General features: G+C 35.9%; 2 protein-coding genes and 1 pseudogene across 4 annotated transcripts; 1 reads left to right on the top strand and 2 right to left on the bottom strand.

Annotated features, from left to right (window-relative positions):
- Positions 1–27,204: 27,204 nt before the first annotated feature.
- On the bottom strand, positions 27,205–127,165 carry CCDC18 (coiled-coil domain containing 18). The gene is made up of 28 exons (XM_079698481.1): positions 126,721–127,165; positions 126,085–126,221; positions 124,797–124,971; positions 122,189–122,350; positions 117,955–118,061; positions 116,354–116,482; positions 105,919–106,015; positions 104,385–104,506; positions 103,163–103,454; positions 100,152–100,276; positions 99,134–99,294; positions 92,310–92,530; positions 90,749–90,859; positions 90,143–90,274; positions 71,320–71,454; positions 71,072–71,149; positions 63,126–63,242; positions 56,966–57,133; positions 53,922–54,064; positions 50,852–51,015; positions 50,419–50,632; positions 44,526–44,625; positions 40,378–40,494; positions 39,021–39,164; positions 37,215–37,418; positions 34,178–34,315; positions 30,221–30,421; positions 27,205–27,251 (listed from the first exon to the last, which is right to left on the bottom strand). The coding sequence occupies exons 2-28, from the start codon at positions 126,216–126,218 to the stop codon at positions 27,210–27,212; spliced, it is 3,933 nt and encodes a 1,310-aa protein (XP_079554607.1). The 5' UTR covers positions 126,219–126,221; positions 126,721–127,165; the 3' UTR covers positions 27,205–27,209.
- On the bottom strand, positions 31,710–32,667 carry LOC307049105 (archaemetzincin-2-like; annotated as a pseudogene). Its single transcript has one exon. The product of its transcript is annotated as an archaemetzincin-2-like (transcript).
- Positions 127,166–129,449: 2,284 nt separating the features above from the next.
- TMED5 (transmembrane p24 trafficking protein 5) lies at positions 129,450–143,682 on the top strand (the record flags this gene model as incomplete). 2 transcript variants are annotated; one of them, XM_079696638.1, is made up of 5 exons in its annotated part: positions 129,450–129,629; positions 134,969–135,066; positions 140,498–140,681; positions 142,587–142,641; positions 143,023–143,219. In XM_079696638.1, the coding sequence occupies 5 exons, from the start codon at positions 129,450–129,452 to the stop codon at positions 143,082–143,084; spliced, it is 579 nt and encodes a 192-aa protein (XP_079552764.1). In that variant the 3' UTR covers positions 143,085–143,219. The 2 variants fall into 2 exon arrangements, with proteins under 2 accessions (XP_079552764.1, XP_079552763.1); XM_079696637.1 differs by lacking the exon at positions 142,587–142,641 and having other exon boundaries at positions 143,023–143,682.
- Between the last annotated feature and the right edge of the window lie 497 nt (positions 143,683–144,179).

The following is a 144,179-nucleotide window of genomic DNA, read 5'->3' as shown; positions in this document are numbered from 1 at the left end:
GATCCTCTACTAGCAAGGGGTCTGCCAAATCATATGATCTGAGCAGCAGGGCAATTTGCATTGTAGCCTGGACCTACAGCATAATCATCCTCACTTAAATCTGACAACCTTCTAAATTCCCCAGTAAATGATTTTGAGCAGTATATACTGTTTCCAAAATCCAAATAGACCCATCAAGTGTTGTGTCTCTTTCTCAGTCGTATGGAGTAAGGAATAATAACTTGTCCTTTACTTAGCAGGGTTGTTTCATTAATCCCCAGACCACTGGAATCTTGAAGATGTCAATGATGTGGCAGTGTCTGAATCTTTACAGGACTTTTCTTCCATTCTCTGGCAAGTATGTATCTTACTAGAGCATCAAGAGTATTTGTCATTTCCTGCTTGCCAAGTCTGACTAGTATGGCATCAATATATTATATATATGGTATCATGACATGCATAATGGTTTTATGGACTGTCAAGACAATTGAGGTCCCTGAAGATTATTTTGACAAAATTCAGGAGCATTAACATAGACTCCAGATGGCTTGTATGTACTGCTGGCCCTAGTAATTTATTTTAAATTGAAATATAGTTGATTTACAATGTTCTATTCGTTTCTGGTGTGCAGCAAAGTGATTCAGTGATTATATATATATATATATATATATATATATATATATATATATATATATATATATATTCTTTTCCATTATGGTTTATTACAGGATACTGAATATAGTTCCCTGTGCTATACAGTAGGACCTTGTTGTTTATCTACTTTATATATAGCAGTTTGTATCTGCTAATCCCAAACTCCTAATTTATCCTCCCCCCGCCCCACTATGGTAACTATAAATTTGTTTTCTAAGTCTTTGAGTCTATTCCTGTTTCCTAAATAAGTTCACTTACGTAGTATTTTAGATTACACATATAAGTGATAACATATGGTATTTGTCTTTCTCTTTCTGACTTACTTCACTTAGTATGATAATCTCTAGGTCCATCCATGTTGCTGCAAATGGCATTATTTCATTCTTTGTTTTGTTTTTTTATGGCTGAATAGTAGTCCATTCTGTATATACCTCATCTTCTTTATTCATTCATCTGTGGATGGACATTTAGGTTGCCAGGTTTTTCTCCTAATTTTTGAAATATTTTTTCCTAAAATTGAAGGCATTTCTTTTTTCTTTTTTTTTTTTTTGTGGCTGTGCTGCATGGCTTGTGGGATCTTAGTTCCCCAACCAGGGATCAAACCTGGGCCCATGGCAGTGAAAGCCCACAACCTAACCACTGGACCACCAGGTAATTCCCTGAAGGTACATTTCTGACTATGCCCAGCAGGCCCAGATTTTACTAATTCCAAGCTGACATGCTTACTTCTGTCATTTTTCAAAGCCATTAATTGTCAATCAGAATAAAATCCAAAGTAGCAGCTCTCTACATTACTTACATCATTATCCTGGTATTCAGCCCCCTTTTTAATCAACTGCACTATTTTTAACAGAATAGAATGTATAGTAGCTGACTGGAGAGTTGAAATCATCCATCACTACTGTACCATGCCTTTGTACCAATTTCCTGACCAGTATTAAGAAAGACTTGTCCACAAATAGTTGGTATGGCCCATAGTATCTCCTACAGTTAAATCACTTGTTTATCTGTTCTTTAATCCTCACTCAGTTGAGTGTCATCATGATTCTTCTCCCAGGTTTCATTTAGTATAACTTCTTAAGCTACATTTATTTTTGTACATCTATTCCTGAACGAGGGATTCAATAATCACCCATTGGTGTATTTCACAGATGAGTCTTATTCCACCAAGCCTCAGTGAAACTTCTTAGTACAGACTGTTCTCTTAAAAAAAAGCTCAAAAATTTCCTTAGAATTTTAATCACGAGTAACAAAAATAGGTCTCCAGAATCTTAGGCTGTCAAAATGCCTTATACCCAACTTCTCTCATCTTCCTAGTTCTCCACATCCCTACAACATCTCAGTAGGTACAGAGAACAAAACCAGATATTTATTGAATTACACAATTCTTTCAGTAAGCTCATCACCATTTTGTTTAAGAAACTTTTACTAATCTGCTAAGTAAACGTCAAGCTTTGATAGAGGGAATGGTGTATTTTATATGACACAGAGTAATAAAATGAAAATTTAATATTTTCATTACTGTATCTGTACTTTTTCATTTTGATTAAATATCTTCCTTATAGCTGAAATGTGTTTTCTTTCAAGATGGACTTAGTTTCTTTTAGACTTGAGCTTATGAGGCCACGTTGGTTTTCATTACTTGGTTAAATAACCAGAGCCACTGACAGTAGCATTTGAAATAGTGATCCTAGCTCTAACAAAAGTTTGACCTAATTTACAATGTATTAATTCTAAAATTTTCTAGTACTCCTTCACCTTTAAATTATAACTTGCTTTTATTCTATAGTTGTTTTGTCAATCCATTAAGTACAAAACGAGTTTGGCGCCTCCTAGGTCTTAAAAAATCTTCCCTTGAGAGGGGCACAGATTTAAGAACAATACCCCTCTTCTCTGCCAACAAAAAGTTGTTTTATTTGTCCTGAGTAAGAATGCACTGTGTTCACTCTGCCTATTAGTGTATACTTTTTTTTTTTTTAACTATATGTGTATAGCAAGCTGTAAGGTTTTATCTTCAGACAGCAAACTGACTCCTCAAAAGAGAGCCATGTCATGGTATTCCCTCATGAAGCTACTGTGGCATATGGCTTGATCCTCAGCTTTATAGATAACAGAATCTAGTCATTCAGAAAATCTGATTCATGGCAATCATTCATGAATGACTGATATTTAAAACAAATACTAATTTATAAGTGCAATTTACTAGACAGTCATACTGGCACATTATTATATCCTCATTTTACTAATAAAAAGTTGTGTGGGAAGCAAAGGTATAATTACAAGGTTACATGGTAACCATGAAATTAGAACAAAGTGGAATTAATTGGACATCTACTGAAAACAAAATATGGTCTCATCTATTATGCATGCATCTCTTAAATAGTTTTAAAGTAAATCAAAGGTTTAGAATGGCCAGTTAGGGTATCTATACTGTTAGTTTTGCCTCTCTGGCTAAGGTGACAACTGACAACCAGGGTGAATTTAAAGGACATAAATAGACATTTCTCCAAAAAAGACATACAGATGGCCAACAAACACATGAAAAGATGTTCAACATCACTAATCATCAGAGAAATGCAAATCAAAACCACAATGAGGTATCACCTCACACCAGTCAGAATGGCCATCATCAAAAAATCTAGAAATAGTAAATTCTAGAAACACCTGGAGAGGGTGTGGAGAAATTCTAGAAACACCTGGAGAGGGTGTGGAGAAAAGGGAACCCTCCTGCACTGTTGGTGGGAATGTAAATTGATAGAGCCACTATGGAGATTCCCTAAAACACTAAAAATAGAACTACCATATGACCCAACAATCCCACTACTGGGCATACAGCCTGAGAAAACCATAATTCAAAAAGATATATGTACCACAATGTTCATTGCAGCACTATTTACAATAGCCAGGGCATGGAAACAACCTAAATATCCATCGACAGATGAATGGATAAAGAAGATGTGGCACATATATACAATGGAATATTACTCAGCCATAAAAAGGAACGAAATTGAGTTATTTGTAGTGAGGTGGATGGACCTAGAGTCTGTCATACAGAGTGAAGTAAGTCAGAAAGAGAAAAACAAATACCATATGCTAATGCATATATATGGAATCTAGAAAAATGGTACCGATGAACCTAGTGGTAGGGCAGGAATAAAGATGCAGATGATGAGAATGGACTTGAGGACATGGTGGGGAAGGGGAGGCCGGGATGTAGTGACAGAGTAGCATTGACATACATACAGTACCAAATGTAAAATAGCTAGCTAGTGGGAAGCTGCTGCATAGCACAGGGAGATCGGCTCAGTGCTTTGTGACGACCTAGAGGGGTGGGATAGGGAGGGTGGGAGGGAGGCTCAAGAGGGAGGGGATATGGGGATATATGTATGAATATAGCTGATTCATTTTATTGTACAGCAGAAACGAACACAACATTGTAAAGCAATTATACTCCAATAAAGATGTATTTTTAAAAAAGGACATAAAGCATTCATGGGGGGCTTCTGGGATATGCCTGGGAAATGCCCCAAAAAGCTAGATTTCTTGCAGGCACATGAGAAGGGAGGGGAAATGAAACGGAAGCAGCTAGTTTAATGAACTCTTTCAAGAATCTGGGCCATGTAAGTGCATGACAAGATGGGTAGCTAGACTGAGGATGTGGGATTGAGGAAAAGATTTTTCTTTTTTAGGTTAGGCGAGACTTGGATATGTTTAATGTTGATGAGAAAAAGCTAGTGCACAGGAAAAGACAGTAGAGATGAGACGAGATAACTGATCAAGGAAAGTCCCTGAGGATACAGAAAGCCGTCCAAAATACAGGGAAACGGATTGCCTAAAGGGAAACCTAGACTTCACTCAGATAACAAAGAGTGCAGATTAAGTTTGTAAATGTAGGAGCAGGAAATTGTAGGAATTCTCTTCTGATGGCTGCCATTCATTTTTGAAGCAGGAGGTAAAGTCACCTGCTAAATATGTATCTGTGTGTGGGTGTCATGACAGACTTAAGAGAAGTAGTTAAGATTTGATCCAAGTGGAGATAAAGATTAATACAAAGACTTTTTAGGCAATGGTGTAAAATTAGGGTAAGGTTAAGCTACTTTACAAAGAGATCCTCAAAATTCAGTTGCTTAAAAAGACAGAATTTCATTTCTCTCTCATGTAATAGTCCAAGGAAAGTGCTCCAGGTCACATAGGCATGCAGGTTCTTTCTATATTGTTTTTCTGCCATCTACTATGGTGTTTTCCTCATCTATATGATTGAAGTTGGGTTGCAGGCAATTCCAGCTCTAGAGAAAGGAAAAGACCTTGGAGGAGCACATATGTAATATTTTAATGCCCACACCTGAAGTTTTACACATTTCTGCTTGTAGTCTTCTGATGAGAACTTAGTCACTGGAGAGGCTGGGAAATACAGTGTCTGGCCACTGGCCCAGCTAAAACTCTGTAATTATAGAAAAAGGAAAAGAACTGATTTTGGTGAAAAATTAGTAGTCTTCACCACAGCATGGCTGTATGCTTTTCTCAATATATAACAACTTAAATATAGGGGAAAAAAGGACAGATAATGAATTCAGTAAAGCTTTTCCATGTAACCAAAGAGCTAACAATTTCAGGATAATGGCAAGGGAGTGATTTGAAGAGACAGACCATCATAATATCTAGGTTGAATAAGAAAATGAATAATAACAGCAGGTAACAGTTAGCATTCACTGTTCACTTACTATGTGCCAGGTAGTATTCTAAGTGCTCTAAGTGTATTTGACTTGTTTAATACTCATAACAACCATTTAAGGTATGTGCCGTTATTCTACTTTATAATTAAGGAAACAAAGGCACAGAGAGATTAAATAACTTGCCCAAAGTGACACAGTAAATTGGTGGCAAAGCCAGGCTCTGAACTGGTTCAGAAATAATCTGGTCTAAAGCCCACATTCTTGACCTCATCATTATACTGCCTCAATGATAGCAGTTATTGTCTATTGAGTATTTACTCTATTCAGGTAGTATACTAGTATTTCATGTGCATTATCTAATTTTATCTTCACCATAAGCTGCTGAGGTATCTACTGCTTCTATTTTACATTTAAGGAGACTAAAGTTCAGTTATTCAATAACTAGCTCCACGTCATGTGCTTATAAAAGTAAAGAAACAAGGATCAAATCCAGATCCATATTATCTCAAAGCCCATATCTTCTTTCTAAATATCTAAATTTTTATTATTAATATAGAATTTATGAACAGTGAAATTCAGCTCTTGTAAGCACATAAGTCAATGAGTTTTGTCAAATGTATATACCTATGAAGCAAACAACCTAATCAAGATAGAACATTTCTATTATCTCAGAAAGTTTCCTCCTGTCCCTCTTCTTTTTTTTTAAAGCACCTTTTTTTTTTTTAAAGATTGGCATTTAAATTTTATTTATTTATTTATTTTGTTTGTTTGTTTGGCTGCTTTGGGTCTTCATTGCTGCACGTGGGCTTTCTCTAGTTGCAGCGAGCGGGGGCTACTCTTTGTTGCGATGCACGGGCTTCTCATTGCAGTGGTTTCCTTTGCTGCGGAGCACGGGCTCTAGGTGTGTGGGCTTCAGTAGTTGTGGCATACGGCCTCAGTAGTTGTGTCTCATGGGCTCTAGAGCGCAGGCTCGGTAGTTGTGGCGCACAGGCTTAGTTGCTCCGCGGCATGTGGGATCTTCCCAGACCAGGGATCGAACCAGGGTCCCCTATATTGGCAGGCAGATTCTTAACCACTGTGCCACCAGGGAGGTCTCTCCTGTCCCTTTTCTATTCAATTCCCCACCCTTGAGAGACAAGCACTGTTTTGATTTCTATTATATATCAGTTTTGTTTGTTCTTAAAATTCATATAAATGGAGTCATATAGTATTTAGTTTTATGTAAAGCTTTTTTCATTCAGTATATTTTTGATATGTATCCATTTATTCTGTATAACAGTTTATTCTTTTTTATAGTACTTAACTGTATGAATGTATCAAGTTGCCTATTCATTCTTATACTCATGGACATTTGAGTTTTTCTAGTTTTTGGCTATAAATGAGAAATGGTACTATGAACATTAATGTACAAGTCTTTTGGTGGATGTATATTTTCATTTCTTTTGGCTAAATACCTAGGAGTGGTATTGCTGGATCATATAATAGCTGTATGTAGAAATTAAAAGGAACTACCAAAGAATTTTCCAAAGTGATTCTAGATGTTCCACATCATTTGGTGTTACCAGTTATTTTAATATTAGCTATTCTTTTTGTTTGTTTATTTGTTAATATTAGCTATTCTCATGGGTAGCCTATTGTGGTTTTATTTTTATTTTCTTAATGACTAAAGATGTTGAACACTTTTAAATGTGCACATGACCACTCACATATATTATTCTGTGAAGTATCTGTTTAAGTCTTTTGCCCTTTTTTTTTTGTTTTTTGGCCATGCTGTGCAGCATGTGGAATCTTAGTTCCCCAACCAGGGATTGAACCCAGGCCCCCTGTATTGGGAGCATGGAGTCTTAACCACTGGACAGCCAGGGAAGTCCCCTTACCAATTTTTAAATTGGGATTACAAATTTTAATTTATAGTGAGTTTTTTTTACAAATTTTGAATGCAAGTTTTCTGTCTCATATATTTATAGCTCTCTCTCTGTAGTATGCGTTTTCATTTTCTTAATGTTGAGAGATTTAAGAGAAGCTTTTCATTTTGATCAAGTCACTTATTTACTTTTATAACTAGTGCTTTTGGGGTCCTAAGAAATCTCTACATACTCCAAAGTCATGAAGTTATTCTCCTGTGTTTCTTCTAGAATCTTTAAAGTTTTAGCTTTTACATTTAGGTTTATAATACACCCTGACTTAATTTTAAAATATAATATGAGGTAGAAATGACATTATTTTTTTCCCCCTTAAGTTTCTCCAACAGTTCCATCATTATTTGTTGAGGGCTTTCCTTTCAACATTGAATTACTTTGGTGCCTTGCTGAAAATCAGTTAAATATATACCTTTACATATTATATATATATAAATATACATTAAATCATATAAATATATAAATACATAATCTGTTATGTTCCACTGATATATTTATGAACTTTTTAGTTCTATTGAATTGTAACTTTATAATAATTCTTGAAATCAGGTAGTATAGTGTAAGTCCTCCAACTTTGCTCTTTTTCAAGATTATTTGTCTACTCTAGGTCCTTGACGTTTCCAATTAACTGTTAGAATCAGCCTGTCGAAGTCTTTAAAAAAATCTGTTGGAATTTTGTTTGGGTCTGCATTGAATCTATACATCAGTTTGAGACAGAACTGACATCTTAGCAATATTGAACATCATGAATGTGGTATATATTCTCTATCTATTTTTTTTAATTATTTTTTTTGCAATACGCGGGCCTCTCACTGCTGTGACCTCTCCTGCTGTGGAGCACAGGCTCCAGACGCGCAGGCCCAGCGGCCATGGCTCATGGGCCCAGCTGCCCCGTGGTACGCGGGATCCTCCCGGACTGGGGCACGAACCCGCATCCCCTGCATCAGCAGGAGGACTCCCAACCACTGCACCACCAGGGAAGCCCTATCTCTTTAAATCTTTGTCTTGGCAGTGTTTTGAACTTTTTAATATACAGGTCTTCATGTCTTACATTAAATTTTTTCCTAGGTACTTTATGTTGCTTATTGTTGATGTGAAAAAGGTTTTAGTGATTTGAATAGAAGATCAAAACAGTCACAACATTCCCTTAAGCCAAAGCATAATCAAGGCCCTAATTCTCTTCAATTTGATGGAGGCTGAGAGGTGAGGAAGCTGCAGAAGAAAAGTATGAAGCTAGCAGAGGCTGGTTCATGAGGTTTAAGGAAAGACACCATCTCCCAACATCAAAGTACAAGGTGAAGCAGTGAGCGCTGATGTAGAAGCTGCAAGTTATCCAGAAGATCTAGCTAAGATAATTAATGAAGGTGGCTACACTAAACAATAGACTTTCAGTGTAGACTAAACAGCCTTCTATTGGAAGAAGATGCCATCAGGACTTTCATAGCTAGAGAGGAGAAGTCAATACCTGGTTTCAAAGCTTCAAAGACAGGCTGACTTTCTTGTCAGGGGCTAACATAGCTGGTGATTTGAAGTTGAAGCCAATGCTCATTTACCATTCTGAAAATCCTACGGCACTTAAGAATTATGCTAAATCTACTCTGCCTGCACTCTGTAAATGCAACAATAAATCCTGGATGACAGTACATCTGTCTACAACATGGTTTACTGAATATTTGAATCCCACTGTTGAGACCTACTGCTCAGAAAAAAAGATTCCTTTCAAAATATTACTGCTCATTTACAACATACCTGGTCACCAAGAGCTTGGATGGAGATGTACAATGAGATTTTGTTGTCTTCATGCCTGCTTAACACAATGTCCATTCTGCAGCCCACGGATCAAGGAGCAATTTCCACTTTCAAGTGTTATTATTTGAGAAATAAATTTTGTAAGGCTATAGCTGCCACAGTGAGTGATTCCTCTGATTGATCTGTGCAAAGTAAACTGAAAACCTACTGGAAAGGATTCACCATGCTAAATACCATTAAGAACATCTGTGATTCATGGGAGGTCAAAATATTAACACTCATAGGAATTTGGAAGAAGTTAATCCCAAACCTCCTGGATGACTTGGAGGGGTTTAAGACTTTAGTGGAGGAAGCAGCAAGAGAACTAGAATCAGAAGTGGATCCTGAAGTTTTGACTGAATTGTCACAATCTCATGATAATACTTGAATGAATGAGGGGTTACTTTTTATGGATGAGCAAAGAGAGTAGTTCCTTGGGATGGAATCTACTCCTCGTGAAGATGCTGTAAAGACTGTTGAAGTGACAACAAAGGATTTAGAATATTATATCAACTTAGGTGATAAAGCAGGATTTGAGAGGATTGACTCCAATTCTGAAAGAAGTCCTACTGTGGGTAAAATGCTGTCAAACAGCACTGCATGCTACAGGGAATTGTTTGTTAAAGGAAGGGTCCATTTGTGTGGCAATCTTCACTGTTGTCTTATGTTAAGAAATTGCCACAGACACCCCAGCCTCAGCCACCACCAAGACAAAGGAAAGATCCTCCACCAGAAAAAAGATTATGAATGCTGAAGGCTCAGATAATGCTTAGTATTTGTTAGCAATAAAGCATTTTAAAATTAAGGCATGTACATTGATTTTTTTTAGACATAATGCTATACAGACTAACATACATAGTTATATAAACATAACTTTGATTATGCTTGATTTGTTTACTGTGTATTCGCTTTATTGCAGTGGTCTGGAGCTGCACTAGCAATAAAGCATTTTAAAATTAAGGCATGTACGGGCTTCCCTGGTGGCGCAGTGGTTGAGAGTCTGCCTGCCAATGCAGGGGATACGGGTTCGTGCCCCAGTCCAGGAGGATCCCACGTGCCGTGGAGCGGCTGGGCCCGTGAGCCATGGCCACTGAGCCTGCGTGTCCGGGGCCTGTGCTCTGCAACAGGAGAGGCCACAACAGTGAGAGGCCTGCGTACTGCAAAAAATTAAGGCATGTACAATACTGTCATGTGGATTAAATGAGTTAACAAATATAAAATGCCTAAAATAGTGCTTGATAAATGGTAAACATTCAACAAAAGCTAGCCATTATTAGTACAATTATGAACCTGTGGCAGAATGAGCTCTAAATTCATATTACTTGTTTTAAAAATAAAGTATCACTAGAAAAATAAGCAAATAATATGGTAGTCTGGATGTACTTATTATGCATTTTAACAATGATTTCTACATAAAAAATAAAGAAAAGGAAAGTAGCAAGTTTAAACCAAAACAATAAATAAAGTGAATTAATTTTCACAAAAAGTATAAGTAAGCTTTAGAAGCAAGAACTTTCTTTAAAAATCTTAAAATTTATTCAAAATATAAAATTTATTCAAAAGCAATAAAATAACAGTTTCTATGAAGTATGAACTGTATATAATAAGTAAACACAGCACAGTACCAAAAATTCCATTTTTCATCACATCAACGTCTTCTTTTAATTACAAATTTTCTCCCTGGAATAATGCAAATTAATAGATTATTATTTGAAATATTGATTTAGCATTAAAAGTCCACTATAATAATGAGGGGCATAATTTAAAGCAAGAGTGGAAAATATTTGGTCAGTTGAAAAACATGAATCAGAATGTCAGTAATGGACCACATCGATAGAAAAAGAAATAGGGCCTCCCTGGTGGCGCAGTGGTTGAGAGTCCGCCTGCTGATGCAGGGGATGCGGGTTCGTGCCCCGGTCTGGGAGGATCCCATATGCCGCGGAGCGGCTGGGCCCGTGAGCCATGGCCGCTAGGCCTGCGCGTCCGGAGCCTGTGCTCCGCAACGGGAGAGGCCACAACAGTGAGAGGCCCGCATACCGCAAAAAAAAAAAAAAAGAAAAAGAAATAAATCTGATTGGGGGATTAGGAGGAAGAGCAAAATTAAATTAAATTGATTTTAAAAACAAAAACAGGTGACAATAAAAATAAGATATTTAGACATTGGTGTCACTTTATGGTTCAACTGAAGGCACAGTAAGAAAGATAGATGAAGGGCTACATGAAAAAAGTCAACGAAAAAGAGAGGAGAAAAAAACAGCAGGAAAGGAAAAAGACAAGAGAGAAATGTTGCACAAAGAAGGAGCACAACATACAGAAGTAGAAAATTAGAGGGAAAAGTCTCAGGAGATTCTAATACTATAGGTCAAATATTCTGGTCATATCTTGGTCTTTGCTTGGGCCAGGAATTTGAAAATATTATCATGTCTCTAGGTATTTACCTGTACTCCTACTTCATCTTGTTTTTTTTTTCCACTTTTAATTGTTACCCAATCACTGATTTTATTAATTCTCATTTTTCATCTTGTTGCACAGTATACAGGACCATATTTTGTAAACTACTTTCTTTTTGAAAATAAGAGGGATAAATAATACTCCTTTCAACTTCCTAATAAACTGTGAATTAGCTAATTAATTCACAACACTTCTACTGCTCTAATCTAAAACAGGAGTTCTTAACTTGAAGTCTGTGAACTCCTTGAAATTGTGTTCAAAATTGTATGCATGTGTAACTTTTTGTGAGTTTTGAAGCTTTTGTCGGAGTCTGAAAGCAAAATACTACTGTGGTAGAGGCTTTATTGTGAATGGAATTGCCAATATAGTTAACCATTAAGAAAATCAGTACTGGGGCTGATCTTCTTGTTCCAAGAAAGGAAGCTAACGCTTATTTAACATTTCTCACATACCAATTTCTATGTTCTTTCTGCTGCACCAGTGGACTTTAAGATTGCACTCTTTGGAGCAGGGCTAATGTATGTCCTAAGCACAGTCCAATAGTGATGCCCCCAGCCCTTCTATTGCTTAAAATAAAGAGCTTTAGTTTACACCTTTACACATATTAACTGATGAGTTAAATGCTATCAGGACTCAGCCGGCTGGTTTTTACTCTCTACAGAAGTGAAACTCACACCATGAATTGGAAACAAATGTAAATATCTGACAACACCTTCAAACCAAACTTTAAAACTTTAGTCATTCACCATGCCAAAGAAAGATTTTTTTAACAGTGTAGATTAAATTGGAATATGGTGGATAAAGACAATAACAAAAAAGTCTACTATAGTCAAGTGTGGCAGTGAAAGGGTTAAGGGCATGATAGCTAGGGCAAAAAACTCTGTGGTGCTCCCCTTCCCTTGATGCTCTAAGCTTGTACTTATTTTCCTTAAAAGTTAATCCAAGGCTGCTCTGTAGTTTTTGCATAAGCAGCCATGAAAGAGGTGAGCAAGTAATTGGGTAAAGCTCAGACACAACTCACCCTCAATCAGATAAACTATCTTTGCATCTGATTGACATATTTGTGTTTCTTTATAACGTTTCATTTAAACAACACTCCTTGGCTTTTTAAAAGAGCTTAAAAAGTCTGCTTTTAAATCGGAGACCAATCCAATGTCTACTTTAGTGATGGGTGAAACAAGCTGAGAACCAGAACTAGCCTGTACATCAAGGTTCTACACCCCAATTTAAAATACTTCATGTTAAATTTTACAAAGTGGTACACAGTTATTAATGCAATGCACATGTGAATGACCATGAAGGTAGTTAAAGAGTAAAACCATAGCAAGTCAAAGTTTCTTTCAATAGTAGCTGTCCTAGCTCTGAATCTTCTTACTTTCCATTAGAAAAAAACAGTGAAATTAGAAAAGAAAAAAAACGGAGGCCCTACAGAAAAAAGCATTGAGAAGACATCTTCAGACACCTTTTCCTCAAGATTAGGTATAATCAGTAAGTAATGACCATTAGAGAATTGAAAAAAACCCCACAGATGAGCATTTATCAAGCATCAGTCCTAGCACAGGTTTCAAAGGACACCGAATATAGTTCTCAGCAACCAAAAGAGCCAGTCCTTTCTGTCCAAGACAAAATTAAGCCAACACAGAGGCTCATGAGTTATAAGAGTCCCAAGTGAGCTTCAAGTCATGATGAGTATTGACAGTGAAACCGAGCAGGACCCTGTGGGGCTCCTGGGCACAGAAGCCTTTCTGTGTTCCCCGTTTACTGTTTGTAGAAAATAGGCTTCAGCCTCCATGACCTTCCCTGAATTCCAAAGGGCAGGTTCAAACTGTTGCTACTCAGGGAAGGGAGGGGACAGAGACAGACAAGGGAGGAGCAGTCCAAAAACAATAGCGCAGCCTTGGGGCAGGGTCCTGGTTCTGCCTCAAGGGATACACGTAACAATATCTTTGAGCTCTTCTGCAGAACTAAAACTCCCAACAAATGGAAGATGTTAACTACTTGAAGCATTCTTCATTCCAGAGAGAAAGTCAGTTTGATAACCTCGAGAACCACAGAAGCTCATCAGGAAACCACCTGAGAATAGATTAAAGGAATACAGGCCCTGCACATACCCTGATCCTTATCAGCAACCCTGCCCTTGAACTATTGCTATAAAATTCCTCACCAAACTCCCTGGTTTTTTTTCTTTCTGCGGTACGCGGGCCTCTCACTGCTGTGGCCTCTCCCGTTGCGGAGCACAGGCTCTGGACACGCAGGCCCAGCAGCCACAGCTCACGGGCCCAGCCGCTCCATGGCATGCGGGATCCTCCCGGACTGGGGCACGAACCCGTGTCCCCTGCATCGGCAGGCGGACTCCCAACCACTGCGCCACCAGGGAAGCCCCTCCCTGGGTTTTGAGGCTACGAGCCTGCTGTATCTCCCTTTGCCTGGCAAAGCAATAAAGCTATCCTTTTCTACTTCATCCAAAACTCTGTCTCTGAAATTCAGTTCGGCATCAGTGCACAGAGGCCAAGTTTTTGGCATTAACAGTGGTTAATGCATTTAAAACTCAGCAGAGTATCACTAGTGTTAAAAAACAAAATACAACCAAGTATACTTGAAGATCGAATTGGCTTTATGAATAATGCATGAATCAGATAGCATTTCATTTAGTAAACAGAGAGGTGCTCAGAGTGTTAGGGGAAACACTGACTGAAACCGCTGCCCTAGCCAGGCACCATAGTAACCACTTGCATGAATTACCTTAAACAGGAGGTCCTGGGAAGGAATGCAGAATTAACAAGTTACCACCAACCAGAGTAATTCAGGGAAGGTCAAAAGGAGAGAGACACCAGTCCATATGTCCTACCACCCTCCCAGAATTCTCCTCGCAGGAATCCATCTTGGCTGAGTGATGTGTGCGCCATCAGGAAGGACCCTGAGTCAAAATGATTGGCCAGAGACAACCTGGAAACTAATCCCATCACCTTAAAATCTGAGACTGAAAGCCAGTGGCAGAGCAGTCCTCCTGGGTTCCCTTACCCTCCTGCTCTCCACCCAGGTGCCCCTTCCCAATAGTCTCTTGTTTTGTCAGCACAGGTGTCTCCTCGGACAATTCATTTCTGAGTGTTAGACAAGAGTCCACTCTCAGGCCCTGGAAGCGGTTCCCTTTCCTGCAACAAAAGGAGCTGTACAATATGGAAGGCTTTAATAGGCAGAATCTGGGCAGGATAAGATAGTTATTAGCAAAAGAAAAGAAAGGATTGTTTCAGTCAAGGTCACCTTTCTTTGGGGGAAGGGTGGCAGGGGTCTTATCAGGCAGATTACCCCGCTAATGCTGATCAGAAAATTCCAATGATTGACTTAAAATTCCACTCCTAGGAGAGGCTGCAATTAGGTCTTGGTTTGCTGTCCTAGGGGCAAGTGACTCCACTTTGTGCTCCACCTTTTTTTTTTTTTTAAACACTAGCAATACATGAAACTATAGGTGTACAGAATTTAACTTCGGCTAGATTTTCTTAAGAACTGACTAAAGTATTATGCACTGAGTTTCCATGATAATAGAATAGGTAAATTGATTTGAAATATTCAAACCCATCTATCTTCCCCAATGACCTGAGAGTGAGAAATATTCTATCAGTTGTGTAGTAATTTTAAGTCCCACAACCTTAATCTCTAATTGACTAAGTAGTTGCAAGACCAAACTATATAATTAGACAGTACTGAAGAAAATATAAGTACAATTATGTAAATAGTATTATCAAGAGTGGTTAAGAACAGAGACTCAGCTTCCTCATCTATATAGTGAGAATAATAATAGTAGCCACTAAAATAGAAGATTTGGTATTATTAGGATAATAATAGTACCTATCACAAGGTTGTTAATAAAGATTAAATGAGGGGCAGAAGACTTAAATAGGCATTTCTCCAAAGAAGATATACAGACTGCCAACAAACACATGAAAGAATGCTCAACATCGTTAATCATTAGAGAAATGCAAATCAAAACTACAATGAGATATCACCTCACACCAGTCAGAATGGCCATCATCAAGAAATCTAGAAACAATAAATGCTGGAGAGGGTGTGGAGAAAAGGGAACACTCTTGCACTGCTGGTGGGAATGTGAATTGGTACAGCCACTATGGAGAACAGTATGGAGGTTCCTTAAAAAACTAAAAATAGAACTACCATATGATCCAGCAATCCCACTACTAGGCATATACCCTGAGAAAACCATAATTCAAAAAGAGACATGTACCAAAATGTTCATTGCAGCTCTATTCACAATAGCCCGGAGCTGGAAACAACCTAAGTGTCCATCATCGGATGAATGGATAAAGAAGATGTGGCACATATATACAATGGAATATTACTCAGCCATAAAAAGAAACGAAACTGAGCTATTTGTAATGAGGTGGATAGACCTAGAGTCTGTCATACAGAGTGAAGTAAGTCAGAAAGAGAAAGACAAATACTGTATGCTAACACATATATATGGAATTAAAAAAAAAAATGTCATGAAGAACCTAGGGGTAAAACGGGAATAAAGACACAGACCTACTTGAGAATGGACTTGAGGATATGGGGAGGGGGAAGGGTAAGCTGTGACAAAGCGAAAGAGAGGCATGGACATATATACACTACCAAACGTAAGGTAGATAGGTAGTGGGAAGCAGCCACAGAGCACAGGGAGATCAGCTCAGTGCTTTGTGACCACCTGGAGGGGTGGGATGGGGAGGGTGGGAGGGAGGGAGATGCATGAGGGAAGGGATGTGGGAACAGATGTATATGTGTGACTGATTCACTTTGTTATAAAGCAGAAACTAATTAAAAAAATGAAATAAAAAAAAGATTAAATGAGTTAATCTATGTAAAGCATTTAAAATAGTAAATCTATCACAAATTTATCCTATATAAATTCTATTTTACCAAAAATAAGACTCTTGTATATCCATGACTGTAAGGGCCATTGGAATATAGCAGAGGTTCTTAAAGGGAGCAGTACTCTCCCCTAGGGAACATTCTGGAAATCTGTAAGAGTACTTGTTGGTTGTCACTATGATGGGGAAAAAGGGACATCCTGTTGCTGGCACAGAATAGACAGGGACAAAAGACACCAAATGTCTTATGGTTTGCATGGCAGTTCTACACAACAAAACTATCTCCTTGGCAATCCTACTAGACTTCCCTAGTCCATTTATATTTTCCCACTCTACAAGATAACTGTTTCATACACCTCCCCTCTTCTTAAATCTCTAATACCTTACCCTGCCTTAGCTGATAACCCTGCTTCTTATTTCACTAAGAAAACAAAGGCAATTAATAATGGAATTCCTCCCCTCCCACCATGTGTTTCTTCCACTCCATGTATTTCTGTACCCTTATATTCTGCCTTCCTTCCCAGTACAGTGGATAAACTGCCCCTTCTTTTATTCAAGGCCAATTCTACTTCTCTTCTGGATCCTGTCTCCTTCAGCCTACCTTAAGGATTTTACTCCTTCCACTGTCTTGCATTATCAGTTTCCTTGTCTACTGGATCATTCCTACCAACATACAAAATGCTGTTTTATCTCTTATCCTAAAAAACAAAATAAAAAACTCTCCCTTGACATCATATTCCCCTCATTTCTCTGCTCTACTGTATATCAAGAGTTGTTTATTCTTGGTGTTTGCATTTCTTCTCCTCCCATTCTTTGCTGATTCCACTCTAATCAGGCTTTTGTCCTCACTATTACTCTGAAGCCATCCTTAAAAATGTCATTAACAGCTTCCACATTACCAAAGATGATATCAATTATCAATCCTCACTTTATTTAGCAACATTTGACACAGTTGATCTCGCCCTCCTTCTTGAAGCACATTTTTACTTGGCTTATGGAATATTATTATACTCTCCTATTTTTCTCCTATCTCACTGTTTACTTCTCAGTTAGCTTTAATTTAAATTATCAATACTCACATGCTAAAAGTAATTTAGCCTTACTAAATTAGGCTTAGTTTTTGGACTTTTTTCTTTTTTTAACCTCCACTAATTTCCTTGATTTAATCCATCATTATGGCTATAACTACCATCTATATGCAGATGATATCTAAATTTATAGTTTGTCTCATAAATGCAACAATTTGTCATCTTCACCTGGACATCTAATAGAACTCTCAAATTTATTACGTCTAAAATCAAACCCTTGATTCTCTCCATGCCTCCAAATCTGCTCATCTCCTAGTATTCCTCATCTCAGTAAATGCTCAGTTACTCTGGCTAAACTCTTTGGAGTCTTTCATGACTTCTATGTCACTCAAAACCTATATCAAACACTGTTGGCTCTACCTTCAAAATATATCCAGAAATTGAACCATTCTCAACACCTTCACATCTATCCTCCTGCCTATCCACAATCATATCCTGCCTGGACTTTTACAAGTAGCCTCCTATATGGTCTCTGTTCTTGTCCCTTTATCATCCATTCTTCGTCAAGCAATCAGAGTGATCCTTTAAAAACATAAATCAGATCATGTCACTTTCTTAAGCATAACCCTCCAATGTCCTCCCATCACACTTCAAAAGGAGCTATGAGATCACTATGGCACCCCCACCTCCACTACCCCACCCTTGGCATTATCTCTTATCTCATCTCCTCCCTCTTATTTACACCAAATCATCCATACACCTCCTAGCAGTTTTTTGAACATACCAGGCATGCTACCACCTCAGGACATAGCACCTGTTCCCGTTCCTCCAGTGCTCTTCCTTCAGATACTAAAGTAGTTTAATTCCTTACTTCCTATAGGACTCTGATCAAACGTCATCTTCTCATGAGACCTTCCCTGATCACCAGATCTAAAACAGTATACCTGAGTCACATCATATCCTCTTACCAGCTTTTCTTCATGACACTTATTTCCACCTGGCATTAGAGCATATGTTTATTTACTTGTTTATTGATGATCTCCCCAATAAAATGTAAGCTCTGTTTGGACAGGGTCTTGATCATTTTTGTTTTGTTTATTTCTATAATCCCAGTGCCTGGTATATAGTAGATGCTCAATAAATCCTAAATGAATTAAATGGCTAAATAAATGATATACAGTAAACACAACTGTGGTTTTAAAGGCTAGATGAAAACTAATTTTATCAGGCTTTATAGAAGTTTGCCTTGTTTATTTTACCATCTTACTTGTTTGCTATACACTTGAAATTTCACAATGTGTAAATGTTGTTTTTACCAATACCATTATATTTCTAGCCTTCTGCTTATAAATAATAAATTAAGCTTTTTCTTTTTTTTTGGCTGTGCCACGTGACTTGTGGAATCTCAGTTCCCCGACCAGGGACTGAACCTGAGCCATGGCAGTGAAAGCCCGGAATCCTAACCACTAGGCTACCGGGGAACTCCCCAGATTAAGCTATTTTTAATGTAAGGAAGGATGTGGAAAAATGAATAGAAGCTCCAACAGTCTTTGTCTTGGATCCATTCTAAAAACACTTTTTGAACTTTTAGGCCACCAAACCTATTTTGATATGTTTGAAATGAGGCAAATGGGCATTTGAAAAAAGCTGAAATTACCTGGAAGAGATTCTTTATTTCTCTGTGCAAACTATAGATTAACTGCTTATAAACAATATCGAGTGTCTGTAAGGTATGTGTAGCAGGGACAAAGTTGCCTCTTCAGTATGATATGCTCAGGAATAACGGGAGCAGAAAAATCATGTGAATGAGATATTCTGAGCCACTATGGAAATCTACGACCAAAACAAAGGCTACCTTAATAATCTTTACTAGAATGGTTTCCAGGAAGTCTAGGAACACAACTAATTTCGGAACTCCAAAAAACATTCTCTAATACTCTGGAGTTCAAAATACTTTCCCAATATGAGGTAGAATTAGTCTTCAGTCAAATATAGACATTATATTTAATCAAATATATAGGCTACTTTAACAAAAGTTAATTTTCAAAGATAAATTTTCAACTCTACTTATCTGGGGTAAAAGCATTCTAAACTCACAATGAAGTTTTTCATACTTTCAATATTTGTGTACATCACCTAATGGCATGAGTGCTTCATTTAAACGTATGGGTTTCCTACAGAAAATAAAATGATACTAATTGGAGACAAATTATTATAACTTCTAATGTATGAAATACATACCTGAGTTGAACCAGCACCTGTTTGCATAGAAGACTTTTTTAATAGTCTCACTTCTTTGTTTATATATCTTAGCATTCCACTAAGAGTACTGAAGTCATTATTCTCAGAACTATCATCTTCTAGGTCATGTGGGAGAGGTTTAAATGAGTCTGACGGGGTATAAGTCAGATCCTTCTGGCTTTCTTCTAATGTTGAAGGTTGTTCCAATTGCATTTTTTTAAAGTCCTGCAGTAATTCTTCAGAAAGATCTTCATCACTACGAGTTCTGAAACTAAGGTCACTGGCACTAATAGAGTGACGTAGTTTTCTACACTTGAAGAAAGCTGTGTGAGAATGCTTAGCAAATTTTGAATCTTGAATATCAGGTGCAATTTCTACTGGAGATGTAAACGGGGCTGGTAGAAACTTGATGTGTTCTGCCCTTTCATGTCCAGAAATTTTGGCTTGCAATCTGGTTAATTCTGATTCCTGTAGAAAAATTGGTACATAGTAGGTGCTGATTACATATTTCTTAAATGAATGAATTACTTAGAAAATCAGACTCTTAGAAGTCATCTAAGTTAAACTTCATCTTAGTACAGAAATTCTTTTTATAACAACCCTTGACTTTTCCAAGCTCTGTTAAAACCCTTCATTTTGGGAAAATTATCTATATTCACTAGAAATATGTTTAAACTATACTAAGGAATTCCATTGAAAATTACATCTTCCTTATAGAACTTTTTCTTTCTTAGTATTGAGGACAATATAAATTTCTATTCAAGACTGAAATCTTACATCTAAAAAATTTTCTGCAAAAGTATAAAAAGGTATACAATCATTTGTTAATCTTACATACATACAAAAAACAATGTCCTGCAGATTTTTCTAATAGGAAATAAATGTCTATTAGCTACTCTGCTTTATATGTCACCATCACAAGAAATCTTTACTAGAAAATTTTCAAAGAAAAACCTTTAAATGATTAATAATATTTAATAAACTAATCCTTATTAAATAAACTTTTCATTTCTGTTTTTCCATGTCCTTCATTTGGGTCCTCTGACCCAACTTTGGGATCCTAAGAATAAGATTGCATACACTGAAAAGCGATAAAGCCAAAAAAAAAAAAAAAGGGAAGACATTTTAATTTCAAAAGTTAAACATACGTAGTAGTAGTTTCCTGTTCAAATACATTCTCCTTTTATTACAGGTATCCATAAGATGCATATTTCTAAACCAGTCACTTTTAAACTGATAGTTTCTATTCTTTCTAAAAATACTGTGCTTATAACTAAAACTGTCATAACCACAGTGTGCATTGCAAAATGAAAGTTTAACATGCATATTTCAGTACTTTGATGTCTTTACAGTACTTTATCTAGATAAACTTGATTTATGAGTGGCAGAAGTGCCAATTTTTTTTTAGTAAGTCACATTTTTTTTTTTTTTTTTTTTTTTGTGCAGTACGCGGGCTTCTCACTACCGTGGCCTCTCCCGTTGTGGAGCACAGGCCCCGGACGCGCAGGCCCAATGGCCATGGCCCACGGGCCCAGCCGCTCCACGGCACGTGGGATCCTCCCGGACCGGGGCACGAACCCATGCCCCCCGCATCGGCAGGCGGACTCCCAACCACTGCGCCACCAGGGAAGCCCAAGTCACATTTTTATAATCACATTTTTATAATCATAATTAATGAAGTAATTATAAAGTTGACACATATAAGGTCATGTGCAGTTTAAGTTTTTTAAAAACTTCTGTGTGTTATCTAGCCAAACTGAGAAATGTGGTATCTCAGATAAGCAGGATTCCATTTAACTTACAGTTCAACACCTAACTTACAAAGAAATGTAGTATATTGAATATATTAAACATAATTCAACTTTTTCTTAAGACTCAGAGAAGTTCACTGTTGTGATCATTATTGTAGTGTGCAATAATACAGTGATGTCTTCAGGGCTTTCAGAAAATGAACTTAGCTTTGCTCTTACTTCCTCAAATACAAGGGTACTTGTTAGGGTACTAAAAGAAGTGAACTGGAAAGATCTGTTGCCTCAAACAGTGTTCTTCTCTTCTCCCTCACTTCTGTTTCTGTTCTCTGTCATTTACTGCTGCTGTCAATGAATTGCTTTCCATTATTTATAGTTACTTCTAATTGTTACATTTATGCCAGCTTCTGCTCTTCTATTAGCTTCTTTCTTTCTCTCTTATCCTCCTTAACTTCTCTCCAATCTAGACTTTGGAGCCAGCTGTGGTTGACTTACTTTCTACTGTCAGAAAACAAAGAAATTCTACCTCTGTCTGGTACACTGGCTAATCATAGTACATGTTCTAAGATCTCTGTATGTATGGTTCATTTAAGAATTGCTGCTATTTTGACAATATTTTCACAACTTCCTAAGTATTTGAAATTAAAAGCTTCTGAATAATTGATAAGTGCAATACAATTGTATTTATCTCATTGGTAATATCTAACAAGTGAGCAGACATAATTACTGTGACAAGGGATATACAATGTAGAATTTAAAAAATTTTTAGAGTCAATTTTTTGCAATGAAGTTTTATTATTTTGGGTAAATGTTGTAAATCCCCAGAACACTAACTATATTACTATTTCAGTAAAAGCATAGAGTGTTCAACTAAAACATAATTTTAGATTCTGTCTATTCAGCTTTCCTCTAGTACTGTGAATATAAAGTATTTTATAGGAGGAATTTAAGTGCTCAGGTTAATAATTACAAATATTTCTAAGGTATTAATTGACTGAGTTTTTTTGGTTTTCAATAACTTCCATTCTGCTATAAAATCATTTATTCCTTCGAAACTATCAGTGAGGTTGGTCTTTTTTTAAGGTCTTAGCTGACAGTGTTAATCATACTTATTGGCAGTTTGAACTAATATTAAATTTTTTATCTCTATGCATCAATACTGAGATTAATTCAAATTCCAGAGTAAACTGTCATGATCAATAGGGGTGAATAAGTAGCAAAAGGTTATTTGAAAAATGACATATGTACTCAAAAACCAGTAAAAAAACTTTTTTAACATAATCTTGCACTTTCTACTTTATGATTTTTAGAGGAACTTGCCTGATTTTGAAAAATGCTCCTACTTTTTCTTTTTTATATATATCTTTATTGGAGTATAATTGCTTTACAATGTTGTGTTCGTTTCTGCTGTACAACAAAGTGAATCAGCTATATGCATACATATATCCCCTCCTTCTTGAACCTGCCTCCCACCCTCCCTATCCCACCACTCTAGGTCGTCACAAAGCATCGAGCTGATCTCCCTGTGCTATGCAGCAGCTTCCCACTAATGCTCCTCCTCCTAAAGTATACCAAGTATAAAACTCTCTAAAGTAAACATTATGATTAAGTTGGTGTTTGCACAAGTTCCAGGCCAAGATGGCGATACAGGCTCCTCTCATATCTCCTCCCACACACAAAACATCAAATCTACAGCTACATAAGGAACAATTCCCTTCAAAAGAAACAAGCTGAGAAACATCTACACATTGGGTGGATAAGAAAATGCCCACGCCAAAACTAGTAGGAAAGCTGAGACTCACTTTTGCCATAAACCCCACGTCAAGCACAGGGCCATACAATGGGAGGGAACACCTGACTTCCAGTTTCTTCCTTAGAAGCAAAGGGTTTGGATTCCACATCTAGTGCTTCAACTTTTTTTTTTTTTTTTTTGCGGTACGCGGGCCTCTCACTGTTGTGGCCTCTCCCGTTGTGGAGCACAGGCTCCGGACGCGCAGGCTCAGCGGCCATGGCTCACGGACCCAGCCGCTGCGCGGCATGTGGGATCTTCCCAGACCGGCGCACGAACCCGTGTCCCCTGCATCGGCAGGCGGACTCTCAACCACTGCACCACCAGGGAATCCCCCTCAACTTTTAAGACTTCCACCTGAGTGATGGGCCCTCAAAACACTTAGCTGTGAAAACCAACAGGGCTTGAGTCTGACACACAAGATTACAGCAAACAAAGAAGCAGTTCTTAACAGGCTTCCAAGGATATACCATGACTATCCCCTTAGAACTCAGTACAGAAGGAACAGTACAAGGGAACCCTGTAAGACTATCAGCAGAAACTGCATGCCAGAAGGTAGTGGCAATGATATATTCAAAGTGCTGAAAGAAAAAAACTGCCAACCAAGAACACTCTTCCTGGGACTTCCCTGGTGGTGCAGTGGTTAAGAATCCGCCCTGCCAATGCAGGGGACACAGGTTTGATCCCTGGTCCGGGAAGATCCCATATGCCATGGAGCAACTAAGCCTGTGCACCACAACCACTGAGCCAGTGCTCTAGAGCCCACGTGCCACAACTACTGAGCCTGTGTGCTGCAACTACTGAAGTCCGTGCACCTAGAACCCATCCACAACAAGAGAAGCCACTGCAATGAGAAGCCCCTGCTCACTGCAGATAGAGAAAGCCCACATGCAGCAACAAAGCCAAAATAAATAAATAAATAAATAAATAAAATAAAATACTCTTTGAGTTAAAAAAAAAAAAAAAGAATACTCTTCCTGGCAGTTGTCCTTCAGAAATGAAAGAGAGATAAAGCATTTTCCAGAGAAGCAAAAGCTGAAAGAGCTCATCTCCACTGACTAACCTTACAAGAAATGTTACAGGGACTTCTTCAAGCTGAAATAAAAGGACACTAATTATTAACAGGAAAACATGAAAATTTAAATCTCACTGATAAAGGTAAATATACAGTTAAATTCATAATACTCTAATGTTGTAATAGTGGTAAGTAAATTACTTATAACTATAGTATGAAATTTAAAAGACAAAAGTATTAAAAGTAACTAAAACTACAATGATTTGTTAATAGGTACACTGATAAAAAGAAGTAAATTTTGACATCAAAAACAAAATAAAGGGGGGACAGAGTAAAAATGTAAAGCTTTAGTATACATTCAAAGTTAAGTTCTTACCAACTTAAAATAGACTGTTATACATGTACGATGTTTTATGTAAGCCTCAAGAAAACTACAAAGCAAAACTTATCATAGATACACAAAAGATAAAGGAAACTAAACATTCCACTACAGAAAATCATCAAATTATAAAGGCAGAGAGCAACAGAAGAAGAAAGGAATGAAGGAATTAAAAACAGCCAGAGAACAATGAACAAAATGGTAATAGTAGGTCCATATCTATCAATAATTAAATATAGATGGACTAAATTCTCTAATCAAATGACAGAGTGGTTTAATTAAAAAATAAGACCTAACTGTATACTGCCTAGAAAGACTCACTTCAGTTTTAAGGACACACATAGACTGAAAGTGAAGGGATGTAAAAATATATTCCATGTAAATGGAAACCAAAAGAAAGTTGAGATAACTACACTTATTTAAAAAAAAAAAACAGACTTTAGGCCAAAAGTGTAACAAGAGACAAAGAGGGTCATTATATAATGATAAAGGGGTCAATCCAACAAAAGAATATAACATTTGTAAATATTTTGCACCTAAAAAACACAGGAGCACCTAAATATATAAAGCAAGTGTTAACAGACAGCAACATATTAATGTAGGGGACTTCAATATCCCAGTTTCATCAATGGATAGATCATCCAGACGAAAAACCAATAAGAAAACATTGGACCTGAACTACAAGTTAGATCAAATGGACTTAACATTTACAGAACATTCCAGCCAACACATGACAGGAGTATACATATTCTTCTCATGTGCATATGGAACATTCTCCAGGACAGATCATATGTTAGGTCACAAAACAAGTCTTAATAAATTTAAGAAGATTAAAATCATATCAAGCATCTTCCAACTACAATGGTATAAAGTAGAAATCGATTATAAGAAGAAAACTGGAAAATTCACAATTACTTGGAGATTAAACAACATGCTACATAACAACCAATGTGTCAAAGAATAAATCAACAGAGAAATCAAAATTATCTTAAGACAAATTAAAATGGAAATATAATACATCAAAACTTATGGGATGCAGCAAAAGCAGATATAAGAGGGAAGTTTATAGCAGTAAACGCCTACATTAAGAAACAAGAAAGATATCAAATAAAACAACCTAAATTTCTACCTTAGGAAATAAAAAAGGAAGAACAAACTAAGCCCAAAGTTAGGAGAAGGAAGGAAACAAATATCAGAGTGGAAATAAACAGAGACTAAAAAGACATAGAAAATATCAATGAAACTAAGAGCTGAGTTTTTAAAAAGATAAACACAATAGACAAACCTTTAGCAAGGCTTAACAAGAAAAAAAGAGAACTTAAATAAATAAAATCAGAAATGAAAGAGGAAACGTTACAACTTGACACCAAAAAATACTAAGGATCAAAAGGGACTACTATGAACAATTATACACTAAATAATTGGTCAGCAAAGAAAAAAATAGGTAAAATCCTAGAAACATACAACTCAAGACTGAATCATGAAGAAAATATAAAATGAGATCTCAATAGACCAATTACTAGTAAGGAGATTGAATCAGTAATAATAATAATTAAAAAAATCTCCCAACAACAAAAGTCTAGAACCAAATGGCTTTATTGGTGAATTCTAACAAACATTTAAGAATTAATACCAATCCTCCTCAAACTAGTCTAAAGAAAAGAGGAGGGAACATTTCCAAACTCATTTTACCAGGCCAGCATTACCCTGATACCAAAACCAAACAAGGATGCCACAAGAAAAGAAAATTACAGGCCAATATCACTGATGAACATAGACATGAAAATCTTCAAAAAATATTAGCAAAATGAATGGCCATCATCAAAAAATCTACAAACAATAAATGCTGGAGACAGTGTGGAGAAAAGGGAACCCTCCTACACTGTTGGTGGGAATATAAATTGGTACAGCCATGATGGAGGTTCCTTAAAAAACTAAAAATAGAGCTACCATACAATTCAGCAATCCCACTCCTGGGCATATATCTGGAGGAAACCATAATTTGAAAGGATGCATCCACCCTGATGTTCATTGCAGCACTACTTACATCAGCCAGGACATGGAAGCAACCTAAATGTCCATCAACAGAGGAATGCATAAAGAAGATGTGGTACATATATACAATGGAATATTACTCAGCTACAAAAAGGAACGAAATAATGCCATCTGCAGAGACATGGATGGACCTAGAGACTGTCATACGGAGTGAAGTAAGTCAGAAAGAGAAAGACAAATATCATATAATATCACTTACATGTGGAATCTAGAAAAATGGTACAGATGAACTTATTTGAAAAGCAGAAATAGAGTCACAGATATAGAAAACAAACTTATGGTTACCAAGGGGGGAAGGTAGGCAGATGGGATGAACTGGAAGATTGGGACTGACATATATACAGCACTATAAATAAAATAGATAACAAATGAGAACCTACTGTCTAGCACAGGGACCTCTACTCAGTGCTCTGTGGTGACCTAGATGGGAAGGGAATCTAAAAAAGAGTGGATGTATGTATATGTATAACTGATTCACTTTGCTGTACAGCAGAAACTAACACAACATTGTAAAGCAACTATACTCCAATATCACTTAATTTAAAAAAGTACTTTAAAATAAATAAATATTAAAAAAAATATTAGCAAACTGAATTCAACAATGCATTAAAAGAATCATATACCATGATCAAGTGGGATTAGGTCCAGGGACATAAGGATGGTTCAACATCTGCAAATCAATGAGATACCACATTAACAAAATGAAGGATAAAAGTCATATGATCATCTCAAAAGATGCAGAAAAAGCACCTGACAAAGTTCAATATCCATTCATGATGAAAATGCACAACACGTGGTTATAGGGGGAATGTACCCCAACATAATAAAGGTCATATACGACAAACCCACAGTTAACATATTACTCAACAGTGAAAAACTGAAAGCAGGGCTTCCCTGGTGGTGCAGTGGTTGAGAGTCCGCCTGCCGATGCAGGGGACACAGGTTCGTGCCCCGGTCCAGGAAGATCCCACATGCCGCGGAGCGGCTGGGCCCGTGAGCCATGGCTGCTGGGCCTGCGCGTCCGGAGTCTGTGCTCCACAACGGGAGAGGCCACGACAATGAGAAGCCCACGTACCACCAAAAAAAAAAAAAAAAAAAAAAAAAACTGAAAGCATTTCCTTTAAGATCAGGAACAAGACAAGGATGCCCACTCTCACCACTTCTATTCAATACAGAATTGGGAGTCCTAGCCAGAGAAATTAGGGGGGGGGAAAAAGGAATAAAAGGAATCCAAATTGGAAAGGAAGAAGTAAAACTGTAACTGTTTGTAAATGACATGATATTATATATATTGAAAACCCTAAAGATGCCATCAAAAAACTGTTAGAACTAGTAAATGAATTCAGTAAACAGCAGGATACAAAATAAGTATATAAAAATCTGTTGTACTTCTATATATTAATAATGAATTATCAGAAAGAGAAATTAGTAAAATAATCCCATTTATAATTTCATTAAAAAGAATAAAATGCCTAGAAAAACATTTATCCAAGGAGGTGAAAGACCTGTACACTGAAAACTGTAAGACACTGATGAAAGAAACTGAAGAAGATACAAATAAATGGAAAGATATTCTGTGCTCATGAACTGGAATAATTAATATTGTGAATATGTCCTTACTATCCTAAGTGATCTACAGATTCAATTCAACCCCCATCAAAATTCCAATGGCATTTTTCACAGAAATAGAACAAGGTATCCTAAAATTTGTATGGAACCACAAAAGACCCCAAATAACCAAAGCAATCTTGAAGAAGAACAAAGCTGGAAGCATCACAATTCCTGATTGCAAACCATGTTACAAAGCTATAGTGTAGTACATATTAGCATAGAAATGGACACAGAGATCAATGGAACAGAACAGATGACCTAGAAATAAACCCATGCATGTATAGCCAATTAATTTATGACAAAGGAGCTAAGAATATACAATACAATGGAAAGAATAGTATCTTCAATGAATGGTGCTGGCAAAACTGGAGAGCCAGATGCAAAAGAATGAAACTGGACCCCGATCCTACACTATACATAAAAATCAACTCAAACTGTATTAAAAACTTAAATTTATGACCTGAAACCATAAAACTCTTATAAGAAAAAACATGGGGTAAGCACCTTGATATCAGGCGTGGTGATTATTTTTTGGATTTGACACTAAAAGCAAAGGCAACAAAAGCAAAAATAAAAAAGAGGGACTATATAAACTAAAAAGCTTCTGCACAGCAATGGAAACCAATAAAATGAAAAGGCAACCCACAGAATGGGAAAAATATTTGCAAATCATTTACTGATAAGGAGTTAATATCCAAAATACATAAAGAACTCATACAACTCAAAAGCAAAGAAACAATCTAATTAAAAACTGGGCAGAGGAACTGAATATACATTTTTTTCAAAAAAGATATACAAAGAGCCAATAGGTACATGAAAAGGTACTCAATATCACTAATCATCTGGGAAATGCAAATCAAAATCAAATGAGATATCACCTTATACTGTCAGAATGGCTATCATCAAAAAGACAAGAGATGAGTGTTGGCAAGGGTGTGGAAAAAAGGGAGCCCTTGTGCACTGTTGGTGGGCATGTAAACTGGTACAGCCATTAAGGAAAACAGCATGGAGGTTCCTCCAAAAATTAAAAATAGAACTATCATTTGATCCAGCAATACCACTTCTGGGTATATATTCAAAGGGAATGAAAACAGGTTATCAGAGATATCTGTACTCCTATGTTCATTGCAGCATTATTCACAATAGCTCAGATAAGGAAAAACCTAAGTGCCCATCAACGGATGAATGGATAAAGAAGATGTACTACCAAACGTAAAATAGATAGCTAGTGGGAAGCAGCCACAAAGCACAGGGAGATCAGCTCGGTGCCTTGTGACCACCTAGAGAGGTGGGATAGGGAGGGTGGGAGGGAGGGAGAAACAAGAGGAAAGAGATATGGGGACATATGTATATGTATAACTGATTCACTTTGTTATAAAGCAGAAACTAACACACCATTGTAAAGCAATTATACTCTAACAAAGATGTTAAAAAAAAGATGTGGTAAATATACATACAATGGAATATACAATGTGCCCTTTGGAACAACATGAATGGACCTTGAGGGCATTATGCTAAGTGAAATAAAACAGAGAAAGACAAATACTGCATGATATCACTTATGTGTGTAATCTTAAAAAAGTCAAACTCATAGAAACAGTGAGCAGGAAAGTGGTTGCCAGAGGCTGGGTGGTGGGGGAAATAGGAGAGGTTGCTAAAAGGGTACAACCTTTCAGGTATAAGATGACTAAAGTCTGAGGGATCTAATGTATAACATGATGACTATAGTTGGTAACACTAGTTGTATAATTGAAATTTGCTGAAAGAGTAGAACTTGAATGTTCTCACACACACACACAAAAAATTTTTTTAAAGTTCATGGTTGAACATAAACTATTTCTCCTGTGGTAATATGATACATATCAAATTAATAATGTCCAAATTCAGTGTCTTCTAAATAAAGTGCATTTTATTCAAACAGGTCAATTTTTGGTTATTTAGTCCTCTACAAACTACAAGGATGGGAAAATAAGTCATAAATTTACTTCATTATAGTTCTGCTTTATGTACTTTTATATGTTTACTTACTTTAATAAGTAATGCTTCATTTGTAGCTTCAATTACTTCATTCCTGTCTTGGACTTGCTGATGCAAATTGCTCACAGTGTCCTGAGCTTCTTCTAATTCTAGTTTTGCTTTCTCTAACTGTTCATTTAGTTGCTGAACAGAAGTCTTTTGAGAATCAGCAGTGATCTTCCACTTTGCATGCTTCTCCTGATGTGAAATCATCTACATAGCCCCAAAATTGAAAAGGAAAGGAAGAAAGAAAACAGGGTGAAGTTGGTTTCAACAACATTCTAATACTTTCCATTTCCACTTAAATGAAAGTAAGTTCTGTTTGTAGTTACAAACATGATTTCTCAACAAATAACATACTAGAGGGAAAAAGGGGAGAAGGAACCCATAGTTTTAAATTTACTTAAGAACAGTTAACTAAATAGCATGGACTTCTTTTGGATCCTGATTTGAACAAACAGCTATAAAGACATTTTTGCGATAACTGAGGAAATCTGAACAATGATTGGATGTTTGATGATATTAAGGAATTAAAGTCAATTTTTAGGTGTGATAATAGCATTGTGGTTATGTTTTTTTAAAATAGCCCTCATCCGACTTCCCTAATGGCGCAGTGGTTAAGAATCCACCTGCCAATGCAGGGACACGGGTTCGAGCCCTGGTCCAGGAAGATCCCACAGGCCTCAGAGCAACTAAGCCCGTGCGCCACAACTACTGAGCCTGCGCTCTAGAGCCCGCGAGCCACAACTACTGAAACCCCCGTGCCTAGAGCCTGTGCTCTGCAACAAGAGAAGCCACCGCAATGAGAAGCCCGCGCACCGCAATGAAGACCCAACGCAGCCAAAAATAAAAATAAATAAATAAATTTATTAAAATAGCCCTTATCTTTTAGAAATGTTTACTGATGAAACAATCATGTTTGGGATTTGCTTCAAAACAATATGTGATACATGGGGGAGTGTGGGGGAGGGAAGAAAGGGAAGTGAGTGAGGTTAAAGATATGGTGGCCATACTTCCCAGTTTGCCTACAGTTATGCCTGGTATCCTGGTGTAGTTACTAATAGCACCCTTTTTCATTCTCAAAAGTATTTCCTTTTAGATAAAAGAGATGGTCAACATACTTATAGATTAAATCAAATTGGCCGTGAGTTGATAATTACTGAAGTTGAACAATATATAGGAAGATTTATATCATTCTACTTTTGAGTATGTTTAAAATTTTCCATAATAAAGTTCAAAAAAATCTCATTTTCACTGAAAAAAAATCAGGAGTTTTGCAATTAAATGACTTGTCTGACAACTCTGAAACCTGTATTTTAAAAATTACAGTTAAAAATTATTGATCCCCTTTCCTATTACTTTAATGACATATTCTCTCATTTTTATATTCAACCAACATACACACTTTAAAAATATCTTTGTTAAGAAAAACAACAAAAAACCTATATATGTATTTTTTAACCTGTAAGTATTTATTTTAATTACTCCTATTTGAAGGTCCTTATTTTTGGAAAATAGCAAGGCATTTTATTATCCACTCTTTCCATTCCTTAAAGGCTTCTACAGGTTTTGGCAAGTTCACATTATTCTCATGACTATGTTTTGGAGGGAGGTGTGTCAGCAGATTCATCTTCAATCCACCTCACCAGCGCTTTGTACCCTTCCACAGTGCTACAACCAATAGCATGCTGTAACTTGTGTAAACAGATAGGGTAAAGGTTTAGGGGGCACTGGTCAGCTTTTTCCAAATCTTTGGAACTTTGTATTAGATGTTCAAGCCACTGGCAGCGTTAAAGTCCAAATATATGTCCAATCTCATGGGTTAAAGTCTTATAGGATCAAAGTGACAAAACACTAGTCATTTCAGGAATGTAATAGTTATCAAAAATTGAATAGTCGTTTGAAGGTGTTCTCTGCAGCTTCTTTACCTTGCCTTCATAAGATAAACAATAAAAAAACCCGCCATACCTGACAAGGCTGAATATCCCCATACCATCTGTTAAAGAGGCCTGTCCAAAGGCAAAATTCCAGGGAATCTCTTGGGTAAAGCTCAATCAATGTTATTCCCACAACACAGAAGGCATCTTTAGGTTTCTAATTTTTTAGAACTTAGGGTGTGCCCTGCATGATTTGTAGGTTTTGTATATTATCACTGACTCTAAAAGAACACCTTGCAGAGACAGGAACTGGTTCTAGGAGCTTTACTGTCAAGCTACAGAAAAATGCTTCACAGTAGCCCTTGAGTCATTTAATATATTCTTCACTGATAACTCTGGTGTTTCCTAGAGATCCAATGCACTGTATATAAATACTGCATTTCTTTGGAGAGGGTGTCTTTCTGTAAGGATCACTGAAAAACTTTTCAGAAGTCTTGGGGAGCCTCAGGATGGGAGGTATCCAATCTGATCACGAATGCAAGATGGGTCCAAAGGTATCACCGTCTGGCTGGAAGCCTTCATTTATCAAAAGCTGTTCCACCAGCATCTAACTTTTACTGTGACACAAGTGCTGGGTTCTTAAGATGAGAGCTGTTTTTAGTGTCTGTTTAGAGTGCCATACTGTTTGCATAATGAAAGGTCTCTTCCATTCACATCGTGTTCCTATGTAGAGCTTTCATTTTTCTGTTTGAATGGGTTAAACAGCTGTTTCACCACGAGGCTTAAAAGGACCAGCATGTCTGGGGCCTGACTGGAAAAGCATTGTGCTGGTTGCCTTCGTCCCCGACAGGCCTCCAAGACACCAGTTGCAGCCCCTGTGCGAGTGTCCACATTAGGTGTTTTTATATGATGCATATAAAATATTAATACCAGATATTAAATAGCAATACTAGAACCAATTTTTACAATTCATTTTATGTACTATCTGCTTATAAATAATTTCAGGATGCTTATAAAACTAAAAGTAAAAAGTTGGATGATTAAAATAAAAGCAGAAATTCAGACCACGTAATAACAGCATACTGAGTAGTTCCTGGCAAATACTTGAGATGGACCAATTATTACTGATGGTCACTAAGTTGACCAGCTAATATCAAATAATTATGCTGAACTCATCAGCATTCACATTTGTCTCTAAAGACCAAAGGTTGTAATCTCTTGGCCTGAGGACTGGATTCAGCAAATGTGTTTTGTTTGGCAGACAATGTTTTCAAAGAGATTTGACTCTAAATGCATTTAAACAAGACATGGTGACCACAAACCCAACTTATCCCTCACAAAGATGTTACCAAACTCCCTAGAAATGAGTTTAATATAAATGTATTTGCAACCATTGCCATATGGAAAAAGGCTTTATTAGAACTTCATAAGTAATTTATTCAGATCTTAAACATAAATTCTGGATATCTTCAAATATAGTTTTTAAAAAGACATGAAATGTTATTCTAATGGGTGACACTGCCCATTTCTAAAAAGGCTCAGGACACATGGATAGATAAAAAGTATTGTACTGCCTCTCTAACTTACTATCAGAGCAAATGTTGAAAATTACAACACATTAACAGATCTACATCACATGAAACGGCTTATATTGGTTATTAAATACCTCCAGTTAGTTTTGGCAAGCACTATTTTATAACCAATGATACAATGATAATGATGTGCCAGGCTCTGGTGTAAGAACTTTAACTAACACTAATTCATTTAATCCTCAACACAGTTTTATGAAATAGATAGCATTATTATATCCATTTTAGTTAAAGATGTTAAGTTAGTTGCCCAAGGTTACATAAGTGTCAAGTAATGAGCTGAGATTTAGAACCAGGATGCCTGGCTAAAGAATTCAAGCTCTTAACCCCACAGAATATTAGTTCACTGGATATGAAGCGAAAGTTATATGTTTAGGATACCAGAAATGGAAGACTACATGTATTACTCTATAATGAACATTTAAGAGCTAGACTTATACTTTGTTCAGATAGATCAACACACTTTAGCAGGGGGTAATAGAACAAATTAAATTTTTATTTACCTCTAGATGATAAGCTTCTTTGACAGATTCTACTTCTGCTGACAATTTCTTGATTTCTGCTTGCATTCTTGCTTCTAACTGAGCTTCACGTACTTGAGAAGTCCTCAGTTCTTCAGCTAAATGTTTTCCATGAGCTTCCTTAAAATGACATATTAAGTAAAGGTTACATTACTTGTTTATTTGGTTATTATAGCTAAACAACTCAGCACATTTATAGAAGTATCTTAATCTTTTATAATACTATATACTCATACACAGTTACCATATTAAATGTACACTTTAAAAATGTATTAATCTAGATTTTAATCTAGATGTTTAAGAGAGTACTAATGGGAAAGTATCAGTATATTGTTTGTTATCATAATATAATAGAAGTTCACTAACCAATGTGTTTTGTAAAATAAACTAATAACCACAGAACACTGAACTTTGGCAGATAATAGTCTGCTCTTAGGTATGGGTATGCATTTTTGCTCACCAGATGTGCTGTTTGCTTATCTACAGTCAGTTGTGTATTTATCCAGACCTATTTATGCTAGTTGTGTTTGTGACTACAATTATGTAATTTTATTATACATTATGAACATTGATGAAATATGCATGTAAAAGGGATGTTTTTATAAACTAAGTTATATGCGTTGAGAAAATTCAATGAGTGAGTCACAAACATTTGCTACCCAATTAGAACCAGTCAGGATAGTTGTAAAATATTGTGTGAAATCCCATAAAAAATATAAGAGATGCTATCCTCTGATTGATTCACAAATGTCTTTCAATTCTTTTTCCATTTTAAGAAACCAAAATTGGAAACTATAGATGATGGAATATGAGCATGGTTTATGCAAGAAAGACTAGGTGGAATTTTAATCAAGTGATCCTACCATACACCAAAAACCAAGATTTGGTCCCACATTAAAAGATTAACGCATGAATGTAAACTTAGATTTTTGGGTTAAAATATAATACTTAAAGTGTCATTTTTTAAAAATAAATGTATTTTGTTTATTTATTATTTTTGGCTGGATTGGGTCTTTGTTGCTGCGCAGGCTTTCTCTAGTTGCAGCGAGCAGGGGCTACTCTTCGTTGTGGTGCGTGGGCTTCTCACTGTGGTGGCTTCTCTTGTTGTGGAGCACGGGCTCTAGTCACGCAGGCTTCAGGAGTTGAGGCACGGGGGCTCAGTAGTTGTGGCGCACGGGCCTAGTTGCTCTGCAGCATGTGGGATCTTCCTGGACCAGGGCTCGAACCCGTGTTCCCTGCGTTGGCAGGCGGATTCCTAACCACTGTGCCACCAGGGAAGCCCTAAAGTGTCATTTAAAAATTATTTATTTATTTATTTATTTATTTATCTTTGGTTGCGTTGGGGCTGCATTGGGTCTTCGTTTTTGCACACGGGCTGTCTTTAGCTGCATCAAGTGCGGGCTACTCTTGGTTGCAGTGCACATGTTTCTCATTGTGGTGGCTTTTCTTGTTGCGGAGCACTGGCTCTAGGTGCATGGGCTTCAGTAGTTGTGGCACATGGGCTTCAGTAGTTGTGGCTTGCAGGCTCTAGAGAGCAGGCTCAGTAGTTGTGACGCACGTGCTTAGTTGCTCCGCACCATGTGGGATCTTCCAGGACCAGGGCTCGAACCCATGTCCCCTGCATTGGCAGGCAGATTCTTAACCACTGCGCCACCAGGGAAGGCCTAAAATGTCATTTTTAATAATTCCGCACTTTCACTTACTTATTTGATTAAATGAGCTTAATTTATCAGATAAAATCAATTATACTACATTTAGATACTATTGATAAGGACAGAAATGAGATAAAAGTCGACAGCCTCCCTTTTCCTAGTAGACTCCCATGTGCCCGACATTCTAGTAAAACTTCCCTGTATATTTTTTATTAGTCTAACCACCCAGAAATGTGAATAAAAATGTCATTAGGTTAACCAAGGCTAAATGTAAAAACATTTTTACTCAATTCCCATACTGAATTAGTAACCATAATAGAAAGCAGAAAAATCACAAGAACTTTTCTAGAATACCAATAAATACATTTTTCTCGAAGTCTAAGTAATTAACTCACATATATCAATCTAAATATTTTTAAGCCAAGTTGTTAACTTTCTATCTAATACTAGGGAAATACAATCTATATTAGTGCTCTTGCTATTTAAAAGCCCTTTTCCTCCCCAAGGGTTCTGGACTGCAGGTTTCTAACAGTTATAAATTTAGATAGTCAGTTTTCATATATGAATGGCTACAAATGTAAAAAGTTTTTACTAAAAAAGACTTATTAAAGACTTCCCTGGTGGTCCAGTGGTAAAGAATCTGCCTTACAGTGCAGGGGACGCGGGTTCGATTCCTGGTCAGGGAACTAAGAGCCCACATGCCACGGGGCAACTAAGCCAGTGTGCCACAATTACTGAGCTCGCGTGCCTCAACTAGAGCCCGCGTGCTGCAAGCTACAGAACCCAGGCGCCCTGGAGCCCAAGCGCCACAACTACAGAGCCCACGCGCCCTGGAGCCTGCACACAACTAGAGAGAAGCCCATGCGCCGCAACGAAGAGCCTGTGTGCTGCAATGAAAGATCCCACATGCCTCAATGAAGTTCCCGCGTGCTGCAACTAAGACACAATGCAACCAAAAATAAATTAAATAAAATAAATAAATAATAAATAAATCTTAAAAAAAAGATTTATTAGATTTATTTTTTTGTTTGAGTGATAGCTCAAATTCACTTGAAAGTCTGAAAGTGCTTTATAACTCATTTTATTGAAAACTAATTAGTTTGACTAATACTCAGTTCTGAGAGACGTCCAAGTTACACCACAATGCTGTGCTAAATATAACAGTTTTTTAAAAAATTTGGGTAAAATACACATAACATAAAATTTACCACCTTAACCATTTTTAAGTGTAAAATTTGGTGGCATTAAATACATTCATATTGTTGTGGAACACAATTAACTTTTGTAAGAACTATATTCTATAGTCGAAAAAGTAAATGTTAGAACTTTTAGTATTTTCAGTAAGGTAAAATTAGAATAGGGATTACTTTCTCTTTAGAGAGTTGCTTTATTTCCTCCAGTTCACTTGACAGCTTTTCTACTTCTCTCTGTGCTTGGACTTGTTGACGACGAGCCTCCACCAATTCTGTATGAGAGTTCTGCATCTGCTCCCGAGTTAGCCTCAATTCTTGCTCCAAATCTATGGCCTCCTTGTACTGAGTTGCAATGTACTGTTCCTGCTCTTTCATAACCTGAAATGCACAAGATATTTGTAGGTTTCAAAATAAAATGATACAGATAACCTATTCTTACTCTGATTTCTCTTTTAATAAATGACTTACCCCCTCCCAACTAAACCTCTATATAATTTAACATATGAATATTATCCACTGTGAAACTGACATTCAGAAAATGTTTTCTTCTTTTTTAATGATAAAAAAATGACAGAAGTACTGTAATAAATCTGGGACTCACTGGTATATTTTACATGACTTTAATATGCAAGCTGCATAATCCTTTAACATTATGATGCAACATCACAGAATATATAATAATATAAAGAGAAGAAAGACATTAATATTTGACTATCCATGTCAAAGATGGAGAATATACTGGCATGAATAATCAAAACCTACCATTAATCTACACAGCTTGGTTAAGGATGATCTTATTCTCTGCAAAAGGGAAATTTGTTATTGGGACTACTACTCCCTCTGAAAAACTTTTACATTCCTCAGTTAAATCCCCAGTAAAGTATTATTTCTTAGAGAAAAAAAAATCAGTAAGAAGTAAATTAGTTCTAAATTGGCTCAGTGAGGTAGATTAGATGGTAGATAATGACGCTTGACTTTAGGGCTGATAAGAAGGAAAGAAAGCAGTACAAATCACTAGGACCCTAATGTCTAGAATGGGGGCCTAAGGTCCAACTGTGTTGTATATCAGTATAAATCTCAAGTAAATATTTTTAGCCAGCCCTTGTTAGGGAACATGAAATGATTGAGCCAGTAACCTTTTTTTTTTCTCACTGGGGCCCAAACTTGGTCTCAGAGACCCTGCTTAATTTATGTATTGATATATAATCCAACAAATATTTATTCATGCTTACTATGTGATACGTACTATTCTAGGTGTTGAGGATAAAGGAGTGAACAGAGGAGACAAAGTGGCTACCCTTGTGGAGTTTATATTCAACTGGAAGAGACAGATAATCAATTAATCAAACACAATAAAGAGCTATATATTGATATTAAGTTTTCAAGTTGAGTATAGTATTTAAAAACAAATAAAAGTTACATCCATGAGAGCTCTTAGAAGCAAATTCACTTTTTAAAAAAGGCAAGTGGGTGGAATGAGTTCAGTAGTCAACACACATGCAAACTGATGATATGAAGTCATCAAACTTTATCTGGCAACTCAATGTACTTGGCCTCAATAAAATACAACTATCTGTTAATTTATTCTCTGGATAGAGTCCCTCAAGAACAAAGGAGTGCATCCTATTAATAGCTGATCTTCAGTTCTATCACATAGTAGGTTCTCAATTAAAACATACATATATTTATTGACCAAGTGAGCATATATCATGGATTTACTATGTGCGAGATATCATGCGAATGCCTATAAGGAATATAAAGACAAATAAGATGATAACCTCACCTATAATTAGAACATCAGAATAAAGTAATTAATAAGGTAAGGAAAATAATAGGTATCTGGCACAAATAATTAGCCTAAAAATACTTATGGCACAGTTTCTGTGCATACTAAATACCAATCACATATTAAAACCAATCAGTTTAAAACATAAAGATTTATATCAATCTTGTTTCTTAGGAGAAAAATAATTTGCTTACACTTTCCATTTCTTTCATCTTTTCTTGTGTTCGTACAGTTTCTTTTTTCAGTTGACTTATCTCCTGTTCATTTTGTAGTGTTATAAACTCTTTTTCTCGAAGCTGTTCTTTGGCATTTTGCAATTTTTCATTCAAACCTTCTATCTGAATTTTAAACAGAGCAATGTTAATGTAACTAAAGAAAAATAATTCTTCAGTCATAACTGCAATCCAAGTAAGTCAGGTTTTACACATGTATATCTAAAATAGCAAAAATTTAAAAATGTTTTTCTTTTTTCTTAATTTTAGAAGAGAGTGAGTTTATTAGAACAAAGAGCCAAAAATGTGTTTTTCTTAAGACAACCATAACTTTGACATAAGCATCAGAATTCTTGTGCCTAATAAAATGCTTATATGTATACCTAAAATAAAACTAAAAGAGATGAAAGTCTCAATCACATTTGTATAAGAAAGGAAAATAAAGGTACGTTAAAACAACACACATTACATGGCCTTCAAAATAATTTTACAGGTAATTATCTGCATGAGGTAAAAAATACAATTAGTGAAAACAAACTCCCCTTCTTTACTATGTTCCTTCCTTAGAGGCAACCACAGTTAACAGAATTACTTGCAAATCCTTCCAGAGATATTTTATACATATTTAGATATGCACACATTATAATAAATATGTGAACCCATTGACATACAAAAAAAATACATTCAAAATAACATTAAAAGGGTAAGTACCAGAAGCTGGGGAGTCAGAGAAAAGGAGAAATGTTGGTAGAAGGGTACAAAGTTTCCGTTAGGCAGGATGAATAAATTCTGGAGATACAATGTATGGCACAGTGAATGACTGTAATTAGTAATACTATGTTGTATACTTGATGTGTTCTCATAAAAAAAAAAGTAACTATATGAGGTTGTAGATATGTTAATTAGTTTGATTACTGTAATTATTTCATAATGTGTATGTACATTAAAACATCATGTTGTACATCTTAAATATATGCCATTTTTTGTCAATTATACCTCAATAAAGCTGGGGAAAAAAATTGAGAAGAAAGTGAATATAATGTAGGATGTACAAGATAATTAAAATTATGCAGTATTGGGAATTCCCTGGCAGTCCTGTGGTTAGGACTCCATGCTCTCACTGCCAAGGGTCTAGGTTCAATCCCTGGTTGGGGAACTAAGATCCCACAAGCTACACAGCGCAGTGAAAAACAATAAATAAATAAATAAATAAGTAAAATAATGCAGTATTTTTATTGTTTGTATTCTATTAAAAGCTGTATTATGTGAATAACAGATGCTTACAGTTAAGGAGTTATTTTTTTAAACAATTTAAAACACGTAATTTTTAATAATTTACCTGTTTGTTGCTTTCTTTAAGTTCCAATTCTGATTTCTCCAGAGTACCCTCTAATTTAATTATTTTCTGTTCCATTTCTCCCCTGTACTGATGAACAGTCATATCCAAATGTGTAACCTAAGTACAAAATCAACATTAAGCTGTCACTCAATTTTATTCTAACATGGAAAACTGTGTGCTTGGAATATGATTTAGAATTGTTTATAGTGGGTATAACTAAAGAATAAATGCATCTCAATTAAATTATTAAAAAGAATGAGACAGGGGCTTCCCTGGTGGCGCAGTGGTTGAGAGTCCGCCTGCTGATGCAGGGGCCATGGGTTTGTGCCCCGGTCTGGGAGGATCCCACATGCCACGGAGCAGCTGGGCCCGTGGGCCATGGCTGCTGAGCCTGCGCGTCCGGAGCCTGTGCTCCGCAACAGGAGAGGCCACGACAGTGAGAGGCCCGTGTAGCGCAAAAAAAAAAAAAAAAAAGAATGAGACAAATAATCATTGCTTAATAATACTGGATCTAGAGCCCGATATATGATTATGTTCACATAAGTGACAAATAAAATGATTCAAACTTCATTTTATGCTTGATAAAAGCTTCTAGGGCTTCCCTGGTGGTGCAGTGGTTAAGAATTTGCTTGCCAATACAGGGGACATGGGTTCTATCCCTGGTCCGGGAAGATCCCACATGCCGCGGAGCAACTAAGCCTGTGCACCACAACTACTGAGCCTGCACTCTAGAGCCCGCATGCCAAAACTACTGAATCCACGTGCTGTAACTACTGAAGCCCGCGCACCTAGAGCCCATGCTCCACAACAAAGAGAAGCAACCGCAATGTGAAGCCCGCACACTGCAACCAAGAGTAGCTCCTGCTCGCCACAACTAGAGAAAGCCCGCACACAGCAATAAAGACCCAATGCAGCCCAAAAAAATCAATAAAATTTAAGAAAAAAAAAAGCTGCTAAATAACAATGCAACATGAAAATTGTGGGATGCAGCAAAAGCACTGCTTGGAGGAACATCTAAAGCATTGAATGCATATATTAGAAAAGAAGAAAGGCCTAAAATGAATCATCTAAGCTTCTACCTTGGGTAACTAGAAAAGGAAGAGCAAATTAAATCCAAACTAAGCAGAAGAAAAAAATAATAAAAGAGCAGAAATCAGTGAAATTAAAATTGGGAAATCAACAGAGAAAATCAACAAAGCCAAAAGCTGGTTCCTTGAAAAGATCAATAATATAAATAAGTCTCCAGCCAGACTAACTTAAAAAAAGAAAAAAAAAAGATAGAGGATATAAATTGCTAATATGAGAAACGAAAGAGGAGATATTACTACAAATCTCAAGGATATTAAAAGGATAATAGAGAAATATTACAAATAACTCTCTGTCCATGAATTTAATAAAACTAGATGAAATAGACGAGTTACTCGAAAGGCACAATCTGCCAAAACTCACACAAAAAGAAAGAGACAATCTGAACAAGCCTATATCTATTAAAGAAATTCAATCAATGATTAATAATTTTCCAAAACAGAAAGCACCAGACTCAGATGGATTCATTGCTGAATTCTACCAAACATTTAAGGAAGAAATTATACTAATTCTCTATACTCTCACTTAGTAGATAGAAGCAGAAGAAATACTCATTCTCTGAGGCCAGCATTACCCTGATACCAAAACCAGACAGAGACATTATAAAGAAAGAAAACTACAGACCAGTATCTTTCATGGACATAGATATAAAAATTCTCAATAAAATATTATTGAATCATACCCAACGATGTATAAAAAGAACTATACACCACAACAAGCAGGATTTTTTCTAGGTATGAAAGGCTTTTTCAACATTTGAAAATTAATTAATGTAACTGATCACATCAATAGGCTAAAGAAGAAAATCACATGATCATATTAATAGATGCAGAAAAAACATTTGACAAAATCCAACATCTATTCATGATAAAAACTCTTGGTAAACTAGGAATAGAGAGTAACTGCCTCAACTTGATAAAGAATATCTACAAAAAACCAACAGCTAACATCACACTTAACAGTGAGCAACTCAAAGTTTTCCCATTAAGATCAGATACAAGGCAAAGATATTCCATCGTACCACTTCTTTTCAACATTGTACAGGATGTCCTAGCTAATGCAGTAAGACAAGAAAAGGAAATAAAAGGTATACAGGTTGGGAAGGAAGACATAAAACTGTCTTTGTTTGCAGATGACATGATGACTTAGGTAGAAAATCCAAAGGATTTGACAAAAAAATTCCTGGAACTAATAAGTGATTATAGCAGGGTTGCAGGATACAAGATTAATACACAAAAATCAATTGCTTTCCCATGTACCAGCAATGAACAAGAGAAATTTGAAGTTAAAAACAAAATTATCATTTATATTAGCATTCTCCAAAATGAAATAGTTATAAATCTAACAAAACGTATTCAAGATCTATATATGGAAAACTATAAAACTCCAATGAAAGAAATCAAAGAATTATATAAATGGAGAGAGAGTTCATGTTCATGGATAGGAAGACTTAATATTGTCAAGATGTCAGTTCTTCCCAACTTGATGTATAGATTCAAGGCAATGCCAATCAAAATCCCAGCAAGTTATTTTGTGGATATCAACAAACTGGTTCTAAAGTTTATAGGGAGAGGCAAAAAACCCAGAAGGGCCAACACAATTTTGAAAGAGAACAAAGTTGGAAAACTGACATTACCCAACTTCAAGACTTACTAAAAAGGTACAGTAATCAAGACAGTGTGGTACTGATGAAAGAATAGGTGAATAAATCAATAGAACAGAAGAGACCAGAAACAAACCCATGTAAATATAGTCGACTGATCTTTGACAAAGGAGCAAAGGCAATACAAGATGTCCTTCAATAGGTGAATGGATAAATAAACCATAATATATCCAGGCAATGGAATACTATTCCATGCTAAAAAGAAATAAGCTTTGAAAAGACACGGAGGAAACTTAAATGCATATTACTAAGTGAAAGAAGTCAATCTGAAAAGGTTACATACAATACAATATGATTCCAACTGTATGACATTCTGGAAAAGGCAAAACTAGAGAGATAGAAAAAAGATCGGTGGTTGCCAGGGTTGGGATAAGAGGGAGAGGGATGAATAGGTGGGGCACAGAGGATTTTTAGGGCAGTGAAAATATTCTGAATGATACCATAATGATGGATAGCTGTCCAAACTCCTAGAACGTATAACACAAAAGTAAACTGTAATGTAAACTATGGACTTTGGGTGATTATGAAGTGTCAATGTATCAATAGGTTCGTCAGCTTTAACAAATGTACCATTCTGGCAGGGAATGTTGATAATGGGGAAGGCTGTGCATCTGTGGGGGTGGGGGGTTTACAGGAAATCTCTCTACCTGCTGCTCAATTTGGCTGTGAACCTAAAACTCCTCTAAATAATAAAGTCTTTTAAAAAAGATGCTGCTAAATAATGCCTTCTGAATATTTTTGTTCCTCCAATAAATACTAGCTGAGCAAGTAACTCCTTTAATCCCATTTTCTTCTGATATACAGTATTATAAGAGATCAAAAGGTTCAGATACTAAGCTAAACTTCATTCCCCAAAATCCACCTGCTATAAAAATAGCAAGATAAAGAGAGACGACATATTTCTAATTTAAAAAATATTTATGTGCACAGAAAAAAGAAATAGCTATAAAGGGACTTCCCTGGTGGCACAGTGGTTAAGAATCTGCCTGCCAATGCAGGGGACACGGGTTCGAGCCCTGGTCTGGGAAGATCCCACATGCTGCGCAGCGACTAAGCCCACGAGCCACAACTACTGAGCCTGCACTCTAGAGCCCGCAAGCCACAACTACTGAGCCCATGCACCACGACTGAAGCCCGCACGCCTAGAGCCCGTGTTCCGCAACAAGAGAAGCCACCTCAATAAGAAGCGCACACACAGCAATGAAGAGTAGAGAAAGCCCACTCATAGCAACAAAGACCTAACACACCAAAATAAATAAATGAATTTTTTAAAAAGCTATAAAAATGTTTATTTTACCAAAAAGAGGGGACCTCTGAAACCTTGTGTGATTGTATTTTAACAGAAAATTTCATTAAAATATAGTTTAAAAAATATATATATATAGTTAAGAAAACCAACTTGAGCTGCTCTTTGCTTTAGCTCCCAATTTCTCTCCTCAAGTGCCTGATCCATTTCAAGGAGTTCTTGCTTTTTGTCTTCAATCTCCATCTTGCATTCCCTGCAATTTATCAAAGTGAAAAAGATATAAGCAAATAAATAGGAATATTATAGTTTCAAAAAAATTAAACCAAGTGGGTTACCTTTCCTGTAAGTTAAAAGTGATAGGATATATTCAACTATTTCAGATTGAGAGCTCACATTAAAGGAATAATGTATAAAGAAAATGACTGATATCAATGCAACTACTTTAACAGAGTATTCTAAAAAGGCAAAAGTTAACTCAGATTCTACCATTGGAGACAATTTAAGCTAAATGTTAAAAGCACGACCAGGGAATAAGATTGAATCAGTATAAGAATTTAAAAAATAAATCTATATTTTTTCATCTATAGATCAAAGGAGTGTTTGAAAGTCTTTTATATATAATAGCTGTGAGTTCACTATAACTGAACGAGGCATTTATCTCATGATTGCTGTCCCTGATATCTAAAGCTCAGTAAACGACCACTGTATTTCTTATGGGAATTTTTTTTAACATCTTTATTGGAGTATAATTGTTTTACAATGGTGTGTTAGTTTCTGCTTTATAACAAAGTGAATCAGTTATACATATACATACGTTCCCATATCTCTTCCCTCTTGCGTCTCCCTCCCTCCCACCCTCCCTATCCCATCCCTCTAGGTGGTCACAAACCACCGAGCTGATCTCTCTGTGCTATGCGGCTGCTTCCCACTAGCTATCTATTTTACGTTTGGTAGTGTATATATGTCCATGCCACTCTCTCACTTTGTCACAGCTTACCCTTCCCCCTCCCCATATCCTCAAGTCCATTTTCCAGTAGGTCTGTCTTTATTCCCGTCTTGCCCCTATGTTCTTCATGACCTTTTTTTCCCCCCTTAGATTCCATATATATGTGTTAGCATATGGCATTTGTTTTTCTCTTTCTCACTTACTTCACTCTGTATGACAGACTCTAGGTCCGTCCACCTCACTACAAATAACTCAATTTTGTTTCTTTTTATGGCTGAGTAATATTCCATTGTATATATGTGCCACATCTTCTTTACCCATTCATGTGTTGATGGACACTTAGGTTGCTTCCATGTCCTGGTTATTGTAAATAGAGCTGCAATGAACATTTTGGTACATGACTCTTTTTGAATGATGGTTTTCTCAGGGTATATGCCCAGTAGTGGGATTGCTGGGTCGCATGGTAGTTCTATTTTTAGTTTTTTAAGGAACCTCCATACTGTTCTCCATAGTGGCTGTATCAATCTACATTCCCACCAACAGTGCAAGAGGGTTCCCTTTTCTCCACACCTACTCCAGCATTTATTGTTTACAGATTTTTTTATAGTGTTTATTCATTTTTACTTGTTGACAGTTTGCTTTATTTATTTATTTATTTATTTATTTATGGCTGTGTTGGGTCTTCGTTTCGTGCAAGGGCTCTCTCCAGTTGCGGCAAGCGGGGGCCACTCCTCATCGCGGTGCGCGGGCCTCTCACTATCACGGCCTCTCCTGTTGTGGAGCACAGGCTCCAGACGCGCAGGCTCAGCAGCCACGGCTCACGGGCCCAGCTGCTACGCGGCATGTGGGATCCTCCCAGACCAGTGCTCGAACCCGTGTCCCTTGCATTGGCAGGCAGACTCCCAACCACTGCGCCACCAGGGAAGCCCTGTTTACAGATTTTTTGATGATGGCCATTCTGACCCGTGTGAGATGATATCTCACTGTAATTTTGATTTGCATTTCTCTAATGATTAATGATGTTGAGCATTCTTTCATGTGTTTGCTGGCAATCTGTATATCTTCTTTGGAGAAATGTCTATTTAGGTCTTCTGCCCATTTTTGGATTGGGTTTTTTTTTTTTTTTTTTTGATATTGAGCTGCATGAGCTGCTTGTAAATTTTGGAGATTAATCCTTTGTCAGTTGCTTCATTTGCAAATATTTTCTCCCATTCTGAACATTGTCTTTTTGTCTTGTTTATGGTTTCCTTTGCTGTGCAAAAGCTTTTAAGTTTCATTAGGTCCCATCTGCTTATTTTTGTTTTTATCTCCATTTCTTTAGGAGGTGTGTCAAAAAGGATCTTGCTGTGATTTATGTCATAGAGTGTTCTGCCTATGTTTTCTTCTAAGAGTTTGATAGCGTCTGGCCTTACCATTTAGGTCTTTAATCCATTTTGAGTTTATTTTTGTGTATGGTGTTAGAGAGTGTTCTAATTTCATACTTTTACATGTATCTGTCCAGTTTTCCCAGCACCACTTACTGAAGAGGCTGTCTTTTCTCCACTGTATATTCTTCCCTCCTTTATCAAAGATAAGGTGACCATATGTGCGTGGGTTTATCTCTGGCTTTCTCAGATTCTACTATTGGAGACAATTTAAGCTAAATGTTAAAAGCACTACCAGGGAATAAGACTGAATCAGTATAAGAATTTAAAAAATATATCTATATTTTTTCATCTATAGATCAAAGGAGTGTTTGAAAGTCTTTTATATATAATAGCTGTGCGTTCACTATAATTGAATGAGGCATTTATCTCATGATTGATGTCCCTGATATCCAAAGCTCAGTAAACGACCACTGTATTTCTTATGGGAATTTTACTCAAAATGACACCTTACATTTAGTGAAGTATTGAAGTCTAATATAGAAATATTTTATATGTATTTTTTATAAATTCTAGCCCTCTTAAAACACTAACTTATGAATAATTTTATATTATAAAAATGCTTAAAATGACACAATTTTAATATTTATATCACTCTGAAGCCTCTGATCAGAGAATTTTAATTTCGAACTCTAAGTTCTGATATCACAAAGGATGAAAATGTTGTTGATCTTGAATCTTCATACGATTTTCCAACCTTAAATATGAAACAATATAATAAAGGTACTGACTTTAAAAAGCAGATTCTGAACTTCTTTAATGAGCTGTTTACTGTTCTCCTAAAAGCCTGAAGAGTTCATACAAGGCTAAACTTATATTCTAAAAGTAATATGAAATGAATTCTAAAGATAACTCTAATTGCTGTCTATATGAATAGCCGCACTTCCAAAATTCAGCTACTAGCTAGAATTTTAAGTTTTGTTTTACTTCTTTTATCCATTCATTCCCTTAATCATTTAGCAAATATTTATTGGATGTTTCTTATATATCAAGGTTCTATGTACTGTGGAATTAATAGTCAACAGGATAGATGTTGTTCATCACATAAAGCTTACATTCTACTAGGTCAAGAGATGGACTATAAATAATAAACAACTCAACACGAAAAATATAATATAAAGTGCTATGTTAGAACATTAAATACAGTGATGAGATCGTGACTGGGAAGCTATGTTAGAGTAAGTGGTAAGGGAAGGGCCCTTTGAGGTAATGTGAACAGTATGAAGAAGCTGGCCATACAACCATTATTTCAGGCCAAAGAAACAGCTATGGCAAAAGTCCTAAGGTGGGAAAAAACTTGGTAAACTTTAAGTACAATAAAAAAGCCAGGAGCAAGCAGAACAATATGAAATGAGGCCAGAGAAGTAGGCAGGAACCTTGGGCTTTGTATTACAGGAAAAGGAGCTTGTATTTTTTTTTCAGTTGTGGTAAAATACATATAAGATTTACCATTTTAACCACTTTAAAGTGTACAGTGCAGTTACACTAAGTACATTCACAATGTTGTGTAACCATTACCACTATTTCCAGTACTTTTTCATCATTCTGAATGGAAACCCCATATCCATTAGCAGTTTTTTTCCATTCTCCCTTCTCCCAGTCCCTGGCAACAATTAATCTGCTTTCTATCTCTATGGATTTGCTAATTCTGGATATTTCATATAAATGGAATTATGCAACATATATGTGGCTTCTTTCATTTAGCAAATTATTTTCAAGGTTCATCCATGTTGTAGCATGTTTCAGTACTCTATTCCTTTTCATGGCTTATTATTATTCCTTGAATGGATACACCACACTGTGTTTATCCATTCACAACTATCAGTGTCCAGCTGGGTCGTTTCCACTTATTGGCTATTGGGAATAGCCATACTATGAACATTTGTGCAAAAGTTTTGTTTGAACACCTGTTTTCAATTCTTTTGGGTACTTACCTAGGAGTGGAATTACTGAGTTATATGGTTAATGTATGTTTAAGTTATTGAGGAACTGCCACACTGTTTTCCACAGAGGCTGTAACCATTTTAATTTACCATTGTTATTTTCTGCTTGGATTTTTTTTTTTTTTTTTTTTGCAGTACGCGGGCCTCTCACTGTTATGGCCTCTCTCGTTGGGGAGTACAGGCTCCGGATGTGCAGGCTCAGTGGCCATGGCTCACAGGCCCAGCCGCTCCGCAGCATGTGGGATCCTCCCAGACCGGGGCACGAACCCATGTCCCCTGCATCGGCAGGCAGACTCTCAACCACTGCACCACCAGGGAAGCCTGTGTTTGTTTTTATTATGGCCATCTTAGTGGGATTGAAGTGGTATCTCATTGTGGTTTTGATTTACATTTCCCAAGGAGCTTGGTTATTATTCTGAATCTTTTGGGAAGCCATTAGAAGATTAAGTAGGGAAGCAATATGATCTGATTTATGTTTTGAATCATAAACTTAAGTCAATTCTGTGGAGAATGAATTGTGGGGAAGGTCAAGGATTTAAGCTGGTAGACCAGGTGGGAAGCCACAGCAACAGACCGGGTGAGAGATGATGATGGCTTGTGCTAAGGTGGTAGTAGAAAAAATAAGAAATCAATAGATTTCAGAATATGTTTTAGAAATAAATTTGACATGACTTGCTAATAGACTGGATGAAAAAAGGGAGGGAAAGAGATAAAAATAATCTTATAGATTTTTGGTTTAAGCAACTGCATAATGATGAGATGGAGGAAGGGCAAGGTTATGAGTAAAAAAAACGAATTGTTTTAGCCACGTTTAAGATGCCTCTTTAAAATACGTCAGTGGAGATAACAAGTAGGTCATTAGATATAAGTCTGGAGTTTGGAGAAGAGGTCTTTCTAGAGATATGGGTTTGGAAGTCTCTGACACATAGTATTTAAAGCTATGTGAAATTTACCAAGAATGAGTTTGTGGGTAGAAAAGAGAAGGGGTCCTGCTCTGAACCACAGGTTACAATATCTAAGATTCTGGGTCACCTTGCTACTCTCTATCCTGGTCTTTCATTACACGTTTCACATCCTGGTCTGTTTTCCTTTTCAGAATCCATTTCCCACCCTTTGGCTCCAGTCTGGCTCTCCACCCCTACTCATCACAGATGTGTACTGGAACAGCATTTTATGCTATTGCTGCTAATCTAAGAACCCAGATTTTACAGTTGGACAGACTTGTGTTTCACTCCCATCTCTGGACCCTACTATCTGACTTTGGGCATTTTACTTAATTTTCTCAAGCCTCAGTTTTCTCAAGTGTAAAAACGTGATAATAAGCAACTTATAGGTTTGTTGAAAAGAAATGACTGAGATCATATATGAAGTCCCTGCCATAGTCCTGGCACAAAATTAGGGCTTAACACAAAGAACATTGTTATTGTTAATATTATTTTTCTATTAATCACTGCTGTATGCTGGTCCAATCATTTTTTACCACTATGGGATACAGGAGGGCCAATGTAAAATGGTCCAAAGAACAGGATGGAAGTATTAGCCAACTGCAACAGCTATATTAGTGAGATGGAGCATGGGATGAACTGCCTAGGATGAGACAGAGTGAACTAAAGGCAGTTGAGAAGTTTGGACATCTAGAATTCAACAACAAACTCTATAGTATGACCCAAGGACTAAGGGTAATAAAGTGAAATACCTGTAACTGTGATATCATTTTTTAGTATTTAACTCACCTAAGTTCAGCTGTGAGATCCTTTATAGTAGTGTATTTTTCCTCTAATGATAACTGAGCCTTCTGTAGAACATCTCTCAATTCCTGGAGTTGTCTTAAAGTACTCTTTAATTCTCCATGAGAATTTTGTAGTTCAGTCTCTAGTACTTCCCGTTTCTGCAAGGCTTCTGTTAGTTCAGTTGCAGTGTGGTGCTGTAACTTTTCTAACTCCTTCACTGTTAAAAGCAGAGAATAATTTTAGAATTATATATATATAAACTATTTGTTATTCAGAAATTTGTAAGCAATTATAATTAAGAATATCCAATTTTATTCATCTATAATAGGCAAAATACCACTGACTGTCCCTTCCCTGTCATCTCAAATTCTCACTTTATTCCATTTCTTCAAATATACAAATGCAGGCAGCTAAGCTGAGCTAACCTGTTGCTTACCAGCGTTTGTTTTCTTATCTAGTTCTGTCTTTGTCTGTTCTAGTATCATGTCTAACTGAGAGAGATGCATTGCTTTATTTTCTCCATCTTGTTTTAGGTGCTTTATTTCTTTTTCCATTTTATACAGTTCTTCTTTGTAGTGATCCATCTCAAGTTTTACTTGCCTAGTTAAAAACAAAAAAATAAAATAAATAATAATTTGGAAACTTAAAAATCAACTAACTTATCTCTGACTGAACAAAGTCTGCAAGTTATATAAAGACAAATATCAGCACAATGTCTAGTCCTCGTGGGATGAATTGGGAGATTGGGATTGACATATATACACTAATATGTATAAAATGGATAACTAATAAAAACCTGCTGTATAAAAAAAAAGTCTAGTCAGAATCTTAAATCACCTATTATATTGTTAAAAATGCTCCAACTAATAGATTGTAATTCTGTACCAATTTCATGCCACTAAACACAACTATATGATGTGTTTACCTAGTACACTACCTGGCACACAAAAGGTGCTCAATGAATTTGTTTTCTTTCTATTTGGAGATATTTTAATTTTTTTTTAAGATTTTTTTTGATGTGGACCATTTTTAAAGTCTTTATTGAATTTGTTACAATATTGCTTCTGTTTTATGTTTTGGCTTTTTGGCCACGAGGCATGTGGGATCTTAGCTCCGTGACAAGGGATGAACCCGCACTCCCTGCACTGGAAGGTGAGGTCTTAACCACTGGACCACCAGGGAAGTCCCTGAGATATTTTAATTTTAAAACAGATCCAAGGAGATATATAACAGATATATTTCAACTCTAAACCCTTTTGTGAGAGAAAAACAGCTTTATAAATTATAGTTTCACAAGTGAAAGAAGCAATAGTTGGAACAGAGAAAAACCCTGCTTCATGAAGAGAAGATCTTGGAACTAGGATATCTTTCTTATGAAGTTTATTCATCTAGTTAATAAGCTTCCTACTAGTAATTAGAACTTATTTTACCCACTGAATGTGCCTATTAGCTATAATTAAGAAGAGTTTTTGTCTAGAAGTCAAAGGGTGGGAGTAAGAAAAGAAAGAAGCAGTTATTTCAATTTTCTTAGTGAAACAAAAGCAAGATCAACAGTGAGAGCAAGGATTGGGGATGGGTTGTTAGAGTTTTGAAAGAAAAGGCAAAAGTGTAAAAGAGTCCTCTACAAGAGTAAGTAACATTGTGATTGCCAGACAGACAGCATTAAGAAAATGCCTAAGGTTTTGAAGTTATGGGTATAAAGCAAGACTGGTCAGTGTGGTTATATTTTTCTCCAGCCTCTGTAAAGATGCAAGCATGAATTAGTCTGAGTTGGATTTTTAGTTCTGTGTACCACAAAGTAAGAGAGAGGTAAAGGAGTTGTGGGTTTATGTAAATCAGTGATTTTAATGATTAATTAGAATTTAAGCTAGGTAAAGAGAGGAGAAAGGGCATTAGGGAATGAGACAGTGGTAGAACTGATAGATCAGAGGTCCTAGTTACATCAAAGAATTGTTGAATTGGGGGTATTAAAGGGAATGAGGTAATAATATAGAGGTAGATGCATAGTATTCAGATTATGTTGAAAAAATGGAGATATCAGAAATGATAAGATCTAGGATAAATCATGTGAGTGAGTGGCTGAGGATCAGCTAGATAGATGTATATTGAAATCCCCAAGAATAAAGACAGGAGTAGTGTTGGAGAGAGCTATGTAAGTCAGGTGGCCTGTAGGTGTCAGCAACAACGAGGGATGATATGATCTGATGACATGAGGTTCATGGTGTATGTCATACTGTTCCACATCTCAACCCTGTGGTATAAGAACTATGGGGAAAAGTTTTTACTTTAGAGAGCTGCAGGGGAAGAAGCAATGTCCTCAGGGGACAGTCACATTTCTGTTACAGCAAGAGAAAAGAAGAGATAGAGAATATAGGGAATGTCTCTCAGGATGGACTGTGAATTCCAGAGGATAAAGTGAAAATCTTTCACAAGTTCAGATGCGGTGGGAAAAGGGAAGAAAATACATGAGGAGGTTTTTGGGACTTAGTAAGAGAGATGAGGGTAAATCTAACGCCTGGAAATCTGATGCTTCTGTGGCATCTGGCACAAGCAAAGATAAAGTTACAATGTTGATTAGTCTCTGTGGAATTAAGGTACACACTGGTGGTGAGGCTGTGTTACTGGATAGACAACTACCAATGGCAGAAAGAAGGTCTGAAGAACTGTGGTCTTAGTCTTAAACATAGGATATCTTCTTGACCCCACTGAGAGAGTTGAGGATATCTGGGGAATCAAGTTGCTACTCAAAGCACAAAGGACCTACATTTATTCCTGTCAGAGGGGGAGAGGGAGTCTGAGGATGTTGTGGTTTAAGTTCAAATGCATAAGTTAACTCTAATTCCTGTTGGTAGAATGGTGGGCTAATTAAGAGTTTATTATTAATTATGTCAACTCTTGTCGACAAAGTATAAGAGGTCTGGGGAAGCTAGGTATAACTTTCAGCTAATAGTTCCCTTTCTTGACCAATTAACTATTGATTTCTTAGCACAGCCCAGCCACATTAAATCAGGATCTTTAGAGGTAGGACCTAGGCATCAGTACTTTTTAAAGCTCCTTGAGTGATTTTAATGTTCAGTCAATGTTGAGACCACTGTTTTCTTCTATTAATTTACTCCCTCCCATAAACAATTAGAATCCATGAAAAGTTCCTCTATATGAGTACATCTTTGCCTGCCACTTTCACAATTCAATTTAATAAAACAGCTGCTGAGTGCCTAAGAGGTACAAGGAACTATGCTGATTGTTGTGGGAGGACCCTTAGATTAAACCATATATTATCTTGGCCTTAAGGAACTACAATATAGTAGGAGAGCAAAGGATATTAACTTATGATACTAAAAGGCATGAGGGATATGAAGGAGGTGCAAACAATGCTATAGGAACACACACCGTAAAGAAATTAATTCCTCAAGCAAACACTTCACTGAACATTATCTGATAGTGAAACTCAAATATGACTGATGTTAAAGCAGGAAGACAAATATAAACTAACATATTCATTTTACCTGGCAGTACCAGTAAGTTCAATAACATTTTGCCTTTTTAAATCTGCTTCATATGTGGCTGCTTCACATTTTTCCTCCATTTTTCTCAACTTTTCAGCTGAAATTTCCCTTTGTTTCTGAAGCTCTTGTTCAAGTTTTGATACCTTGTAAAGCAATTTTCAGTTAAGTATTTAAAATTCAAACACAGTTCAACATTTTTCAGAAGAAAAATATTTATATAAATTTGTAGCCTAGCCTATCAGTTTCAAGATGTTATTACAAAAATCAAAGTATAGACCAAGAAACGTTTTGAAAATATGAAAGCAAAACAATTTTTAATAAGAAAGATATTTCATTCACATACATATTTATAGAAGTGACCACATCATAACACTAAAATAGGACTTAAAAGAATTGTACAGAATAATGGTAAATGTTCCTCTTTTCATCATCCTCATCTGAAATGTTCTTTCTTCTCTTGTCAAACTATGTTTCTTTCCTTCTTCACAAATTGGCTCATACTAATTCCTAGAATTCCCATCTGCCCTCAAACTTTACAACTTGCATTTGCTTTTATTCATTCCTCTTTCTGTTTTACTACATTGCAGGAGGTATTCTTCCTCCTATATAAGTCAAACTGCTTCATAAGCATTCTGGATTCAACTCCTATCCACTTTTTAAGGAACCTCATACTACTACCTCTACTCTCTGCTGTATCTTCAATCTCTTTCTTCTGGTTTCTTTATATTAGCATTTAAACATGTTCAAGACCTCCCTATCATAAAAAACTTTCCTCCACACCTCTACCTCCTTCAAACTACCACCATTTCTTTCCTCCTCTTTATAGCCCAACTTCTCAGATTTTTTTCTATGCTTGTTGCATCATTTTTCTCATTTTCTCATTCATTCCTCAACCCATAGCAATCTAGGCACTGTATAGAAACTACACTGTGTCACCAATGGCTTCCATGCAGCTAATTCCAATGGACATTTCTCAACCCTCAATTTACTTGACACTGACTGCAGCAGCCCATGACACCAATTATAATCCCTTAAGTCATGAAATACTTACTTTGGCTTCCAGGTACTGTATCCTTCAGAGCTCTGTCAAAGTCAGTCATATCACCCCTCATTCTATGTTCTCTCCCTAGTTAACCTCAGCCACTTCATTTTTTTTTTTCAATTTTTTTTTTGGCTGTGTTGGGTCTTCATTGCTGCACGCAGCCTTTCTCTAATGGCAGCGAGCGGGGGTTACTCTTCGTTGCAGTGCTCGGGCTTCTCATTGCAGTGGCTTCTCTTGTTGTGGAGCACGGGCTTTAGGTGTGTGGGTTTCAGTAGTTGCAGCACGTGGGCTCAGTAGTTGCAGCAGTGGGCCCTAGAGAACACGGGCTTCAGTAGTTGCGGCACGTGGCATCCATAGTTGCGGTGCGCAGGCTCTAGGGCACATAGGCATCAGCAGTTGTGGCTTGCGGGCTCTAGAGCACAGGATCGGTAGTTGTGGCGCACGGACTTAGTTGCTCTGTGGAATGTGGGATCTTCCCATAACAGGGATCGAAGCCATGTCCCCTGCATTGGCAGGTGGATTCTTAACCACTGTGACACCAGCGAAGTCCCACTTCATATTTTCAATGAACATTTACATGACTGTGATCTCAAAGTTAATATCTGGCTAATGACTTTGATATCCTCCCTACTGTTCTAAAACCTCTCATTGAAGAACTAAGTACAGATTATAAGTCATTAATATCCACACCCCCAACTTAAGTTCCAAATATAAAATTAAAATAGTACCCAGGTAAAAAGGGAAGGGAACCATGGAAAATCTACCCATTCTGTGTTTGATTAAATGGCACACTCATAAGCAGAAAGAATCTAAAGATAACAATCTGAATAAATCCAACATGGAACCTGTGCATAGTGGAACATGAATAAAAAGTAGAAAAAATATATGCTGGAAAATTTATTCCAAATACTGAAGGAATTTTTAGATAAAAACTTCTTTAGATCCTCAAAGAAGTTAGAGAAGACATAAAATCTCTTAAAACAAAGATCATGAAGAAATAAAATAACCAAATGAAAAATACAAAGGAATTGATAGACTTAAGGAAAAAAAAAACTCAGAAGAAAACTGTAAGACCATTATAGAAATGAAAACAATTTCAGAAAGAACAAGAATTATAATCAATCTTACAAAAACTGGAGTCAGTGACAAGGGATTTAGAAAGTGGGAATCAAATAACAGATGAAATGAAGAAATGTCTCAGGATGAAGCTGTACAACAGGCATAGCAAACAGTAGGTCTAGACTTGAACAAAAGGGATGGAGAGCCACAGGACAGATGTCTCTAAAAAAGAAAATACAGAATACCTGCCTGATATATTTGAATGTGCAGAGAAGAGATTCTTTATTTCCACTGGAGAGGCTGAGGATGAAGTTAGAATACACAGATTAAAAAGTCATACAAATGACAAAAAGTGAGGTGTGGTGAGGTTACTGGGAACTATCATTTTCTAATTTATACTTTTCTGTAAAGTGTGATGAGAGGAAAACAAAACAAAAAATGTGAAATATCTGTCAGAATAATTCAGATGAATTTGGTAATGAATGAAAGAAAAAAGATTCGATTCTAGAATAAAATTTCCTAGGATTCTTTTTTGGAGTAATAACTTATTTTTTAAAATGAGTAGTTTCCTTTGGAATTTTTCTTTTAGTGCATTGCTTGCCATTTCTTTAGGGATTATCACACATCTCCTGATCCAAAATGAAGAAAATGAAAGCTATAATGATTCAGATAGGTGTTATATTCAGGTCCAAAAAGGAAAAAGTGAATAAAGCAGACTAAATTATAACTAAGTTGGATGGAGTGACAAAAATGTGCCCACGGTATTACACGATCACATTACATTGGAATAAAACTTCATACATTTTACAATGTTAATTTAGAATATTTCTTATAATATGGTATCTTTGAGGTTAAACAGCAATTTATATAACTAGCAAAAAAATCTATTATCAATTTTAAAAACTTTCTATTTCATAAAACCACTTTGACCAATAATATATACCTGTTTTTCAAGTTTAGTTTGAATGTCTTCTAGCTCTCCATTTCTAATTGTCTCTTGTTGTAACATTTGCTGCTGTTGTTGAAGAGTATGCTGCAGAATAACATTTTGCTCAGTAGTCTCTTGAAGACTGTGATTTTTAATCTTCAGCTCTTTCTGTAAACAATATACCTAACAAATATACACAATTCTCATTATAATGACATATTTCAAATAAAAAGGAATAAAATATCAATGTTGTCTACCTTATTAGATAATTACCCTCAGTTGTCATATGGGTCAATTGTATTCACAGCTATAATTTATTATGTGGAAGGGCAGGGCTCATTTTTCTGATGGGGAGGTATGTTAGAAGGGCCTGTTAATAGGGTTGGTTCTTGGCTGATGTCTGGGAATGTGGCTTTTGAAACATTCCTTAAGTAATGAGACTGTTTTCCCTGGCTAGGGCACCAAATCATGCTTTCCTTCTAGGAGTCTGGAATTCTGATACTTATGGCTGTTCTTATGTGACCAGCCCCCAATAAAAAACCTTGAACTTTGAGTCATAAGCAGGCTTCCCTGGACAGAAGTACTGCATAAATGTTGCCACATTTCACTGCTACAGAAAGGAGCTTATTCTGTGTGACTTCTCCCAGGACAAGGGAGAAAACATAGGAAGCCATGGATTTCTTCACACTCCATTTGATGTATCTTTTTCTCTTATTGATAATAAACCATAACCATGAAAACACTGTATAAATGTTAGGTGCTATTTAGTACATTATTGTTGCTATCATTGCCATTGTTTGTCAAATAATATCCCAGCAAGCACTCTTGAATATTCACGCTCCAAAACACATAAAGGAAAACAATACCAACTAAGAAATTGCACTTATTCACTCCAAATATTTAGGACTTGAATATGCTGATCCCCCAAATTGCTTTAAATGAAACCTTTAGAGTTATCTGGGAGAATCTATTAAGAAGGGGAAAAAAATGCCCTTTGTCCAAGAAATCCAAATCCTAAAGAGTGCCAAAAGAAATCATTTTAAAATTCTATAAATAATACGGCATAATTTAATATATATTTCATAATATTCGTTACCTGTTCTTAAAGTAAGGGGAAGGTTTACTAAATGATGATATATAAATCTGCATTTTAAAAGATGCAACCATTTAGGGCTTCCCTGGTGGCACAGTGATTGAGGGTCCGCCTGCCAATGCGGGGGACGCGGGTTCGTGCCCTGGTTCGGGAGGATCCCACATGCCACGGAGCGGCTGGGCCCGTGAGCCATGGCCGCTGAGCCTGCGCGTCCGGAGCCTGTGCTCCGCAATGGGAGAGGCCACAACAGTCAGAGGCCCACGTACCGCAAAAAAAAAAAAAAAAAAAAAAAAAAAAAGATGCAACCATTTAAAATCACAGTTTAGGGAGTTCATTGGTGGCCTAGTGGCCCAGGTTCAATCCCTGGTTGGGGAACTGAGATCCCACAAGCCACATGGCATGGCCAAAAAATAATAATAATAATAATAATAATAATTTAAAGGACAGTGGCAAATAAATTTTACAAAATAAAGTGAAAAAAAAAATCCCACATTTCATTAATATGAAAAACACTCAGGCAAATAGAAAAGTGAAAAGTATTAGAGAATATTAGTATTAGAGAGTGGATTATAGGTGAATCTTCTTCGAAAGATTTCTTATTGTTGCTTATGTAATAACTTTTTAAAATGAAGGAAAATAAACCCATCCCTTTAAAGCAAACAATCTTTCTAATAAATATCAATTGAGAAGAATGTAATTTTAAACCCCTAAGAAACAGTGAAGAAGAATCCTGACTTGGTTTTTCCTAATTACACAGCAGTGGAATATTCAGCAGCATCATGAAAGGCTTAGGGGCCAAATAGCCTTTCCTTATGATAAGAAGCTCTTAAATTTCAAACTTCTTCATTATATGATGATACTGTAAACTTAGAGAACCTTACATATAACAGGCAACTATCCAATTTCTAATATTATTATAATTCTTTTTAATGCTAATCTATTTTACTTAATGTTGTCTGTATGAAAATAATTTATTTAGTGTAAATAGGTATCAGTGACACCTGTTTTGTTTTTCCTGCTAGCTCCTGAGAAAACTACAGATCACACCTCTGCTGTAGTTTATTTTATATAGAACTGACTTGCCTATAAGTTTATATACTATTCTTTGTTTACTGGAACATGCTGTTTTATACTTACTTTCTTAATCAAATTAAAAAAATGGACAAAGTATTAAAATAAGACAAAATATTAGAAAAAAGATAAGGTCTAACCAAAACACTAAGAAAGTCATACCACATAAGAACAATTAAAAAATTTATTTTAGTAATCTAGCCACTAGCAAAATAATTTCCATTAAAAATACTGAAGTATCTAACATATTAGTTGTATCACAAATATTAATTCACAAAAATTAACCTACATCTATCAAATTTACACTGGCATTTCACTCTACTACCCTTTAACTTCCACTTAACTTTAAAAGTAAATATAAGACAAACAGTTTTGACATTATATTCTCTACTAAGTTATTATCATATTCAGAGAATAAACTTTTCCTAAAGAATTCAAAAACACTCTCATGATTATTACTAAAAAATAAAATATAACCCAGAAAAGTTACTGACACAATGCCAACTTTGCAAAATTTAAGTCCATCAATTTGAATAAAGGCATTTATCAATAAAATGACGGATCTTACTGAATAAATGCTTTACACAGAAAATGTTTTGGCTTATTCACATCTATTTTGTGTTTATTTTCTTCTATCATGTTGACAATGTAATTCTGCATGAACACATACATTATCACTTTTTAAAGCATTTTAATACAAATTAAAATATTTTCAAAATAATTCAGGACCCCAAAGTCACTATTATTATCATAAATGTATTTATTTCAACATATGGAAAAGAATATTTACCTGAGGCAAAAACTCAGAGGCATATTTATTAGCTTTGTGTGGTGGATTATCAACATGTAGTTTTTTGAGCTGGCTTTCTATCTGTATGCTCTGGGGCCATTTAATTATTCAGCTAGTATGTGATTCGGGACTACCTACTGATTTGGTAAAATATCTTTTTTTTTTTTTTTTTTTTTTTGCGTTACTTGGGCCTTCCACTGCTGTGGCCTCTCCCGTTGAGGAGCACAGGCTCCGGACGCACAGGCTCACCGGCCATGGCTCACGGGCCCAGCCGCTCCGCGGCATGTGGGATCTTCCCAGACCGGGGCACGAACCCGCGTCCCCTGCATCGGCAGGCGGACTCCCAACCACTGCGCCACCAGGGAAGTCCGGTAAAGTATCTTTATAACATCACCTATTACTAACAGAATGGATGCACTATGAATCAAATCATAGCTTATGATGAAAATCTCATAACTCTGCTGTTATATTAATTCTATTAACCAGCGTTAGAAAGAGTTTTCTCTGTAAGATATTATAATTTGCTCTAAAGACAAATAAGCCAAAACTAAATAAATGTATGGATTGGTACCTAAAAAAAAAAGGTAAAGAGTAATTGGATTTTTCTCCACATTTCTTATCAACACACAAGAAGTGAAAGATGATCTTTTAACTAAGTAAGCCAATGCACATGCAGTTGAGCTAATAATTCATCAGCAATAAAAGGGCTGCAAATCTTTCTAATTTACTTACTTACTTTTTCTCTAGTATGGTTGTACAAACCTGACTACCATTTCTGATTTCTAATTCAGTTCCAGCCTAGGTTTATACTTCCTGCTATTCTGAAAAAAGTTCTAAGTTCATTTTGGGTAAATGCCTCTTATCCACCCAACCCTCTGATGCTATTTCTAAGAATACAAATTCTAAAACTCAACAAACTCTCTGATTACAAACACTGCCTGTCTCCACATTCCATCTCTGCCAAGTCCATTTATGCTGGAGTGCAGTGAGGGCTATAGAATTTAAATGCCTAAATAGGGACTTTCCTGGCAGTCCAGTGGTTAAGACTCTGAGCTCTCACTGCAGGCGGCATCGGTTTGATCCCTGGTCAGGGAATTAAGATCCCGCATGCTGCAGGGTGCGGCCAAAAAATAAGTAAATAAAAATAAATAAATGCCTAAATAATGGTTTAAAGAAGATCCCGCTGGAAAAAAATAATCACACTCCTATTCTCATAAGTATCTATAGTTTAGGTGGTTTAATTTCCATATATTGGAATACAGAAATATATGCCCACCTGTGAAAGATGCTATAAAAACCTTCATGAAGGGAAGTAGAAGGAAGAAGATAGGACCATATAAAATACAAAGTTTTTATTTTAACCTCTGAAGTTATATAATTATGTGATGCATCTTTTTTTTTTTTTTTTTTGCGGTACGCAGCCTCTCACTGTTCTGGCCTCTCCCGTTGCGGAGCACAGGCTCCAGACGTGCAGGCTCAGTGGCCATGGCTCACGAGCCTAGCTGCTCCGCGGCATGTGGGATCTTCCCAGACTGGGGCATGAACCCATGTCCCCTGCATCGGCAGGCGGACTCTCAACCACTGCGCCACCAGGGAAGCCCTGTGATGCATCTTTGATGAAGATTTGTTGACTTTTTTTTTTTTAAGAAAGGTGTTTTTTTTTCTTTTCTTTATTTATTTTATTTTTGGCTGTGTTGGGTCTTTGTTGCTGCGTGCAGGCTTTCTCTAGTTCCGGTGAGCGAGGGCTACTCTTTGTTGTGGTACACAAGCTTCTCATTGCAGTGGCTTCTCTTGTTGCAGAGCACAGGCTCTAGGTGTGTGGGCTTCAGTAGTTGTGGAACACGGGCTCAGCAGTTGTGGTTCACGGTCTGTAGAGCGCAGGCTCAGTAGTTGTGGTGCACAGGCTTAGTTGCTCTGTGGCATGTGGGATCTTCCTGGACCAGGGCTCAAACCCGTGTCCCCTGCATTGGCAGGCAGATTCTTAACCACACTGCCACCAGGGAAGTCCGATTTGTTGAATATTTCTAAACATGAAGTTAAGGTTTAAGTATATATATATATTATAAATTCTAACAAAGAAATAAAGGAATTCTTCATTAAGATTATTCCTTTGAGCAAATATTTAGTGACTACCTATTATGTTGAAAGCAAAGTGGTTGACAATTAGTATACAGAGATGAATAAGATAATGCAAGAAAAGTCTTCTATCTAGTATCTGAGAAATTCTTCTCAATAAAGAGGTGAATTTATAAACCTAATTCTCAATCCTTCAGACAAATAGAGGAAGAAAAAACAAAATGGAAAAAATTTGAAGAATTTTGTACCTCTAAATCTAAAACAATATTCTAAGTGTTAATCATTTTATATTAGAATTACTCTGTGATCAACAATAATCTCCTGATTCCCTAAAACTAGGTAATAGAATCAGAATTTTAAGGTGTCATATTTTGTGTTTTATATGCCATATAATGTTTGTTTCTAAAAGAATATAAAATTGGGGACTTCCCTGGTGGCACAGTGGTTGGGAATCCGCCTGTGACTGCAGGGGACACGGGTTCGATCCCTGGTCTGGGAAGATCCCACATGCCGCGGAGCAGCTAAGCCCGTGGGCCACAACTACTGAGCCTGCACACTGGAGCCCGCGCACCACAACTACTGAGCCCACATGCCACAACTGCTGAAGCCTGTGTGCCTAGAGCCCATGCTCTGCAACAAGAGAAGCCACTGCAATGAGAAGCCCATGCACTGCAATGAAGAGTAGCCCCCGCTCTCCTCAACTAGAGAAAGTCCATAAGCAGCAACGAAGACCCAACACAGCCATAAGTAAATAAATAAATAAATTTACTTTTTTTTTTTGCTGTACGTGGGCCTCTCACTGTTGTGGCCTCTCCCGTTGCGGAGCACAGGCTCCGGACGCGCAGGCCCAGCGGCCATGGCTTACGGACCCAGCCACTCCGCGGCATGTGGGATCCTCCCGGTCCGGGGCACGAACCCGCGTCCCCTGCACCGGCAGGCGGACCCTCAACCACTGTGCCACCAGGGAAGCCCAATAAATTTACTTTTTAAAAAAAGAATATAAAATTGGAGTTTACGCTTTACTGGAAAAATTTTTTTATATCAGCTATATAAAAATGTACTTTTAAAGTATCTTGAAAATAAACAATATCTCAAAAAGAAATCACTTGAAAAATATGCTATATTTAAAGGAAATGTTAATTTACTTCTTCAGATTTCTTCTTTAGCTGTTTTTCAAACTTTTCTTTATTTCCTTCCAATTGGTTCAAATGCAAAGCAAGTTCTTCCTTACAAATTTCCAATGCTGAATCTAGTTGTCTGACCTAAGCAGAAAAAAAGCAAAAAAGGAAAATCAACGAATACCAATGAGTGCTTATTATATGCTCAATATTTTACAGCGTTATCTCCTAATGTTACCTCACTGTTTCAACCAGTAAATATACAGTCCAACTTAGGATATAAAATGCTATTAAAGAAGAGATTTATTTAGAAAACTAATTATTACTGCAAACTAGGAAACCAAAGAGGAAACCAGCACCTGGAGTCCTGAAGAATAAATGGACATGAACAAGTGAAGAAGGGCATTCTGGGAAGAGGGGAGTACATTCAGAGACAAGGCACTGTGAAAAGGAATGGTAAGAAGTTGGGAGGAGCTTAGGGTACCAAAACCATGAATTTGTAAGAGATGGGTACTGGAAGGATGGGATTAGCAAGATAGACTGGGGCCAACTGTCAAGGACCTGCAGGCCAGACACCCTGAAACATTTACCTAAAAAGGTAAGCAGTATTTAAACCTATTCCTTAAGTTCCCCTGATCAAGAAAAATAATAAAGTGAGTACAAACTGGTGTATTGTGCTAAAAATGCTATAGTGTGAATATTCTGAATATGCTGAAGTCACTAAAAAAATGAAATGTTTTTGTCGGCTAATAAAAAACAAACTTAGGTAAGACGGAGAAGGCTGCTTTTGCTCTGAATCAGTGAAAACATTTTCAGAAAGGCAGCAATGTAACTTGGTTCAAGTGCTCATAAAGCTGCAAGTGTTTCACGCTACCTCAACATAAAAGAGCAAATGAGCGAAGTTCCCTCTATGCCTACTTTCTGCAGGGTTTTTATCATAAATGGGTGTTGAATTTTGTCGAAAGCTTTCTCTGCATCTATTGAGATGATCATATGGTTTTCCTCCTTCAATTTGTTAATATGGTGTATCATGTTGATTGATTTGCATATATTGAAGAATCCTTGCATTCCTGGAATAAACCCCACTTGATCATGGTGTATGATCCTTTTAATGTGCTGTTGGATTCTGTTCGCTAGTATTTTGTTGAGGATTTTTGCATCTACGTTCATCAGTGATACTGGCCTGTAGTTTTCTTTGTGACATCTTTGTCTGGTTTTGGTATCAGGGTGATGGCGGCCTCGTAGAATGAGTTTGGGAGTGTTCCTCCCTCTGCTATATTTTGGAAGAGTTTGAGAAGGATAGGTGTTAGCTCTTCTCTAAATGTTTGATAGAATTCACCTGTTAAGCCATCTGGTCCTGGGCTTTTGTTTGTTGGAAGATTTTTAATCACAGTTTCAATTTCAATGCTTGTGATTGGTCTGTTCACATTTTCTATTTCTTCCTGATTCAGTCTTGGCAGGTTGTGCATTTCTAAGAATTTGTCCATTTCTTCCAGGTTGTCCATTTTATTGGCTTAGAGTTGCTTATAGTAATCTCTCATGATCTTTTTGTATTTCTGCAGTGTCAGAAGGCCATATATGACAAACCCACAGCCAACGTCGTCCTCAATGGTGAAAAACTGAAAGCATTTCCACTAAGATCAGGAAAAAGACAAGGTTGCCCACTCTCACCACTCTTTTTTTTTTTTTTGTGGTGCGCGGGCCTCTCACTGTTGTGGCCTCTCCCGTTGCGGAGCACGGGCTCCGGACGCGCAGGCTCAGTGGCCATGGCTCACAGGCCCAGCCGCTCTGCTGCATGTGGGGTCCTCCCAGACCGGGGCACGAACCCGTGTCCCCTGCATCAGCAGGCGGACTCTCAACCACCGCGCCACCAGGGAAGCCCTTTTTTTTTTTTTTCACCACTCTTATTCAACATAGTTTTGGAAGTTTTAGCCACAGCAATCAGAGAAGAAAAGGAAATAAAAGGAATGCAAATCGGAAAAGAAGAAGTAAATCTGTCACTGTTTGCAGATGACATGATACTATACATAGAGAATCCTAAAGATGCTACCAGAAAACTACTAGAGCTAATCAATGAATTTGGTTAAGTAGCAGGATACAAAATTAAGGCACAGAAATCTCTGGCATTCCTATACACTAATGATGAAAAATCTGAAAGTGAAATCAAGAAGACACTCCCATTTACCACTGCAATAAAAAGAATAAAATATCTAGGAATAAACCTACCTAAGGAGACAAAAGACCTGTATGCAGAAAATTATAAGACACCGATGAAAGAAATTAAAGATGATACAAATAGATGGAGAGATATACCATGTTCTTGGATTGGAAGAATCAACATTGTGAAAATGGCTCTACTACCCAAAGCAATCTAGATTCAATGCAATCCCTATCAAACTACCACTGGCATTTTTCACAGAACTAGAACAAAAAATTTCACAATTTGTATGGAAACACAAAAGACCCCAAATAGCCAAAGTAATCTTGAGAATGAAAAATGGAGCTGGAGGAATCAGGCTCCCAGACTTCAGACTACACTACAAAGTTACAGTAATCAAGACACTATGGTACTGGCACAAAAGAAGAAATATAGATCAATGGAACAGGATAGAAAGCCCAGAGATAAACCCATGCACATATGGTCACCTTATCTTTGATAAAGGAGGCAGGAATGTACAGTGGAGAAAGGACAGTCTCTTCAATAAGTGCTGCTGGGAAAACTGGACAGGTACATGTAAAAGTATGAGATTAGATCACTCCCTAACACTATACACAAAAATAAGCTCAAAATGGATTAAAGACCTAAATGTAAGGCCAGAAACTATCAAACTCTTAGAGGAAAACATAGGCAGAACACTCTATGACATCAATCACAGCAAGATCCTTTTTGACCCAGCTCCTAGAGAAATGGAAATAAAAACAAAAATAAACAAATGGGACCTAATGAAACTTCAAATCTTTTGCACAGCAAAGGAAACCATAAACAAGACAAAAAGACAACCCTCAGAATGGGAGAAAATATTTGCAAATGAAGCAACTGACAAAGGATTAATCTCCAAAATTTATAAGCAGCTCATGCAGCTCAATAACAAAAAAAACAAACAACCCAATCCAAAAATGGGCAGAAGACCTAAATAGACATTTCTCCAGAGAAGATATACAGACTGCCAACAAACACATGGAAGAATGCTCAACATCATTAATCATTAGAAAAATGCAAATCAAAACTACAATGAGATATCATCTCACACCAGTCAGAATGGCCATGATCAAAATATCTAGAAACAATAAATGCTGGAGAGGATGTGGAGAAAAGGGAACACTTGCACTGCTGGTGGGAATGTGAATTGGTACAGCTGCTATGGAGAATAGTATGGAGGTTCCTTAAAAAACTACAAATAGAACTACCATATGACCCAGCAATCCCACTACTGGGCATATACCCTGAGAAAACCATAATTCAAAAAGAGTCATGTACCAAAATGTTCATTGCAGCTCTATTTACAATAGCCCGGAGATGGAAACAACCTAAGTGTCCATCATCAGATGAATGGATAAAGAAGATGTGGCACATATATACAATGGAATATTACTCAGCCATAAAAAGAAACGAAATTGAGCTATTTGTAATGAGGTGGTTGGACCTAGAGTCTGTCATACAGAGTGAAGTAAGTCAGAAAGAGAAAGACAAATACTGTATGCTAACACATATATATGGAATTTAAGAAAAATAAATGTCATGAAGAACCTAGGGGTAAGACAGGAATAAAGACACAGACCTACTAGAGAATGGACTTCAGGATATGGGGAGGGGTAAGGGTAAGCTGTGACAAAGTGAGAGAGTGGCATGTACATATATACACTATCAAATGTAAAATAGATAGCTAGTGGGAAGAAGCTGCATAGCACAGGGAGATCAGTTCGGTGGTTTGTGACCACCTAGAGGGGTGGGATAGGGAGGGTGGGAGACACAAGAGGGAAGAAATATGGGAACATGTGTATATGTATAACTGATTCACTTTGTTATAAAGCAGAAACTAACACACCACTGTAAAGCAATTATACTCCAATAAAGATGTAAAAAAAAAAAAAAAATCTAGCTCCCCTCCACCCAAAGAAAAGAGTGAATGAGCAAAGAGCAACTCAAATTCAGTAAAATTTTTCAGAATTTGCACACATGCTCCATATCCCATCTGTTAATAAGATTCATTCTTGTCTTGTTCCTTTCTTTTCCTTATTGTATTTCTGAGCTTCTCGGGAGTATTTTTTTTCTTTCCTCAATGCTAATAGCATTCTAGTAAGTAGTCATGAAAGTGTGAAAGAAATTTCAACAAGATAAGGAGAAAAAGAAAAATGTTCCCTCTTGCAGATACTATTCTACTTCCTGAAATTATCTTTGCAACTCTTATTTCTAAAAAGAGACATAACTGAAAGACACAGTTTTCAAAGCCTGTCCCTATAGCCTGTGAATATAACCATTAACAGTTAAAAAGCTTATAATTTTGATTAATTATCTTTGTTAATAAACTGTTGCCCTAATAATAATTTTTAAAGTTTTTTATGAGAGGTATAAATATTTACAAGTTTTCTCTATTAAGCATGAGAATAAGCATTGGTACTTGTATTATCTTCCACACACAGAAAAAAAAATCTATGACCTTCAGAACATCACATGTGATAAAAATTAACAGCGTAAAAATTCAATCAGGCAAGATTCACCACTAGATGTTAAAACCATGGGTCATTAGTTTGTTGAGGGACAAGACGTTGAACATGGCCTCAAAGAATCACCCTATGTATTGCTTATTAATTATAAAGGAAAAATTATGCCCTTAAAATAGTGAGATCTGGCAGTAACCACCTTAAATAATAGGTGTCAAGATTGGCAAAGCCAATAATGGGGTGGTGTGACATTATGTGCCTCCTGATGTGAAGCAGTGGGAAGGACACAGTATAACCCACAGTATAATCCACAATTGTGGTGTGTGTACTATTACGGTTGACCTAGACTTTTCCAAAGATTCAGTGTTGTGAAGAATAGGAGACAGTGAGTTTAGGGGAATCTAAAAAGCCAAAAGCAAAACATGAATTATGATTGCATTCTAAATTGGGGAAAGAAAAGGAACAAGCTAAAGTAGTGTTTCTCACAATTTAATGTTCACATAAATCACCTGGACACCCTAATTCAGTACCAGAGCCAGGTCTAGGGTGAGACAAAGGAGGTTCTAGGGCTCAAAGTTTAAGGAGGTACTCACTCTCAGGATCATGCAAATGCCTACCCTTCACTTGTACAACCCGGAGAATAAATGTCTCCTTAAATTGTATGCCAGAGGCACCTCCCTTGCTTCACTTTAGTCCCAGCTCTGTTCAGTAGGTCAGATATTCTGCAAGTCAAAAAAGTTCCCAGGTGATAGTGATGCTGCTAGACCATGCTTTGAGTAGCAAGATTATTAAGAACATTTTTAAATAACTGGGAAATTTTCAGTATGGACAGTGTGTTGAATGGTGTTACTGAATTAATGTGGACTTTCTATGGTGTATAGAGATGGTGTAATCAGGTAGGAGAAAGTTTCTATACATAGGAGACCCAAGTTTAAGTATTAAGGGTGTAAAGTATCATAACATCTACAACCTTCTCACAGGTGGACTAGCAAAAAGGAAATGTGTGAGTGGGGGTGGGACTGTGTGGGTGCATGCGCAAGAAGGCATGTGCATGTGTGTGCAGTGAGAGATGAAGCGAGTATGGTTAGAGTTTAAAAGACAGTAAATCTAAGTGAAAGGTACACAGATGTCCTCTGTACTAGTCTTTCATTTTGTAGGTTTGAAACTTTTCAAAATAAAATTTAATTAAAAATAAATTAATTAAAACTAATAAATAATAAAAACCAAAACATCTATTACTCTGTTGGATTTCTCATTTGAACAAAGAGCTTGAGACTCTAAATCTCATACAAATAAACATCATTCACTGTATACAAACCACTCATAAATATACATGTATATATATGTACGTGAATGAACAGAATCAAAACAAAGACACTGCTCTGCTAAACCAAAGAACCTCCTCGGGGGCATATTCTGGAGGCAACCACATAGGGGCTCTATGCTACCTACTTTCAACAGAAGCACCTAAGCTAGTCTTTTTTGTTTATTTTTTTTCTACTTAAAACTTTAACTTTCTTTGGGGAAATAAAACACACACAAAAATCTAGAGTGGAAAATAAAAGCAAAGCAAAACAAATAAAATAAACAAATGAAGTTGCTAATAAGTACCTTCTCAATTTTCTATTTAATAGCAGATAACATAATTGCTTTAATTTATTGGTTTTTTTGTTACCAGTTCATAAACTTCCCATCAGTCATCCAGCTATCATTATCATACTTCTATAAGTGATATAACTTTAAACTGATCCTTATAACTCTCCTGCAGATAGAAAATTTCATATTTTTTTATGCAAGGAACAAACTGAGGCATGCAGAGGGACATGGCCAAAAGTCAAGAAAGAAGGTGGTAATGACATAATCAAGAAAAGAGGAATACATTTCAAACTTCTATTTGATATGTTAGAATCATTTAGGGAATTCCCTGGCAGTCCAGTGGTTAGGACTTGGTGCTTTCGCTGCTGAGGGCCCAGGTTCCATCCCTGGCAGGAAACTAAGATCCCACAGACCACACAGTGCATCTCAAAGAAAAAGAAAAAAAAGAAAAAAAGAAAGAAAGAAAAGAATCATTTAGTATAGCTTCAATGAAAGCAAATCTACTAAAGGTACCAAAGGAATAAAACCTAACAATAATTCATTCTTTAGCTGATTTCCTTCCTGTCTCATATCTGATTATTAACAAATGAAAATAACTTACCAGATGACTGGCTAGATGTGTTAGGTAATTTAATGAAAAACAGGAGTTAAGTGGCAAGATGGATTTTTTTTAATGAAATTATATCATGCCTACAACCTTTGTACAATAATGATTTTTTAAATATTAATGATCTTAGAGGTTATTTTTACATGAGGAAATGAACTGACATGGCATTAAATGTTAAAAGTTTTGGAGAATACTATAGGAAAGTTATGGATAAACATATAATTGGGTTTATGAGGGTATACAAGGTCACAAAATGGATGAAAAACAGAATACTAGGCAAAAAGTAAATAACGTTGGATTTTTAAAATATCCTTTATATTTAATCCATATATGACAGAATGAAGGTCACAGCATATTTGAAACTATTTTTAGCACTAAAAATGCAAAGGAGAAAACATTGAATATATAGTAATTACTTAGCAAACTCTGAGTAACTTAGTATGTGCTAAGTATTTTATGTACCTCATTTTACTTAATCCTCAAACCTACCCTCTTCTAGGGCACTGTGATCCCTATTTTACTGATGAAGAAATTAACGTTCAGAGTTTAAATAACCTAGCCAAGGTTACAGTCAGTTAATAAGCACGCTGAAGCCAGAACTAAAACCCAAGTCAGTTTAGCTTCAAAGCCCATGCTTTTAACCATAAAGTTATCCCAGCCACAAAACTGTATTTACCCAGAAATTCTGGATTTATTCCCTATTTAATCATATAGCAGAAAAAAGAAGCAAAAACTGTATTGTTTGTAGTTTCATCTCTCTTCACTTCCTTTGTTAATTTTTTACTGGTAATATTAGTAAGTAGCTACAGTTTAAAATACATTTTTTTGTTAAAAAACAAATCTTTCTAAAGGTATTATAAAAAGAAAAGAAGTTAGATGACCTACAGACTAGATTATCAAATAATTAAGATCACAATTCACAGTGAAAAATATACTACTTAAAGAAACTAAGTTCATTGACTCAGGTAAAATTTTTACCACTTTATTTTTATGTAAACGTTTGTTTTACAATTTATAGAGAAAACTAAAAAGCCACAGGAATGTCTCCATTAAGAAAATAAATAAATAAAAAGAAAAAGAAAAAATTTTAAAGTATTAGCACACTAGCCTTGATTGTTTCTTCAGATACTTGGTTCTGTAATGTTTTCAAAGCTTCATCTTTCTTCATATTTTCCTTTTCCATTTCCTAAAAACATACAGATTGGTAGTGAAAATATACATACGTGTATAAATATTTTAGCATTAGTAACAGGTTGTTAAACAACTGATTTGACTAGAATTAAAGGTATGTTAAAGAAACATAAACTTAAAATATTGGTCAGCTTTTAAACAGCACTTTTATAAAGATGATTTTACCCCTTTGCTTTCCGTCAAGAGTCTGTCTAGTGATTCAAGGTGACGTTGTTTACATATTATATCTTGCTGCAACATGGATATAGTCTTTTCTTGTTCTTTAAATTGTTGTTCTTTTTTCTCTAGTTGAGATTCAAGCTAAACATAGAAACAGGATTTATTAATTTTCATATTAATTTTTAAAAATTTGAAACATTTTAAATACAGTCAACACTTGAACAAGACAGTTTTAAACTGAGTCCACTTATACATGGATTCTTTTCAATAAATATGTACTACAGCACTACACCATCAGCGGTTGGCTGAATCCACAGATGGGAACTATGGAAAGGAAGGGTTGACTGTAAAGTTATATGTGGATTTTCAACTGCACAGGGGTGGCACCCCTAACTCCCAAAGTGTTCAAGGGTCAACTGTACACAGAAAAAACATAACACTCACAATTTAAATTACTACTGAAATTACATAGCTTATTGCATTTTGCCAAATTTCCTTCAGTTTCTCTCCTTTTAGAGAAGAAATGAAATCACAAGTCAATGTCTTATCCGTTCCCTCCCTCACCAATACTATGTTGAAATTGTTCTATATCATTCTCTGGTGTGTTTCATTCTCAAACATGTTTTTTGTGCTTTTAACTATATATGTAGATCCATGAACAATAGGTAACATAATTTTGTTTTTAAAATTCACATAGACAATATCAACACTTCTGCAAGTTTCAGCAACTTATTTTTTTCACTTAATATTGTTTTAAATATTTATCCATGTATCCATATGTGGATCTAGTTCATATTTTTATGATAATACAGTATTCCATTGTAACAACAAACTAGTTTGTTCACTCTTCTACTCAGAAACAGATATTGCTTTTTCACTATTATGATGTTACAATAACATCCTTTGTACATGTCTCTTTATACACATGTATTAGAGTTTCTTTAGAACATACCACCTAGAAGTGGACTTCCTGGTTGTAGGATATGCACATTTCTAACTTCATTAGGTATTTCTCTTCAAAGTGCATCAAAATTTATACTTTCACTAGAAATGTGTAAGTCTCACTCCTTACAACTTCACCACTAATTGACTGGTGTTATCAAATGTCCAAAAAACTTTTGTGAAGACAAAACATGAGTAAACTGATATGTTTATATGTATATTTGTGCATATTATATACACAAGTGTATAAAAATTATACATATGTGATAATAGCAGCAACAGGTTAACAAGAAAATACTAAAACCAAAGAACTGTGAAATGAAAACACTCAAATGAAAATAAATTACACATCAGAAATTAGAGGAACAGAAAGAAAACAGATTGAAGAAAGTGAACAGAACATAAGGGACCTGTTGGACACCATCAAGCACACCAGTATGCACATCATGCAAGTCCCAGAAGGAAGGGAGAGAGAAAGAGAGAGAGAATATTTGAACAAATAATGACTGAAAATTGTCCAAATTTGATGAAATACATGATATAAACATCCAAGAATCTCAACAAAATCCAAGGAAGTTGAACTCCAAAAGACGCACAATAAGACACATTATAATCAAACTTTCAAAAGACAATGACAAGAACTTCCCTGGTGGTCTAGTGGTTAAGACTCCGAGCTCCCAACACAGGGGGCATGGGTTCGATCCCTGGCCCCCTGGTCGGGGAACTAAGATCCCACATGCCACATGGCACAGACAAAAAAAAAGAAAAAGACAATGACAAAGAGAGAATCTTGAAGCAGCAAGAGATAAGCAAATCATCACATATAAGGGAGCCTCAATAAGATTACATGCAGATTTCTCAACAGAAACTTTGAGGGTCAGGAGACAGTGGGCTGATATTCAAAAGAAAAAAAAAACTGTCTATGAAGAATCCTCTATCTGGCAAAACTGTTCTTCAAAAGTGAGGGAGGAATTAAGACATTCTGAGGTAAAAGTTGAGGGAGGCCGTGACCATTAGACATGCCCTGCTAGAAATACTCAAGGGAATTCTGTAAGGTGAAATGAAAGAACACTAGATAGTAACCTGAAGCCATATGGAGAAATAAAAATCTTCACAAAGATAAATACATGGGCAATTGTAAAACCTAGCATTATCATTAACAATGGATTGTAACTCCACTTTTTGTTTGCTAAATGATTTAAGAGACTAATACATATAAAGGAAAAAAAGTTATTAGTGCAGAAGTTAGTATTACTGTAACTTTAGTTTGTGACTCCAAATCTTGTTTTCTACAAAAGAGACTAACCTTTTGAAGGAATTACAAGTTTGTGTTTTGGGGCACACAATGTACAAAGACGTAAGTTTGTGACAAAAGGTGTGGAGCTAAAGCTATAAAGGAACAGAGTTTTTGTATGTTATTGAAATTAGAGTGGCATAAATTCAAATTAGAGTGTTATAACTTTAGGATGTTAAATGTAATCCCCATGGTAACCAAAAGAAAATAGCCATAAAATATAGACAAATGGAAATGAGACAGGAATTTTAAAAATTCAGTATAAAAAATCAACTGAATTCAAAAGAAGACAGTAATGTAGGAAAAGAGGGATAAAAAAGCTAGAAGCCATATAGAAAACAAAAAGCAAGATGACAGAAGTCCCTCCTTATCAGTAATTACTTTAAATGTAAATGGATTAAACTCTCCAAGAGACATAGATTGGTAGAATGGAGAAAAGCACACATCCACCTATATGTTGTCTACAAGAGACTCATTTTATTTTTTTTGAATTTTCTTTATTTCTTTATACAGCAGGTTCTTATTAGTCATCAATTTTATACACATCAGTGTATACACGTCAATCCCAATCGCCCAATTCATCACACCACCCTCCCCACCCCCCTGCGGTTTTCCCCCCTTGGTGTCCATATGTTTGTTCTCTACATTTGTGTCTCAACTTCTGTCCTGAAAACCAGTTCATCTGTACCATTTTTCTAGGTTCCACATACATGTGTTAATATACGATATTTGTTTTTCTCTTTTTGACTTACTTCACTCTGTATGACAGTCCCTAGATCCATCCACGTCTCAACAAATGACCCAATTTCGTTCCTTTTTATGGCTGAGTAATATTCCATTGTATATATGTACCACAACTTCTTTATCCATTCATCTGTCCATGGGCACTTAGGTTGCTTCCATGACCTGGCTATTGTAAATAGTGCTGCAATGAACATTGGGGTGCATGTGTCTTTTTGAATTATGGTTTTCTCTGGGTATATGCCCAGTAGCGGGATTGCAGGGTCACATGGTAATTCTATTTTTAGTTTTTTAAGGAACCTCCATACCGTTCTCCATAGTGGCTGTATCAATTTACATTCCCACCATCAGTGCAAGAGGGTTCCCTTTTCTCCACATCCTCTCCAGCATTTGTTGTGTGCAGATTTTCTGATGATGCCCATTCTAACTGGTGTGAGGTAATACCTCATTGTAGTTTTGATTTGAATTTCTCTAATAATTAGTGATGTTGAGCAGCTTTTCATGTTCTTCTTGGCCATCTGTATGCCTTCTTTGGAGAAATGTCTATTTAGGTCTTCTGTGCATTTTTGGATTGGGTTGTTGGTTTCTTTAATATTGAGCTGCATGAGCTATTTATATATTTTGGAGATTAATCCATTGTCTGTTGATTCATTTTCAAATATTTTCTCTTATTCTGAGGGTTGTCTTTTCATCTTGATTATGGTTTCCTTTGCTGTGAAAAAGCTTTTAAGTTTCATCAGGTCCCATTTGTTTATTTTTGTTTTTATTTCCATTACTCTAGGAGGTGGATCAAAAAGGATCTTGCTGTGATTTATGTCAAAGAGTGTTCTTCCTATGTTTTCCTCTAAGAGTTTTATAGTGTCCGGTCTTAAATTTAGGTCTCGAATCCATTTTGAGTTTATTTTTGTATATGGTGTTAGAGAGTGTTCTAATTTCATTCTTTTACATGTAGCTGTCCAGATTTCCCAGCAGCACTTATTGAAGAGACTGTCTTTTCTCCATTGTGTATGCTTGCCTCCTTTGTCATAGATTAGTTGACCACAGGTGCGTGGGTTTATCTCTGGGATTTCTATCTTGTTCCACTGATCTATGTTTCTGTTTTTGTGCCAGTACCATATTGCCTTGATTACTGTAGATTTGTAGTATAGTCTGAAGTCAGGGAGTCTGATTCCTCCAGCTCCGTTCTTTTCCCTCAAGACTGCTTTGGCTATTCGGGGTCTTTTGTGTCTCCATACAAATTTTAAGATTTTTTGTTCTCGATCTGTAAAAGATGCCATTGGTAATTTGATAGGGATTGCATTGAACCTGTAGATTGCTTTGGGTAGTATAGTCATTTTCACAATATTGATTCTTCCAATCCAAGAACATGTAAATCTCTCCATCTGTTGGTATCATCTTTCTTTCATCAGTGTCTTATGGTTTTCTGCATACAGGTCTTTTGTCTCCCTAGGTAGGTTTATTCCTAGGTATTTTATTCTTTTTGTTGCAGTGGTAAATGGGAGTGTTCCCTTAATTTCTCTTTCAGATTTTTCATCATTAGTGTATAGGAATGCAAGAGATTTCTGTGCCTTAATTTTGTATCCTGCAACTTTACCAAATTCATTGATTAGCTCTAGTAGTTTTCTGGTGGCATCTTTAGGATTCTCTATGTATAGTATCATGTCATCTGCAAACAGTGACAGTTTTACTTCTTCTTTTTCCAATTTGTATACCTTTTATTTCTTTTTCTTCTCTGATTGCTGTGGCTAGGACTTCCAAAACTATGTTGAATAACAGTGGTGAGAGTGGACATCCTTGTCTTGTTCCTGATCTTACAGGAAATGCTTTCAGTTTTTCACCATTGAGAATGATGTTTGCTGTGGGTTTGTCATATATGGCCTTTATTATGTTGAGGTAGGTTCCCTCTATGTCCACTTTCGGGAGATAAAATAGACTTTAAAATAAAGAAAGTTACAAGAGACAAGGAATGACACTACATTAACGATCAAGGGATCAATCCAAGAAGAAGATATAGCAATTATAAATATATATGCACCCAACATAGGAGCACCTCAATACATAAGGCAACTGCTAACAGCTATAAAAGATGAAATTGACAGTAACACAATAATAGTGGGGGACTTTAACACCTAACTTACACCAATGGACAGATCATCCAAAATGAAAATAAGGAAACAGAAGCTTTAAATGACACAATAGACCAGATAGATTTAATTGTTATTATAGGACATTCCATCCAAAAACAGATTACACTTTCTTCTCAAGTGCGCACGGAACATTCTCCAGGATAGATCACATCTTGGGTCACAAATCAAGCCTCAGTAAATTTAAGAAAACTGAAATCATATCAAGCATCTTTTCTGACCACAACGCTATGAGATTAGAAATGAATTACAGGGAAAAAAACATAAAAAACACAAACACATGGAGGCTAAACACTACATTACTAAATAACCAAGAGACCACTGAAGAAATTCAAGAGGAAATAAAAAAATACGTAGAGACAAATGACAATGAAAACACAATGATCCGGAACTTCCCTGGTGGCACAGAGGTTAAGAATCCGCCTGCCAATGCACGGGACACGGGTTCGAGCCCTGGTCTGGGAAGATCCCATGTGCTGCGGAGCAACTAAGCCCGTGCGCCACAACTACTGAAGCCCGTGTGCCTAGAGCCCGTGCTCCGCAACAAGAGAAGCCACCACAATGAGAAGCCCATGCACTGCAACAAAGAGTAGCCCCCGCTCGCCACAACTAGAGAAAGCCCATGCACAGCAATGAACACCCAATGCAGCCAAAACTAAATAAATAAAATTTTTAAAAAATGACGATCCAGGGCCTCCCTGGTGGCGCAGTGGTTGAGAGTCCGCCTGCCGATGCAGGGGATACGGGTTCGTGCCCCGGTCTGGGAGGATCCCATATGCCGCGGAGCGGCTGGGCCCGTGAGCCATGGCTGCTGAGCCTGCGCGTCCGGAGCCTGTGCTCCGCAACGGGAGAGGCCACAACAGTGAGAGGCCCGCGTACAGCAAAAAAAAAAAAAAAAAAAAATGACGATCCAGGGCTTCCCTGGTGGCGCAGAGGTTAAGAGTCCGCCTGCTGATGCAGGGGACACGGGTTCGTGCCCCGGTCTGGGAGGATCCCACATGCCACGGAGCGGCTGGGCCCATGAGCCATGGCCGCTGAGCCTGCGCGTCCGGAGCCTGTGCTCCGCAACGGGAGAGGCCACAACAGTGAGAGGCCCGCGTACCACAAAAAAAAAAAAAAATGACGATCCAAAACCTATGGGATGCATCAAAAGCAGTTCTAAGAGGGAAGTTTATAGCTATACAAGCCTACCTCAAGAAACAAGAAAAATCTCAAATAAACAATCTAACCTTACACCTAAAGGAACTAGAGAAAGAAGAACAAACAAACCCAAAGTTAGCAGAAGGAAAGAAAACATGAAGATCAGAGGAGAAATAAATGGAATAGAAACAAAGAATACAATAGCAAAGATCAATAAAACTAAAAGCTGGTTCTTTGAGAAGGTAAACAAAATTGATAAACCATTAGCCAGACTCATCAAGAAAAAGAGGGACAGAACTCAAATCAAGAAAATTAGAAATAAAAAAGGAGAAGTTACAACAGACAGCGGAGAAATACAAAGCATCCCAAGAGACTACTACAAGCAACTCTATGCCAATAAAATGGACAACCTGGAAGAAATAGACCAATTCTTAGAAAGGTATAACCTTCCAAGACTGAACCAGGAAGAAATAGAAAATAAGAACAGACAAATCACAAGTAATGAAATTGAAACTGTGATTAAAAATCTTTCAACAAATAAAAGTCCAGGACCAGATGGCTTCACAGGTGAATTCTATCAAACATTTAGAGAAGAGCTAACACCCATCCTTCTCAAACTCTTCCAAAAATTTCAGAGGAAGGAACACTCCCAAACTCATTCTATGAGGTCACCATCACCCTGATACCAAAACCAGAGACAAAGATACTACAAAAAAAGCAAATTAAAGACCAATATCACTGATGAATTTAGATGCAAAAATCCTCAACAAAATACTAGCAAACAGAATCCAACAACACATTAAAAGGATCATATACCATGATCAAGTGGGATTTATCCCAGGGATGCAAAGATTCTTCAATATACGCAAATCAATCAATGTGATACACTATATTAACAAATTGAAGAATAAAAACGATATGATCATCTCAATAGATGCAGAAAAAGCTTTTGACAAAATTCAACACCCATTTATGATAAGAGACTCATTTTAGATCCAAAGATACTAATGATAAAAAATGAAAGGATGGGAAGATAGTCCACGCAAATAGTAACCAAAAGGGAGCAGGGATAGTTATAGTAATATCAGGCAAATCGTACTTCAAATTTAAAAAGATTATGAGACAAAGACAGATAATATATATTAATATAAGGTTATTACAATATGGCAATAAGATATAACAATTACAAACACTTATACACCCAAAGACAGACTTTCAAAATATATGAAGCAAAATCACACAGCATTGAAGTGAAAAATAGACAGTTCTACAATAGTACTTGGAGACTTCAATAGCCTATTCTCAATAATATGTAGAACCACCAAAGAGAATATAAGTAAGGAAAGAGAGGACTCAACACAATAAACAAATCATATTTAATAGACACACACAGCTCACTCAACCCCAAAACAATAGAATATACATTCTTCTCAAGTGCACATTGGATATTTTCCAGGACAGACAATATGTTAGGCTACAAAGTTAAGTCTCAATAAATTTTACAAGACAGATATCATATAAAGTACATTCTCCAACCACAATGAGATGAAGTTAGAAATCAACAACAAAAGGAAAACTGGAAAATTCACAAAATTGTGATATTTATTAAACAATACATTTAAAAATAACCAATGAATCAAAGAAGAATTCACAAGGGAAATTAGAAACTACTTAGAAACGAATGAAAACAAAAACACAACTTACAAAAACTTACAGGACTCAGCAAAAACAATGTTTAGTGGGTAATTTATAGCTATATAAGTGCTTACATTAAAAAACAAGGAAGATCTCAAGTCAATAACCTAACTTTAAAACATACGAAACAAGAAAAAGAAGAACAGAATAAACCCAAAGCTAGCAGAAGGAAGGAATAATAAAGATTACAGTAAAGATCAACAAAATAGAGAACAGAAAAACAATGAAGAATATCAATGAAATGAAAAATTGGTTCTTCAAAAAAATAAACAAAATTGACAAATCTTTAGCTAGGTGGTCAAAAAAAGAGGACTGAATATTACCAAAATCAGAAATACAAGTAGGAATATTACTACCAATTCTACAGAAATAAAAAAAGATCATAAGAAAGTACAATGAATAATTGTATACCAACAAATTGGATAATCTAGATGAAATGAACAAATTCCTAGAAACACAAAACCTACAAAGACTCTATCATGAAGAAATAGATAATCTGAACAGACCTATAAATAGTAAGGAGATTGAATGGGAAATCAAAAATCTCCCAACTAAGAAAAGCCTTGAACCTGCTTGCTTTATTGATGAATTCTACCAAACACATAAAAAAGAACTAATACCAATCCTACTCAAATGTTTCCAAAAAATTAAACAGAGAACACTCCCTAATACTGTAAGACCAGCATTAACCTGATACGAAACCCAGACATTACAAGAAAAGAAAACTACAGACAAATATCTGTTACGAGCACTGATGCAAAAATCCTCAACAAAATACTAACAATCCAAATTCAGCAGCATAGTAAAAGAATTAAACACAGTGACCAAGGGGAATTTATTTCTGGAATGCAATGAAAATTGATCAGTGTTATGTGCAGTATCAACAGAATGAAAGAAAAAAAACCACATGAGCATCTCAATTGATGGAGAAAAAACATTTGACATAATTCAACACCCTATCATGATAAACACTCTCAACAAATTAGGAACAGAAGGAAACTACCTTCACATAATAAAAGCCTTATATGAAAAACCTATAGCTAACATACTCAATGGTGAAAGACTGAAAGCTTTTCCTTTATGCTCAGAACCAGAAAAGGACCACTCACCACTTCTATTCAACATAATACTGGAAATTCCAGCCAGAGCAATTAGGCAAGAAAAAGAAATAAAAGACATCCAAGTTGGAAAGGAAGAAGTAAAATTATCTATTGGTAGATGATATGATCTTATACACAGAACACCCTAAAGATTTCACACAATAAAACTATTAGAACTGATAAATGAAATCAGAAAAGTAGAGAATGAAATTCAACACACAAAAGTCAGTTGCATTCCTATATGTGAACAATGAACAATCTGGAAAGAAAATTACAAAAACAATTTCATTTACAATAGTGTCAAAAAGAATAAAATACTTAGGAATTAAACAAGGAGGTGAAAGACTTGTACAATTAAAATTACAAAACACTGATGAAAAGAATTGAAGAAAACGTAAATAAATAGAAACATATTCCACGTTCATGGATTAGAAGACTTAATATTGTTAAAATGTCAATATTACCCAATGCAATACAATCCCTAGCAAAATCCCAATGACATTTTTTGCTGAAACAAAAAAACCCACCCTAAAATTCATATGAAATCTCAAGGGACCCTGAACAGCCAAAACAATCTTGAAAATGAACAAAACTGGAGGACCCTCACTTCCTGATTTCAAATCTATTACAAAGCTACAATAATAAAAACTGTGATTTCGCATAAGACAGACATATAGACCAATGGAATAGAATCAAGAGCCCAGAAATAAATCCTCACATATATGGTCAAATGATTTTGACAAGGGTGCCAAGATCATTCAGTGGGGGGAAAGGACAGTCCTTTCAACAAATGGTGCTGAGAAAACTGGATATCCACATGCAAAAGAATGAAGTTGGACCCACAGCTAGCACCATATATAAAAAATTAACTCAAAATGGATCAAAGACCTAAATGTAAGACCTAAAAAAATAAAACTCTTAGAAGGAAACATAGAACAAAAGCTTCACAACATAGAACCAAAGCTTCATGACGTTGGATTTGGTAATAATTTCTTAAATATGACACCAAAGGTATAGGCAACAAAAGAAAAAATAGACTAACTGGACTTCATGAAAATTCTAATATTCTGTGCATGCAAAGACACTCAACAGAGTAAAAAGGAAACCCACAGAATGGGAGAGAATATTTGCAAATCACATACCTTCATAAGGGATCAATATCCAGAATATATGGAAAAGTCCTAAGACTCAACAACTACATAAAAACAACCCTATTAAAAAATGGGTAAAGGAAATAAATAGACATTTCTCCAAAGAAGATATATGACTAGACAACAAGCACATGAAAAGATTCTCAGCATCACTGATCATTAGGGAAATGCAAATCAAAACTACAATGAGATACCACCTCACACTTATTAGGATGGCTACTGTTAAAAACCAGAAAACAAGTGTTTACAAGGATGTGGAGAAATTGGAACACTTGAGCGCTGTTGGTGGGAATGTAAAATGGTATAGCTGCTGTAGAAATCAGTATGGTTGGTCCTCAAAAAATTAAAAACAGAATTACCATATTATCAGCAATTCCACTTGTGCATGTATACTCAAAATAATTTAAAACAGGGTCTCAAAGAGATATTTGTACACCCGCATGATCATAGCAGCATCATTCACAACAGCTAAAATGTGGAAACAAACTAAGTGGCCATCAACAGATGAACAGATAAGCAAAATGTGCTATATACATACAATGGAATATTATTCAGCCTTACAAAGGAAGGAAATTCTGCAATATGCTGCAACATGGATGAACCTTGAGGACATTATGCTAAGTGAAACAAACCAGTCATAAAAAGACAAATACTATATGATTTCACTTACATGAGGTACTTAGAGAAGGCAAAATCATAGAGACAGAAAGTAGAATAGTGATTGCCAAGAGTTGGGGGGAGAGAATAGGGAGTTATTGTGTACTCTAATGAGTATAGAGATTCAGTTCTACAAGATGAGAAGAATTATGAGGATAAATGGTTTGATGGTTGCACAACAATGTTAATGTATTTAATACCACTGTACACTTAAAAATGGTTAAGATAACATAAATTATAACACCAATAACACTAATACTGATAATACTAACCACAATAAAGTTTGAAAAATATTAAATAACTTTAGAATTTTTTCTTAAAACATGAATATATTAAAATTAATTTCATGAATAAACAAGACTAAATGATGTTATAACCATAGATTTTCATAGAAGCTGACTCATCAATTATCAGGGAGGCCCTTGGACAGACCTATCGTGCCAATTCTCTGCAGCAGTTCAGTATTTGAGATATCAAATATAATATCTTCCTAGATTTTCTGCCATTTTCAAATTAAACTTTGAAGGATTTATCAGGGATAAACTCATCTGAAAAATATTTTTTATCTTCTGAGTCAGTAGTTCCACTTTTGAGACTCTATTATAAAATAATATTCTAAAATAAGAAAAAAATAGCTTACAATAAAGTTTACTGAAAATTAATTATAATCCTAAAAAACAGAGAAGTCAAATAGCAATCATTCTGTAAAATGAAGCTATTAAAAATTGGAAAAAAGGGAACACTCTTGCACTGCTGGTGGGAATGTGAATTGGTACAGCCACTATGGAGAACGGTATGGAGGTTCCTTAAAAAACTACAAATAGAACTACCATATGACCCAGCAATCCCACTACTGGGCATATACCCTGAGAAAACCATAATTCAAAAAGAGACATGTACCAAAATGTTCATAGCAGCCCTATTTACAATAGCCCCGAGATGGAAACAACCTAAGTGTCCATCATCGGATGAATGGGTAAAGAAGATGTGGCACATATATACAATGGAATATTACTCAGCCATAAAAAGAAATGAAATTGAGCTATTTGTAATGAGGTGGATGGACCTAGAGTCTGTCATACAGAGTGAAGTAAGTCAGAAAGAGAAAGACAAATACTGTATGCTGACACATATATATGGAATTTAAGAAAAAAAAATGTCATGAAGAACATAGGGGTAAGACAGGAATAAAGACACAGACCTACTAGAGAATGGACTTGAGGATATGGGGAGGGGGAAGGGTAAGCTGTGACAAAGTGAAAGAGAGGCATGGACATATATACACTACCAAACGTAAGGTAGACAGCTAGTGGGAAGCAGCCGCATAGCACAGGGAGATCAGCTCGGTGCTTTGTGACCGCCTGGAGGAGTGGGATAGGGAGGGTGGGAGGGAGACGCAAAAGGGAGGGGATATGGGAACATATGTATATGTATAACTGATTAAATTTGTTATAAAGCAAAAAAAAAAAAAATTGTTTACGTGTTTGTGTATATGTGTACTATAAACATGTAAGTATGCAAAGATGCAGAGAAACTGGTCTGAAAGACATAAACTAAGATTGTAACAATGATTTTAGGGTGGGAGACTTTTTAAAACTTCATTTACATTCATTTTTTGGGTGTATGAATACATGCATAGATTCATAAAACTCCCATCACAATCAGGATACAGAATGATTCCTTCACTCTCAAGATCCCTCATGTTAATCCTTTACAGCAGCAGTCCCCAACCTTTTTGGCACCAGGGACCAGTTTCGTGGAAGACACTTTTTCCACGGATGGGGGTGGGAGGGATGGTTTCGGGATGATTCAAGAGCGTTACATTTATTGTGCACTTTATTTCTATTATTATTACATTGTAATATATAATGCAATAATTATACAACTCACCATAACGCTGACAGGAGGTGGAGCTCAGGCGGTAATGCAAGCAATGGGGAGTGGCTGTAAATACAGATGAAACTTTGCTCGCTATCCTGCTGCTCACCTCCTGCTGTGCGGCCCAGTTCCCAACAGGTACCGTTCCATGGCCTGGGGGTTGGGGACACCTGCTTTATAGTCAACTCTCCACCCTCCCCAATACCTGGCAACCAATAAAATGATCTTCATCCTATAGCTTTTGACTTTATTGAGAATGTCAAAGAAATAGAATTGTATACAACATTTTGCAATTGGCTTCTTTCCATTAGCATAAAGCCTCTAGAGTCACCCATGTTTTCGCCTGAATCAATAGATTATTCCTTGCTATTACTGAGTAGTATTCCATTGTATTGAGGTACCATAGTTTACCCATTTACTCATTGAAAGACACTGGGTAGTTTCCAGTTTTGGGCAATTATGAATAAACCTACTATAAACATTTGTAGTAGGTTTTAGTGTAAAGATAAGTTTTCATTTGTCTAGAATAAATATCTAAGACTGCTGGGTCATATGTTAAGTGTATAAGAAGATGTTAAGTTGTTTTAGTAGTTTTACTACTTTGCATTATCCCTAGCAATATATGAGAAAACCAGTTGTTTCACATCCTGGGTAGCATTTGCTATTGTCAGATCTTCCTTCCTCCCTTCCTTTCTACCTCTCTCTCTCAGTATTCTAACAAGAATGCAGTAGTATTTCACTGTACATTTAATTTGCATTTTCCTAATAATGAATCAAGTTCAACATATTTTCATATGCTTATTTGCCATCTGTATATCTTTTCTGATGAGGTATCTATTCAAGTCTTTGTCCATTAAAAAAATTGGGTTACTTTCTTATTGATGAATTTTGAGAATTCTTTATATATGCTGGGTAAAAGTTATTTGCTGGATATGTGATTTACAAATATTTTCTCTCAGTTTATAGCTTGTCTTTTCATTATCTTAATGTCTTTCACAGAGCATACATTTTTAATTTTGATGAATTCCAATTTATCAATTTTCCCCTTATATTGTTTTGGTTTTATATCTAAGAACTCTTGCCTAACCTAAGGTCATGAAGATTTTCTCCCATGTTTTCTTCTGAGTTTTAATATCTTTTTATTTTATACTTAAATATATGATTCACTTTGAATTAATTTTTATATAGGTATATACTGCAGCTCCATCTTTTTGCATATGGATGTCCAATTGTTCCAGCACTACTCATTCAAAAACTATTCTTTCTCCATTCTGAATTGGTTTTATACCTTTGTTAAAAATCAACTGACCATATTTGCCAGGTCTATTTCTAGACCCTATATTTTGTTATTTTCATCCATGTGTCTATTATTTTGTTAATATCTCACTGTCTTGATTACTATAGGTTTATAGTAAGTCTTAAGATATGGTAGCATAAATCCACTAACTTTGTTCTTTTTCAAACTTGTTTTGGCTAATCTAGTTTCTTTGCCTTTCCATTACAAAATTCAAAATCAGCTATCTATGTGTATAAAACATTTTTTACTGGGATTTTAATTGGAAATGCATTAAATCGAGAGATCTGTTTAAGGTGAACTGACATCCTAAACATATTGAGACTTCCAATCCACAGAAATGGTATTTCTTTCCATTTATTTAGGTCTTTCTTTAATATTTTGTAGTTTTTGGCATACAGATATTCCACATATTTTGTTTTATTTACATCTATGTCATCTCTTTGGAGCTTTGTAAATAGCAGTATTTTTAAAATTTTAGCTTCTAATTGTTCATTGCTAGTACAGTTGACCCTTGAACAACGTGAGGGTTAGTGACACCAACCCCTCCTTGAAGTCAAAAACTCTGTGAATAACTTTGCAGTCTGCCCTCCATATTTGCAGTTCTGTATCCACCAATTCAACCAACCGCAGACTGTGTAGTATTACACAAACTGAAAAAAATGTGAGGATAAGTGGACCCACACAGTTCAAACCAGTGTTGTTCAAGAGTCAACTATATATAGAAATACAACTGATCTGGATGTTAACCTTGCATCCTGTGACCTTGCTTGCTCATTAGTTTTAAGGTATTTTTGTAGATTCTTTGGGATTTCCTACACAGACAGGAAACAGGGATAGCTTTGTTTCCTCCTGATTGAAATGGGCTTTTTAGTATGATGTTAAATAGGAGTGATGACAGCAGATATTCTTGCTCTGTTCCCAATCTTACAGGGAAGAATTAAGTGTTTCACCATTAAGATATATTATCCATAGGATTTTTTTGGAAGATGCCCTTCAACAGGTTCATGAAGTTCCCTTCTACTTCTAGTTGGCTAAGAGTTTTTATCATGAGAAAATGTTGAATTTTATCAAAAGATTTTTCTGCATCTATTGATATGATCATGTAGGTTTTCCTGGTTTTTGGTATGCTAATATGGTAGATTACAATGATTTTTTTTTTTTCTGAATGTTGAACCAGCCTTCCATTCTCAGGATAAACCTCTCCTTTCCTTTATTAACCTTTAATATCTGTGAGGTCTCTAATGATACACCCTTACTCACTCTTGATACAGGTTATCTGTGTTTTCTCTCTCTCTCTCTCTCTCTCTCTTTTTTTTACTTCATCAAACTGGCTAGAGGTTTATAAATTTTACTGATCTTTTCAAAGAACCAGCTTTAGATTTCACTGATTTTCTCTACTAATATTCTCTTTTCAAATTCCAATTTCTTTCAATTATGCTTTTTATTATCTCCATCTTTCTGTTTCTTATGGGTTAATTTTGCTCTTCTTTTCCTAGTTTCTTAATGTGGAAGTTTAGATTACTGATTTTTCTTCATTTTCTTCTAGTGTATGCATTTAATGCTATAAAGCTCTATGAACTGCTCTAGCTGCATTCCACAAATTCAGATATATTGTGTTTTCATTTTCATTGTTTAAAATATTTTAAATTTCCCTTGAGACTTACTCATTGATCCATGGATTATTTAAAAGTGTGTTGTTTATACAACATTGTAAAGCAATTATACTCCAATAAAGATATTTTTTAAAAAAGTGTGTTGTTTAACTTCCAAATATTTGGGGAATTTCCAGATATCTTTCCGTTAACGGTTTCTAGTTTAATTCCATTATGGTCAGAAAACATACTACAGTTGACCCTTGAACAACATGGGTTTGAATGGTGCAGGTGCATTTATATGCAGGTTTTTTTCAATAAATACATACAGTACTAAACGATACATGGTTGGTTAAATCCACTGATGTGGAACTGCAGATATAGAGGGCCCACTATGGGACTTGACCATCTGCAGATCTTCTACAGTGGGTCCTGGAACCAATCATCCATGGATACCAAGGAACAACTGTATACATGGTTTTAATTCTTTGAAATTTGATAAAGCTGATTTTATGACCTAGGGTATGGTATATCTTGGTGAATATTTCAGGTGTACTGAAGAAGAATGTATATTCTGTTGTTGGTCCAGTAGTCAAGACTCTGCAATTCCACTGCAGGGGGCATGGGTTCCATCCCTGGTTGGGGAACTAAGATCCCACATGCCGCGTAGCACGGCCAAAAATTTTAAAAGAAGAGAAAAAAAAAAAGTTCGTTGACAGTGTTGTTCAGGTGAGTTCTATATCCTTGCTGATTTTTTAATCTACTTATTCTATCAATTATAGAAAAGAGTAGTGTTGACATCTCCAACTATAATTTTGTATTAATTTCTTTCTCCTTTCAGACCTCTTCACTTTTGCTTCAAATATTTTGAAATTACTTTGTTAGGTACATATCACATTTAGGACTGTTATGTCTTCTTGGTGAATTGAGCCTTTTATCACTACATAATTTTCTATTTTATCCCCAGTAATTTTCTTTGTTCTAAAGTCTACTTTGTTTGATATTTATATTGCCACTCCAGCTTTCTTTTGGTTATTGTTTGCCTGGTACATCTTTTTCCATGCTTTTATACTTGACCTATCTACATCTTTATATTTAACATGGACTTCTTAAAGAGAGTATATCTGCGTCTTGTTTTTTTAAATTCAATCTCACAATTTCAATTTGTATTTGGTGTGTTTAGAACAGTTATATCTAAATTAATATCTGAGATGCCTGAATTTAAGCACACACCCCTTTATTAGTTTTCTCTTTGTCTCCTCTATTTTTCATTTCTGTTTCCCCTTTCCAGCCTTCTTTTAAATATATGAATATTTTCAGAATTCTATAATATTTTATTTGTTAGCATATTACTGTATCTGTATAGTTTTTTTAGTGGTTGTTCTAGGGATTATAATATACATACAGTAGTCCCCCCTTATCTGTAGTTTCGCTTTCCACAGTTTCAGTTACCCACACTCAACTGTAATATGAAAATATTAAACTCCACAAATAAACAATTCATAAGTTTTAAATATCATGCCATTCTGAGTAGCATGATTAAACCTTGAGGAAAACTCTTTTCTGCCCAGGATGTGAATCATCCCTTTGCCCAGCATATCCACACTGTATATGCTACCTGCCATTAGTCACTTAGCAGCCATCTCAGTTATCAGATTGACTGTCATGGTACAGCAGTGCTTGTGTACAAGTAACTCTTAATTTACTAAATAATGGCCCCAGAGTACAAGAGTAGTGATGCTGGCCATTTGGATATTCTCTTACTGTGCCTAACTTATAAATTAAACTTCATCATAGGTATGTATGTATGTATAGAAAAAAACATAGTATATATTGGATTTGGAACTATCCACAGTTTCAGGAATCCAGTTGGGATCTTGGAACATATAATCCGTGGATAAAGGGGACCAAGTGTTTTTAAATTTTCATAGTTTACTCAGAATTAAATTTTTCCACCTGAAGTGAAATGTACAACCTGTACAAGATTATACCATTCTTATTTTATATTGTAATCATCCAAGGTATTACATCAACATACAATGAAAACCTCACTAAACAATTCTATTCTTTCTTTCAATGGTCATAAATATTAAAAAAATCTTAAAAGAATAAATATAGTCCATGGTATGTAACCAAATATTTACTGTTTTTGTTGCTCTTCATCCCTGAGGCTTAAATTTTCCCTCTTATTTCTCTTTTGCCTGAAGAACTTTCTTTATCATTTATTTTAGAACAAGTCTGCTCATGACAAGTTCTCTAAATTGCCCTTAATCTAAGAATGTCTTTATATATCCTAAAGAATATTATTGCTGGACATAAATTCTAGGTTGACAATTTTTCTCTTTCAGCACTTAAAAAAAAAACAGTTCTTTGGTCTTCTAACCTTTACAGTTTTTGATTTTCTGATGAGAAATCTGCAGTAAATTTTAATCTTTGTTCCTCTATATACAATGTGTTATTTATCTCTGGCTGCTTTCAAGATTTTATCCTCTTTAAGTTTGTTGAATATGTAAATTTATTTCCTTCACAAATTTGCAAAGTTTTCAGTCATAATTCCTTCAAATATTTTTTGTACAAGTCTCATTCTCCTCTTCTCTGGTACTCTGATGACATAAATGCTAGACCTTCTGATATTGTTCAACAGGTCTCTGAGGCTCTGTTCACTTTTTTTCCAAATCTTTTTTTCTCTCTATTACTCAGACTGAATAATTTCTATTGCTCTATATTTGAAGCTTATATTTGTGTGTTAGCTACATTCTGCTATTAAACCCATCCAAACTATCTATTTTTTATTTGATCTTCTGCTTCTGGTCTCACAGTTTCTCCTTCACTTTTGTTTTTTGGTTTTTTTTACTCTTCACTTTTAACCCAAGATCAAGACAGCGTCTCCTCTTAACCAATCTTCAAGCAAATGATATCTCTAGTGGAAAAGAGTCTACAGAATCACTCTTAGCTTGATAATGTCAAAAAATAATGATCAAAACTGAAATGGCAATAGTACTAAAGGAGAGAGCATTGTAAAATGATCCAGAAGTAATACAATTCTAATTATAGTATTTGCCACTAACTTTTCTATGTCTTTGTTTCCTCATCTATTAAAATAAAGAAAGCTGAGCTAGTAATGTTTAAGGTTCTTTTCAGCATTCATATTCTAAATATATATTACATTTACTTATAAAAACATAATTAATATCTTACTCTTTCAATCTGCTTTTCCATTTCTTTATGCTGGTCAAGATGAATTTTCTTTGCCTTTTCAAAAGCTAAACAAATTTTCTCATGCTCTGTATTGATATTGGTTTCTAGACTTCTAACCTTTTCATTCTTTTCCTAGAAATACAGAAACACTTTAAAAGAACATAATTAAGAACGAGTTTTACATAAAAGTACATTAGTAAAGTATAAAATTTATCATACTCTAGGCTTCAAAGAATCATAGTAGTTAATATGTCAACTTCAAAAATATTTAAATATTTATAAAAAAGAGAAAGTGTTTTTTTAAATTGTATCAAAATGATAAGATTGTTTAAAAATGCTGCAAAGCATATCAAAGAACTACTACCATTTCCTTCAATTCTACTAAAATAAAAATGAAGAACTTTAGATAACAACTTGCCATATTAACTTAAAAATATAGAACTTAAAAATATAGAAATAAAAATTGAATAATCTGAAGAGTTTGGTAGAATTTATAATTTCCTATATGGTACATTTTAGAATAACAATACTAAAACAAATATGCTGTTACAAATTAAGTTCCTTAAAGCCACAGTAAATCTGTAGCAAAAAAAAGGTAATTTTTACCATAAGTTCCTGTTCTAGTTCCGCATTTTTTGCAGCAATAGAGGAATAAGCAACTATTTTTTCTTCTAGCTGTTTCTCTAGAGTTAAAACTTGAGAACATTTCTTTGTCATCTGAAAACACATTGAAATAAATAAAAAATTATTTTTTAAAAATAAGTGACAATTCAGAAGAAGAACAGTGAAGGGAAGACCAGAAACATGACATAGCTTATTCCATCTGTGTAATACATAAGTATTTATTTCAGATCCCTATGTTCAAATAGGATTGCCCCGAACCCATTTCATAAAAGTAGCTATTAAAGACTGAAATTAGTACAATAAAATGTTAACAGTAGTAATTTCTTGTGGTAGAACTAACAATGTTTTATTTTCTTCTTTGTCCCTTTTTGTATTTTCAACGAGACTGTGCTAATATTTTAATTGTAAAAAAGCTATTCATCTCAGTACTTGGCAATTTTCTAAGTAAGCCGATGGCTATAGTTATAGACTGACTAAATCTCCTTTCCATTACTTAAGTTCCTATCCCACAGGTCTTTTCCCCAGTCTTGGTTACAGACTTTAAGATGAAAAATCAGACATTTAAAAAAGTACCCTCAGGGGCTTCCCTGGTGGTGCAGTGGTTGAGAATCTGCCTGCCAATGCAGGGGACACGGGTTCGAGCCCTGGTCTGGGAAGATCCCACATGCCTCGGAGCGGCTGGGCCCGTGCGCCACAGCTACTGAGCCTCCGCATCTGGAGCCTGTGCTCCGCAACAAGAGAGGCCGCGAGAGGCCTGCACATCGCGATGAAGAGTGGCCCCCGCTTGCCACAACTAGAGAAAGCCCTCGCACAGAAACGAAGACCCAACAAAGCAAAAATAAATAAATAAAAAAAATAAAAAATAAAAAATAAATAAAAATAGAAAAGTACCCTCAGATAGCTGCAGCCTCTGGTTTGAAGGGTGAGTAGAGCATATACACACGTGGACCTGGTCCACAATTACCTAATAAGGCATCCTGTTCTGTCCTCAGTGGAAATGACTATCAGATATTCATAAAACATACTTTATCCCCTTTTCAGAATGTAATCCATAAGATATCTGCATCAGATTCACATGTAATTGTTTAAAAATGCAGATTCCTTTGCATTACTCCATACGTACTAAATCAGAATCACTGGAATAGGACCCAAAACGTGCATGTTTAACAGGCTTTCCAGGTGGTTCTACTGTTTGCTAAAATTTGAAATCCTCTATTACTACCCCTTTTTTTCCAATTACATAATCCAAATTTTTTACTTGTAAATATGTATTAGCCATATTAACTTATACTTGGAAGAAATAATAGAATGCAGTACAGTGTTTCACCAAATTTAGCCACTACAGTATTTTCCTACTTTTAACATATGTTAAAACCCAGAAGTTTCCAAATATAATTTTAAAAGAAGTTATAACTCATGAGGTACCATTAATTTTTTTTTAGTGTATAAATCTGGACTTTAACATACAAGTTTTACAAAAACCCTACAACACTTTTTTCTTCTCTCAAAATCCAGTACATATAAATAGCTAATTCAAGCTTACTTCACTTTCAAGTTTGCTAGCGTTTGAAGCTTTCTCTAGCAGCTCCTCTTGAATCAGTTGAAACTGACTAGTTCTGTGGGCCATGTTAACCTTCAAATCAGAATTCTCAGCTTCTATCTGCATCAACTTATCACGTAATTCTTCTATTCCAGAAGCAAGTCTTTGCCTTTCTCTTTCATATTGCTTGTTCACAGTATGTTGATTTTGATCTTTTATACTTTCTGTTAATAAACATAAAAGGAAAATTGTTCTGTATAAAACTTAAAGAATAAAAACCCATTTCAATGTTGAAAGATTTAATCATAAGTTTAGTTTCTGATCTAAAGAATACTAAAGTGGATGGAGAATAAAACATACATTAAGGAAAATATAATGAAGGAACATGGTAAGCAAGGTACTTCCTATTATTAAATACATAACAAAGTAGGAATAAGGTCTTCTGACTCACTCACTTTTCTTTTTTCCACAAAGAGCCCGTCTCCATCTTTAAAAATCCCATTATTTGGACATAAATCATTGTTTGAAAAAAAAACCCAAAACACACAAACATTGTCCTGTCTCCTTAAACCAAAGTTTATCATAAATTTATTTGGGTAACTTGAGATCATTAATAATATTTGCTACTGTATACAGATATAGGTTCAAAAGCCAAAAACAGAGAATCCCTCTTATTCCAAACAAGCTGATGAGAACTCAGTAATGCTTTTTAAAAACACTGAAGGTTATCAGAGGTAGTTGTTTGAATATATCTTTTCTCCATTATAAATGTACACACCTATGCCCACTCAAAGGTAAACAAGCTTTCAGGAATGCTTTAAAGTAGATGCATAGGGACTTCCCTGGTGGCACAGTGGATAAGAATCCAACTGCTAATGCAGGGGACAGAGGTTCAATCCCTGGTCCGGGAAGATCCCATATGCCGTGGAGCAACTAAGCCCATGCGCCACAACTACTGAGCCTGTGCTCTAGAGCCCACGAGCCACAACTACTGAGCCCACACGCTGCAACTACTGAAGCCCACGCGCCTAGAACCCGTGCTCTGCAACGAGAAGCCACTGCAATGAGAAGCCCGCGCACCACAACGAAGAGTAGACCCCGCTCAACACAACTAGAGAAAGCTCGTGCACAGCAATGAAGATCCAACACAGCCATAAATAAATTAATTTTAAAAAATAAATAAATAAAGTAGATGCATAATGTAGATGACTGCCTGAGAATACACAGATGTGGAAACAAGTACAGATGTACTATGCCTTCAAGGACTGCATAAGTAGCCATTTCCCATCAATTCTCCATATCCCTAACAATTCAATTTCTAAGTAATCTATCATTGTCTCTGTTCTTCTGTGACGTTAGAGAATATATGATATATACTATCACCACCTCTAATAACTAGAATTCCCTCTGCTGATCCCATCATTCTCTTCTGTATTCCCTCTAATTACTTAGGTATCTAATTTTCTCTGCTGTCATTTCTGCTACTGGCAATCCATTGTCCTTGAAGATAGAGCATGGTAAGTTAAAGACGCATATGTTAACCACTAGGGCAACCACTAAAAAAAAAAGAGGTATAATTAATTATTCAATTGAGAACATTAAAAAAATGGAATACTATAATTCATTCAAAAGAAGGCAAGAAAGATGAAGAAAGGCCAATAGAATAGAAAGCAAACAAATACCAAGATGGTAGATTTAAACCCCAAAAGATCGATAATTACATTAAATGTAAGTAACCTAAACATTCCAATAAAAGAGTAAAAATCACTGGTTATTAAAGCAAGAATCAATTATATGCTTTCTATTAGAAACTCACCTATATATAAAGATACAGGTTTAAAAGGATGGAAAAAGTTTTACCAGGCAAACACTAATCAACAAAAAGCTGCAGTTATTAACTATCAGACAGTTATCAGACAGTTATGACAGTTGAAAGAAAAAAATAGCATTGTCTACTGAGGTTTTCAATGTATGCTGGTGTAATACACTGGACAATTACAATATAAAAGATGGATGGTAAAGAGACCTATAATCTTGTAAAGTTTCTACATTTCACTTCAAGTGGAAAAAATCTTAATTCTGAGTAAACTATAAACTATCAGAAAGAAATTTACTCTATCAGTCTGGAAGGACGTCGTTGTTGAGCTATCAAGAAAAACTACCCTGCCTTCCAGTTCTTTGACAAAACCTCAGATGTGTGGCCTTCTGGCCAAGCGCCTGTGCTTTCATATTGTTGGAGCTCTCATTTGTCTCCCTAGGAGTTGCAACTTTCTGTAAGTTTGCTGTAGCTGAACCAAGAAAGAAGGCATATGCAGATTTCTACAGAAATTATGATTCCATAAAACATTTTGAAGAGATGAGGAAGGTTGATAACTTTCAGAGTGCAAAGTGATTTTGGGATATAAAGAATTTCTTTGGGTTGAGTTCCATGGAAGTTTGTCACTTACCTGTGTTCCTGAACTATGAAACTATGAACTATGAATATCTGGGCTAAGGAATAGTTTCTCTTGATAAATAATTAACAAATAAAAAAAACAGAAATTTAGAGAACAACCCCATTTACAATTGAGTCAAAAAGAATAAAATACTTAGGAATAAATATAACCAAGTAGGTAAAAGATCCATATACTGAAAACTACAAGACGTTGACGAAAGAAACTGAAGACACAAATAAATGGAAAGACATCTCATTCTCATGGATTAGAAGAATTAACATTGTAAAACTGTCCATCCTACCCAAAATGACCTACTGATTCAATTCAACCCCTATCAAAATTCCAATGGCATTTTTCACAGAAATTAACAAACAATCCTAAATATTTATATGGAACCACAAAAGAGAAAGAAGAACAAAACTGGAGGCATTACACTTTCTGGTTTCAAACTATATTACAAAATTATAGTAATCAGAAAAAGTATGGTACTGGCATAAAAACAGACACATAGATCAATGGAACAAAATAGAAAGACTATAAATAAATATATGTATATATGGTCAATTAATTTACAACAAAGGAGTGAAGAGTATTCCATGGGGAAAGGATAGTCCCATCAATAAATGGTGTCAGGAAAACTGGACAGCAATATACAAAAAAAATGAAACTGGACCATTATCTTACACCATACACAAAAGTTAACTTAAAATGGATTAAAGACATGAACATAACACCTAAAGCCATAAAACTCCTAGGGGGAAAAAAAAACAAAAACAGACTGTAAGCTATTAGACATCAGTCTCAGCAATGATTTTTTTTGGATTTTATACCAAAAGCAAAACCAAATGTGTGGGACTATATCAAACTAAAAATCTCCTGTACAGCAAAAGAAACCACCAATAAAATGAAAAGGCAACCTATGGGATGGGAGAAAATATTTGTAAATCATGTATCTGATAAGAGGTTAATAATCAAAATATATTTTAAAATTCATATAACTCAACAGCAAAAAAAAAAAAAAAAAAAGGGAAAAGGATCTGAATAGACATGTTGCCAGACAAGACACCAATGGCCAACAAGGTACATGAAAAGGTGCTTAACAACACTAATCATGGAAATCTAATCAAAACCACAATGAGATATCACCTCATAGATGTTAGAAAGGCTATTATCAAAAAGACAAGAAATAACAAGGGTTGACAAGAATGTGGAGAAAACAGAACCCTGGTGCCCTGCTAGCAGGAATGTAAACTGGTACAGCTACTGTGGAAAACAGTATGAGGGTTTCTCAAAAATTAAAAACAGAACTACCATATGACCCAGCATCCACTTCTGGGTATTTTTCTGAAGAAAACAAAATACTAATTAGAAAAGATATCTGCACTCCCATGTTCACTGCAGCATTATTTACAATAGCCAAAATATGGTAGCAACCGAAGTGCCCATCAATTGATAAATGGATAAAGAAGATGAATATGTAAAATGTATTTATATAATAGAATATTAGTCAGCCACGAAACAGAACAAAATCCTGCCATTTGCAACAACATTGATTGATCTAGATGGTACTATGCTAAGTGAAATAAGCTAGACAAAGACAAGTACTGTATGATTTCATTTATATATGGAATCTAAAAAAACAAAACAAATGAAGAAACATAACAAAACAGAAACAGACTCATAGATACAGAGAACAAACTGGTGGTTGCAGTTGGGGAAGGGGAAGGAGGAGGAGATAAATAAAATAGGTGAGAGAGATTAAGAGGCACAAACTTTCAGTTACAAAATAAATGAGTCATGGGGATGAAAGGTACAGTATGGGGAATACAGTCAATAATATTGTAATAACATTGTATGGTGACAGATGGTAACTAGACTTATTGTGGTGATTTTGTAATGTAGAATCTTTATGTTGTGCACCTGGAACTAACAGTGTTGTAGGTCAATTATACTTTAATGATAAAGAAAGAAAGAAAAAGAAAGGAAGAAAGAAAGGGCAATATTCAAATTTTTAAAAGCAACAAACAAACAAATAAACAAAACCTAAAGAGTCTTAAAAAGACTACCTAATAACCTAGATAATCATATATAAGGTATTCAAGTGATTTGCTATTATTACAAATACTGCAAATTTTCTTCTACACGGTGGTTTCTTCATGTTAATTATTGGCTAAGAACTAAGTATATTAAAAGTAAAAGTGGATCCATAATGTACGACATGATGATAATAAGTTACACTGTTGTATAGTATATTTGAAATTTAAGAGAGTAGATCTTAAAACTTTTTTCCTTTTTTTTGGTATGTAAATGAGATGACAATGTTAACCAAATTTACTGTGGAAATCATAACGTATGTAAGTCAACTCATTACACTATACACAAACTTACATAATGCTGTATGTCAACTATATCTCAAAAGAAGTGCAAAAAACATTTTCACCCAATAATTACAGAATACAGAATTTTTTCAAGTGAATCTGGAATATTCACCAAGATAGACCATATGCTGGCCAATAAACTGAGTCTCAAAATATTTAAAAAATTGAAATCAGGTACATTCATGAATTCATTTGTTTAATGAAACCAACCTAATGTCCACCACTAATAACACAGAGATATCTGGAAAATGACTAAATATTTGGAAATAAACACACACAAGAGATATTATATTTTGAACTGAATAAAATGAAAGCATAACATATAAAATTAATGGGATGCAGCTAAAGCATTGCCTAAAGGGAATTTTATACCTTTAAATACTTACATTTGAAAAGAAGAAAGGTTTAAAGTCAATAATCTAAGCTTTCACTTTAAGAAAAATTTAAAAAGAAGAGAAAATTAAATCCAAAATAACTGGGAAGGAGTATATGGATCCTGAGGGAAATGTTATACAGTAGTCCTCCCTTACCCTAGTTTTTGCATTCCATGGTTTCAGTTACCTGCTGTCAACTGAGGCTCGAAAATAATAAATGGAAAATTCCAGAAATAAACAATTCATAAGTTATAAACTGTGTGCCGTTCTGAGTAGTGTGATGAAGTCTCACACTCTCCCTTGCCGTCCAGCTCCGTCCTGCCTAGGATGTCAATAATAGTCCCTTTGTCCATGTATCCCACACGTTAGTCACTTAGTGGCCAACTAGGTTATCAAATCAACTGTTGCAGTATCGCAGTGCATGTGTTCAAGTAATCCTTATTTTACTTAATAATGGTCCCAAAGTGCAAGAGTAGTGATGCTAGCAATTCAAATATAAAAGAAGCCGTAACATGCTCCCTTTAAGTGAAAAGGTGAAAGTACTAGACTTAATAAGAAAAAAAGTTGTATGCTGAGGTTGCTAAGATCTACAGTAAGACCCTTAATCCATGAAATTGTAAAGAAAAAAGAAATTTGTGCTAGTTTTGCTATCACACGTCAAACTGCAAAAGTTATAGCCACAATGTGTGAAGATGGAAAAGGTATTAAATTCGTACAATAAGATACTTTGAGGGAGAGAGAGGCCACACTCACATAACTTTTATTATAGTATACTGTTATAATTGTTCTACTTTATTATTATTGTTGTTAATCTCTTACTGTGCCTAAGTTACAAATTAAACTTCATCACAGGCATGTATGTATAGGAAAAAACATAGTAGTACATAGGGTTTCGTACTATCTGCAGCTTCAGGCATCCACCAGGGGTCTTGGAATGTATCCTGGGAGGACAGGCAGGGACTACTGTATGTCTTGATTGTGGTGATGGTAACAAGGGTATAACCATATGAAAAAACCAAACATCTGGACTTCCCTGGTGGTGCAGTGGTTAAGAATCCACCTTTCAATGCAGGGGACACGGGTTCGAGCCCTGGTCCGGGAAGATCCCACATGCCGCGGAGCAACTAAGCCCATGTGCCACAACTACTGAGCCTGCACTCTAGAGCCCGCGAGCCACAACTACTGAGGCTGCATGCCACAACTACTGAAGCCCGTGAGCCTAGAGCCCATGCTCCGCAACAAGATAAGCCACCACAATGAGAAGACCATGTACCACAACGAAGAGTAGTCCCCACTCACCGCAGCTAGAGAAAGCCCGTGCGCAGTAACGAAGACCCAAGGCAGCCAAAAATAAATAAATAAATTTATTTTTTTAAAAAAAATCTGACAAAAAGCATTGAGCTTTTATTTTAAATGGATGCATCTTAAGTAAATTTTACTTCAAAAATATATTTTTAAAGAATGATGCAAAGTTCAAGAATTTTGAAATAATTTTTACTGTCTTATGAACACATAAGTAGTAATAACAGATTATCAAGTATGTTTGATAATAGTAACCAGTTGATAATCTGTTTCTTTAAAAAACTATCATAAAGAACTCTGATTATATTTATAATAAGAATTGAATATGATATACTTACCTACTTGATTACCTCCTAGTTTTACAGGTTCTGTTTCTAAACTATTTAATTTGCCACTTTCTTGGTTGTCATTAGAAGCAATAAGATTGTGAGATAATTGATTAGCAGTCAGGTTTGCCTGAAGCTTTTGAATTTCTGCCTCTTTCATTGCAAGCTTAATCCTGGCACAAAAGAAAATAAACCAAAAATTATTAGAAAGATTCTATAAAAATACCACAAACCATTTTCCCCTTTCAAATTAAAATAATTTTAATTTAAAAAGTTTTAAACTCTGATATTAGTCAACTATTGGCCAAGATACAGAAAGTCTTATATACAACTGATTACATTGTAAACTGGTTCAGCTACTTTAGAAACTTGATAGTATACACCCTATGACCCAGCAATTTTACTTTTAGAAATATCTGCTAGAGAAATTCTCGCATATTGTACAGGAAACGTGTAAGTATGGACTTTGCAGCACTATTTGTAATAGAGGAAAACTAGAAATAAGGCAACTATCGATAAAGGAACAGATAAATTGTGATGTAGTTGTAGGAGAGACTCTTATACAGCTATTAAAACTAAACTAACCACACTAATCCATCCATTGATCAACCATTCTACCTACCTACCTTGACACGATGAATTTTAAAAATGATGCTGAGTGAAAAAGCAAAATTACAAAACATATAAAAACAGTATATTTATATGTGTGAGTATAAACAAACACAAATGAATTGAAGGATAGATATCCATCTCATGATGGTAGATACTTAGGAGGAGAATGGGACTAGTGTTAAGGATCAAAGGGCATTATCTACCCTGTAATGTTTTATTTTTTATTTAAAGAAACAGATTTGAAAAATATATCAAAAAATGTTAAGAAGAATCAGCTCTTAATTGTGGAAATACGGATATTTGTTATAATACTCTTTAGACTTTTCTGTATATTTCTCAACTTCTCAACTAAAGATCTTAATTACCGATTTTTAAAACACATCGTATGTGCTAAAACTTCAGCATCTGAAAACCATACCTCAATTCCGAAATCACCATTTTATTTGTCTCACAGCAGCCAATGTAACTGTCTTCCTTGTTTGACAAAATACTCATCTGGTGCTTAGACAGAGATGATTTAAAACCAAACATTTCTCTTTTTAACTGCAAGTTTAAAAACAAACATATATAAACTTACAATATCTATGATACAATTTATTTATTTATTTATTTATGGCTGCGCTGGGTCTTCATTGCTGCACAAGGGCTTTCTCTAGCTGTATTGAGCAGGGGATACTCTTTGTTGAGGTGAGCGGGCTCCTCATTTGTGGTGGCTTCTCTTGTTGCGGAGCATGGGCTCTAGGCACATGGGCTTCAGTAGTTGTGGTGTGCGGGCTCAGCAGTTGTGGCTCACAGGCTCTAGAGCCCAGGCTCAGTAGTTGTGGTGCACAGGCTTAGATCTTCCCGGGCCAGGGATCAAACCTGTGTCCCCTGCATTGGCAGGCAGATTCTTAACCACTGTGCCACCAGGGAAGTCCGATACAATTATTTTTTATGTAAGTATGAAAAATTGTGTGAATTTAATAGAAACAATCTAACAGCCATCAACAGAATGCATGAATTCATTATGAAATATTAACATAATGGGAAAACTACAATAGTTAAAATAAATCTGCATTATATAAATCATTATGGAGACATCACATGACACTGAGTGAAAAACAACAGAGGAACATATCGTACTTTCAAAAATGCACTGAACTATATATATATATTTTTACGGATACATCTGTATGTGGCAATATTTAAAATATGGGCAAGAAGGTACATATGAATTTCAAAATCGTGGCTACCTCTGAGGAGAGAGGGAGAGAATGGGGATCTAATGAAGTACATAATGAGGCTTTATTTCCCTATAAATTTTTATTCTAAAAACGTCTGAAGTAGATATCACAATATGTTTCCCAGATTTAGCAAATGTGCTATATTGGTCTCTTTATGTATTCTGTATGTTCTGAATAATAATTTTAAAAATTAGTTGTGAAAAGGGGCAAGGTAAGCACTTAATGACTACTACCTTCAAACTATAACAAAATCACACTTTTTAGAAATAGACAAATTCACATTTCCGAATCATGTTATATGGGATCAAGCATATATTATCACACCACTTTCAGAATCACATATCAAGTAATTCTTGATACTGAGTCAAAGGAAGTATCAATTTTAAATGAATGCTACCTGCATTTGATTACTATCAAATTTCAAAAGCAAACAGTACATTAAAAATCTAAGCAAACAGGGACTTCCCTGGTGGTCCAGTGGTTAAGACTCCACATTTCCACTGCAGGGGGCACGGGTTTGATCCCTGGCCTGGAACAAAGATTCCACATGCCACGTGGCCAAAAAAAAAAAAAACAATCGAAGCAAATAATCAGCATCGCAGGAAAGTAGATATTGCAGGGGGATGGGAACCAAGAATGGTATGTTATGGTTTTAACTGTGCCACTAGCTAGCTGGACAAATTATTTACTTCCTTGGGTACACTTCTTCACCAATTCAATAAAATGATAATACTGAATTAGATGATTACTAAGGTCCCTTTCCGCTTCATAATTCCATGACAGTTTAAAATTGGTAAAAGTCTACCATCCATCCCTATGTGAAACCAGTCATGACACATTTATCTTATACACTTCTCCTGATTTCACCTTTACTTTGCACCTATGAATAACAAATTTCTGACACAAGTATACTTACTTTCTTCCTAATCTCACTTATAAATATGGTCATATATATAACTCATAGAGAAAAGGTGGCCAGATGCTACCATAAAAACAATTTAATATTCTGTACCATTCTAATAGTATATGAAAAGTTGCTCAACACCGTCAACAGGGAAATGGAAATTAAAACCACAATGTGATACCAGTTAATACTCATTAAGATGGATACAATCAAAAAGACAGACAATAACAATTGTTGGCTAAGATGTAGAGAAACAGAAATCCTCATATTTTGCTGGTGAGAGTGTAAAATGGTACAGCCACTTTGCCAAAGTTTGGCATAAATTTACCACATGACTCAGCAATTCTATTTCTAGGTATCTACTCAAGAGAAATGTGTGGACAGAGACTTGTAAGCAAATGTTCATAACAGCATCATTTATAATCGTTCTGGTGGCGCAGTGGTTGAGAGTCTGCCTGCGGATGCAGGGGACTTGGGTTTGTGCCCCGATCCGGGAAGATCCCACATGACGCGGAGCTGCTGGGCCCGTGAGCCATGGCCGCTGAGCCTGCGCCATGCTCGCTGAGCATGTGCATCCGGAGTCTGTGCTCCGCAACGGGAGAGGCCACAACAGTGAGAGGCCTCAACAGTGAGAGGCCCGCATACGGCAAAAAAAAAAAAAAAAAAAAAAAGTGGAAACAACCCAAATGTCCATCTATTGGTGAATGAATAAATAAAATGTGGCATATCCACACAAAGGAATAATATTAAGCAATAGAAATAAATGAAATACTGATATATATCACAATGAAAGATCCTCAAAAACATTAAGAAAACGTAAGACCACATATTGTACAGTTCATTTATATGAAATGTCCAGAAAAGACAAATCTCCATAGGCAGAAAGTAGATTAGTGATTCCCTAGGAGTGGGGACGGGTACAGGGACTGATTATAAATGGGCACAAGGGACCTTTGGGGGATAGAAGTGTTTGAAAACTGTATTGTGGTGATTGTTCCAGAACTTGTAAATTTACTAAAAATCATTGAACAGTACACTTAAAATGGGTGAACTCTGTGGTATATAAATGTTCCTTTAAAACTGCTGTTTTAAAAAATTCTGTGCCATTCTTATACATGGCATCTGAGAGACTGAGAAAGGATGGAATAGTAGAAAGGTAAGTTCAGAAAAAAGGATTAGATAGAAAAGAACTGATGACTGAAAGCAGACGTGAGGAATAAAATAGAAGGTAATAAAGCAACAACAAAATTATGATCCCTTATAAAGCACTTGGGTAAAATTTTCCTTGTCACACATACTTACTGGCAACTGGGACATAATTTTTTCCAAACTTCTCAGTTCCACCCTTGAACTTTCTATTTCTTGCTGACACAAATCCAGTCTCTCATCCTGTGCTGCAATACGAACTTTTAATTCTCGGTTTTCATTCATCAGAGAAAATTTTTCTCTAAGTATTTCGTCTTTATCCTCTAACTCACTCTCTAGCTTAAGAATACTTTGTCTAGATTCAGTTAGTTGTGCTATGACTTCTGAATTTTTCACTGCCATGATCCTTAATTTTTCTTTTCCATTATTTTTTTCTTCTTTTAACTGCCTATGAAGAAAAAAGCGTAAAAATGAAAATAAAACATACTTACTTTCAATAATCATATTTAGTTAATCTCACTTTTTAAATATTTTAAAGCTTAATTCTGAAATAATAATACTTGCTCACATTTACTGAGTGCCTACCTTCTGCATGCTAGGCACTCACAACTTTATGTGGCTAGCACTAGTGTTACTCCCTGCTTACGGATGGAAGAAAACAAGGCAAGGAAAGGTTATGAAACTTGCCCAGTGTCTCACAGTAAGTAGTTGAGCAGAATAATCTCACTATCTTGGAGGTATTTCTGCTCCCTTTTAAAAAGTGTATGACAGGAGAGTTAGCTCCAAAATCCTGACACAATATTTTGCAGCATCAAGAAAGTTTTAGATAGTATAAGGAAAAAAATCACAAACTATTTACTAGCCACAACTCTAAAAGATAAAATCTAATTAACCATTAACAGATTACTATGCAGCGCTTTTAAATATATATGTATATACCTATAAAAACACGTCAAACATTAGAACAATCTACTGTTTAGAACTGTTATTGTATTTCATCAGTTCCCTTTTTCACATTTTTAACATCTCTGAAATGAGGTTAGACTAGGTGATGCTTCATGATTTGAAGAATACATATTTTACTAGCTAATGTGGTCACACTACAAGGACACTACATCTGTGTTAATTTTTCTAAATATATTCAAAGCAAATATGCTGATCATATTACTCTATATTTACAAGTATATTAACATCAACACATGTTTTATTCATTTAAAATCCTAAATTTACAAGTAGAAAACAATTTCAGTCATGGATGCCTATCTTTCTACATTATTTAAGGCCATAATTACAGAATTCAAAATATTCTATTTTTAAATGTTTCAGTTTTTTCTCTATTTCCACACAAAAATCCTTTTTTTACAATAGGATACTGTACCTTAATTTCTCTTTCAGAATTTCAAGTTCACTTTTATATAGACCACACTTTTCCTGTAGCCTTTTTTTTTCTTTTTCACAGTTAATTAGATTTTTCTCTAATATTGCTTCTTCAGCTTGAACCTAAAACAATAATTTGTTTTAAGTGGGTGCACTAATGTGGTCATAAGTTTTAGGTATTTCAAATTAAAATGTAGTGATTTCGGAAATAAGCAGGAGAGTGGAGTAAGTACTCCACAAGTTTAAGTCCCCAGCCTTGTAGTGAAAGGAGCAAAGTGAACTTCCAGCAACAAAGAACAGGGAGGGGGGAATGCTACCACCTGTCCAGAAATGGTTAAGAGCCTACAAGAAAGGAACAACAGCATGATTACCTGAAAGCAGAATTGTTCTGCTCTTATGTAGACAAGGCAAGCAACTAATGTAGAGATGCTGCATCAAGTTACTAAAGACTAACTTTAGTGTAAATGTTCCAGAGAAGTAATTTTTGAAATTTTAGCCACAGAATACTCCCAAGGAAATCACAGCCCCAAATTTAAAACAGATAAAAGTCAAGCATCCAGGTCTGAGCAGTGGGAATGGAGGACTGGACAGATCTGCCCCACTTCCTTTGTTATATCTATCTAAATATAGGGCTCTGCTGAGCAGTTTGAAATTGATAATCCTAAGAAGTATGAAAAAATCATCTCTTACATATTCCTCTCTTTCCTCTATAAAGTCCTCCCTCTCTAGGAGGATATCCCCCCTACTAAGTATTCTACCTCCCACTCCAGATTACCTTATTAAAAATCCCTTCTACAATATTTCTTTCCCACAGGGACCTTTTCCAAGGCTTTCAAAACAGTGATCTTATTAATTCACACTTAAGATGTCAGTATCTAATGGGATCTTAAATTTTTCTTATTTTTAATATTTCTTCTATCCTTCTACCTTTCTTCAAACAGAATTTGTAAATATTAATTAAGGATATAAAGAATTTATATTAATTAAGGATATAAAGAATTTATCTTAATGTCCAACATGTGGCCTCCCTCCAAACAGGTTTATTATCATGTGGTATTACTTGAAGATATTCAATGAATGTAATTAAGCCATTATATTACTATGTAGAACCTATTCAAGGAACCTTCCCTCTGAGAGGCAGAAGTGAGCCTCTCTCAGGGTGTTATGTCTAAGGAGACCAATTAAAGGCTACATAATCTACTCTGCCTTCATTTTCACTGAGGTGATGGGAACAAATTTCCTGCTTTTACTTCTATAGCTCCAAACTGCTCACTCACCCCATCTTTCTCTACATTTTGTTCCTTGTCTCCACTCTTTTCCTTCTCTAGATAAGAAAGTTTCTGCTCATTATAAGAAGATGGTAAATATTATACTTAACTAATAATGATAAATTCTTTATTTCAATGATTTTATTATGAATGAGATCATAAAATTACTCCCCACTTTAACCATAAATAAAGATATTCTATTTATGTCTATATTTTCAGAATGTGGAGGGTAATATAAAACACTGAGTTTGCACAACTGCCTCTTACCTTTTCCAGTTTTTCAGCCACCTTTTCTTTATAATGTTGGAAAGCTTTACTTAGCTCTTCAGCATGATATAGTGCTTCATTCCTTTGTCGTTCAGCTCTAAAATTTAACGAGATAATTAATAAAAGTAAAGAATGCTCTGTACTTGTGTATTTAAGTTCCAAAATAACCTATATTTAATTATAAGGAATAACTAGAGAGAAGCAGATTTTTTGGTGTTAAAAAAGAGTATAAGGCTTAAAATGGCAAAATGAAAAATGAAGACTAGACTACAATAATTTCCTCACTATGATATCTATATGAAAAATAAAATAGAACATGAAATACTTATAAACTTTGAAACATACAGACATTCTTATGTGTTGGCAATTTTTTCTGTCTGGAAAAGACAGATTAGGGAAGTTGCCTGAGGCTATATGATAAATTTTCAAAGATCGGGTATTACAGAATCAATCCACTGTCTAATATATTAAAAATACTCAGTAGGGGGCTTCCCTGGTGGCGCAGTGGTTGAGAGTCCGCCTGCCAATGCAGGGGACACGGGTTCGTGCCCCGGTCTGGGAGGATCCCACATGCCGCGGAGCGGCTGGGCCCGTGAGCCATGGCCGCTGAGCCTGCGCGTCCGGAGCCTGTGCTCCGCAATGGGAGAGGCCACAACAGTGAGAGGCCCGCGTACCGCAAAAAAAAAAAAAAAAAAAAAAAAAAAATACTCAGTAGGGCTTCCCTGGTGGCGCAGTGGTTGACAGTCCGCCTGCCGATGCAGGGGACACGGGTTCGTGCCCCGGTCTGGGAAGATCCCACATGCCGTGGAGCGGTTAGGCCAGTGAGCCATGGCCACTGAGCCTGCGCATCCGGAGCCTGTGCTCCACAACGGGAGGGGCCACAACAGTGAGAGGCCCGCGTACCGCAAAAAAAAAAAAAAAAAACTCAGTAAATCCTGTGATCCTTGAAAAGGCCAAGTAAATTTTCAAAAAAGATATAAAATCTGAACAAAAAAATCCAACCACTACCAAGCACTGTCTAAGCCCAACCATTCTGTCTCACCTCTTGGTTCATCCTGACCTTTCTTCATACCTCTCACAGTGAATTGAGACTACTAGGCTGGAACTTGGTCAATTTCAAATCCACATCTAAAATTTTTTGTATATTTAAACTTATTTTCATCACATTATTTTGAAGTTAGTGACACTTCTCTTATCCAAGGTAAATTCCTTTATCTATACTCTGGATCTTAGTTCTTCCCTTTCAGGACTCTTCTGTATTTTCAGTCTCTTCTGTATTGGCTTACAAATTCAAGTGAAAGTATTTCTTACTTCCTGAATATATGGGGTTCTTAAATTTGGACAGCAACTGTGGATATCAGAGATGTCTGTCTGGTTCCAAGTTTCAAATAAAAAAGAGTTTAAACAATAAGGGATTTATTTGAAAATCTACGAGAATATACTCCATTCCTTAGTTGGCATAGCTAGAATTCAGAGAGCAAAGGATACCTGTATTTTTCACTTAAATGGTCCATACTTTTGACCAGATTTAATAGCTTTATTTATTTATTTATTTATTCATATTTTTTGGCTGCGTTGGGTCTTTGTTTCTGTGCGCAGGCTTTCTCTAGATGCAGCGAGCGGGGGCTACTCCTCGTTGCGGTGCACGGGCTTCTCATTGCGGTGGCTTGTCTTGTTGCAGAGCACGGGCTCTAGGCGCACAGTAGTTGTGGCACGTGGGCTCGGTAGTTGTGGCTTACAGGCTCTAGAGTGCAGGCTCAATAGTTGTGGCTCATGGGCTTAGTTGCTCCACAGCATGTGGGATCTTCCCGGACCAGGGCTCAAACCCGTGTCCCCTGCATTGGCAGGCGGATTCTTAACCACTGCGCCACCAGGGAAGTCCCACCACCAATATTTATAAAAAGGTCATAATATTTTCAGCCACACAGAAAAGAACCGATAAATATATACATGTACTCCCAACCCAACTTTTGTGAATCTTAACTCTTTGCTATTTTTGTTTCATGTAGCCTTTTTATTTTAAGCAAACAAAACATTATAGACATTACAGAGTTGAGGTCCCTGTTCACCTCCAAATCCCATTCCCCTGACTTCTTCCACAGAGGTAACCCTAGTGTGACTTTGTTTTATTATCATCATACATTTTGTACATTCACATGTTGACCAAAAAATCCACAAACAATACATCATAGTTCATCTATTGTAAGAGGCACACTGTTTTTCACATTTTTAACATCTCTAAAATTATGATGTATTTTACGATTGATGGTATACCATAGTTTCATGATATTTTTTCTTAGTGATTACTAAAATAACGGTACACCTTAAAATCTGTGGAATCTTACATTCAATGAAATATCGTAATCTTTTTCTATATACTTTATATGAAGGGTACCACAATGTATACATCCTTCTACAGACTACTTTTGTTCATTATCATTCAAGACATATATATGTTCACCCATGTGACTATAGTTCACTTTTAAAAATCAAATATATACTGTTCTACTGTATAAAAATAGTATAATTTATTCATCCATTTTTTTAGCTGATAGACATTGAAGTTGCTTCCAGCTAACACAATGTTGCAATGAACACCTTGGTGCATAGTTCCTTGGCAATATGTGTGAGAGTTTCTTTAAGATAAATAATTAGGAACTGAATTGCTAGATATTTTCCAAAAGGTATTTCAAAGTTGAAGGTACTATGGTACACCTTCAATTTACTAAATCCTTAAAAAAAAAAAAAAAGTAGTACAGCAGCTGCACCAATTTACTCTCCCAACCAGAAATGTGTATGAGTTTATTATACCACACCTTCACCCACACTTAGAGAAGTAGTATAGAATAATAATAAAATAGTAACCTATCTAAGCCTCCCAACGACCCATGATAAAGTAAGTGCCACAAACAAGGAACTGAGAGGTTAAGTAACTTGCCCAAGATCTCATGGGTTACTGGGAATGTAACCTGTTTCCATAATCTTTCTAACTAACCACTTTGCACTACTACTTCTGTCACGGTATTCAATTCATTGGGCCCTAGAGCCACAGTGTTTGGGTTCAAATTCTACCTCTACCACTTTCTAAATGGGTGACCTTAACTTCTCTCTAATTCAGTTTCTTCATCTATAAAATGAGGATATTATCAAACTCTTATGATTGTGTGAGGAATAAATAAGTTATATACTTATTAGAAAAGTGTTTACACATAATAAATGCTCAGTGAGTTACTACAATATCATCAAATTTAAAACTTTTGCCAATCTAACAGTGTGACATGTTTGTAGATTTACAACCTTACTGTAGTTTTAATTTACATTTTTGATGACAGTGAGGTTAAGCAACTTTCATGTCTCATTGGATATTTGAGCTTCCTGTCCTTTACCTCTACAGATTCTTTGTCTTTTATTACTGGATATCTCCCCCCCACCCTGCCTTTTCTTATTGATTTGTGAGAGTTCTTTACAAATTCTGGATATTAATCTTTGTGAATTATATTACTTGCAAATATTTCCCCAACCATTAGTCTTGTCTTTTTCACTTCTTAATTGATGAGTTTTATAAACAGAAGGTTTTTATTTTAATGGACTTAAAATTTAGCAATCTTTTCCTGTAATATTCATGCTTTTTTGCTCTCATTTTAAAACATTCTTCCCTACCATGAGACAACACATAAACTATTCTCATATAAAGCATTCTTCCCTACCATGAGACAACACAGAAACTATTCTCATATATTTTCTCTAAAAGTTTTACTTTTCACAATTGGGTCTCTAATCCATCTGAAATTTTTTTTTAATGCAGGTATAGTATGAGGAAGGAATCTAATTTAATTTTTTAATCAATAATCAATTCTCCCAGAATCACTTTTTGAAGTTTTTTTAAAAATATTTATTTATTTATTTAGGCTGCGCCGGGTCTTAGTTGCAGCATGTGGGATCTTCGTTGCTGCATGTGGGATCTTTTAGTTGTGGCATGCAGACTTCTTAGTTGCAGCATGCACTCTTAGTTGTGGCATGGCAACTCCTTAGTTGCAGCATGCATGCAGGATCTAGTTCCCCGACCAGGGATCGAACCTGGGCCCCCTGCACTGGGAGAGCAGAGTCTTACCCACTGGACCCCCAGGGAAGTCCTCCTGAAGTTTTTGTTTTTAAAATTAAGTCAGTATACCCTTAATGTGGATTCACCACTTTTTGATATTTTGCCACCATTGCTTTATGTCTCTCACTTGAGAGATTTTTTTGCACTGAACTACATATCCTAGAGTAACTAGTAATATAACCACAAGTTAGTAATATAACCACAAGTAACTATCAAATTTAAGAAATCTAAAATTGATACAATATTACTGTCTAATATACAATTCATATATAAATTTTATTAATTATTCCAATAATTTCTTTATGGAATTTTCCTTCTTCTGATCCAGGGTCACTTACTGCTTTTAGTTATCATGTCTCTTTAGTTTCCTTAATCTGGAACATCTTCTCAGCTTTTCTCAGTCTTTCATGACAGTGACATTTTTGAAGAATAAACAGTTGTTTTACAGAAGACCAACCTGAGCTTGTCTGATGTTTCCTCATGATTAGTTTCAGGCTATTCATTCTCAAGAGGCATACCACATAAATGGTGTTGTACCCTTCTCACTATATCACATATGAAACACATGATGTCAGTTTGTCCAGCACCTTAATTATTGATTCTTCCATCCTTTGCCCTGATTTGTAATGCCACCTGTTACATTATGAAGATTCCACTGTATGCATGTTTGCTTAAGAGTCTCAGTTCTGTACCACTGATCTTTTTGTTTATTCCTATACCAATATCACATTGACTTAATTAGTATAACTTTAGAAGTCTTGTTATCTATAGACATGTTCTCTACCTTGGTCTACAGCTTCAAAAGTACCTTGTTTGTTCTTGGACATTGGTTCTTCCACATGATTTTTAGGGTCAGTTCATTAAGTTCTACCAAAAATTTTGTTGGGATATTGATTGGAATTGTACTGAATGTATAAACTATTTTGGGAAAAACTGACACCTTTACGTTAGGTTCCCTTCCAGAAAAATGGTATACACCTCATTAGTTACATCTTCTCTTAAGGCTTTCAAAGAAGCTTTATTATTTTCTCCATTGTATTAAGTATGTCTTTTTAGTCTGATATTTTGACATCTGGGGCATTACTGACCCTAGGAAGACTGGCCCGCCCAGGGCTAGCCAATTCTCAGAGATTAATAAACTTTGCACATGGGAGTGCACCTTTCATACACAAACTAAGCAATCCAGAGCCCACTCCCCATTCCTCTATCTGGCTCTTACACACCGGGCTAATATTCTCCTGTCCTAATCACCCCAGGACCAGGTACTAGACCACTCAGGACAGTCTTACACTTCTGCCCACTGAGATTATTCATACTAGCCAATCCGAAGGCTGAATACCCTACCTCAACCGTTTCTTCCTACAGAAAACACAGTAAAACCTCTTGTTCATATTTTCTTCCCAACTCCCTCTGCCTTCTGAACAACGCTGATACTTCCCCTCTACATGACATGTCATGTCTCCTATTTCTAGTAATCTGTGAGTATAAAAATTTCTTCATTTATGACAGCCACTTCCATGTCTATCTTGCCATACCTGATTACAACAAATCCTGAGTACATTTTTAAACCTCCATTAAGACTGTACCTATCTTCTGTAGATTTTTTCAGATTTAACTTATAGTTATTTTGATTTTTTATTGAGTGAAGTGCTCACATCTTAAGTGAATGAATTTGTACATATGTATGTACCCACATAACTACTATCCAGATCAAATATAGAACATTTCCAGCACCCAAAAGGCTCCCTTGTGCACCCTCCCAGTCAATACTCTTCACCTAAAAAGGTAAACACTATTTGGACTTTTAACAACATATATTAATTTTGCTTATTCTTGATTTCTTAAGGAAATACACAGTATTCTTTTGCATCTGGCTTCCTTTGCTTAACATCTGTAGTATCTGTCCCTGTTGTTAAAGAACTATAGTTGCTCTTTTTCACTGATGTATATATTTCAGAATATGAATGAATATATTTATTAATTCTGTTTTTGATGAACACTTAGCAATTATTAATAAAGCTACTTTGAGCATCCTTGCACATGTCTTTTGATAGATACAGGTCTTCATTTCTGTTGGAATGGATGCTGGATCATAGGGTGACTTAACGTTTAGATTTAGTAGATACTGACAAATAGTTTTCCAAAGTGGTTCTACCAATTTATACTCCTACTATAAATATATTTGAATTCCAGTTGCTCTACAAATTCAAAACTTGATACTGTGAGTCTTTTTCATTTTAGCCACCATGTGCCATAATGGGACTGTTCCTTTTGTCATCACCATTTTGATTATTTCATTTTTTTGTGGGGAAATTTCTAATGATTGATTCAATACCTTTAATGGCTAAACAACTATTAAGGTTTTCAATTTATTTATTTAAAACCTTCATTTATTTAATTATTTATTTGGCGGCACCGGGTCTTAGTTGTGGCACATGGGATCTTTGTTGCCACATGTGGAATCTTTAGTTGCAGCATGCGGAGGTCTTTAGTTGTGGCATGTGGGATCTTTAGTTGGGGCATGCGAACTCTTAGTTGCGGCATGTGGTATCTAGTTCCCTGACCAGGGATCAAACCCGGGCCCCCTGCATTGGGAGCGCAGAGTCTTAGCCACTGGACCACCAGGGAAATCCCCAAGGTTTTCAATTTATGCTTAAGTTAGTTTTGTTAAACTTAACTTTGTTGGGAAATCATTTATTTAGTCTAAGTTTTCAAATGTATTATCCTAAAATGGTTCACAGTACTTGGTCTTATTTCTTAAATCATAGCTAAATCTGTAACTTAGGAGTTCCTTTTCAATTCCAATATTGGTTTTTATGTCTTTTCTTTTAGATTAATCTTGTCTGATGCCCATTACCTTGGTCACTGTGAAAAGAACCAGATTTAGGTTTTGGGGATTCTCTATTGTTTCTTTGTCTTCTACTTCACCCTTATCTTTATTATTTAATTAATTCTATTTTTCTTTTCTTTTTTTTTTTTTTTTTGCGGTACGCGGGCCTCTCATTGTTGTGGCCTCTCCCGTTGCGGAGCACAGGCTCTGGATGCACAGGCTCGGCGGCCATGGCTCACGGGCCTAGCCGCTCTGCGGCATGAGGGATCTTCCCAGACCGGGGCATGAATCCGCATCCCTTGCATCGGCAGGCGGACTCTCAACCACTGCGCCACCAGGGAAGCCCCTATTTTTCTTTTGATCAAGCTCTTTCTTTTATGTCCTTTTCCTGACTACATAAATTGAATGTTTATTTATTTATCTTTGGCTGCGTTGGGTCTCTGCTGCTGTGTGCAGGTTTTCTCTAGTTGTGGCGAGTGGGCTTCTCATTGTGGTGGCTTCTCTTGCTGCAGAGTACAGGCTCTAGGTGTGCGGGCTTCAGTAGTTGTGGCACGTGGGCTCGGTAGTTGTGGCTTGTGGGCTCTAGAGTGCAGGCTCAGTAGTTGTGGCACACAGGCTTAGTTGCTCCGTGGTATGTGGATTTTCCCAGACCAGGGCTTGAACCCAGGTCGCCTGCATTGGCAGGCGGATTCTTAACCACTGTGTCACCAGGGAAGTCCCTCACATACTAATTTTAATACATGCACAGAAGACTAAAAATTTTCTTCTGAGAATATCTTTGGCTGCAGCTCACAAGCTGCAATATTTTTTATATCACTCAGTTCTAAGTCTTCTAATTTTCATAATTTCTTCAACGGTCCAAGAGTAGCAAGAAGGTTGATTTTAAATTTTCAAACATACATGATTTGGGGGTTGGGGGCGGGGTTGTTATATATAACTTAATTATACTGTGGTCTGAGAAGGTGATATGTATGACACAAATATTTTTATCTTTGTTAAAATTCATGCTTTCTGGCAGAGTGAGGTAACAAATTATAAATGTACTACAAGTGCCTGAAAGGATGTGAATTCTCAAATTGTTGGCTACAGGCTTCCATACATACAGCCATTAGATCAAGATTATTAATCACTCAACTCTTCAGTTTCTTACTTTTTTGTTGCTTAATCTCACAATTCTAGTAAATGTATAAAAGTGTTCCCTGTATGATTACAGATTTGTTCATTGAAATTTTGTTTTCTTTAAGTATTTTGGGACTAAATTATTAGATAAATAGAAGTTTAGAATCTTTATAGCTTCCTGCTTAAGTGTTACCTAAACATTATATATATATGAGTTCTTTTTAACTCTAGTAATGCTTGTTGCACTTAGAACTATTCTGTGTGATATTAATATAGCTATACCTACTTTGTTTTGGTGACTATTTGCCTGAAACATTTCTTTTCATCCCTTTGAGTTCATCTTTTCTGTGTCCTTATGTGGTCTTTTTTTTTTTTTTTTTTTACAATATTGTGTTTAATTTCTGCTGTACAGCAAAGTGACTCAGTTATACATATATATATTTTTTCATATTCTTTACCATTATGGTTTATTACAGAATATTGAATATAGTTCCCTGTCCTATATGGTAGGACTTTGTTGTTTATCCTGTGTCCTTATGTTTTAAGTATGTCTCTTAAAAACAGCATAAAGCTCAACAACCTCCGCCTTTATACTGGCTTTTTAATCCATTATGATTAATCATCACCCAAAGAAAAGTCTTTGCAAAGGTTTTGATCTTTCATTTTCAGAATGCCTATCTTCATTCTAGTTCTTCAAAAAGCTCCAGGAGTCTTCATGTCACATCTCTACCTAAAAATCTCAATTGCCTATTTATCCTCTCCAGGTTAAAACACAAATCTTTTGGCATAAAACACAAAGCCATTTAGTCTGGACCAAGCCTGTCTTTTTCCTCAAATCCTACTACACCTGTCCATTTATAAGTATACAAAACTCCTAGTGTTCTTCAGAAATGATGTTCTTTTATACTTCTATGACTTTGCACACGCTGTCCAGAACGTGTCCATCCCAACTTATTCACCTTATGACAGCGTAGTCAATACCCTACCCTAAAAATCATCTCTTGTATAAGTTCTACAGAGAGAACTAGTCACTCTTTCTCTGTACTTTTTTTTTAGCTACATTGTAAGGCTTGTCTTCATGTATTATTATCTTGTTATTTTAAATTATCATGTATAAAAAGCTCATCTGAGTAAGTAAAGTCTGAATTTCAGAATATTTAATCACACAGTTTACCTTTACAATAGCTACATTTGTTAGTGTTGATTATTTACAAAGCACCTTGCATTTCTTTTTTCATTTATTCCTCACATCAAGACAATATCATCTTGACTTAATAGATGAACAAACTGAGGTTCAAGAAGGTTAAATAGTTTCCCCAAGGTAACGAAGTCACTTAGAGGTAAAAACTGGCTGTTTGACTCCAAAACCTAAACATTTCCACTAAGTAATATTGCCTACCAAATATATACTGTAACCTGAACTATACTAACCAAATACTGCTGAGAAAATGTTCTTCCAAACTCATTTTAATGAAAAAATGACATAGATGGGTTTTGAGCAGTTTTTAGAAGTTTAAATGTACACACAAACAAATATTTATCTATGTATGACAACTTTTCAAAAAACACTTTCTTCATAACATTATTTATATCATAGAATAAATTTTTAAAACGTATTTTTGTTGCCAGAGAAGATAAAAATGCAAATTATTATTTTACCCTGTGTAAAAGCTGCTATAATTACATTATTATATTGTAAAATCTCATTAAACTAAAAAATTTTTCATCTTTATTAGTTTAAAAGTTAACATTCAAAGTTAATGGTTATATGGTCAAAGCTAACTAGAAAACTTTATCTTAAGACATGGTTTATACAAAATAGATATTTTTGCATTACTTATGTATTCCTAAAGGGAGACCCAACCACACTTTCTCATGAATTTTATTTAATTTCAGAAATAAGTATCATTTCATTGATAATCATTATCGGGCTTTAAGGAATTAATCCCAATTCAAAATGCCAATACCATAAAGTCCACATGTGAAATTTTTTTTTTTTTTTTTTTTTTTTTTTGCGGCACGCAGGCCTCTCACTGTTGTGGCCTCTCCCGTTGCGGAGCACAGGCTCCGGACCCGCAGGCTCAGCGGCCATGGCTCATGGGCCCAGCCGCTCCGCGTCATGTGGGATCTTCCCGGACCGGGACACGAACCCGTGTCCCCTGCATCGGCAGGCGGACTCTCAACCACTGCGCCACCAGGGAAGCCCCACACGTGAAATTTTTAATCAAAAATTTTAAAAAGTTAATGGACAAAAAAGAATATTAAATTTTCTACTGCCAAATTTCTGAACTTTTTCACTTCACACACTAAGTAGAATTTTAAACAGGTACTATATTCTTTGTTTCTCCCCTACAAAAACAATTGTTTGCTTTAAAAACACATACCTTTTTCCTTGTTTACTTTGTTCAAGTAAGTCTACCTTCAGCTTTATACATTCCTCTTGGGACTTCTGCAAACTCTGTTCCTTTTCAGTCACCATTTTCTGACTCTGCTCTAATTTATCTTCTGCCTCTCTATAAAATAAAGATACTTTTAAAGGCTGTTTAAGAGATTATTTCAGGTAAGCAAGAAATAGTTCAACATCAGGAATTCTATTAGTTTATTTTTTTTTTTTTTTTTTTTTTTTTTTTTTTTTTTTTTTTTTTTTTTGCTGTACGCAGGCCTCTCACTGTTGTGGCCTCTCCCGTTGCGGAGCACAGGCTCCGGGAGCACAGGCTCAGCGGCCATGGCTCACGGGCCCAGCCGCTCCGCGGCATGTGGGATCCTCCCGGACCAGGGCACGATCCCGTGTCCCCTGCATCGGCAGGCGGACTCTCAACCACTGCGCCACCAGGGAAGCCCAGGAATTCTATTAGTTTAAATCACTGAGTTAAGAGAAACAAATATTTAACAAGAGAAAGAGAAAAGGCATATTCATCACTTGTGAACTATTAGTTTTCATAAGGAATAAAAGGATACTTCTATCAGATGATAAATATATCTGAAATAAAAGATTGTATCCTATTTAATGATTAGATACTAGAAGTATTAGATATATTTCAGAGACTAGATAAGTATGACTGTTATCACCACTATATCCAGTGATTTTTCTGACAGTTGCAAAAAGCTAAAAATGAAAAAGTAGTAAGTATAAATTTTGGAAAAGAAAGACAAAATTCTTTTTTTTGCTGATAATATCATTAGCTACCTGGAAAATCCCAGGAGAATCAAAATAAAAATTAGAATTAATTAAAGGTATGACAAATAGTCCAATTACAAAATAATTATAGTATTATACAAAAAGCAGTAGCCTTCCTATATACTATCAATGAACAGAACAAGAACAAATTCACAACAACCAAAAATATAAAATACCTAACATATGTCTTACAAAGAAAATTACGAAATTCTGATGGTCATGAGAGATGACTTTAGTGTGCATCAGAATCATCTGCAGGACTTGTTAAAACACAGATTGCTGGGTCCCACCTCCCAGAGTTTGTGACTCCATAAGTCTGAGACAGGACCTGAGATCTGCATTTCTTACAAGTTCCCAGATGATGCTCATACTGCTGGTCCCAGAACTACTCTTTTGAGAATCACTAAAATGGAGCAATATGCTATTTAGTATGCATATATTTCTCATTTTATTCATAGCAGAAGAGGAAGATAAATTATAAAGTGCCTGATTCCTTGTATTTTATTTCTTGAACTCCCATCGAAGTACTGAGTACATATTACTATGTAGGGCAACAAGCAAACAAGTTCATATTAATGAAAACACATAAATAAATATCTCAGCTTAGATTTAGTCTTTTTTAGCCCCTATATACTGCATGTATCCTACAGCCAAGAGGAGTTATGATGGACTGAAAACAGAATCAACAAGTTCTAACTAAGACAGTCTATACACCAATATGGATTTATTGGGGTGGGAGACAAATTTTAACAAGATACGTCAAAAAGTAAAAGTAGAAAATAAATATTTTAAAGCTGTAAGTTTTACCTCAAAACTTTATCTTGGGCTGAAACTTCTGCTTCCAAATTTATAATCTGTTCTTCTAAGATTGGTACAATGGCTGCCTGTTGTTGAGCAGATTCAAGCATAGAAACCTAAAACAAAAAAACCTTTAGAGCACTTTCTTCACAAAATAAATTAATCGACTTTGTCCTTAGTTTCTTTTACCATCTGACAGAGGTTCAATGACTCCCCAGTCATTGTTCATTGTTTATGAAGCTCATCTTATCTATCAATTTATATGGGCATGTCATCATCACAAGCCAGTCTCAGCATGTAAGCTCCTGCCATTACCCTCAACTTAACATCCCAAGATAACTGATTAGTTATTTGGGGGAAAAAAGAGAACCTCTACAGACTAATTTAAAGATAAATTTATCTAAAAAGATAAATTTCACATACATTAGAAAATGAAATTTCAAAGACCAAATCATTTAAAATCACATAAAAATACTTACTGAACCTTGTTATTATTTAAAACCTGATTTTAGAATACATACTTACTAGAGAAAACCTAGAAAATACAGAAAAGCGTAGTAATCCTACGACTTGGAATATGAAGAGTGTAGGACTGTAGAAATCCACAACCTAAATGGTGTCTGGAAAAGAATACCAGTAAGAGAACTAATTATCTCCCCAAAAAAGGAAGCATGAGATAATAGTACAGGGCAGGGATGAGGTCGAAGATAGAAAACTTGGGATATAGTTCTAACTCTGTTGATAAGTCCCTCCTTTTCCTACTCTCAGAACACCAAGAGTCACATGATGGCCTACCAAGAAGAGATAGAAAGTTATTATCATTATCTGGAGAATTGAACAGGAAAGGTTTGAGACTCTTGAGACATTACATGGAATGATGAGCAGGGATGAGGAAGAGTTAAAAACAGAGATTAATAAGGAACAGTCAGCTTCTAGCTTCCTACCCCACCTCATTTGGGGCTACCTCACAGGTAAGAAATCAAAGGATTCTTTGCTGGAGAAACTCAAGAGCTCCAAAGAAAAAGACCTCACATATGGATGTTGGATGGGGGAAGGGAGATATCTCCCTACAAAAGAGCCATCTTCTCAACCATCACCAACAAATGAAGCCCAATGGACAACAAACTTCACCTTTGCACAGAGAGCTTCCAAAGAGCATTTAAGTGCTTTCTCTTAAATACAAATAGCCAAAACACCAATATCTGAAAGCTTCTATCACAAAAGTCAGAGGTCAAAACAAAAGAAAAAAGCAACTGGCAGTAGCCAGGCAAACATATACACACACACAAACACACAGAAACATTAAATCTTCAGAGAGCTATGAGAAGATACTGCATCAGGATGTTATTAAATACAAAACAATCAGAGAACATGAAAAAGCTCCAGAAAATGAAAAATTATGAAAGCTAAAAATAAAAGATTCAATAGGATGACAATGTTGAGGAAATCACAGAAGAAGTATCACAGGAAGACAAAGAGATGGAAAATACCAGGAAAAAACTTGAAAGATTTAGAGTACCAATCCAGGTTAGGAAAGATAGAAGAAAGAAAACAGAGTGAAGAAAATTATCAAAGATTACATAAGAAAAAATTCAGGGACCAAAGGACACAAGATTTCAGCCTAAAAGGGTCTTCGTGTACCCAGCACAATAAATAACAGACGTCTATTCCTAAAAACTTAAGTGGAAAAACAAATGAAAAAATATATTATCCACTAGGAAAAGTAATTCACAACGGCATCAGACGCTTCAGAGACAAACTGGAGGATAGAAGACAAGAAAGCAATGTCCTAAACATTCTGAGGTAAAATAATTTTCAACCTAGAATTCAATCAAGTGTGGGGGAGAACTTAAGACATTTCAGACAGACAAGGAAGGTACTAGAAACATGCTCCAACTAAAGAAAGAGTAAACCAAGAAAAATGACATGGGATCAAGGAAACAATAGACCCAACCTAGAAGAACATCAAAGAGAAGTCCCAGGAGAGTAGCTGGGCAGCAGGTCTGAAGGGCAATAAGCTCAGAGAGAACAAGATGCCAGTCTCCAGAAGTGTAACTACTGTACAGACACTGCTAAAAGGTAAATTATGAATATGTTGATCGGTACAATGGGGAATTTCAACAAAAGGTTTCCAACAGTGGCACATATGCAAAATCAAAGCTGAGACCTGCCCTGGAAAAGGCAGCCTCCCTAAAAAATATTTTATCAGGCAATTTAGAAAATGCTGAGATGGGAAGTAAAACACAAATATCTGTCTTACTGCCTAGAATAAACACTAGTGTATTTACATGCTCAAAGAAAGGAACAAAATGCTAATAGTTCACTAATTATTAGCAAAACTCTTTTAATATCTCTTAGACTTTAAATAATTAAGCCTCTATGACTTTAAAAAGAATCTATAGTTGATTAAAAAATTAAAATACAATTAATAAACAGAAAAGGTAAACAGACACATCAAAAGAAATCTAAATGACAAACACACTGAAAAGGTAAACTTCATAAGAAATCAAGAAAAACAAAATAATTTTCCCTCAAAGATATTTAATATAGATATGTTTAAAAAAAATAATACTGAATGTAGACAGAGTGCAATAAATGCCTGAAAAAATTACTTCCCTGTGATTTGACCATTCTGGAAATCTAACCTAGAAATAATCCCAAACACCAAAAAAGTTTTATGTTCACTGCAGCATTTTTTCTCCTTAGGCTCAACAGTACTTCGTTTTGTTCAAAAAGTACAAAATAAAGACCTCCCATAACTCTACTACTTAAAACAATACATCTAAAAAGTAAATAGTGAAAGTTTCACTATGACCCTCCAATTGTTTCCAAAGTTATCAACAATATTGTGGAGCAGTCCTACTGTCCTTATATTGATATATGTCATATGTATATCTATATACATACACACACATAGACACGTGCTCATTTTATAAAAAACAAAACAGATTATTGTGTGTGCATGTATGTGTATGTGTTTTGCTCTGTAATGTTTTTCTACCACTAAATATTTTAGGTAAGTTTTTGAGAGTTGACTGTGCAGATACCATTCTAAGTGCCTCTACATATATCATTTAAACCTTACAAAGTTCTATAAAAGTCAAACAACTTTGCATTTCCCTTAAAAAAAAAAAGCTTGGTAGCAATCCATTATATGGATATATCATAATTTACTTTACCATGTCTCTGTTATTGGACATTTTGGTTTCTTCTAATTTTTTGTATACCAATCATACAGAAAAATATAGGAAACCACTTAAACAGGGGAGTTATTAATTAAATTATGGTATACTCACATAAGGAAACATAATGCTACCATAAAAAATGATTGTTGGGGACTTCCCTGGTGGTCTGGTGGTAAAGAATCCGCCTTCCAATGCAGGGGTCACGGGTTCGATCCCTGGTTGGGGAACTAAGATCCCACATGCCGCAGGGCAACTAAGCCCGTGCGCCACAACTATTGAGCTCGTGCACCTCAACAAGAGAGCCCACGTACCACAAACTACAGAGCCCACGCACCCTGGAGCCCTGCGTGCCATAACCAGAGAGAAGCCTGAGCGCCACAACTAAACAGAAACCCAAGCAGACTGTGTACCGTAACAAAAAGATCCTGCATGCCTCAACAAAGGTCCCGTGTGCCACAACTAAGACCTGATGCAGCCAAAAAAAAAAAAGGAAAATAAATAAATAAATAAATAAAATATTTTTTAAAAGCAGTCATATTAAAAATGATTGTTGGTAAAGCTACGTAAATGCATCCAAAACTGCTTAAACTATGTAAGAAGTATAAAACAATTCCAGGAAAAAAAAACTATGCAAACATGTAATATTTAACTATGTAATAAACCAATAAAAGCAGTTTCTAGATGGTGGAAACTGGGTTATCTTTCTCCTTTTCTTTTTTCTATTTTTGAAGTTTTCAGCAATGAGAATGTATTATTTTAAAAAGGAAGATAAGCTATATATTTCCTTTGTACATGAAGTAAAACCACACGAATTGATAATCTTAAGATTTTAAGAAGTTCTGAATTATCTAAATGCATAGGCTATACAAGTCCCCCTAAATAATTTTCAGATATTAAATTCACATAAATTTGATTCTATAACATGTTGATACTATATCATAATAAAAATTATTATACATAACACATTAAGGCAATACAAGGAATATTTTTCCAATTATTAATCTTAAGATGATTACAATTATTTTCTGTTGACATAGTCACCACTTCAAGAAACATACTTTTGCTCTTGACTGTGTCAATTCAAAGTGGACAGATTCTATTTTAGTCATTAAAGAATGATTCTGTGAGACCAAACAAGCATTCTGTTGCGTAAGTTTATTAAGTTTCTCTCGAAGACTTTTGATTTCCTGATCCACAGGGGTAGAAGATGAAAAAGACATCTGAAAAATGAAAAAGAACAATTTATTTTGAATTATTTCATTAAGCATTACATGTAATTAATGGAAATGAACAATTATCAATAAAATGACTAAGTAGCTCAGAAAAATGGGTTAAGATACTCAGTCAGTGTTGGTGAGGATATGAGACAATCAGCACTCTCTCCTCCACTGCTGGTGAACATGTACATAAATAAGTTCAGCCTGGAAAACAGTGGTACACTTTGGAAAAGTTTTTGGTATTATCCAGTAAAGCTGAACATGCTGAGACTCAACAATATTACTCCTGGGTATAAATCTGATAGAAACTTTTACACTTTTGCACCTGAAGATTAAAGACATAAAAATGATAAGAAATGAAATGCCCACAAACAAAAAAATGGATAAATTATTATTTAACCATTTGTATATTTCTATTATACTCTTTTGAATATATATTTTACAATAAATTATTTTAATTTTCATGGGAGTTGAGGTTTTCACAACATGATTTAATTTTATTTTTTTGAATAATATATCTATGCAATTCAGGGTCAGAATTATATATTTTTATTTTTTTTTATTTTTATTTTTTTCCGTACACGGGCCTCTCACTGTTGTGGCCTCTCCCGTTGCGGAGCACAGGCTCCGGACGCGCAGGCTCAGCGGCCATGGCTCACGGGCCCAGCCGCTTCGCGGCACGTGGGATCCTCCCGGACCAGGGCAAAAACCCGCGTCCCCTGCATCGGCAGGCGGACTCTCAACCACTGCGCCACCAGGGAAGCCCATTATATATTTTTAAAAAGTACATACAGAAGTATCATTCCCATCTTTAGTAGATAGGTAACCATTTTTACAAGTTTCTTGTTTATAAATTTTTGTATAACATCAATCAGCAAAAAATAGGAAACTCCTTATATAGGAGAGTGATTAATTAAGTTAGGATCTTAAACCTAGTCTTCTAGTGTTTCCATACGCATATACAAGCAATACAAATTACCCACCCCGCCCCCAATAGCTCCTAATACAAAACCAGAGGAGTATGTATGTTCTTCTGCACCTTGCATTTTTCACTTGAACAACATATCCTGGCCATCTCTCCACAATCAATTCAGTGAGAAACTCCTATTCTTTTTCTTTTTTAACCCCCTTAGCTGCAGTTTCTATTGCATGCTTATTCAACCAACTAAACAAATGAGATACTTCTAGTCTTCTGTTATGACAAACAATTGTTTTGTACTTATGCAGGTACTTTTCCAGAAATGGGATTTCCAAGTTAAGTGTAAACGCATTTGTGGTTTTGGTAAATATTACCAAATGCCTCTCCACTGAGGTTGTATCGCTTTGCATTTCTACCAGCAATGTATGAGAATGCCTATTTCCCCCTAATATCACCAACAAAATAGTGTCAAATATCTGGATGTTTAATAATCTGGTAGTGAATTTCTCTTATTATGACTGAGATTGAACATCTTTTTATTTGTTTTAATTTCCTTTTCCATTCATGTCTTTTGCCCATATTTCCATTGGGTTGATAATTTTTCCTTATTTCTAGGAGCTTTTTACATATCAAAGAGATTAGTCCTTTATCTTTAATAGGCATTACCAATATTTTTCCCCCTCTGATTTGTCATGTAACTTGTGATTCTGCTTAGGGTAAAACACAATGATTTCAATGATGGCATATATATAATAAAAACAATCAGCAATTTGAATTAGGGTAGAGATCAAATTTCCCAAAATTACATAATCTTTGTAGACATGGAATTTGAATTCATTTTCTAAAATGTAGGCTCAGATAGCTTCATCAAGCAGCTTTCTTACAAAAAGAAAATCTCTCAACTGCTGGCTTTCTGAAGTGGGAAGAGGAAATTTTTATCAAGAAAGAGTATGATGTACATATGCAACCATATGTATATATGCATGCTGCCAATGGGGTAATAAAAAATAGGAGGAAGAGGGTGGAAAAAGAGATAAAAGGGTTGAGTAAGGAAGAGGAGTATACATAGGGAGATAGATAATACGGCCAAATAAAAAAGAGGAAGAGAGAGTGAGTTCAAGACCAGGAAAGATGTCTAAAATCATCCACAAAATTTAGAGATAATGAATGGAGCACCTGATCCAGGCTAAACAGTAAGTACACTTTAACCACTTAATAAGCCATGATTATCTATTACATACATGGTACAGTACTAAAATCAAGGGGGTTACAATTTACTTGAGAAAACAAGATATTTAATTGCAAAAAGGTAATAAATATAGAAGTTTTAAAATAGAGTAATACACCAAAATAACTGCTCTCTGGTTAGGACAGAACAAGAACCATTTTAAATTTAAAGAGTCTGGAGTACTAAAAACTATGGAAAACATGAATAAGGTATTTGAAGAAAAAACTCAAAGAAAAAGTATTTTAAGTAGACAATTCTAAAACTAAAACTACTTTTAAGTAGGCAGGTCTAAAAATAATAACCTTATCTCTTGGCTTTTTTTGAAAATCAGTACCACTATTGGGCATTTTACAAACTTTTTTATAAGGTGAGTAATTCAAAAGTCCAAGTTGGCTAGGCTGAGAAAGATCTTCCAGAACGAGCCTTTCAGACCTTGAGAGATTAGAGGCATAATCAGAATTTTCACGTGGACTAACACTAGAAAAAAAAGAAAAAATATATTTTAGTTCTTAGGTACTTTAAGTATTCACTCTAAATTTCTATACATTAAATAAGAAAACAGAAAGAAAAGCACCTGAAATGTTGCTGAAAATCAGATTCCAGAAATGAACTTAAGGTATTTCAACTAAATTTTTAAATAAACCATAATTAGTTTTAAACTAGCAATCTATGTTTCTGGAGCCTCTATGCTAGGATTACTTAAGATTCAAAAAACAGTCATAATAATAAAAGATTAATTAAGCCTACACATTTATTTTATTTTATTTTATTTTTATTTTTATTTTTTTGCAGTACGCGGGCCTCTCACTGTTGTGGCCTCTCCCGTGGCGGAGCACAGGCTCCAGATGCGCAGGCTCAGCGGCCATGGCTCACGGGCCTAGCCGCTCCGCGGCATGTGGGATCTTCCCGGATCGGGGCACGAACCCGCATCCCCTGCATCGGCAGGCGGACTCTCAACCACTGCGCCACCAGGGAAGCCCATACACATATATTTTATACTCTGAGTCCTAATATATTATTTAAATATTATTTATTTATTTATTTATATTTTTGGCTGTGTTGGGTCTTCGTTGCTGCGCACGGGCTTTCTCTAGCTGTGGTGAGCGGGGGCTACTCTTCGTTGCAGTGCGCGGGCTTCTCATTGCGGTGGCTTCTCTTGTTGCGGAGCACAGGCTCTAGGCGGGCGGGCTTCAGTAGTTGTGGCACGCAGGCTCAGTAGTTGTGGCTCGTTGGCTCTAGAGCGCAGGCTCAACATTTGTGGCACATGGGCTTAGTTACTCCACGGCATGTGGGATCTTCCCGGACCAGGGCCTGAACCCGTGTCTCCTGCATTGGCAGGCGAAGTCTTAACCACTGTGCCACCAGGGACTGAGTCCTAATATATTAAAGGTCTTAATACGTAAATGCTTCTCTAATAGTTCTTTTTCCTAAACTGAAAGTTATACTCAAATTATTTTTTTTTTAATTATAGAACATTATTCTCTACTCTGGACACATCAGAAACACATCATATAATAATGATATTCACACATTTTACATTCATAAGTTAAAGTCCTACTCAGAATTGTACACGTAATTTTACTCACTCACCTAGATAACTCTTCCCCTAAACTATGCAAACTCCATTCTGTTATCTTCAGTTCATGTCTTAAGGAAGCAACATTTGCCAGCAAACTTTCTTCTTCATTGTCTTTATTATAGTAGTCTGAGGAACGAGACTCCATTTCCTAAAAAAAGAAATGAATTTCTTATACCTTGCCTGAAAGAATCTGTGGTGTCAGTCAAAATACTCTCACACTAATAAAATTTAACTCATTATTTTTCTATTTCAAATGTTGTGAAATCTTTCATGGTTAATTTAAAACAAAGCAAAATAAAACAAAACACCTAGCAACAATGAACTTCTCAGCATGTTAAGCTATAATGGAAAGTTCAACAGAATTTCAGTGAATCAATTTTTCATTATAGCCAGGGACTAGTTATTAAAGTTCCCCTTTTCTAAGCATCTTTAATCTTCTAACAATTGCGTAAACTAAGTGTTTTTATTCCATGTTAAAGATGAAGAAACTAAGAATGAGACAAATAACTTGCTCAAGGTCACACAAACTGTAAATGGTGGAACCAATATTTGAACCTAGGTCATCAGGATCCAAAGATCTTTTAATTATGTCACACTGTAGTTTTCTTATTTATTGCAGATTTTCAATATGAAGTGTTCAAACTTACATAATCACATTACAGCTGTGAACATCTGACAAAACTGGTATCATTACAGTCATTCATATTTTCTTTTTTTTCTTTTTTTTTTTTTTTGCCTGCGTTGGGTCTTTCTTGCTGCATGGGCTTTCTCTAGTTGCGGCAAGCGGGGGCTACTCTTCATTGTGGTGCGCGGGCTTCTCATTGCAGTGGCTTCTCTTGTTGCAGAGCATGGGCTCTAGGCGTGCGGGCTTTAGTAGTTGTGGCACATGGGCTCAGTAGTTGTGGCTCACGGGCTCAGTAGTTGTGGAGCACAGGCTCAGTAGCTGTGGCACACGGGCTTAGCTGCTCCGTGGCATGTGGGATCTTCCCGGACCAGGGCTCGAACCCGTGTCCCCTGCATTGGCAGGTGGATTCTTAACCACTGCCCCACCAGGGAAGGCCTCATATTTTCTTAAAGGTAATTTATTACCACAGAAAGCTTATCCCCTTCTCCCATTCGCCATGGTTATAAAATTTGAAACCACACACTCACATTCACATCACAACCACAGAGATCAAAATGACATTTAGCAGGTTAACTCACAGAAATATACGAAGAAAAGCTTTTGTTTCTTCAACTGATGGGTATCTCAAGGGTTGTGAAATTCTCTACTAAGTAGCTTTGCACATAAAAAATCATGATAAAGTACCGCATTTTATTGTTAATTAATATACCTAATTATCATGAATTAATATAATAATACCATTAAGATGAAGGCTTTATAATCTCTACTACTCCTATACATCTTCTTGCATAATCTTAAAATTACATTCCTCTTTCAGATCCTATTTACCTTTGTCATTGTAGCATCTCTTTCATCACCCTTCTAGAATTCTGACCACATCTCAAGCTCCAAAAGGTTAGGAGTTCTGTGTATTATATTCAGGACTATAAAGCACTTAGTGAAACTCAATATTTTCAGTGAATAAATGATGATTACTAAACTGCCCTTCCTTCCCCTCATCTAGCTAAAATAATATGACAAATTCATTCCACACTCAAAATTTCTCAGATGTAGGGAGGAAGATTAAAAAGAAAACTCTCACCTTATTGGAAGAAACTGGCAGGAAATTAAATGAGATGCTATGGAATCTTAGTAGAGAAAATGTTTCTATCCTCTTTCCTCTTTTGTTTCCACAAATTTGCTTCTGCTTAAACGAGAAGACTCTCCCAAACACAAGTCAATGGTTCAGGTCTCCATTCTGCTTTCTTTTCAACATCTCTAGTTCCCTACAGGATGGTGAAAGAAAAAAGGGTTAGGAAAATTTAGGCAAATTCTAAAATGCCATTTGACATTGTTTCGACTAAATCAGGTTTATGTCCAGCATCTTCTGTATATTTTCATGTAAGAATTCTCTAACCCTTCTGAAGTATCAATGAAAACGTTTGCTATGCAAACATATTTTCATTTTCCTAGTAGGCCATTTATTATCTTTAAAAAAGATTCCTGGGACTTCCCCGGCAGTCCAGCGATTAAGACTCTGCGCTTCCACTGCAGAGGGCGCAGGATGGATACCTGTCAGCGATACCCGCCTGCCATGCGGTGCGGCCATTTTTTTTTAAATAAATAAATTAAATAAATAAAGATTCCTCCTCCCTTCAACTGACAGTAGTTATGAAGTCTAGTTTCATTGGCTGTACATACGTGGAAAAGCACATCATGCTACCGACAGGCCCTGCCTTCTTTTGGCCCTAGTAACAATGCTTTTGTAGGTATACACACGCACACCCATCACACCGAAAAACAAGTGTTCATTATACTCCCTGTATGTAAAAAGATGGGCTGTAGTCGAAAAGTATTCCTCATTTTGGAAGGAGGTCATGGCTTTACATAGTATTGTCTTGTACCAAGAACGCTCAATTTGACAGAATTGGCCCTTCGTTCATCTGGAAGAAGTGGAGGAAAACATGACAGCTTCCTTTCCGATTTTTCGTCAACTAAAATACAACCCTGCAGAGCAGCGTGCGCAGCGAGGGCGAGGACCAGACGAAACGCATCCGAGCGTACCGACAGGGAAAGGAACAAAACTCCTTCAGGTAGGCGGGTTTCCACCCTCCAGGGGCAGTCGCTCACCACCCAAGTCACAGTTGTGAGAGAGACCCACCGACGACGGCGCACGCCGCGCTCTCCGCTGCGTTCGGAAACTTCGGACCCTCTCCCGGACCTCAAGCGTGGAAATCCAGACACACCACGCGGGAAACTAGCGAACCCCACCTGCTCCGAGTTCGAACCGCCGCGGGAGCCGTTGGGGACGCCCCGCCCCCCCGCAGCCCCGCCCCCCCGCGAAGACTCTACGTGAAGCGACGCCGGACGCGCGGGGCCTGTTGGGGATTGTGGTCTGCGAGCGCGCCCGAGCCTGCCCACCCTGAACTACATTTCCCACAATTACCGCCAAGACGCCCATTGGTGTGAGGGATGCCATGGGAAGCTGCGGCCGTCTGGGTGTCGAGCGGGCGCGCTCACGCGGGGCCTGAGGGAGCCAAGACCCGGGAGGGTGTGGAAAAGGACTGCTGGCTCCGCCCTCAGTCCCTACCGTTTGTAGGCCGGCGTTTTCCCCTCTGAGAAACGCCCCTCCGCCCCGGCCTTCACCTGGAGTTTCTTCAGGCTCCAGGTTTCCCTGCCAACCACGAGGAGTCCAGGGAGGAAAAGTGGAGCATAGGCGCCTATAACCCACGCTTCCCACGCCTTTTCCAGCCCGAGATCGCCCAGGCAGGGATGGGCGACAAGATCTGGCTGCCCTTCCTGTTGGTCTTCTTGGCCTCTCTGCTGCTGCCTGGGGCGGCCGGCTTCACGCCCTCCTTAGACAGCGACTTCACGTTCACTCTTCCGGCCGGCCAGAAGGAGTGTTTCTACCAGCCCATGCCCCTGAAGGCCTCGCTGGAGATCGAGTACCAAGTAAGTGCAGAGGTTGAGCCAGCCTCCTTCCTTTAGCCTAGCTGCACGTCGTCGCCTCTCACCGGCTTAGAAACTTCTTGTGGACGACCGGGGTGCTGAAGAGGCGAGGGCTGCCCGAAAGCGGCCAGCTCCGCGCCGGCACGCGAGGCGAGGCTCTCCCCGGCGTTGGGGACCGAGAAGTTAGGCGGGACCTGGAATTGACTACCCCCACCCCTCCCCTTTCCTCCGGTCGGAAAGAGGCCAGCTCTGGTGATGTCGGTGGTTTTTCTCTTTGTTTCATAATTCACCTGTGTCTTTTCTAGCCAGTACACGCTTCAATACTGGGAATTTCACAATACAGGCCTAATACACGTTCTCCTTAATCATTGGACGAGATGATGACACTTGGCGTTAATCAGCCCCACCACCCTCACTCAATTCCGGTATTGTAAATCTATACTGTCATTGCTTCAGTTAAGGATTTTTGAACTGTGACCATGTGATTATCACTAAATCCTATTTCGGAATATTTTGAAAGGGGCTATTGATGTGTTTAATGGTACATTTCCTTCTCAGTTATATACCCGTTATTTAAAAACCAAGTAAGATCTAACTATATTAAAACTTTGTAATCTTTCGTTCAGCGTTCTAAGCATTTCTCCCATATCATTGTTTTCTTTTTAGTACCTGCGTAATATTATAGGGAATTGCCTTAATTTATGCGGTCATTCTGGTAGAGGGTAATTTCTTAGAAGAAGTTTTGTAAGCTCCAATACAGCAAATTTTGATATTTCTAAGTAGCACTGAAAAAAAAAAAAAAAGATGCCTTAGTGTGGTTCATCTCTCAATTTTTTTACAAGTTATCTAATTTTTAATCAGATGTTAATTTTTTATAGTTGATGTAGAGAATCTTTTTCAATAACAGGTACTGTCACATATAGAGCAAAATAAAGTTATTTAGAATTTTCCTCTGAAGGAACTTTAGAATTAGATTATTTATAGATGCATAAGGTAAGCATAGAGAGTAAAGTATCTAAAGTCACACAGTTAATGAGCAACACTGAGGCAGGAGCTCAGCATTTCTTGATTTCCAGTCCAGTTCAAAAGTTCATTTACTGAAGTTACCATGTGCCAGTAATGGAGAAGTGGAGACGAGGACACGGGGGAAGGGACAAACAACAGAAAGAACCCTTTTCAAGGATCTTAATATTTAAAGGTTACTGGCTCATAAACAACTAATTTCAATAAAGTATGGTTAGATGCTGTTGGAGGAGGGCTTCTTTTCCGGGGTATCAGAAAAGAATTCCTGGAGAAAATAAATTGGAATCTAGAAAGATGCTTAGGTGAAACAGGAATACCAGGAAGAAGGGGCATTTCAGGAAAAGGATCAGAATGAATAGACAGTTCTGAAAATGCATAGTGTTAGTGTTCTAGCAGTGGGCAATATGTAGTGGACGCTAGAAGTGCTGAGTTTTCGGTGGACCTTTAAGACTATAAAGTCCAGGGTGGGAGTAGAAGAAAAAGAGGTTGGAGAGGTCAGGTGGCTGGATCGTGGATCATGAATCTTAGCTTGTGTGCCATGCTGAGTAGCTTTGACCTTTGTCTGTATAAGGGCCATTGAAGATTAAGCAGTGTGGTAACCGTGAAAAATGTTTTACAGTGTGCAAGATGGATTTAAAGAGGGCAAAATTAGAGGTAAGGAAACCAAATGGGGTTAGAGAAGTAGTCTAGATAAGAAAACAATTTTTATTGTTCAAAATTCATCAGTATTTACTGAGGTATTAGGGAAGAAATCTATTTTAAACTACTGACCTCTTATGATTGAGAGCTCCAACTGTAGGAAAAAAATGCCTGGGCTGAAATCCTGACTCTGGCACTTACTACCTGTGTGATCTTGAACAAGTTACTTAACCCCATACTTTTAAAATAGAGATAATAATAGTAAGAGTTGATTTGAAACAATTAGTTAATAAGTGTTCATGTACCATCCCTGACACATAGTAAATGTTCAATATATGTTAGTTTTTTTACATTCACACTTCTAGAGTTATACAGGTGGTATGGCTTAGCTTTATACTTTGCATCTTTAATCACTCAAAGGGACTATTCCCCTAAAGCATTCTGTCTAAACAATTTGTTTTGATTGAGGAAAGAAGTAAAATCATTAAATGTCTGTAGTCCTAGACAATGTTAGAAGGGTTTAAAGGGTAGAAATCATCTTCAACCCTTTGTCTGCATTTTCCAACTCTGCAATTAATTTTCCAATAACTACAAGCTACTGGGTTTTGTCTTAGTTTTTAAAATGTCAGGGAACAGACTTTCTAGACATTGCCCTTGGCTTACTGTGACATATCAAAAAATTTTAACCATTTCACACTTTTCGGGTTTAAGAGGACACTTTTAGGATAATTGACCAGCTCCACAATATATTAAGTTATTGAAATTTTGAAGTGTCAATATATATCTTATGAAGAGATCATTCATTTAAATTTTTAAATCATTATTGAGTGCTTACTTTGTGTAAGCTTTATGCTAGGTACTACAGATACAATGGTAAGTAAAAACATAGTCCGTGCACTCATGCAGTCTAGTTAAGGGGATAGACATTAATCAAATTATTACACAAATAAGTGTGATATTAGAACTCTAATATTAAAGTGCTATGAAGTGAAGCTAAGTGCATAAGCTATGAGAGTGTTTAACAGAAGGACTTGATTTCACAGTGGGAATTGAGAGAAGACATCCCAGAAGAGGTGGAGTTCAGATCTGTAGAAGAATCAGGCTTACTAGGGATAAGGGGGTGGAGCAAGGTGATGGATAAAAAGAACAGCATGTGGCAATCCAAGGCTTTGAGGAAGAAGACTGAAGAACACCTTTGAGGGACTGGAAGACTATGACAGAAAGGTGAAAGTGGGACTCGTCCATCATGATCCATTGAAGTCACTGGGAAGTTTAGTTTTAGATTTATGGTATTGTTTTATTTTATATTTTAGATAGATATTTTGTATATTTTTAAATTAGCTTCTGTATTTTTAAATACCATTTTTAATGATTTCATTAAGCCTGACAGTCACTACCAATAATATCTTTTGTTTTACTCAAGTTTTTGCTTAGTATTGTCATATTACTTACTTTTTGATTTAATGATATGGTTTTTGGTTTTTAGAGGAGAACCTTGAGTAATTCTTTCAGAACGCTTTGAGTCCTTGGATATCTGAAAATGGCTTTACCTTTTGCTTTCTCTTTAGTAAATATAATTTTTTTACTTGGAAAAATTGAAGACATGGCTACCTTGTGTTTTTTTACATCTAGTGTATATGCAAGAATGCTGATGCCATCCCAGTCCTTGTTATTTTGTAGTTCTCTACTACTACTCTTTGGAAGTTTCTAGGTTGTTCTTTTTAAATCCTTTGGAAAAGTCATTAGGATTTTTGGATCTTTTTTCATTTATCCTGCTTCACATCTATTAGACTCTTGCAGTCTAAAGATTTTTATCTTTTGGAGCAGAACTTTTTATTCTCTTATTTGATAACTTCCTCTCCATTTCTCTTGGTTCTTTTTGAAATGCTTTATTAGGTGGGTATTTGAAACCTTTAGCTCTGTCCTTCATAAAGTTCTTACCATTTCCCTCATACTTTTCATCTATACTTTTTCACCTTGTTGTGAGAATTCCTTGGCTCCTTTTAGTTCTCTGATTTTTAGTCTCCATCCATGCCCATTCTGCTGTCATTACATTCGCTAAGGCTTTATTTGGGCAATCACATTTAGGTTTTTCTAAGAACTTTTTCATATCAGCATCTTCATTTTCTGTAGATTTTTACATTCTTGAATTTCTCTGAGGATGTATATTACATTTATCTGAGAAAACATATATTTAAGTCTGTTTACATTTTTTCAGAATTTGATCCTCTGAGAAAAACCAATAACATGAAAAAGAGGGCATCAGTTTCAACAAATATTTGGTGTCTCTCTAGTCTGTTCTGAGAATTTTGAGATTGACAGATATTGGTAGCTAGATGTATTCTTTGCTCAGTGGAATATCTTCCAGAAATTCCTTACTCTTCAAATCTGTTAACAGCTTTCCTAGATTTCCAGTGTTGTTATAGATTATTTATATCGTTATGTTTTCTTCATTTCATTGGGATTTAAAGAAGAAAAAGAACTATGGGGCTTCCCTGGTGGCGCAGTGGTTGAGAGTCCGCCTGCCGATGCAGGGGACACGGGTTTGTGCCCCGGTCCAGGAAGATCCCACATGCCACGGAGCGGCTGGGCCTGTGAGCCATGGCCGCTGAGCCTGCGCGTCCGGATCCTGTTGCTCCGCAACAGGAGAGGCCACAACAGTGAGAGGCCCGTGTACCGCAAAAAAAAAAAAAAAAAAAAAAAAAAAAAAGAATTATGTATATTTAGCTAGCCATTTGAAACCAGTTCTGTTGATCAGTAAGTACAGCACAAGAATAGGTAATCTATCATTCCATTAAAGCCACCAAGAAAAATAAAACGGAGTTATATAAGAAAAAGAGTAGCCTTTGAAGGCAGATTGCTGAGTTCAAATTTTGACCATGCCACTTATTTACCATATCACCTTAGGCAACCTTCTCTGTGCCTCAGTTTTTTGTGGGATTTTTTTTGGGGGGGGGGTTGTTTTGTTTTTTTAGGCTAAAATGAAAATAATAGAACCTTCCTTTTAGAGTTGTTGTGAGGAATAAATCCACATAAAGCACTTAAAACAATGTGTGGCATAAACTGTAATTGTTAGCTGCCGTCATCATTATCATCATCATCATCATCATCGGGACATTTTGAGATTGTAAAGGAACAGGTACCTTCCTGTTTCCTGTACTTATTCTTTGGCCAATAAGTAAATGGCCTGCTTGGAATATATAGTTCATGTTGGGAAATAATAGGTATTGCTTGAAAAAGTCAGTTGGAATCAGATCATAGAGGCCTTGAGTTCCAGGCTAAGAAGTAGCTAGTTATTATTTTATTGAGGAGGAAACAAACTCAGAAGAGTTACATAGCAAGCCCTAAATTGCCCAAGGAAAAGGGTCTACCAATTGAACTACCTTCTGTGTTTCTACTCTATAGGTCATCTGTTTTAAGAAGATTATTTCAGTAATACCCATAAGACCTAAATTTAAGTGATGGCAACAGGAATTGGCAAGAAAGGGACAAGTTCCAAAAATGAATGGAATTGAACCAAATGGTCTTTCTTGCTCCTTTTTAGCCCTAACGTGAGTCTGTTGACTTTCTTACCCCTCTAGGTTTAGAAATGAAATCTTTTCATCATATGATCTACTTAATATAGCTTTTTATTTTTAGAATTTATAAAATGTGCTCTTCTCTTCTCTGCCTTCCTACAGGTTTTAGATGGAGCAGGATTAGATATTGATTTCCATCTTGCCTCTCCAAAAGGAAGAACCTTAGTTTTTGAACAAAGAAAATCAGATGGAGTTCACACGTAAGTAATCTCTTAGTTGGGTTCCATGATCTGAATACCAGTGGGCACAGGAAAATTAGCACATTTGATACTAAATGTTAGCATTAAATGATTCCATATGAACTTTTTTTTTTTTTTTAATGTGGTACACGGGCCTCTCACTGCTGTGGCCTCCCCCGTTGTGGAGCACAGGCTCCGGACGCGCAGGCCCAGTGGCCACGGCTCACGGGCCCAGCCGCTCCATGGCATGTGGGATCTTCCCGGACCGGGGCACGAACCCGCGTCCCCTGCATCGGCAGGCGGACTCTCAACCACTGCGCCACCAGGGAAGAAGCCCCTATATGAACATTTTAAACAGTCCTTGTTAGTGATCTATCTTAAACTAAAATGTCATCCATTAATCTTATCTTTTTGTTTAGGCATTTTCTTTTGATCTTGACTAAGTTTTTGGTTTTTTTTTTTTTTTTTTTTGCTTTGCTTAATGAGATGAGTATACCATAGGTACTGCATTCAATCTGTTGTGGCATTTTAAACCTGCCTTTCTGGCTAGCACAGGCTTTTTCTATTTTAACTATAAGTTACTGTTCCAGGTATATATCTTAAAGTTTCTTGAACTACTGGCTGTATCATTTTTGCCCATTGTTTTCTTAAAACAACAGTACAGTAATACATCTTTGTGTGTGTTTGTGTAAATTTTTATTTTACTCGAACCTCATTCTTTTTAGATAATTAGAAGATCTGAAAGTAAAAGATCTGACCATAGGAAACCATATAGAAATTAAGAATGACTAAGAAACCATATAGAAATAAAATACTTTTTATAACTCTGAGTTTAGAGTTTGATAAAAGCCCATATATTTTATCTCTTATATCTCATTTCTTTTTTCATATCTCACTGGTGTTTCCTTATTTCATTCTATTATTTTACTGCAGCACTTTGTTTACTCAGTATTGTTATCGTGTTTAAACTGTGAGTATATAAGAATAAGATCAAATATAGAGTGTCTAATATTTGCCATAAACTAGACTTTGCATTTTATATGCTTCTAAATTAATCATTCCAACCCACTGTGAGAGATAGATTCTTTGATTCCCCAATTCCCATTTTACAGACAAGGAGGCTCAGGGAAATTAAGTAAGTCTGCAGGGATACACATTTATTAAGAAGAGGAGACAGGATGAACCCAAATTCTTGCTTTCTACCATACAATGCTTAGAACATCTCTGGCACATAGCACTATGTAAGTACTAGCTATTTATAATCATTGGCCTTTGTTAACCAAAGTACCTGCCATGTAATTGATACTCAGTAAATACTGAATACATGTATGAGTGAACAAGGTGGGGAAAATGTTTCAACCATAATTTTTTTTTTTTTTTTTTTTTTGCGGTACACGGGCCTCTCACTGTTGTGGCCTCTCCCGTTGCGGAGCACAGGCTCCGGACGCGCAGGCTCAGCGGCCATGGCTCACGGGCCCAGCCACTCCGTGGCATGTGGGATCTTCCCGGACCGGGGTGCGAACCCGTGTCCCTTGCATCGGCAGGCGGACTCCCAACCACTGCGCCATCAGGGAAGCCCCTCAACCATAATTTTTTAAGTGCTTTTGAAAACGGTGTTTTACCTATACAGAGCTCTAAAAAAATTTGCATAAGCTATTGATAAATAAAATCAGAAGTGGTAATTTAAAAAGTCAGTTAAGATTGATATACCAGAATTAACTATGCTTTCTCTTTGATAGGTGTATGAACAAGAACTAAAAATGTAGTTCACCTTTAAATTTCAGAATATAGGAAATGTATAGAATTTCTGTCAATTTTAATTTCTCTCCAATTTTCTGCTTTCATTTAGAGATAAATTAAAATTAACTGTTAGGGGAAAAAGGTATCTTATTGCTTTCTTGCATAGAATTACCTCTCAGTAAACCATTGGGAGAAAAGAAAGAGTTTATAAGAGTTGACATTTATCGAGTTCTTTTGATGTGCCAGGTCACGGTTCGAATATGCACTTTACATGTATTAATTTTTTTTTATTCTTCCTTCCCCACAGTCCTATGAGGTACATGATATTATTATCATCTTACCAATGAAGAAATTGAGGCATAGAGCAGTTAAGTAAGTTGCTGAAGGTTACACAGCTAATGAACAGCAAAGCCAGGATTTAAGACCAGTCAGTCCAATTCACTCTTAATCACTACACCAGATTTACAAATCTACTTTCTAAAAATTAGATTTAAACAAAAATTTATCTTTAGCTATATTAAATTTTTAAAGGCAACTAAAATCTCAGTTATACCACCGAAACAGTTTTTTTCTTAAATTAAATCTTTAAAACAAATGCTATCCTTCCAGAAGTCAAGGTTAGTAAAAATGTCTCCAGAGCCTTAAACTGCTTAATACCTATTTGTCCAGTACTGTCATACATAAAAGCATTTTTCTAGACCACTGAATTAATATTACCTTAACTCACACCATAACTTACAAATTTTGGACAACTTATGCTAATTCTTTTTCACTCGAAAGGAAAATTTACTCTATATGCTTTTATTTAGATAATATTTTATATCATTTGTAGTAATAATATTCCTTTTTACTAAAGGTAGTCAACACAAATTTAGAAAGAAATTAATATAGGAATGACTATAAAGTAATAAACATCTTTTTTTTGTATACACGTTGAAGCTCATACATCTGAGTCAGTGCTTCTCAAATTTTTTTCATTTTTACCCCTGTCCCCATACAACCTTTTTAGGCATTTTTTTCCTCATCATCCCCCATGAAATTTTAATACCGAAGATATACTACATGCCCCCTTTTTTTTTAACTCTATGTATATCTGTGCTTTATATATAAAAAGAATAGGTACAAAGCTTACCCTTTTTATCCAATTCAGGGTTAAGAATGACTAAATAAAGTTGGGTTAAATAAAATTAAGACTAAACAAAATTAAAAGTTAGATTAAAAAGTTATTAACATTAAATTTAACTTTATATTTTCTGAATAACTTTTAATATAATTTATCATATATTGTATCCATTACACATGCAAATTAGCAATTTATATACATAATAGCAATGTAATTAAAATTTTAAAAATCATTCCAAATATTTTTCAAGAAAAGTAGAATGATTAAAAAAATTACATTACTTAAAAAGTACTTTTAGTGACCTTAACTTTTGCTTGATGTGGGAAAATAACTTTAGCTACTCAATAGTCATTCAGATATTATTGACTTTTTTCCCCAGTGTTTGGCATAATTGATGATGGGTTGAATAACCTTTGTAAAATTAAATAATAAAATATAAACTAGTTTTATTCAAATCTTCCCCCAAAATGCAAAGATTAAAAGAGATAAAATGTATGAAAGCAGTGTGTAAATTATGAAGGAATATACAAATGTTGACTATTTTTATTTATAATATATATGCTAAAATCCAATCACATCGCTGAGTAGTTATCTCTTATGCTTAAACAAAAACAGTCAGTCACAAATAGGAGGAAGAAAAACAAGATTGGCTTTGAAGATGAAGATCACACAAGGCTATAGAAAATAATGCAAGGCACCTCAAAAATTGATGATCAAACATACACATCCACAAGGGAGCCAGTGGCATCATTAGGCATGTGTAGGCCACCACTTGCCCTATGACTTCTAGATCAAGCAATCAACCAAACGTCCTCCAATCACAGCTATTTGCTAGCATTTTGTAGCAGTGTTCCTGGACACATTGTGTGTGTCTTCCATGAGCTCATGCTGCTTGTGATATGCCCAAGACAACCCCATGAGAGAAAATTAAATACTAAGGAATAAGATTTTGTCATAGGATTGAGCTTTGGAGGGCTACGATACTATTATAGCTTTTTTTTTTTTTTGCCCATCTTGAACCAGTTTTCACCCCTAGGGGGCAGTATCCCCTCATCGAGAATGCATAGTCTAAGTGAATAGTCACATTTGGTGGTTATACGCTTACTGTATCAGTGATGCCATTCATCAGAATACACTGGAAATTTTTCCTCAGGAAATGCCCCACATCTAGGTCATATTACATAATGGTCACAACATTTTATTTTGTTTTGTTGCTTTTAATATTGTTCCCCCTGTATCCATACCAGTGTTTGCTTCAGGCTCCTTTCAAAAGTTAAATGAATCCTCAAAAGACGTTTGTCATGGTTGAGGAGACTGCGAAGAATACAGATAGGCTCTGAGCAGTACTGTAGAAAGATCAATTAACTTGAGAGTCAGATATCCAAGCTTCATGTATGCCTATAACAGGCTATGTGATCATGGGAAGGATCTTAATCTATGTGAACCTTTTACTCGCCTTGAAAAATGTCGATTATGCCTACTATCAAATATGATGATAAGGATTAAAAGAGATAAAATGTGTCAAAGCAGTATGTAAATTATGAAGAGGTATACAAGTATTGGCTATTTTTTTTTTGTATTGGCTATTTTTATTTATCGTATATATGCTAAAATCAAATCACATTGCTGAGTAGTTATCTCTTATGCTTAAACAAAACAGTTAAGTCAGAAATAAGGGGGAAAAAAGGATGGAGATTGGCTTAAAAGATGAGACTCACATGTTGTTCAGAAGGTTGTAGGAAATAATATAAGCTGCCCCAAAATTTAAGTGATCTAGCATATTGGAGATAAGGAAAGTTCAAAATCATTTAGACCAACCTTCGTGAATAGTTACAACAAAAACTAAAACACAGGTTGAACTTTGTTTTTTGTGGCCAGCAGTAGTAAATTTCATCAGCCTGTGCAATGTTTTGTTTGTTAAAGTTTCTCTCCACAAAAATATTATTAGAAAGCTATTTTGCTAAATTAACTCGGCCCAGGTCAATTATCTTGAATGTGAAGACAAGATCATAAGTTGTTATGAGTGGCATTTATTCAGTAAAGGTAATGCCACTGCGAGTAAAGCTCTGGTTCTTGGACACTGAACTCATTCCTATTTTTTGTAAACTATTACAAAGATGTACTTAATCCAAAGGGGCCTAGAAGAAAGCATTTACGACAGTCCATCACTGCTTTTGAAAACAAAGAAAAACTCACTTTACAGATTAATCTCAAAGGGGAGGTTTGTAGTGATATTTCCATATGAATTGAACTCATTATAGATTAATAATGTATAAATATTAAGGTTCATTGTGAGGTATCATGTATCTAGGTTTTTAATACTGTTTTCTTCCAAAAGTTAGGTCAAGCTCATTTGCCCAATTTACTGAGTAAATGCCAAGCACATCTAAGTTGCAAGTACTTGAATATGTATTTCCAGATTGCTGGTTTCCCAATAAATTTTAAATTGTCTTTCAATGCTAAGGAAGTCTTTCCATCAGTAACCTGCCCAATTATTATAAAACATGTTATTCCTTCTCTTTTACAGTTTTTCCTTTGATCCCAGATGGAAGTACAGATAACTGAAGACATGTCCTCTTTTTCATACAGGATAGAGACTGAAGGCGGTGACTACATGTTCTGCTTTGATAATACATTCAGCACCATTTCTGAGAAGGTGATTTTCTTTGAATTAATCCTGGATAATATGGGAGAACAGGAGCAAGAACAAGAGGACTGGAAGAAATATATTACTGGCACAGATATGTTGGATATGAAACTGGAAGACATTCTGGTCAGTATGGTTTAATAATAAAAATTACTAACACCTAGAGACCTTAGTATGTGATAAGCACTGAGCTAGGCATTTTATCTGCATTCTCTCACCTAATCCTTACTGAATTCTATGAGGATTATTATCTCCATCTTTCCAATGAGGAAAATTATGCATTAGGGATATTCTGTAATGTCTCTGTCACGGAACCAGAGAGAGAACTAGAATTTGGACACAGACTCTTAACTGCAGAACTCCCTTAGAATGTTCACAAACAGAAGACTGTAATAATGATCTGCACATATAATGATCTGCACATATAATAAAACTGAGTAACTTGTAAACACTTAAGATGTACAGGCATTTTTCCCTACACCATAGTTTTTATAACATGAAATTTGATATTATTTAATTTTGGGAACACTGTTAACATTACTTAGCCAAACCTGGCAGTTATCAGAAACTAGCACCACACTTAGGAGTAATAACTTTTAGATTATGGCTTCTTGGCTTGAATTGCTTTATGCGCTATTTATCATAAACATGCATAATGAAATGTGCATGTATAAGAACCTACTTGCTAATAATAGTACTGCCAGTGATGGGGAGAAAGATCATTACCCTTCGGCCACAGCTAGATGTAATAAAATGATAGAATTCTCAGTGATATTTATAAATAGCATATATACCTGTGTTATAGAACTTTCTACAGGAGAAATAATGTGATTACTCCATGTTTGAAACTATATAACCTCTAAAACTCTTAGAACCTGAACTTTTTTTTTATAATATGATATTTTGATCACTTTGAGGTTTCTTAGGAAAGCAACTATCAAATTACAAGAGACATACTGTAGATCAGTTAGCTTAAGAAGTCAGAAAATTAAATGATCATATCATATGTGTAATTCCTTAGTGACTGAGCTCTCCGAGCCTTGGTTTCCTATTATCCTCGGGGATAATACCTCGAGTTGTTGTGAGGGTGAAATGTGATATGGCATGTATATAAATGCTTTAAAGCACACACAATAAATGTTAGTTTTCTTACCTTCTCTATTGGTGTCACTGTGAATACAAACAAAGAATTAAGCTAAATTGGCATGAATTTTTACCATGAAAATTTTTGATCTCATCATTTCATATGTATACTAAACTTAGTTGAATTTTAGAACTAGAAGAAGACTTAGTTATCATTAGTCCAGCTCCAAACTCCCTTTCCCCTTTCATTCCATTTTATATATAAGGAACTGGCTTAAAATGGAAATGATGTATCCATAGTTTCACGACTAGTCCAGTCTTCTTCCCACTCATTTTTTAAATCTCAATCATATTAATATATTCTCCCATTTTAAATTTATATTGCCAACAAAAGCAAAACAGAAGTAGTTTTAAATTTTGTTAGTACTTCACTGCATTCTCAAGAGATTGACTTCATTCACAATTAAACAAAATGACCAGAAAGTTCAGATTTAAATATGACTTAAAATACTTGGTCTTTTTTGAAAAATAATAAAATGTCTTTCAGGAGATTTTTCATTTACTCCCCCCCCCAAAATTTTTATCACAACAGCAAACTTGAATAAATAACTTTATACTTGACTATCATCGTCATGATATTGAAAAGAACTATGGATGGTCTTTTTATCTGGGGATCTGAATCCCATATTTTTCTGGAAAATATACCATTGCTTTACAAATGTGCCCATATGATAAATATTTTGTAGTTTTATAGCTTTAGCAGAGGAGTCTTCAATTTTGAGTATTTTTTTTTGCATTTAAATGAGGATTTTAAGCAAGGTGACTATCCAGGAAAATCTGTTTCTAGTATTTTCTTATTTTTGCCATCAGTGCTTTTTGAATTTCAAATCTCAACTTTACTTTATATTCCTGTAAACCTTTTATAGTTTTTAAATCACTTCTCACCAGGACCCTACTATAAAAATAGTTTTTTCAGAAGATGTGCAACTTAGAATGCATCTTGATAAGCTTGTTTTATGAATGTGATCTTGGAACATTTTTGTATTAAAAACATTATATTTTTTATGGTTGTTAGGGCTAAGAAGATAATGTATATAAAATTACTGGCACTATAGCACTCAAATGTATTTTCACATTATTTATTTTCAATTCACAGTAGCTTTGTTCATTTTTAAAATAATTATAAACAATAATTTAAAAACATCATGAGAACTATTACATAAACTTTATATAATAAAGATCTTTAGGTAATCTAAGTAGTACCCACCCCTTAATTAAAATTGTGTTTGGATATTAAACTAGTAAGAGTACTGTGAAGCACATTTTTAAATTAACTTAAAATTACTGAGCATTTTTACAATAAAATTATTTTTTTTATCTCCAGGAGTCCATCAACAGTATCAAGTCCAGACTAAGCAAAAGTGGTCATATCCAAACTCTGCTTAGAGCATTTGAAGCTCGTGATCGAAACATACAAGAAAGCAACTTTGATAGAGTAAATTTCTGGTCTATGGTTAATTTAGTGGTAATGGTGGTAGTGTCAGCCATTCAAGTATATATGCTGAAGAGTCTATTTGAAGATAAGAGGAAAAGTAGAACTTAAAACTCCAAAGTAGAGTACTTAACATTCAAAAAAAAAGGGACAGAAAAATGCAATAAACTGTTACAGTCAAGACCATTAATAGTTGTTTGCAAAACGTTTTCAGGCATTACCATAAGTGTGAAATAAATATTAATTTTAACATGAAAGGAAAGTCTTCACTTTCATCTGTGCAAGTAATCTTATTGTTCCAGTTGTACTTAAGTGTATAACAAGTATTTTGCAGGTATAAATGAATGAAGCCATATTAATAACGGCAGTTTCCTACGTTTGAAAAAATTTTGCAAATGTCATAGGTGATTTAAATAAATGAACTTTGGGCCTAAATGTAACACTGAACTATGTTTTTAAAAGATTGTTACCCAGAAGTTTCTTTGTAAATGTGGCAATTACAAATTAACTGTAGAAGTTTTTCAATATATTAAGTTATAAATCATCTGAGAATTACCTAATCATGGATATCTTTAGAAGACAAAGACTCAACTTTTCTCTTTTTACATATGTATCTCCTAAATGTAAATAGAAGCATAGCTGTGAAAAACAGATATATGGGATTTTTATAACCAAATATATTTCATTTTAATAGCAAATAGTTTTATATACCTAGCTCACATTCCCAAAAGCTGACATTGTGAATAATTCTTAAAAATGCTAAGTCATACTTATTAAAATTAGGACAGATTTTCTCTTTGAAGAATAAAGATTGCTCCCAGTCTCTATAAGAATACATTCTGTCTAATCCTTAACCAAAATATAGATTTTAAAATTAAATGTGAGGGAAAATCATTTTATTTTTATATTATCAACAGTGTTATGTTAGTTTTAACATGTTTACTGACTTGGATAATACATTAATACCAGCAGTTGTGAAGGAAATATTGCTAAAAGGATCTGGACCTAATGTAAGTAAATATCACTTTTGTGTTCTCAAAATCAGTAAG

This window comes from Hyperoodon ampullatus, assembly GCF_949752795.1.
Source record: "Hyperoodon ampullatus genome assembly, chromosome: 2".
In the NCBI taxonomy this organism is placed as follows: Eukaryota; Metazoa; Chordata; class Mammalia; order Artiodactyla; family Ziphiidae; genus Hyperoodon; species Hyperoodon ampullatus.
Note: the sequence above shows the minus strand (reverse complement) of the source record. Positions and strands in the feature narration are given on the sequence as shown.

Bases quoted from the DNA above. Each gene is read 5' to 3' on its own strand.
- CCDC18 (XM_079698481.1), bottom strand. From the start codon at position 126,218: ATGGAGTCTCGTTCCTCAGACTACTATAATAAAGACAATGAAGAAGAA. The intron at 124,972-126,084 runs GTGAGTGAGTAA...TTTTTTTTCTAG, and splicing joins TTAGGGGAAGAGTTATCTAG to TGTTAGTCCACGTGAAAATT. The intron at 122,351-124,796 runs GTTATTATTTTT...TTCATTTTTCAG, and splicing joins AAAAAAAGCCAAGAGATAAG to ATGTCTTTTTCATCTTCTAC.